The 144179-nt window shown below is 38.4% G+C and overlaps 7 protein-coding genes across 12 annotated transcripts in view; 4 read left to right on the top strand and 3 right to left on the bottom strand.

The window, feature by feature from the left end:
• Window positions 1-38778: 38778 nt before the first annotated feature.
• LOC120423850 (uncharacterized) lies at window positions 38779-41347 on the top strand. Of its 2 annotated transcripts, XM_039587801.2 has the most exons (4): window positions 38799-38844; window positions 38920-39129; window positions 39355-40092; window positions 40148-41347. In XM_039587801.2, exons 2-4 carry the CDS (start codon window positions 38951-38953, stop codon window positions 41283-41285), a joined length of 2055 nt encoding a protein of 684 aa, XP_039443735.1. In that variant the 5' UTR covers window positions 38799-38844; window positions 38920-38950; the 3' UTR covers window positions 41286-41347. The 2 variants fall into 2 exon arrangements, with proteins under 2 accessions (XP_039443734.1, XP_039443735.1); XM_039587800.2 differs by having other exon boundaries at window positions 38779-39129.
• A 15474-nt stretch (window positions 41348-56821) lies between these two features.
• LOC120423836 (uncharacterized) lies at window positions 56822-75086 on the top strand. 4 transcript variants are annotated; one of them, XM_039587781.2, is made up of 4 exons: window positions 56822-57136; window positions 68022-68208; window positions 70163-70267; window positions 74676-75086. In XM_039587781.2, the coding sequence occupies exons 1-4, from the start codon at window positions 57128-57130 to the stop codon at window positions 74960-74962; spliced, it is 588 nt and encodes a 195-aa protein (XP_039443715.1). In that variant the 5' UTR covers window positions 56822-57127; the 3' UTR covers window positions 74963-75086. The 4 variants fall into 4 exon arrangements, with proteins under 4 accessions (XP_039443715.1, XP_039443716.1, XP_039443717.1 ...); XM_039587782.2 differs by lacking the exon at window positions 74676-75086 and adding an exon at window positions 70525-70727 and having other exon boundaries at window positions 56827-57136; XM_039587783.2 differs by lacking the exon at window positions 74676-75086 and adding an exon at window positions 71701-72262 and having other exon boundaries at window positions 56830-57136.
• Window positions 75087-81113: 6027 nt separating this feature from the next.
• On the top strand, window positions 81114-84567 carry LOC120423848 (probable enoyl-CoA hydratase). The gene is made up of 2 exons (XM_039587796.2): window positions 81114-81305; window positions 81362-84567. The coding sequence occupies exons 1-2, from the start codon at window positions 81215-81217 to the stop codon at window positions 82258-82260; spliced, it is 990 nt and encodes a 329-aa protein (XP_039443730.1). The 5' UTR covers window positions 81114-81214; the 3' UTR covers window positions 82261-84567.
• On the bottom strand, window positions 84158-104218 carry LOC120423846 (acyl-CoA Delta-9 desaturase). Of its 2 annotated transcripts, none has more exons than XM_039587794.2 (5): window positions 103920-104218; window positions 88838-89082; window positions 88431-88767; window positions 85740-85925; window positions 84158-85669 (listed from the first exon to the last, which is right to left on the bottom strand). In XM_039587794.2, the coding sequence occupies exons 2-5, from the start codon at window positions 89061-89063 to the stop codon at window positions 85351-85353; spliced, it is 1068 nt and encodes a 355-aa protein (XP_039443728.1). In that variant the 5' UTR covers window positions 89064-89082; window positions 103920-104218; the 3' UTR covers window positions 84158-85350. The 2 variants fall into 2 exon arrangements, with proteins under 2 accessions (XP_039443728.1, XP_039443727.1); XM_039587793.2 differs by lacking the exon at window positions 103920-104218 and adding an exon at window positions 91548-91882.
• Window positions 104219-120617: 16399 nt separating this feature from the next.
• The window catches only part of LOC128092823 (uncharacterized), an 81752-nt gene continuing 58190 nt past the window's right edge, over window positions 120618-144179 (top strand). The window contains exon 1 of the mRNA XM_052707595.1: window positions 120618-121183. The gene's annotated coding sequence lies outside the window, so the exon portion shown is untranslated. The remainder of the gene's footprint in view (window positions 121184-144179) is intronic.
• LOC120423825 (stearoyl-CoA desaturase 5) lies at window positions 121185-131333 on the bottom strand. Its single transcript, XM_039587754.2, has 4 exons — window positions 130619-131333; window positions 121721-122243; window positions 121440-121663; window positions 121185-121384 (listed from the first exon to the last, which is right to left on the bottom strand). The coding sequence occupies exons 1-4, from the start codon at window positions 130983-130985 to the stop codon at window positions 121308-121310; spliced, it is 1191 nt and encodes a 396-aa protein (XP_039443688.1). The 5' UTR covers window positions 130986-131333; the 3' UTR covers window positions 121185-121307.
• The window catches only part of LOC120423842 (stearoyl-CoA desaturase 5-like), a 16180-nt gene continuing 9370 nt past the window's right edge, over window positions 137370-144179 (bottom strand). The window contains exons 2-5 of the mRNA XM_039587790.2: window positions 143994-144179; window positions 138407-138592; window positions 138120-138343; window positions 137370-138055 (exon numbers count right to left, since the gene is read on the bottom strand). The exon at window positions 143994-144179 is cut by the window's right edge and continues 151 nt beyond it. Of these exons, the coding sequence (XP_039443724.1) occupies window positions 137967-138055; window positions 138120-138343; window positions 138407-138592; window positions 143994-144179 (685 nt within the window). The 3' untranslated portion in view covers window positions 137370-137966. The remainder of the gene's footprint in view (window positions 138056-138119; window positions 138344-138406; window positions 138593-143993) is intronic.

Here is a 144179-nt window from a genome sequence, read left to right as displayed (position 1 = left end):
AAGTCATGTGGTTGCAAAAAAATCTAAAATAAGCAAAGCATGCTCGGAAAGCCATGCTGGTTTGAAATAAATGTTGTTTGAATAGTGCAAAAAAGAAAAAAAAGCTTGGTGAGACGAAAACTGGTATATTTCTCCTAGCCATTTAGCCACAACGAAACAGCAAACTCAATCGGATTTCTGAAACGGAATTCAATTCGAATCGTTTACGTATTCCGTTTCAAACGCAACAACTGGTACGTAGGGGAAATTCTCGTATGTTTGGCAGGTTAAGCACTAGCTATGAATTCCATCCAATTTGCCGATTTTCACTATTTAACCCTCTACTGCCCAATTTTTTTTTCGAAAATATTTATTTTTCCCGTGTTTAGGAGGTCATTTTGAGCAACTTTTGTTCTACGAAAAACTTTACTTCTCTTGTTTTATATTTTTCTTGTTTAATTTTTAGTACTTTAATTTGCATTTATCTTGTTTAGTTTAGTTTATCTACCACCTAATATAACTACATTTTGCCTATCTAATTTTTTCATGTTTTTACAGTCACTTTTTAATTTTTTTGCATGTTTTTCACAGTTTCATAGTCTGGGACACTACAAAAATTACTGCATACTTCTTTTTACTGAAAATATAGGAAATGTTAGTGAAAAACACAGCCAAAGTTGACCCCTAAAAAAATGACATTTTTAAAAACATTGGCAAAGTCACATTAAACAAGTTAAACTTCCAACCCTGAAATTTTCTAAAATTTTAAGAGTTCTTCTTTCCAATGCTTTTTAAAGATCAAACATCGGTTGGAAAATTGATTTTTGGCGATTTTCTAGATCGAAGCCCGTCTAAAGGCGGGGTTAGGTTGTAGAGGGTTAAACAACTAATTTTGCAAAACTTGTGATAGAAACTTGCTTGCTCACTTCTTATTGAGCTATTTATCACTCGATTTTAGTTGAAAACGCTTTTTATGAGCTATAATTGAATGTCAAAGTGCTGATATGGCAACATTAAAGGCACGCTGGAATTAGATGCTGTTCCTCTACATGGAATTGGTTGTTGCGTTTGAAACGGAATACGTAAACGATTTGAATTGAATTCCGTTTCAGAATTCCGATTGAGTTGACTGGGTGGTGCACACTCACACTATCCCACTGAGAATTTTGGCTCGAGCTTCGAGTCGATCTGGCCAGAGATCGAGCCTGAATCGAGTCGAGGCTCGAGCCAAAATGCTCAGTGGGATAGTGTGGGTGTGTACTGGAAGGCAACAGATCGGCCATTACTGTACTAAGGGGTTCGGCACCGCTGTTGTACGTGTGAATCATCGAGTTCATCAGCACTGACGCCTTCACGTTGTTACAGTGCGCGTAGGTCAACAGATGCGCAAGTGTTGTAAACGGATGGTTGAGTGTCTAGTAGGTCGTTATCCGGCGCTCATAGTCGATCGTAAGCACTGCTGTCAGAGTTCGATAAACGTCCGCCAGTCCGTCTTCTCCGCCAGCAGCTGGCCACTGTCGATGTCCTTTGGTACATTCATTTGCCCGATGTCGTCCGGGCAGAAAATGTACTTTCGAGCAACGAATCGTTAATCTTTTAGCGATACTTGTAATTTGTAATGCCTGGAACTTTGACGATACCTTCGCTGATCCGGACCATGTACGTTGGTGACTTCGGTTCGTTTCATTTGCTCTATCCTTTTCCGGCTTCTGCTCTACCTGTTCAACCGGTTCCTTCATGGGCTAAAATGATAAGGATATATTTAGATTCTGGTGAATCTTTCAAATAGTTAAATTCTTACCTGTCAGAATGAGATTTTTTATCCAGTGATGTTGATTGCTTTGGGTAAGTTGAAGTAATTAATACTCCATGCCGTTGAACTCGTCGCAACTGAGAAGAAATAAAATAAGTTATTAGAATAGTGTTTTATTCAGAATGTTAGGTTCTTGAATTTTAACAAAACCTGACTTTCTAAACCTTAAATGATTTAAAACCTGAAAATCTAAGCAATAATATAAAAAATCTTAAAAATTAAAAATTGATCTGGAAATATAAAAAAATAATCTATTAATTAAAGACACATTAATTTGAGAATGTAACAATTAAAGAGGTTCGAACATCAAGAAAAAAATTTAAAAGTTCAAGAATTGGTTTTGAGATGATTCTAAGAATTTAACAATTAAAGAATTTTAGAAGATAACAACTAACCAATTTTATTATGTTACAATTAAAGAATTAAAGAAACTCCACAGTTAGAATTTAAAAAGGCAATAATTTAAAAGTTTCTGAATTTTAGAAGTTAAGAGTTCAAATTCTTGACTTCCTTTTTTCTCAGTTCAATAAGTCAAGAATTTTAATATTTATTATTTGAACAACTCTCTCCGAAATCAGCCGATTTCGACCATTTTTATTTTTTGTATTTTTTTAATTGGCTCAAACTTTGTGGGGGCCTTCCATATGACCAACTAAGCTATTTTGTGTCATTGGTTCACCCATACAAGTCTTTATACAATTTTGGGTGCTGTCCATACGAAAATTGTACGTATACGTACAATTTTTATAAATATTCAAATAGCTGTAACTTTTGAGTGAATTTTCTGATCAATTTGGTGTCTTCGGCAAAGTTATAGGTTTTGTTTAGGACTATTGAGAAAAAATAGGTACACGGATATGCTGAGATATCGACATTAGAAAATGGTGGGTTGTTTGGGTGAGACTTAGAAAACTTCAATTTTCGTGCTTCTGTATCTCAGCAACCAGAGGTCCAATCTTCAATGTCTCTTAGACAATTTTATAGCCAATTTTCTGATCTTTTCAAAAAAAAATATTTTAAAATTCATTAAAAAGTTACAGCTGTTTGAATATTTACGTACCATTTTTGTATGGACAGCAGCCAAAATTGTATGGAGACTTGTATGGGTGAACCAATGACACAAAATGGCTTAGTTGGTCATAGGGAAGGCCCCCTCAAAGTTTGAGCCAAATAAAAAAATACAAATAAAATCCATTTCCGGTTTTGGTAGAGAATTGCTCATATAGGAGTTTAAATTCTTAATTCCGCGTCCCATAGCAACTTAGGGATCGGCAGCCGAAGCCGCTAACCACCGTGCCACGAGGCCCTACATCCAAAATTAAGTATTTCACACATTAAAATTTCAGCATTTCCAAAAGTTAAGAAGTCAACAATTTCAGAAGTCAAAATTTAATTTTAGAATTAGCAATAACAGAATTACAATTACAATTGAGGAAGTAAAGAAACTAAAGATTTCACGATTTTAGGATATAACATAAAGAAATAAAAAAAATAGAATTTAAAGATTGTAGATTTTCAAAATTAAGAGTTTTTTCTTAGAATTAAGGAATTTAAGAAGTTATGTGTTCCAAAATGTATGAATTTCAAAATTCAAAGCTACGAATAAAAAAATAGGTTTCTATACCTAATTGTATAAGCTAGGAAGCTAGGATTTAAGAAGTTAAGATGCGAAGAATTTTGAAATGTTTGAATAAAAAATATAATCGAGGAGTTGAGAATTTAAGGACTTAGAAGGATTGAAGAAGTAAAGAATTTCAGAAGTTAATAAATCAAAATTATCAAATTTAAAAAAAAGTTGAATTGAAGATGTTAAGTAACTAGAGTTCAAGAAGTTAAGAAGTTATGATAAAAAATTTAAGGATTTCAAAGGTTGAGAAGTTAAGAATTTTGTTATTTTTTTATAATGTAAGGATTTAGAATTTCAATTTAATAGTTAAGAAGTAATGAATTTAAGAAGACTTAATGTTAAGAAATGTTAATATGTTAAGAGTCTAAGAACTGAAATATTTTAGAAGTCAGGAAGCAAAAAATTTTAAATTTAAGAAAAAAAATAATTTAAGAAGGATTTAAGAAATAAAGAATGTTAGAAGTGAAAATCAAATTAAAAAAATTAATATTCAGGAATTGAAGAAGTCACGTAACTAGAATTCAAGAAGTTAAGAGATCATGATAAAAAAAAGTAAAGAATTTCAAAAAGTAAGAAATCAACAATAATTTAAAAATTAAGAAGGATTTAAGAAGCAAAGAATTTCAGAAGTTAACAAACCAAAAATTTCTGATTTTACAAATTCATGATTCAGATATTGAAGAAGTTAGGTAACTAGAATTCAAGAAGTTAAGAAGTCACGACAAAAAATTATAGCATTTCAAGAGTTAAGAAGTCAAGAATTTTGTTATTTTTTATAATTTAAGGATTTAGAATTTAAATTTAAGAGTTTAGAAGTTATGAACTTAAGAATTCAAGTATTAATATGTTAAGAACCTAAGAACTGAAATATTCTAGAAGTCAGGAAGCATAAAATTTTAAATTTGAGAAATAAAAATAATTTAAGAAGGATTTAGAAATACGTTAATAATAAAGAATTTCAGATGCTTTTACTCATCTTATTCACGCCGTCCCGCTGGCTGCCGACTTATAGTGACGGCATCGGATCCTCGGTTTACTGCTTCTCGTTCAGATACATGTACACGATGATGCCCTCGCCGATCCAAACCTCGTACTAAGCTCCTTTGGAGGCCTTATGGATGTCGCCTCCGGTGAAGTTTCGGTCGGACAGCTTGTGTTGTTGGATGCCGGTTCTGTCAGCTGGCTCAATATGGAAGGGGTGTGAATATGGGTGTGTTGCGTGTCCTTCTGGTTGTTCGATGGTGAGTTGCATGCATCTCAGGCGTCCTCCTAATTTGCAAATGATTATTTGGGATGAAATCTTATTTCAATAAATAACCAGGTAGCAGATCGTGTGGCTCCACTGCTAACATTTGCCCTAATGTACCAATTATTACTTCACTGTATGCAAACACGTCACGACCCGAAAACAATCACACTCATCGATCGTGTGTCCCCACTGCTAACATTTGACCGAATGTACCAATTATTACTTCACTGTATACAAACACGTCACGACCCGAAAACAATCACACTCATCAATCGTGTGGCTCCACTGCTAACATTTGCCCTAATGTACCAATTATTACTTCACTGTATACAAACACGTCACGACCCGAAAACAATCTCACACTCATCGATCGTGTGTCCCCACTGCTAACATTTGACCGAATGTACCAATTATTACTTCACTGTATGCAAACACGTCACGACCCGAAAACAATCACACTCATCGATCGTGTGTCCCCACTGCTAACATTTGCCCTAATGTACCAATTATTACTTCACTGTATGCAAACACGTCACGACCCGAAAACAATCACACTCATCGATCGTGTGTCCCCACTGCTAACATTTGACCGAATGTACCAATTATTACTTCACTGTATACAAACACGTCACGACCCGAAAACAATCTCACACTCATCGATCGTGTGTCCCCACTGCTAACATTTGACCGAATGTACCAATTATTACTTCACTGTATGCAAACACGTCACGACCCGAAAACAATCACACTCATCGATCGTGTGTCCCCACTGCTAACATTTGCCCTAATGTACCAATTATTACTTCACTGTATGCAAACACGTCACGACCCGAAAACAATCACACTCATCGATCGTGTGTCCCCACTGCTAACATTTGACCGAATGTACCAATTATTACTTCACTGTATACAAACACGTCACGACCCGAAAACAATCACACTCATCAATCGTGTGGCTCCACTGCTAACATTTGACCGAATGTACCAATTATTACTTCACTGTATGCAAACACGTCACGACCCGAAAACAATCTCACACTCATCGATCGTGTGTCCCCACTGCTAACATTTGACCGAATGTACCAATTATTACTTCACTGTATGCAAACACGTCACGACCCGAAAACAATCACACTCATCGATCGTGTGTCCCCACTGCTAACATTTGCCCTAATGTACCAATTATTACTTCACTGTATGCAAACACGTCACGACCCGAAAACAATCACACTCATCGATCGTGTGTCCCCACTGCTAACATTTGACCGAATGTACCAATTATTACTTCACTGTATACAAACACGTCACGACCCGAAAACAATCACACTCATCGATCGTGTGTCCCCACTGCTAACATTTGCCCTAATGTACCAATTATTACTTCACTGTATGCAAACACGTCACGACCCGAAAACAATCACACTCATCGATCGTGTGGCTCCACTGCTAACATTTTGGGTTAGGTCAATCCTCCTTCGTCCGGGCTTGTGACCGGCAGTATCATATAATAAAACCCAAAATGGGTTTACAATGGTTCAGTGAACTCTAATCACGTTGACCTGAAGATCTAAAGCGTGTTGAAAAACAGACCGTTAGCTATTGATTTGTCATTTTTGTTGTTTGTTGAGCAAAACTATTATTCTTGAAAAACTTGTTAAAATAAAAGTGATGGTCTGATTTCAAAACTTTAGAGTGAGAATGGTCAGATACTGGCGGAGTTACCCTAACCCAAATATCATAAATGCTACTATTGATACAAATAATGTGATTTGGAGAATGCAAAGGGATTTTTTCAGTAACTTATTTTTCTTATAGTCTAATTTTGCTTACAGTAATATGGTAGAATTACAGTTAACACAAAATAACGTGTAATGCAAGTTTTCCATTTTTTTTTGTGTGAGATTTCACTGTTTTATTGTATCACTTTATTTCAACACCAACTATTCTTATAATACGACATATTACACATTGATAAACACTTTTTCTTATCACTTCACGTCACTGCACTTTTTCACTATCAGTTAATTATTGATTAATCGTAATAATTGCACCATGATTTTTATAACTTGCATTTGACACGTTAATTTATAGTAGTACTGCAGGTATGTTAGCACTAAATGGTATTATTGCAAGAGTAGTTACAAACATATCACTTAAACACGGAACACTGATTGCATATTTTGCATACAAATAGTCTTATATCCCAATATACTAGTAGTGCAGCGGTTTTGTCCACACAAGTTGAGTGGTACCATCTAGCGCATTTTTCACACTCAAGCCAAAATTTTTCTGTGGTACATTCAGCTCTATTATCCCCACATTGCGGGCATAGGTTTGTTACATCATCAGAGAATTCTAGCAGTGTTCGCAGTAATTTTTTTCTGAACTCAATAGGATTAAAGTTTTTATCATATAACGATTTGTTCAACATATATAGCTCAGCGTTATTTATCACATGTGGACCACAGTGACAACCATCATTTTGTTTGTTTATTTTTAACGAACCAGTAGCAAGAGAAACAAGACTCATGTAAATTTCATTTAATTTTAAATTATCCTTAAATTCATCTACAATTTCTTTTATACTTTTCAACAGTTTAATGCGCATGGCATCAGGTTGACGATTTTTATAGGAGTCGAAAAAGTTGAAGCTACCCTTTTTTTTATCAATAATGGCAATCATGAAATGGTTTCTAAATAAAATTGGTAGGAAAATCAAAGAGTGTTTGAAATATTTCAAAACAAAATTCTTTTTATCATCATTAGTAATGTTTGTGATGCTAGGGAGCAAAGTTTCATCCACCATTTTGAACAATATACCTGATTGAATAATTGGCACTACTTTACCAGCAATAGAATGATGAATTACCAGAAAATTAAGTGAAAATTCAACCAAATAATTGGAGAACCAATTGGTCCATTTTGGTGCCTTCCAGATTGTTTTTAAATCTCCGAAAAACAATTTAAACTTTCCTTTAACCAAAATTGTGAGAAAATCACAATCGCTAGGATCGTTTTCGGTATAATAAGGTAATGCAGAATACACGTAATTTTCGAAAAAAGTATCAAAACCATGGAATGAAATTATACTAGCAGATCTAAATCCTAGAAATCGAGCTGATTGTTCTAATTGGACTGTTGTCATTAAAACGGTACTTTTATCATAAATGTTTGATTTAGGTTTTGTTTCATTATTTAAATCTGTTTCTAAATTGGTTCCTTCAGGAAGAAATGGTTTAGGTAATTTGAGTGATTTTACATCCAAAGAAGTAATTTCTTCTTCAATTGTTGATAAGAATCGTGGATTGTCTGGTTGGGGGTCATTTTTAAATTGTTGCGAAATAAATTCATATCTTCCCTTAATTGGAACAGGTGTTGAAACTGCTATTGGGCTAAGATCGCCAATATTGACCGGTACTTCAACATTTAATTTAACATCTTTATTGGTACCGTTTTCGAACTGAGTCTCCATAACATCAACAGATAAAAGATTTTTCCTGAACATAGTTGTTTTTTTCCTTCCACCGTTTTCTTCCCATCGAAGCGATCGTTTACCATAAGATTCTTTGGAATTTTTAATTTGCGAAACGCGCATATTTGCTATTTTATCATTGTTCAAAGTAGATATAGAACTGGCGACTGAAGGGGACGTATATTTTGTAGAACGTGGAGTTTGGGGGGTTTTAGGAGTAGATGGTTTTTCTTTTATATTATGTTTACGACTAGCTGATGTGGGGGTTTTTGATAACCTTTTCTTTGTTATTTTACCAGCGGAATGTACATTCCGACTCGTACGATTTCTGGGTATTTTCATTTTTGCAGCTATAATCTTAGGTATCAGATCTTTTCGGTAAATATGATCTGCGTATGCATCAATTCGAATAGGTATTTTTCCAACTATCCTACTTTTTTTTATATCGTCTTTAATATCTTTATGATATCCTTCTATAAGACCGTTGTTGGCCCTGTTTGCAGTTTTTTTGGCTTCATCGTCTAAATCTTCAAATTCCTCATACCAGAGTGTTGGAATAAGCATTGGAAGATACGTAACAATTCTTCGCAAAAAAGTTATGATAAATTTAAACGTAGCTGAATGAGAACAGCTAAACTCTTCTAAGCTACCAAATTTTTTAACAATAATGTCTTTGAAATCTTTATAACCTCTTTGATAAAATGGACTCTGTGAATAAATAGTTTTACAATTATCATCAACGTTGTCGGACTCAGCATCTGTGGCTAGATTGTAAAGATCACTATGTTCCTCTTTAGCTTCAACCTCAGGACTATCAAAATATGTTTTAAGCTCCACATACATAGTTCTCTTTTCTTCTGGCGTTTCAGCAATTAAATATTTCCATAAACGGGTGAAAAGAGCGTAAACTTCGTCACAATCTCGTATATCGTGGATTGAAGAAAATATTCGACGAAGATTCAACCTGTCATTGTCTGCAGGATCGGTGATATATTCGTCGATAAGACTATATAAAATTTTTGCTGCGTGTGAGGTGCATAGTCGAATTATAACTAATTTTATTTCCAGATTTGGATTCTTCGAAATATTATCAATATATTGTGAACAGCTTTGAAGATATTCAACAACTGTCATCATGTTACATGCCAAACATAGAGCATTGATTCCTGCCATAGCAAAATCAACCGTTACAGTTTTAATAATTGTATACAATTCTCTGTTAGTTTTCATTTTTATACGGTCAATCATTTTTGTAAGCATAATACGAATATTGCCCGTAGTGTGACACGTAGTGAACATAACACATATAGGAAAAGGCATTAAGCTGTTATCTAAGTCGTTACAACGAATTCTAGTTATTAAAGTGTACATAAATACCTTCTCTCGTTTAAAAAGCATATATTTCCGGGGTTCAGCGAAAACGGAACCCGTTGCATCTAATGCACCGTGTAAACCTTTTTTACCGTGGTCAGTAGCATTTAATATAATATTAATTTGGTCATCACAAATAAATCCAACAAACAGTGGTCCGTAATCTAGAAAGGCCAATAAATCACCTTCAATCCACATTTTTGTTAAAGCAACCCATGGGTCTGGGTGACGCAGGCTCTCCAAACAAAATTCTGATTTTGCTTTTCTATAAACTTCATCTGATCGAAGATTTCCAAGATCTTTGTTATCTTTGAAATCCTCTCCACGCTCTGCAAAAGCTTCAACTTCAGCACGCATAACATTTTTAGAACCTTTTAAAATAGCCTGTTCGGCTATTAAAACACGACTAACATCTCTTGCCTGGTTGCACATTTCATAAGGATGATTAATTTCATCTAAATCTTGAAAAATAGTAAAAATGATATCTTCTTCTCCCGTGGTTAAAAAAGTTGCCTTAAACATAAAACGCTTACAAACCTTGTATTTGCAAGCTGCCTTAACGGTTATGGTTTGATATGGAAGATTATACCTATAAACAGTAGTACGAAAATATATATAGCATGAAGTTACTTCTCGAACTAATTGGTGGAAGCTGTAAATTTCTTTTTTAGCATCAAAGTTCTTGACTTTTTTTCTCTCGTTAGCAGTATTGTTATATTTTTTGAATTGTTTAGTTTCTGGATCAGTAACCTTATTAAATTCTTCCCTAGTAAGGGTATAAGTTTGACCACTCGGGTGGAAATTACTCTCAATAAAATTTATTCTATTGTTACGATCAGCAATGCCTCCTACATCAGAACAGAATTCATCATCTGAGATATTCTCATATTCGTGAATAGTAACATTTTCGGATGGAGATAAGTACAGAGATTTGTCGAGTAACGATTCAGTATTTGGTAATATTGGTGAATTTTGATGTTCAATGGAAAAGTTTATATAATTTTCATTGCAGACGTTGGGTTTGGACAAATTGTCTTTTCCAACTGCCTGATCAGATTGAAAAGGGCTCGGTTGAAGTGTGTTGTTTGATGGACACTCAGTTAGCTCTTCAACAACGTGTGTATGATGGGAAGGAATATCAGAAATGTACTCGGAAGCTTCACTGTTTAAAATAGCAACATTTGGAATAGAGTTCACCAAATCGTAACACTTAGGGTTAGGGTCATTTATGTTGAGATTTTGAGTCAATCGGATTAGATGGTTTCGCAATACTTTAATTTGATCTCTCTCCAAACTTTTCTTTTTATTCAAGCCCAATTGTTCTCTTAGATGAATAAATATGTTACATTTACCATTAAAAGGCATTGAAAAAATATCAAACTGGAAATGGTTTACTGCATCTAGTAGAACTTGTTCCACTACTTTGGAATTATAATTTATCTTGTTGTTTTTCAACCTAATAGAATTCTTATTATACTCCATGATTTTATGTCGTTGAAATTGTATATTTACTGTAAACGAATTCTTCAATTATAGGAATGTATTGAATATTTTATTATGAGATGTACGCTACAATAAGTTCTTGAAAAGAATATTTAGTTGTAGGTTTTATGAACACTAATAAAGTGTTTAATAGTACCTGAAAACAAAAATACATTATTAGACTTGAGGAGTTTTTTAGGAGGCTTACACAATACACCACAAATGTTTGGCACAAGGTAAAAAAAAGATGTATGTTACACGGGTGCGGGACATTTCGCCGAATTAAAAAAAAAAAGAAAACAAGAAAAAGGAAAAAAAATACTAAAAAAAGGATTTGAAAATACTTCTGTGAGTATTTGCATTCTTTCAAATATGAATCGTTCTTTTTTAAATTCGGCGAAATGTCCATGCGGCGAAACGTACCAGACCCATGTTATACATGACCAATATGACAAAGAACTTTGCAAAAAGCTGCACATGAGCAATATAACAAAGAAAAACTCTATAAAATTCGATGTTTACTTTTCGAATCATTGCTGATTTGTTGATTTAAAAATAATTAATAATATTTATAACATTGCTACCACTTAAGAAATATAAATTTTCATTTCCAGCATAAAAAACCATGAATTTTGATACCCATATTGCCAAAAATTGTATGGTTCGGTAAATGTCCCCCGGGGGAACCTTCCAGAAGGTACCGGCCACTCCAGGTTGTGGCAACCACCATCGAAAAGGCCATTATAAAAATAAATTAAGTCCAGTATAAAAACCATGAATTTTGATACCCATATTGCCAAAAACTGTATGATTCGGTAAATGTCCCTCGGGGGAACCTGCCACTCTAGGGTGTGGCCACCACTATCGAAATGGTAATTTTCATGTCCAGTATCAAAAACCATAAATTTTTATACCCTTACTTTACTTTACTTTTACTGCTCAGACAACCCCCAGGTCATGAGCTGTCTCCAGATGCGCTGCCACTGAACTCGATCTTGGGCTGCTACTTTCCAATTCCGACTCGGAACTCCCACACTTCGAAGATCTTCCTCCACTTGGTCTAACCACCTTGCACGTTGCGCCCCCCTCCGGCGCGTCCCAGACGGCTCCGAATTGAACACCAACTTCACCGGATTGATAGTCTGGTTCGGTTGGCGCGCATCCAGCGCGTCCGGCATTCTCGCGACGTGTCCGGCCCACCTGATCCGGCCAGCCTTGGCGACTTTCCGAATGTTTGGCTTGCCGTAGAGTTGCGCCAGCTCGTGGTTCATCCTTCTCCGCCACACAGTGTTCTCACGCACGCCGCCAAAGATCGTCCTTAGCACTCGCCGTTCGAAAACTTCAAGCGCTTGCAGGTCCTCCTCGAGCATCGTCCACGTCTCGTGCCCGTAGAGAACGACCGATCTTATCAGCGTTTCGTACATGGTACACTTTGTACGCCGGGAAAGATAACCAGACCTGCTCCCGTGAAATCATACGCATGATGAACGAAGATCTCGCAAGCATAGTGGAATGGTCGCGTCGAAACCAACTGTATGTCAATCAAGCAAAAAGCAACGCGCTGTTCGTGACTGGTCGCCGTAGAGCAGCTGTTCAAGCCAACATGCTGCCACCTGTGGTAATGGATGGGCAGGTAATCAAGTGGACTGAAAGTGCGAGGAATCTCGGCTTCATCTTTCGGGCAGATCTGCAGTGGGACGACCTGATTAAGCAGCAGTGCGGAAAAATTTATGCTAGTCTCCGCACGCTCTACAGTTGTGCTGCTGGTGCTCCGGTTGGGACTCGCCTAAAACTGTTTAAATCGCTGATCCTCCCCCATTTTCTGTTTGGCGAAATCCTACACGTCAATCCGAGTGCAAGTGCCATGGACAGACTACGGATATCGCTGAACTGCTGTGTCCGGTTTGTATACGGATTAAACCGTTACGACCACGTAAGTCATCTGCAAGCAAATCTCCTGGGATGCCCGCTGGACCAGCTCTACGCCCATCGCTCCTGCATCTTCCTACACAAGCTGATCAACACGCACTCTCCACCTGCACTGTTCCAGAAGCTGATACCGTTCCGGGGTCGTCGTTTGGCAAACTTGATTATCCCGCGCAACAACACAGCAACCTACGCTAGTTCACTGTTTGTACGAGGCGTGGTAAACTGGAACATGCTGCCAACGGAGGTTAAGCGATCGAGAACGGAAGCAGGTTTTCATGGGAAGTGTCTCGCGTTTTGGAATAGTTTTTAAGTAAAGTTGTATTACTGCGACAAATACGAAAGTAGCAATCAAAAAGGGTTTCCCTTACGCTACTAATAAATAAACAAACAAATGACAGACCGTAGGGTCTTGTGGAGTCCATAGTAGGCACGACTACCGGTGATGATGCGCCTCCGAATTTCTCTGCTGCAGTTGTTGTCCGACGTAACCAACGATCCGAGGTACACAAACTCCTCCACGACCTCGAACTCGTCGCCGTCGATCGTCACGCTCGGTCCTATGCGAGCCCTAAGGGACTCGGTTCCTCCTGCCAGCAGATATTTCGTCTTCGCCACATTCACCTTCAATCCACTTCTCTGCTTCCTGCATCAATTCAGTGGTCACCTCCTCGAACGTCCTGTGGAAACAGAGGCCGGAGATACCGTCGCCTTGTCGCAGTCCCTTGCGCGATTCGATCGGGTCGGACATCGCCCCCGAAATCTGCACGCTGCACCGTGCCCCGTCCATCGTTGATTTCACCAGTCTGATCAGCTTCCCGGGAAAGCCGTTCTCGTACATGATCTTCCATAGATCTTCGCGATCGACCGAGTCGTACGCGGCTTTGAAATCGATGAATAGGTGGTGCGTCGGAATCTGGTACTCGCGACATTTTTGGAGGATTTGGTGTAGCGAAAAGATTTGGTCCGTCGTCGATTTCCCCTCCACAAAACCGGCTTGGTACGTCCCAACGAAATCCTTTGCTCGCTCCGACAGACGACAGAAGATGATCTGAGACAGCACTTTGTAGGCCGCGTTGAGAATAGTGATGGCTCGATAGTTCTCACATTCCAACTTGTCCCCCTTCTTGTAGATCGGGCATATTACTCCCTCTTTCCACTCCTCCGGTAGCTGTTCTGTGTCCCAGACCTTCACACTTCGAAAAAAACGTGTAATTTTCGGTTATATTAGATGCACATAACTGGAGCATCAAATTAGACCTAATGTCGCGTTGAATAAGACGTAAAATTACACGACCATAAATCATCCAAGGTCGTGTAAAATTACATTTAACTTGACTCCGGTGGATCGCTTTTCGAATAGGAATGTTAAAATTCTTATTGGAATAAAAAAGCCTGTTAATACTGTCCAAAACTAAAAAGTTTTTATTGTAACACATCATAATTTTACGACACAACTTAAATCACAGCTCAAAATGGTTTTTTTTCTTCAATTTTCCGCCGGATTTTCGCTCTTGGCTTTTGTTCCACTTGAAATCTTTCGGCTTGCGATTTGCAATCAGTCGAACACCCCACGGGAGAAGGCATCAAGGTGGCACAACTGGAGAGAACTCACTTCTTGCGCACTATGTTTTAATCTACTCCGGGAACATCCTCTTGGAACGAAAGTGTTCAGCCAAGAACAAGAAGCGGCTTGCCGGAACAGTTTATCATGGGTGCCTGCCGCAACCTGCCAAAAACGAGACGACAAAAAAAAATCGGCGATCTGTTTCACCACTTTAAACATTAATAAACTTACCTTTATCTTGAACGGTAGCAGGTTCTGGCCAGTAAAGGCTCAAAATTGAAGATTGTTTCGCCCGAAAATGACTGCTGCAACAAAATTCTAAGCGACGTCAAGCATGGCGAACGTTTTGACAGTTCAGCACTCGGACGAAAATGTAACGGCTGAAGCGCGTGTAATCGGGTTTCATTTGATGTAAAATTACATCTTATTTGATGCTCCAGTTATGTGCATCAAATAAAGCGTAATGTTGGGTTATTTGACCTGTAATTTTAGGTTTCATATAATGTAGAGGAGTACCAATGGGAATTTTATCAATTTACGTCATAATATACATAATTTTACATCGAAAATACGTTTACACGATTCAATAATAGGTCAATTCAACGATTACGTCAAATGTAATATTCCAAATTTTTTAGTGTGTTGACTATCAGCCGGTGTAAACAGGCTGCCAGCTTGTCCGGGCCCATCTTGATGAGTTCCGCACCGATACCATCCTTACCCGCCGCTTTGTTGTTCTTCAGCTTCTTGATGGCATCCTTAACTTCCCTCATCGTGGGTGCTGGCTCGTCCTCGCCGTCCACCAGGGCGACGGGAGAAACGACGTCAGCGGTACGTCGTTTCTCCCGTCGCCCTGGTACTCCGCCTCTGGGCCGTTCAGGTGCTCGTCGAAGTGCTGCTTCTACCTTTCGATCACCTCACGCTCGTCCGTCAAGATTCCTCCGTCCTTATCCCGGCACATTTCGGCTCGCGGCATGAAGCCAGTCCGGGATTGACTGAGTTTCTTGTAGAACTTGCGCGTTTCGTTGGAGCGATACAGCTGTCCCATGTCCTGGCACTCCAGCTCTTCCAGGCGGCGCTTCTTATCCCGGAAGAGATGGGTTTGCTGTCTTCGCAACTGTTTGTACGATTCCTTGATCTCACGGGTGTTGTGCAGCAGCCACTTGTCCCGCGCTGCTTTCTTCTCGTCCCAAATCGCCTGACATTCCTCGTCGAACCAGCCGTTCCGTCGAACTCGGTCCACGTACCCGATGGCGCTCGATGCCGCTGCGTTGATGGCTGCTTCCATATGGCTCCAGCAGGCCTCCAGAGGGGCTTCGGCAAGCTCACCCTTGTCAGGCAACGCAGCTTCGAGTTCCCGCGCGAACTGGGTAGCGACCTCATGGTCCTTGAGCCGCTCCAGATTATACCGCTGCGGGCGACGGTACCGGATCTTGTTGACCTCAGACAGGCGTTAGCGCAGCTTTGGCACCACCAGGTAGTGGTCCGAGTCGATGTCCGCGCCACGGTAGGTTCTGACGTCGATTATGTCCGAGAAGTGCCGACCATCGATGAGAACATGGTCGATTTGCGTCTCCGTGTCGTTTGGTGATCTCCAGGTGTACTTGTATAGGGAGGTGTGCTGGAAGAAGGTACTACGGATGGCCATGTTTCGGGAGGTAGCGAAATCGATGAGTCGTAGGCCGTTCTCGTTCGTCTGCTGGTGAGCGCTGAACCTCCCAATAACCGGTCTAAACTTCTCCTCCTGGCCAACTTGAGCGTTCAAGTCGCCGATGACAATCTTGACGTCGTGTTTTGGACACTTCCTGTACTCGCGGTCAAGAAGCTCGTAGAAAGCGTCCTTATCATCGGCGTCGCTTCCCATGTGCGGGCTGTGCACGTTTATGATGCTCAGATTGAAGAATCGGCCCTTGATTCTCAACCGGCACATTCTGTCGTTGACTGGCCACCACCCAATCACGCGCTTCGCCATTTCACCCAGCACGATAAAAGCTGTCCCCAGCTCGTGTGTATCGCCGCCGCTCCAATACATAGTAGGGGAGAGTGGGGAGACTTGATCCCCTTTTTTTGTATCGCACATAACTCTGTCAATTTCTCACAAAACTATAAACTTTTTGCATGAATTGAAAGCTTAAACATTCATCTATGTTTGGCTACTAAGGATCAGATGAACTCTTCGAATCATGCCAAGCGTTTTAAAAAAATATTTTAAACCGGCATTTTAAAAATGTTAGGGGTAACTTGATCCCCCTTTCAACATTTTGAAGATATCTTAAGCAAAATGTTTCTTATTCATCCAAACTTTTAATTTTCTATAAGTTACAGCGATTTCACATAAAACCTGTACGTTTGTGTTCAAAATATAACAAGTTTATTATGTTAATTATTTTGAAATTATGATGTTTATTGTTGTTATTTCATCAATACATCAGTTTCGAGTTCCCTAAATTTGTCTTTAACACTCAAACGCTTGGGTAGTCATTTGACCCCTATTTTTTTCTGAAAAATCTTATAACTTTTTGTAGAATTAACCAAATTGGATGCTTTCGGTTGCAAAAGATTAAGATTTGTCTATATTTTGAACTGTCAGATTAGGGACAACTATTGTCCATTTTTACCAAAGATATTCCGCATTCCGTTGGGGTACCCCGGCCCGGAGGTACTTTTCGTAAGAAAAATTTCGGAAATGATACAAAACATCAACGCAACACATCAAGGGATTCGAACTGACGACCTTTGGATTGCCTACCAGCGACTCCACCGAGACAGGACCCAGCGAGACGACTCCTACACCTGGACTGAGCTATCGACCTAACCTCTAGGTTAGACCGGGCCAACATTTACTTCCTTGTCCGACGGAAGGCTTGATCAGGCAAATCTCGTCTCGAAAAATGCCACCGGGACCTGCTGGGATCAAACCCAGACCGACTGGGTGAGACTGACTGTTAATGTTTCTGACAACTTCCAAAAAATCGATCCGGAAATATTATTCATTTGAGTTATTATTTAATTCTTTAGAAAGTACATAATAACTTAAACAGGGTTGCCAGATTCAGACTTGTTTGGATGGTCTCTCGATTACCTTTCCAACAAAAGGTCGGTTGATGGATCCGGGAAATGTTTACAAAAAATAAGGGAGATCCAGCCTAAAAAAAGTACATCAATACCACTTAAGTGATCATAACTTGAGACAGGGTTGCCGGATATTCAATGTTTTGGACTCTTTGAAAATGCCTTTTGATTACCTACCAACGATATATAACAAGGTGACATTTGATACTATTTCAGGTCATTTATCTAAATCAGGATACATATTTTTATACATAACTTTTGAACTACTTATCGAAACTTTAATTTTATTGAAACTCGAAACTGGGACCCTAATCCTGACCAAAATCGGTTCTGCCAGTGATGAGAAAACTATGTGACATTATTGGTAACACACATACACATGTCTGCCTGTGTGGATCAATCGGACAGCGCACTGGACTCACAATCCAGAGGTTGCCGGTTCGAATCCCGAGGCGGACGAACAATTCTAAGTGTAAATATAGGTATTCGGTGCCCTCTCCCCGTGCCATACCTTCACACTTAGGAGACCCGGGAGGCGGAGTCTTGTCGCAAAAAGATCGATACACGCCTGTGGATCCGTTGACGAAACCGCAAGGTTTAGAGGGCCACATTATAAGGGGTTACGTCGATTCCGTTTTTTCGTTTTTCATAGACGGACAGACATGTTTTCATTTTTCGATTCTAAAGGTGGGTCTGCGAGCTTTCTGTAAATAGTTCATTTTTAGAGCAGCATTATAGCCTTACCTCAGTGAGGAAGGCACAAAAGAATGTATTTCGAGAGCTTTGTGCAAAGTTTTTTGTCATACTGGTCATGTGTAGTTTTTTTCGATGTCAATACGTTCTAGTAGGTATATGCACTTCGAAAGGAACCGATCAAGAAAAAAAAGCAACGACAGCGAAAGCAAGCTGAAGTGGGTGAAGAAAAGCAACTTTTATCATGGGTCAAGAAATAGCCTTACGAACAGCAGAACAAAGGAGAGGGAGCAATTTCTTGGGGCATTTCTTCATTCTCTCTGGGGACCATCCATAAACCACGTGGACACTTTAGGGGGGGGGAGGGGGGGTATGGTGATTGTCCACGATCCATACAAAAAAGATTTTTTTTGTATGGACAATTGTCCACGGAGGGGGGGGGGGGGGGTAACAGATTCCCAAAAAAGTGTCCACGTGGTTTATGGATGGTCCCCTGCCAGCCTCGCCGCCGCTGCTGCCCATTTGGTTTTTTTTTTCTTGACCGGTTCCTTCCGAAGTGGGGGTGTTCTTGTTCTACTACTACCCTGTCACAAAATATTCTAGCAGAGCTGGTTCTGCCAGAATGGTAGAACATTTCTTGACTTTTTTTTGATAAGGTCCTATAAACAAATCTTGACTTTTTTTTGATAAGGTCCTATAAACAAATGTAAACATTGAGTGTATCCCGCTTACTCCGATGGACTTTGACATAAGGTGTGAAAGGGATACACTCAATGTTTACATTTGTTTATAGGACCTTATCAAAAAAAAGTCAAGAAATGTAAACATTGAGTGTATCCCGCTTACTCCGATGGACTTTGACATAAGGTGTGAAAGGGATACACTCAATGTTTACATTTGTTTATAGGACCTTATCAAAGTCAAGATTTCTGCTAGTAAGAATATCCAGCTCTGAAACAGCCTTGAGTCAGGGGTATTAAAAAATAAAAACTGTAAATTTGGTTTATTGGACCTTCTAAAAAAAACTCCAGATATACAGCTTTAGTAGTAGAACAAGAACACCCCCACCTCCCTTATGTACAAACACCGGCTGCCCGGGCGGATGAACGGAGCGGCGACCTCACTTTTTTTCATGTACAGGCACGTAGATAACACTAGTGAATTGTATATTTCTATGATTTTTTTTAAAGGAAAAAAGGACCTATAAACCCAAAATCTAGATTTCTTTGGGTTTTTACATTAAACAGCCATCTTCGTGATTTTGTCAACAGCGAATAAACGAATCAAGAACAAATCACAAGTATTTCACATAATTAAATATGTACCACATATTTTTCACTTACCTTTAAGATACTGTTATGATGTGGAGCCCTCAACACTCGAAAATTTGGCAGATTTTCACTATTTTTAATTATAAACTTAGCAAGCAAAAAATTTTGCGTCTATCAACACCAAATCCTCAAAGTTGAGGGCAAGGTTGCTAGGACCGTTTTCGTTAACTTTCTGTTTTTGACGAAATGTGACTTCTAGACACACTGGTTTAAAAAACACGTTCGTTAAGTTTTATAGCACACGCAAAATCCAGATAACACAGATCTGTGTAAAAAAATTACACAGATTGTTGTTCAGTTCTAGCTTTCATAATCTGAGTAATTTTTTTACACAGATCTGTGTAAAAAAATACACAGATTTTTGAAAAGCCATTCTTTCAATTTTGTGTAAAAAACAGTTGTCATTTTTTAACATGCGGCATTAAAGATCTTCGTGAAGTTGGTAAGTTTTATTTCTCTAATTGAGTTATTTCTTTATTTAAAATTAGTTTACTATTTCAGACTTTGGCCATCTTTCAAACTTCAACCAGTACCCAATGAAATGATTGTTTGTGGAACTGGTAAGAATGTTTCTAGAAACTTTGAATACCTAACCTTAACTTGATTTTCCTTTCTTAGTTTCCGGAATATTCTTGTTGGTAGGTTCCGGTTCCGGAAGCCAGCTTGGGTGGCACTTTACACACAAAATCCAGATAACACAGATCTGTGTAAAATTTGACACAGATCGCCTAAAACCTGGAATACACAGAATCTGTGTAAAAGACTTGTACACAGATCTGTGTTCAGCCGTTGTCTGTCAAATCTGTGTAATTTTTCAACCATCAATCTGTGTAAAATTTTACACAGATCTGGGTAATTTTTACCGAACCTGGTTTTTTTGCCGTTTTTATAATTAAAACACGATTTTCGAATGATTTTAAAAATAAAACATCATTTATTCTCGTTTATTGTCCTAATAAATATACTAACAAAATATTTTTGGCCACATTTGATGCACTTTTGCCCGTTTTGTGACTGTCGATTATCGTAATTTTTGGGTTAGAGTTTACAATCCCCTAAAGTGTTCACATGGTTTATGGATCTCCCCTAACGTGATCGCAGCACCTAAGAGGTCCTAATAAAAATAAGTGACGAGTAAAAAAAAAACAGACTTCCTACAGACTTTTTGTCAAGATTATACAGACACCGCCTTTCAGGAAAATGGCATCCCTCTACAAGGCTTTTTTCGTGGCGACCAGACGGGACCATTTGAGGTTATGTAAATTCAGACCATTTTTTAAACTGCTTGTAATTTTAGATAGGTAAGTCAGATCTTGAAAATTCTTAATCCACAAGAAAGGTCTTCTCATATGCTTTCTAAAAATATATAACATGTGAGGGTTTCATGAAAAAACCACCCTTTTTACCATAATTTTAATTTAATATGAAACAGTTTTTTTTAACATAACTTTTTAAATACATGAGAAAACTGCATGAATTTAAATAGCAACTTAGGGGACGTTAAGACGGATCGATTAAAACCATTCCGGCCAAAATCGGTTGAGCCTGTGACAAGATATTCCAGTGACATTGATTTGGTACACATGTCTACATACAGCCAAACACACAGACATTTGCTCAGCTGGTGATTCTGAGTCGATATGTACAAATGAAGGTAGGTCTAGGAGGTCTAACTAAAAAGTTCGTTTTTCGAGTGATTTTATAGCCTTTCCTCAGTTAAGTGAGGAAGGCAAAAATTCGGGTTTCGTGCTAACTATTTTGACAGCTGGGAAATTTCGCCTTACTTTATCTAATCTACACTCAAAATCAGAAGTACCCTTCAAAAAGGGTTTTATCTACCCTTTATCTGTCATCCCAAAGAAAAAAACGTTACTTAATCCACCTTTAGGTGGTTGGTGCCTTCCTCACGTTCATAAAGTCAATACATTCAGTAAAAATAGCAACATTCCCTTAATATGTTTAACAAATCAACTTTATTGCTAATTTCTTTTGATAGGGTTCGCAGACCTTTAATTTTTCTGGCTCATTGGCAAAAAAAAACCTATTTAACGATAGTTCGCATGGAAGATTCAGACAATATTTTTATCACAATATCTGAAATCCGACGTCTAAAATGTGTATAAATAACACTTAAGTGCTAATAACTTTTGAAAGGGTTGTCAGATCCTCTATGTATTAGGCTCATTTGAAAGGTCTTTCGATTGTCTAACTAACGATAGGTCGCATGATGGACCCGGACATCATTTTTACTGAAATATCTGAGATCCGGCCTCCAAAAAGTGAATAAATAACACTTAAGTGCTAATAACTTTTGATAGGGTTGTCAGATCCTTGATGTTTTAGGCTCATTTGAAAGGTCTTTCGATTGTCTAACTAACGATGGGTTGCATGATGGACCCGAACATTACTATCATTGAAATATCTGAGATCCAGCCTCCAAAAAGTGTATAATAGCCTGTCCCATTTTGAGGTCATGTCGAGGAATTTCAGGTGCTCACTTCTTCAATGATAGATTATGATGTTAGGAACAATGTTTTCTTAGACAAGAAAAAATAATAAAATACTTTCTCGCACCCCCTAGTCGATTTACTGAAAAAAGTCACTTTTTTGAACAAATTTTCTAAAATCGCTTGGAATCAATACAAAAACTGTTTCGATCAGGTGTGTATTATCTTCAAACGATAGGTTTTTGTCCATAGATTAAGATGCACTATCAACATTGGACCAAAATTTAAGTTTTTGGACTCTCCCAGGCGGATTTGTGTCGAAAAAATCGCATTTTTTCGAAACTTTTTTCAGAAATGTTCATTTAATTTAGGGTAGCCTATTTTTCCCAGTGAAACCAATACATGCAGCTTATAGGAAATTTCATGGCGAACATTTTTCTTTCTGAGAAAATCCAATTTCGACACTCCAGAGCCGAGATATTTGAGTTTTAGTGAGAAAAAAAGTGCCAATTTTCAAAATTTCTCAGAATTCAGAAGCAAGGCCTACTAATTACACGATGTTGCAAGCATATGTCTCAAAGGTCAGGGTATGCTTTTTTATAGTAATTTTGGCCGCTGAATCCGAATCTGAAATCAAATTTCTTGTAAACAGTGATGTTTTGGAGCTACACCCTTTTGGAATGTTATTTGGGTGTTTAAGAGGCAGTTTTTGTAAATATTGCTCGGTTTGTTCTAGAGGTCGTATGCTCCGATTTGGATGAAACTTTCAGCGTTTGTTTGTCTATACATGAGATGAACTCATGCCAAATATGAGCCCTCTACGACAAAGGAAAGTGGGGTAAAACGGGCATTGAAGTTTGAGGTCCAAAAAACATAAAAAAGCCTACGGTAATAACTTTTTGGCCAATCGCAGTTTTTCTCATAGTTTTTCGATTTTTCTATAACAAACATTTTACAACGTTAGTTATTGTCCTGTAGGCATCCATAGTGGCACTTTTTAGTCTCACTTTTGTCATATTCGAAATTCGAAATGATATTTAAGATTATTGAAGTTAATACTTCGCTTTAGCCAAAAGTGGAGTTTACAAGTCTTTTAAAGTTTGTAAAAGTTGGTTTTATAAGCCTTAATCTATGAAGAATTCAATCACAACATACATTTTTCGATACATAGTAAAAAAAAATAATAATTATTATTTTTTTCGTTATATACAATTTATAGGGAACATCCTAAGCTATCAAAAGACACATGTCTAACGGGACCAAATTCTTATGCGCCCCTTTCAAATATTTTTTCCGACTTGCTCTCAAAAATCTATTTAAAGTATCAAAACTACATTACCGACATAGCTCAAATAGGACAGTTTTATTTGGTTGCAAGGTTTAGAAAAATTCCGCGAGAGTGCGCCTTGTCTGAAAATTTTCAGATGCAGAGTCCTCGTTGCATTTTTTTATATTTTAAAAAATTCCAAAAAAAAACTAAACGAAATTTAGGCAACTATTCCATATATACAGCTTGTAGGGGACATTCTGAGCTATCAAAAACTGACTAGCTCATTGCTTGATTACCGGGACTTCATATCTTTTCAGAGCGATTTGGGTCGAACCACCCTACGGGGAGCCAAAAATTTTTTTTTAGAAAATTCCAAAAAAATACTTAACGAAATTTAGGCAACTATTCCATATATACAGCTTGTAGGGGACATTCTGAGCTATCAAAAACTGACTAGCTCATTGCTTGGTTACCGGGACTTCATATCTTTTCAGAGCGATTTGGGTCGAACCACCCTACGGGGAGCCAAAATTTTTTTTTTAGAAAATTCCAAAAAAATACTAAACGAAATTTAGGCAACTATTCCATATATACAGCTTGTAGGGGACATTCTGAGCTATCAAAAACCGACTAGCTCATTGCTTGGTTACCGGGACTTCATATCTTTTCAGAGCGATTTGGGTCGAACCACCCTACGGGGAGCCAAAAAATTTTTTTTAGAAAATTCCAAAAAAATACTAAACGAAATTTAGGCAACTATTCCATATATACAGCTTGTAGGGGACATTCTGAGCTATCAAAAACCGACTAGCTCATTGCTTGGTTACCGGGACTTCATATCTTATCAGAGCGATTTGGGTCGAACCACCCTACGGGGAGCCAAAAAAATTTTTTTAGAAAATTCCAAAAAAATACTAAACGAAATTTAGGCAACTATTTCATATATACAGCTTGTAGGGGACATTCTGAGCTATCAAAAACCGACTAGCTCATTGCTTGGTTACCGGGACTTCATATCTTTTCAGAGCGATTTGGGTCGAACCACCCTACGGGGAGCCGAAATTTTTTTTTTAGAAAATTCCAAAAAAATACTTAACGAAATTTAGGCAACTATTCCATATATACAGCTTGTAGGGGACATTCTGAGCTATCAAAAACCGACTAGCTCATTGCTTGGTTACCGGGACTTCATATCTTTTCAGAGCGATTTGGGTCGAACCACCCTACGGGGAGCCAAAAATTTTTTTTTAGAAAATTCCAAAAAAATACTAAACGAAATTTAGGCAACTATTCCATATATACAGCTTGTAGGGGACATTCTGAGCTATCAAAAACCGACTAGCTCATTGCTTGGTTACCGGGACTTCATATCTTTTCAGAGCGATTTGGGTCGAACCACCCTACGGGGAGCCAAAAAATTTTTTTTAGAAAATTCCAAAAAAATACTTAACGAAATTTAGGCAACTATTCCATATATACAGCTTGTAGGGGACATTCTGAGCTATCAAAAACCGACTAGCTCATTGCTTGGTTACCGGGACTTCATATCTTTTCAGAGCGATTTGGGTCGAACCACCCTACGGGGAGCCGAAATTTTTTTTTTAGAAAATTCCAAAAAAATACTTAACGAAATTTAGGCAACTATTCCATATATACAGCTTGTAGGGGACATTCTGAGCTATCAAAAACCGACTAGCTCATTGCTTGGTTACCGGGACTTCATATCTTTTCAGAGCGATTTGGGTCGAACCACCCTACGGGGAGCCAAAAATTTTTTTTTAGAAAATTCCAAAAAAATACTAAACGAAATTTAGGCAACTATTTCATGTATACAGCTTGTAGGGGACATTCTGAGCTATCAAAAACCGACTAGCTCATTGCTTGGTTACCGGGACTTCATATCTTTTCAGAGCGATTTGGGTCGAACCACCCTACGGGGAGCCAAAAATTTTTTTTTAGAAAATTCCAAAAAAATACTAAACGAAATTTAGGCAACTATTCCATATATAGAGCTTGTACGGGAACATTCTGAGCTATCAAAAACCGACTAGCTCATTGCTTGGTTACCGGGACTTCATATCTTTTCAGAGCGATTTGGGTCGAACCACCCTACGGGGAGCCAAAATTTTTTTTTTAGAAAATTCCAAAAAAATACTAAACGAAATTTAGGCAACTATTCCATATATACAGCTTGTAGGGGACATTCTGAGCTATCAAAAACCGACTAGCTCATTGCTTGGTTACCGGGACTTCATATCTTTTCAGAGCGATTTGGGTCGAACCACCCTACGGGGAGCCGAATTTTTTTTTTAGAAAATTCCAAAAAAATACTTAACGAAATTTAGGCAACTATTCCATATATACAGCTTGTAGGGGACATTCTGAGCTATCAAAAACCGACTAGCTCATTGCTTGGTTACCGGGACTTCATATCTTATCAGAGCGATTTGGGTCGAACCACCCTACGGGGAGCCGAAATTTTTTTTTTTAGAAAATTCCAAAAAAATACTTAACGAAATTTAGGCAACTATTCCATATATACAGCTTGTAGGGGACATTCTGAGCTATCAAAAACCGACTAGCTCATTGCTTGGTTACCGGGACTTCATATCTTTTCAGAGCGATTTGGGTCGAACCACCCTACGGGGAGCCGAAATTTTTTTTTTAGAAAATTCCAAAAAAATACTAAACGAAATTTAGGCAACTATTCCATATATACAGCTTGTAGGGGACATTCTGAGCTATCAAAAACCGACTAGCTCATTGCTTGGTTACCGGGACTTCATATCTTTTCAGAGCGATTTGGGTCGAACCACCCTACGGGGAGCCGAAATTTTTTTTTTAGAAAATTCCAAAAAAATACTTAACGAAATTTAGGCAACTATTCCATATATACAGCTTGTAGGGGACATTCTGAGCTATCAAAAACCGACTAGCTCATTGCTTGGTTACCGGGACTTCATATCTTTTCAGAGCGATTTGGGTCGAACCACCCTACGGGGAGCCAAAAAATTTTTTTTTAGAAAATTCCAAAAAAATACTAAACGAAATTTAGGCAACTATTCCATATATACAGCTTGTAGGGGACATTCTGAGCTATCAAAAACTGACTAGCTCATTGCTTGATTACCGGGACTTCATATCTTTTCAGAGCGATTTGGGTCGAACCACCCTACGGGGAGCCAAAAATTTTTTTTTAGAAAATTCCAAAAAAATACTTAACGAAATTTAGGCAACTATTCCATATATACAGCTTGTAGGGGACATTCTGAGCTATCAAAAACTGACTAGCTCATTGCTTGGTTACCGGGACTTCATATCTTTTCAGAGCGATTTGGGTCGAACCACCCTACGGGGAGCCAAAAAAATTTTTTTAGAAAATTCCAAAAAAATACTAAACGAAATTTAGGCAACTATTCCATATATACAGCTTGTAGGGGACATTCTGAGCTATCAAAAACCGACTAGCTCATTGCTTGGTTACCGGGACTTCATATCTTTTCAGAGCGATTTGGGTCGAACCACCCTACGGGGAGCCAAAAAATTTTTTTTAGAAAATTCCAAAAAAATACTAAACGAAATTTAGGCAACTATTCCATATATACAGCTTGTAGGGGACATTCTGAGCTATCAAAAACCGACTAGCTCATTGCTTGGTTACCGGGACTTCATATCTTTTCAGAGCGATTTGGGTCGAACCACCCTACGGGGAGCAAAAAAAATTTTTTTAGAAAATTCCAAAAAAATACTAAACGAAATTTAGGCAACTATTCCATATATACAGCTTGTAGGGGACATTCTGAGCTATCAAAAACCGACTAGCTCATTGCTTGGTTACCGGGACTTCATATCTTTTCAGAGCGATTTGGGTCGAACCACCCTACGGGGAGCCAAAAATTTTTTTTTAGAAAATTCCAAAAAAATACTAAACGAAATTTAGGCAACTATTCCATATATACAGCTTGTAGGGGACATTCTGAGCTATCAAAAACCGACTAGCTCATTGCTTGGTTACCGGGACTTCATATCTTTTCAGAGCGATTTGGGTCGAACCACCCTACGGGGAGCCAAAAATTTTTTTTAGAAAATTCCAAAAAAATACTAAACGAAATTTAGGCAACTATTCCATATATACAGCTTGTAGGGGACATTCTGAGCTATCAAAAACCGACTAGCTCATTGCTTGGTTACCGGGACTTCATATCTTTTCAGAGCGATTTGGGTCGAACCACCCTACAAGGAGCCGAAAATAAAATTTTTAAACAATTCCAAAAAAATACTAAACGAAATTTAGGCAACTATTCCATATATACAGCTTGTAGGGGACATTCTGAGCTATCAAAAACCGACTAGCTCATTGCTTGGTTACCGGGACTTCATATCTTTTCAGAGCGATTTGGGTCGAACCACCCTACGGGGAGCCAAAAATTTTTTTTTAGAAAATTCCAAAAAAATACTAAACGAAATTTAGGCAACTATTTCATGTATACAGCTTGTAGGGGACATTCTGAGCTATCAAAAACCGACTAGCTCATTGCTTGGTTACCGGGACTTCATATCTTTTCAGAGCGATTTGGGTCGAACCACCCTACGGGGAGCCAAAAATTTTTTTTTAGAAAATTCCAAAAAAATACTAAACGAAATTTAGGCAACTATTCCATATATAGAGCTTGTAGGGGACATTCTGAGCTATCAAAAACCGACTAGCTCATTGCTTGGTTACCGGGACTTCATATCTTTTCAGAGCGATTTGGGTCGAACCACCCTACGGGGAGCCAAAATTTTTTTTTTAGAAAATTCCAAAAAAATACTAAACGAAATTTAGGCAACTATTCCATATATACAGCTTGTAGGGGACATTCTGAGCTATCAAAAACCGACTAGCTCATTGCTTGGTTACCGGGACTTCATATCTTTTCAGAGCGATTTGGGTCGAACCACCCTACGGGGAGCCGAAATTTTTTTTTTTAGAAAATTCCAAAAAAATACTTAACGAAATTTAGGCAACTATTCCATATATACAGCTTGTAGGGGACATTCTGAGCTATCAAAAACCGACTAGCTCATTGCTTGGTTACCGGGACTTCATATCTTATCAGAGCGATTTGGGTCGAACCACCCTACGGGGAGCCGAAATTTTTTTTTTTAGAAAATTCCAAAAAAATACTTAACGAAATTTAGGCAACTATTCCATATATACAGCTTGTAGGGGACATTCTGAGCTATCAAAAACCGACTAGCTCATTGCTTGGTTACCGGGACTTCATATCTTTTCAGAGCGATTTGGGTCGAACCACCCTACGGGGAGCCGAAATTTTTTTTTTAGAAAATTCCAAAAAAATACTTAACGAAATTTAGGCAACTATTCCATATATACAGCTTGTAGGGGACATTCTGAGCTATCAAAAACCGACTAGCTCATTGCTTGGTTACCGGGACTTCATATCTTTTCAGAGCGATTTGGGTCGAACCACCCTACGGGGAGCCGAAATTTTTTTTTTAGAAAATTCCAAAAAAATACTTAACGAAATTTAGGCAACTATTCCATATATACAGCTTGTAGGGGACATTCTGAGCTATCAAAAACTGACTAGCTCATTGCTTGGTTACCGGGACTTCATATCTTTTCAGAGCGATTTGGGTCGAACCACCCTACGGGGAGCCAAAAAATTTTTTTTAGAAAATTCCAAAAAAATACTAAACGAAATTTAGGCATTTATTCCATATATACAGCTTGTAGGGGACATTCTGAGCTATCAAAAACTGACTAGCTCATTGCTTGGTTACCGGGACTTCATATCTTTTCAGAGCGATTTGGGTCGAACCACCCTACGGGGAGCCAAAAAATTTTTTTTAGAAAATTCCAAAAAAATACTAAACGAAATTTAGGCAACTATTCCATATATACAGCTTGTAGGGGACATTCTGAGCTATCAAAAACCGACTAGCTCATTGCTTGGTTACCGGGACTTCATATCTTTTCAGAGCGATTTGGGTCGAACCACCCTACGGGGAGCCAAAAAATTTTGTTTAGAAAATTCCAAAAAAATACTAAACGAAATTTAGGCAACTATTCCATATATACAGCTTGTAGGGGACATTCTGAGCTATCAAAAACTGACTAGCTCATTGCTTGGTTACCGGGACTTCATATCTTTTCAGAGCGATTTGGGTCGAACCACCCTACGGGGAGCCAAAAAATTTTGTTTAGAAAATTCCAAAAAAATACTAAACGAAATTTAGGCAACTATTCCATATATACAGCTTGTAGGGGACATTCTGAGCTATCAAAAACCGACTAGCTCATTGCTTGGTTACCGGGACTTCATATCTTTTCAGAGCGATTTGGGTCGAACCACCCTACGGGGAGCCAAAAAATTTTTTTTAGAAAATTCCAAAAAAATACTTAACGAAATTTAGGCAACTATTCCATATATACAGCTTGTAGGGGACATTCTGAGCTATCAAAAACCGACTAGCTCATTGCTTGGTTACCGGGACTTCATATCTTTTCAGAGCGATTTGGGTCGAACCACCCTACGGGGAGCCAAAAAAATTTTTTTTAGAAAATTCCAAAAAAATACTAAACGAAATTTAGGCAACTATTCCATATATACAGCTTGTAGGGGACATTCTGAGCTATCAAAAACCGACTAGCTCATTGCTTGGTTACCGGGACTTCATATCTTTTCAGAGCGATTTGGGTCGAACCACCCTACGGGGAGCAAAAAAATTTTTTTTAGAAAATTCCAAAAAAATACTAAACGAAATTTAGGCAACTATTCCATATATACAGCTTGTAGGGGACATTCTGAGCTATCAAAAACCGACTAGCTCATTGCTTGGTTACCGGGACTTCATATCTTTTCAGAGCGATTTGGGTCGAACCACCCTACGGGGAGCCAAAAAATTTTTTTTAGAAAATTCCAAAAAAATACTTAACGAAATTTAGGCAACTATTCCATATATACAGCTTGTAGGGGACATTCTGAGCTATCAAAAACTGACTAGCTCATTGCTTGGTTACCGGGACTTCATATCTTTTCAGAGCGATTTGGGTCGAACCACCCTACGGGGAGCCAAAAAATTTTTTTTAGAAAATTCCAAAAAAATACTAAACGAAATTTAGGCAACTATTCCATATATACAGCTTGTAGGGGACATTCTGAGCTATCAAAAACCGACTAGCTCATTGCTTGGTTACCGGGACTTCATATCTTTTCAGAGCGATTTGGGTCGAACCACCCTACGGGGAGCCAAAAAATTTTTTTTAGAAAATTCCAAAAAAATACTAAACGAAATTTAGGCAACTATTCCATATATACAGCTTGTAGGGGACATTCTGAGCTATCAAAAACCGACTAGCTCATTGCTTGGTTACCGGGACTTCATATCTTTTCAGAGCGATTTGGGTCGAACCACCCTACGGGGAGCCAAAAAATTTTTTTTAGAAAATTCCAAAAAAATACTTAACGAAATTTAGGCAACTATTCCATATATACAGCTTGTAGGGGACATTCTGAGCTATCAAAAACTGACTAGCTCATTGCTTGGTTACCGGGACTTCATATCTTTTCAGAGCGATTTGGGTCGAACCACCCTACGGGGAGCCAAAAAATTTTTTTTAGAAAATTCCAAAAAAATACTAAACGAAATTTAGGCAACTATTCCATATATACAGATTGTAGGGGACATTCTGAGCTATCAAAAACCGACTAGCTCATTGCTTGGTTACCGGGACTTCATATCTTTTCAGAGCGATTTGGGTCGAACCACCCTACGGGGAGCCAAAAAATTTTTTTTAGAAAATTCCAAAAAAATACTTAACGAAATTTAGGCAACTATTCCATATATACAGCTTGTAGGGGACATTCTGAGCTATCAAAAACCGACTAGCTCATTGCTTGGTTACCGGGACTTCATATCTTTTCAGAGCGATTTGGGTCGAACCACCCTACGGGGAGCCAAAAATTTTTTTTTAGAAAATTCCAAAAAAATACTAAACGAAATTTAGGCAACTATTCCATATATACAGCTTGTAGGGGACATTCTGAGCTATCAAAAACCGACTAGCTCATTGCTTGGTTACCGGGACTTCATATCTTTTCAGAGCGATTTGGGTCGAACCACCCTACGGGGAGCCAAAACTCGAACCACCCCCATTTCGTTACAGCATTTATGTTAGGAAGATATTCTCAGTAGAACTTAAAAGTTTCTTGCTGGACCAGTTCGAGTTTATTCCTCAGTCTAACATGCAACCTCGATAGTTCAGTGGTTAGCGTACCAGATTAGCGATCGGATTGTTGCTAGTTTGATTCTCGAACATATTTGAATTATTTTGAGTTAAATTCTGAAGTAGTTCCAAAAAATGCCGCGAGGGCGCGCATGACGCGCTTTGGTCGGATAGGCCCTTTAGATGCTGAGCTCAAATGCTGAGTTCACAGAAGTATTTCGGGTGATGACAGATCCAGATTGGGTTACCCAAAATTGAGGTGTACACCGAACGGATACCCAATTTTTGTGCTCTGCTATCGATCCCGCCTTTTTATGGCAACACGATTTGTTACACTCAAAATTGAATTGAATTGACATAATACAAAATGCTAAATATTGTGCGATCAGTTCCTAGCTGGACTCGGTCACTGGAAACGACCGGCGACTCAGTGACCGACGAAATAGGCGGCGGGCCAGATGCGGGCAAAAAAATGACAAAATCTCTTCCCCCCTCACTTCGTCTCACCATCCAGCTGCAGCTTTGTTGGCAAACAAACGGAGCACGCGGTCGCATGATGGCGGCATCGAGCCAGAATTAGGGGTGATCATGTGATTAAGAATGAAAGTTTTTTCAAGGAAAATAATATTTTTCCGACCGAATAAAAAAATTGCGAGCATGTTCAAACAATTATTCCTGATGTCGGAGAAGTGATGAAAAAGCAAAATTTTAATCCATAATTTTTCTATAAATTGATTTTTTTCACTCTAACTAGGAACCCCTAGGTATATCCACGACCGTTTCCAATGACCGTGAGAAGATGCCAGAAAATCCAGCTACGAGCTAAATCCACAAAATAAAAAAAAAATCTAAAATATCAAAATTGCAAGAATGCACTCAACGGTAGAGACTCTAAATAGGGAGACTGGTCTAAGCTTGCTAAATCGATCTGGCAACGTATGTTTCCAGTTCTGCTAGAAATCGCTCAATGGGCGTGGATTTGATGGATAATACCATAAAGCAGGGGTGCTCAAAGTTTTTGGATGCCGGGCCAAATTTGAAGCTCAAATGAGCTTGCGGGCCAAATATATAAAATTGATTGTTTAAAAAATGACTTTAATTCATTTTAATTTAAAAACAATTTAAAATACATCTATCACTTGATGTTTATTTTGTTAATTTCTGTTATTTTTGAACATTTTCGTTATTATTATTACCCAGAAATTAGGTCGATTCAAATATTTAAAAAGTTTTTGTCCCTCGAATCTGGCCATGGTCAAAGGGAGGCAAAAAAAGTAAAATAAATATAAAAATTAAAATTATAACATTGTCAACATTTCAATTAAAAAATAGCAAGAAAATGTTTCATACACTCGTACAGTTGATTTGAAATCAAAATTTTCAAAAAATGTAAGGTTCGACGAAAAAAAAATTAAGCAGAAAATCTTGTTGTAATTTTTATTAATTTTTTTAAGGTTCAACATGATTTTTAAATTAATATGAAATACTTACATTTTTGCTATTAGGCTGTTGCAAATATTTTTCAAAGTTTATGTCGCCCCTTTCAAAATTGGTTCGAAAAATCAGGGGCAATATTTTTTTCATAAAATTTTAATGGAAATAGAAGTCTTATCAACTCAAATCCTCTCGACTTTGGTCAGAGTCAAGGGACATAAACTTCAAAAAATATTTGCAACGGCAAGTAAAAAAAAAAATTTGCAACGGCTAAGTAAAAATGTTAACGTTTAATAGACATTTACAAAATTGCTTCATTATAATTTTGAGGATAGTTTCACTAACATTGAAAGGTGTAAAATTATTTCAATTAGGATAAAAATTGATAAATCATTAGTTTTATAATAAGCAGGGTTGTTACGGACGGCGCGGATCGCGCGGATGGCGCGGATGGCGCGTATCGCGCGGATCTGGCGCGGATTTGCTGGCTAATTTTGTTCAGGCGCGGATTTCGCGCGGATAGCAATTTTCATAAATAAAATAATTGAGAACGATAGAATTTCTTCAAGTTACAAAGGAAAATATTATAAGCAATTAAATAAATTCAATCTTTTTCTTTGAGTGCAAAAACATCAATTTCTATGAAGTTGTTAATGAAGAAAATTTTCTTCTGAAAATTATTCATTGTTTTTTTCTTAATACGAATCTTCAAAATAATCTTCAAGGAGCGTTAATTTTTCAAAATGTATTGAGATTTCTTATATAAATTTTACATAACATTACAACTCATAATTTTTGTTAACATTTGCTTACCTGGTTTAAATATTTTTCTACAATTATTCACATGATACATTTAAATTTTATCTTCTGACTCATATTTTAAACTTTTTCCAAAGATTTAGACATAAGGATGTACTTAAATGATTCTTAGGGTATGTTCCGATGGGATTTAACCCTTAGATTTTTTTTGATCGGTACAGGGTTCCAAAGTTTCCAAGGAATTTTTTAATATAGCATACAATAAATATTGAGTGAGCATATTAATTACAATTTCAAAATTACAAAATTCGAAAAATTACAGAATTTCAAAAAGCTTTAGATCTTTTTAGATTTTTTAAGTTTTTTCAATCTTAAATTTAAATTTTGAAATTTGTGGTATTAAAAATTGAAAGATTCTGTTGCCACTCTGATTTGGGTAGAATTGGTTCTACTCCCCCCGGGTGGCAGTGCGTGGCCGAATGGTTACGCTGTCCGCTTTGTAAGCGGATGATTCTGGGTTTGATTCCCATCTGCTGCAACCTTCCATCGGATGAGGAAGTAAAATGTCGGTTCCGGCCTTGGTTGTTAGGCCGTTAAGTCATTCCAGGTGTAGGAGTTGTCTCCATGCCATAAGTACAAACAACACACCAAACCAAGCCTACTCCGGTGGAATCACTGGCGGCGGTTGGACTCGCAATCCAAAGGTCGTCAGTTCAAACACTGGGGTGGAAGGTTCCTTGGAGTAGAAAGAGGTTTGGGTGCTCTCCCCATTCAAGCCTTCGGAATCCTAGATTCGAGCAGAAACTTGCAATAGAGACCACAAAAGACCCGGGGTCGTTTTTTTGGTTCTACTCCCAATTATCAAAACATGACGAAATCCACTTAGCAATCTGCTAAAATCTCCGTCTAACATTGAAAATTTCAGAATTTACATATTCAATTAAACAAAAAAATAGAATTCATAAATTTAAATTGCCAAATCTTGCAGACTCAAAAACGCAAAAAGAAATATGAATTCTCACATTGAAAAATTACAAAAAAAAAATTAACATGGATTTTTTAAGTTCTTAATTTTTTAATTTTTTAAGAAAGTTCTTAAGTTATTAATTTATAAAATTATTTAATTATTTATTTATTAAATAATTAAATTATTTAGTTATTAAATTAAAAAAATTATTAAATTATTAAATTATTAAATTATTAAATTATTAAATTATTAAATTATTAAATTATTAAATTATTAAATTATTAAATTATTAAATTATTAAATTATTAAATTATTAAATTATTAAATTATTAAATTATTAAATTATTAAATAATTTAATTATTAAATTATTAAATTATTTAATTATCAAATTATTAAATTATTAAATTATTAAATTATTAAATTATTAAATAATTAAACTATTAAATTATTAAATTATTAAATTATTAAATTATTAAATTATTAAATTATTAAATTATTAAATTATTAAATTATTAAATTATTAAATTATTAAACTATTAAATTATTTAATTATTTAATTATTAAATTATTAAATTATTAAATTATTAAATTATTAAATTATTAAATTATTAAATTATTAAATTATTAAATTATTAAATTATTAAATTATTAAATTATTAAATTATTAAATTATTTAATTATTAAATTATTAAATTATTAAATTATTAAATTATTAAATTATTAAATTATTTAATTATTAAATTATTTAATTATTTAATTATTAAATTATTAAATTATTAAATTATTAAATTTTTAAATTATTTTATTATTAAATTATTAAATTATTACATTATTAAATAAATTAAATTATTAAATTAATAAATTATTAAATTATTCAATTATTCAATTATTCAATTATGAAATTATTAAATTATTAAATTATTAAATTTTTAAATTATTAAATTATTAAATTATTAAATTATTAAATTATTAAATTATTAAATTATTAAATTATTAAATTATTAAATTATTAAATTATTAAATTATTAAATTATTAAATTATTAAATTATTAAATTATTAAATTATTAAATTATTAAATTATTAAATTATTAAATTATTAAATTATTAAATTATTAAATTATTAAATTATTAAATTATTAAATTATTAAATTATTAAATTATTAAATTATTAAATTATTAAATTATTAAATTATTAAATTATTAAATTATTAAATTATTAAATTATTAAATTATTAAATTATTAAATTATTAAATTATTAAATTATTAAATTATTAAATTATTAAATTATTAAATTATTAAATTATTAAATTATTAAATTATTAAATTATTAAATTATTAAATTATTAAATTATTAAATTATTAAATTATTAAATTATTAAATTATTAAATTATTAAATTATTAAATTATTAAATTATTTAATTATTTAGTTATTTAGTTATTAAATTATTAAGTTATTTTATTATTTGATTATTAAATTATTAAATTATTAAATAATTGTTTTTTTGCCATTTTCTTAGTTCGAATCATTTTCGGAGTCATATTTTAGTTTAGAGAAAGTTTAAGAAGAAAATTTGGTGAAAATTATCAAGTCCCTATATTTTATTATTTGGTAATTTATTTTAGGGTTTTAATTTTTTTTAATTTTTGTATTTAATTTTTTTCCTAAATTTGTTTTTAAAGCAACGATATTTAAAGTGTTACAAAAAATTGCTAATATTGTTTCAGAAATGGCAGAAAAGATTCCACTTGGTGCAGGTGGGATATGAATCCACAACTGATCAACGGATCAGTAATGCTTTCTGTATTATTCTTTTTTCGTTTAAAATTTTATTCATTATGTTACTCTCTTCTATGTTTGTCGCGATTTTTTTATATGGCGCGGATTTCGCGCGGATTGGGTTTTGGGGTCGGCGCGGATCTGGCGCGGATTTTTCTTCGACTTTTTCGTAACAACCCTGAATAAGGGGTTACATACATGTAGAGAATCACAAAATTTGGTATTTCAGAAAATTCAAGTAATCCACTAAAAATATGATTTTCAATCACTTGTGAAAGTTTCATGAAGATATTTCGTAACAGAACTGAGCTAGAGACGATTTAAGTTCAAAATTTGGCCATGCGCAAAGCGAACTGTCAAACTTTCTGAACGGTTTTGAGAGTTTGCTTTAAAAATAATACAAAAATCAAAAACTGTCGGATTTTTATATGAAAAACATTAAAAATATTTTTAACTTTTTTTCAAATAAACTTTTTGAAAATTGGCCTTCGTCATGCGCACAGGACTGGTTAAACGAGTCTTCACCAAAATTTTTAGGCGATTTGGTCAAAGCAGTGTTGAGATATCGTGGCACCCGTTTTTAGAAACATCTAACTTCAAATAGCTATATCTCGGCAATGATACAACCAAATGTCTTCAAATTTGTTTTGGTAATAGATGTAAATGTATATTTTAATGCCCTGAAAATAGATTTAAAAGAAATTAAATGTATGCTCATACCAACCTCTGCCAACCTTTTTGCCGATTTACATGTATGTAACCCCTTAAGAGAAAATAAAAAATATTGGCATTAACATACATAAAATAAACCTAAAATCACTTTACAAATGGTCAAAGGGTCATTTGACATGACCATTCAAAATGGGTCCGCGGGCCATGAAAAATCACTTCGCGGGCCACGTTTGGCCCGCGGGCCATACTTTGGTCACCCCTGCCATAAAGTCTAGCCCAGCGTTGCCACAAGTATAGATATTTTTGGCACAGACCAAACACTCAAACTAATTATTTTTATAGTTAAAATACACTTGAGTAGTTTTTTAAACTGCACTAAAAAGATACACTTTTTTTTGCATCTTTTTACTTGTTTAGTTTTTGATAAAAATGTTTTTCTTTAAAGTTATACTTGATTGAGTGTTTGGTCTGTGCCAAAAATATCTGTACGTGTGGCAAGCCTGGTCTAGCCTGAAAAGGATAATGACGACAAATTCGGCTTTCAAAAGGGTGTCTTTGTCAAAACAAATTTTATAAATTCTGGGGCCCACCAAATCAGCAACCGGATTATCATGGCTAACTCGTGATGGGACTAACGGACCAGATTGACGGTCACTCGGTAATTTTGTTGAGGCCAGATAGCAACCCAGCCCAAGATTGTGACCAAAACTCTTGACATTTTATCTCTCCTTCTGAAGCTGGGAACAAATTGAAAATCATTACATGACCCAACCAAAACAGTTCTGATGCTAGTTTGAACCCCTATAATGATTTTAATCACTAATTATTTAAACATTATTGTCGCATTTCTTTGCAAAACCACGTAGAACCCCACGATGTTTTCCAACGACTCAAACAAAACCCAGCAATCAAAACAAAAAAGCTAACACACTGATTCGAAACAGCCCAAACAAGCTTGACAGATATTTCGCGACAGAAAATCGTCGCGAGAGTTAAACTCGCTCAATTCGGTTTAGTGCCGCGGCGACAAGCCCGAGCTCACGCACACTAGCACTCCATTTGTTTTGCTGGCTGGTACAAAATTTAACCTCAATCTTTTTCGTGTACGTACACGCAATATAGCGCACGTAGATAATGGCCTATCTACAATCACTTAGCTTAGAACATCTAAGTAAAGTAGTTACTTAGGAAAGTCTGCAACTTACGTTCGTCATCCACAATCAACTTAGAAAACTTGCTGGGCTGATATACGTTGCTATGCAGTTGTTTGTTTACCTTTGATATGGAAACGTCAACTTACCGTAGATTTTGAAATTTTCCAAACCAAACGTCAGTTTCTAATTTGATTACTTTTCCATTGTAGAAACTCAGATTCATTTCCATTGATTCAAATTCCTAAGCTAAGTGAAATTTTCTAAGCTAAGTGATTGTGATTGTGATTGTAGGTGTCAAACCATCAGGGTTTCAGTGGATGTGTAGGCTGACCTTTGTCAAAATCAGAGTAATTTTCGATAAACGTACAAGTCATAAAATTCGACTTTCCACTACCAATCCTCGCGCAGGCAGGGCTGGCAGACAATGCGCTCTTTATGTTTTGGTATTTTTTTTGTATCGCCACAGGTACGTCAATTTACGACCCAGCTCAGTACCAAAACAAACCACCCGCGCACAACACATGACATTGGCCTGCCGATTGCTGGTCCGAGTCCGAGCCCTACGTCGAGTCCTTTACCATTCTGAGGACGTGAATAAATTCTTTTCATAATATTTGCAGCAAAACAAGGCGTTTCCGAAGACATAAAAAAATGACCCGCTACCAGCGCACCACCGAGATCCGGAAGGTTACCCCGTTCGATCTGGAAAGTCTGACGGAAATTTTGGAGGACGACTGGCGCACTCTGTTCTATCTGATTCCACGGCGAATCGGTGATGTGGATCAACCACCGGGCGCCTATCTCACCAAGTACAACGGCAACCAGGAACGGTGAGTCATCCATACGTTAGATCTAATGGTAATTCCAGCAATTACCCTCTAGGCGTGAGTGGATTGGATTATGTTGAGAGAAAAATTATCTTATGCTAGTGATATCTTATCAGTAGCTTACGGGTCCAGTTTTGGGAATGCAGAGTTCCGGTTTAAACTCAGTCAATTCTGTCATTCTGTCACTATATAGTTAGTAATTTGTCTAACGTCCACGCTCGATTACAGAGACTTGGACAAGCACGCTTCGCAGGAACGGCGATGCGCGCTTCAGCTTTTGGAGGAGTGGGGCAGTTCCGGTAAGTTGCAGGATCGTCCCACGCTCGAGCATTTGCTGAAGCTGCTGGTCAAGGGGAACATGTTCCGGGCTGCCGATGAGGTCGCTGTCAATCTTTTGAAGGAGGATCCTCCTGCAAGACCTCAGTCTGGTCCGGCGGCTAGAATTGATATTGAGGGACTGCTGAACGGGGAGATCGAACGTGGGCTCGATCAGGTATCCTATCCCAACTCAACGATCCTGCTTAATGGGATGGAGTCATCGACAGTGAACAACAACTTGGATCGATCAGAACCCGAAAAGCGCGACGATGTTAAAGACTTTCCGGACTTGCTGAGGAACTCAATGCTGGACGGAACACTGTCGCAGATTTCACTCAGCGATAACAACGAACAAATTGGTGAACCGGTCGTCGATCGACCTAACATAAGTGCCTTACTACGATCGGAGGAGCCAGTGGCCGGTCCGTCTGGAATGAGTCAGATACCGGTGATACTGCTTGGAAGTGCCATTTCGTCAACTTCGGATAGCGTCAGCAATGAGAGCAGTGCAAGCTCCGTTATGAGTCAATCTGCGGAAGAGCCACTTTCAGCGTTGGGAACGATCAGTGAAGAAGGTGAATCTGGCGAAGGAGATGAAGGGTTGCCCAACTTGTCGATCTTTTGTGATCGCGTGCCGGATAATGTTAGGTAGGGAATGTTAACTGGCCTTTGAGGATTGATGAATGATGATTTTATTTTTCAGTTCTTCAAACGGTCTACCGGACTTTTCTGGGCTCATGAATGGCCCTGTTAGTTCTTCTCATCGATCAGAGCACGATAGCGCCGATATTCCAAGGCTATCTGTACTGGGATCGACGCAGCAATACTCTACCAGCTCAAACAACTCTGTCGACATCAACTCTACTCTAGTATCAGACCTGATAAAATTCTCCATAACTGATTCGGCAACCGCGGAACCTGTTCACTTTTCGTACCAGAACTTACAAGTGGCCACGGCTAACTTTAACGCTGATCCTTTCACCAATGGTGACCTGCGGAAACCAAACGGTCACTTCCTGGGAAAGGGTGGCTTCGGACAGGTCTGTCTAGCTGTCAATTTAACCTCAAACATAGCGGCAGCTGCCGTTAAACGGCTACTCCCAACCAACGAGAACTACCGGCAAAAGTTTGACCGAGAACGGCAGATTCTTTCCCAGTGTCATCATCCGAATATCGTCAAGCTTTTCGGATATTCAGAAAATGACCACCTCTGTCTTGTGTACGAGTATCTTCCAGACGGCACCTTGGAACGGGCCTTAAGGGCGAACCGCGAAGGTCAAACGTTGCCCCCGACCAGCCGACTGAGCTACCTCTTGGGAATCGCATTGGCCATCGAGTATCTCCACGCCCTGCCGGATCCGGTAATCCACCGGGACGTAACCCCAGCAAACATTCTCCTGCAAGGCACCACAGCCAAGCTGGCCGATTTCGGACTGGTAAAACGCGTCGAAAGCACAACGGCCACCGTCGTGGCGGGAACGGCCGCTTATCTTCCGGTGGAAGCGCTTCGAGGCATCGTAACGCCGGCATTGGACGTTTATTCGTTTGGGGTCGTAATGGCGGAAGTGGTTTCCGGAGAGGACGCCATTGGCGGTGTCAGTGGGGGTAGTGCAAACGTGGATCAGGATGATCTTCTGGAGCGAGTATCGGCGCGGGATGCGGATTTTATTGGGATGGTCGACTCGAGGGTAATTGGGGAGGAGCGCTGGGTTGAAGGAGGTCGTAGATTGTTGGAATTGTCGAGGAGGTGCTTGAGAGACAGAATGAAACGACCTGGGGCAAAGGAAGTTAGGGAACTTATCGAAGATGTAGGTAGGATGTTTAATATGAAGCAATTTTAATTAAGTATCAAATGATAAGAATATAGGAGAGAAATATATATTTAACGAAAACTTTATTTGAATTACGCTTGCAATCACTCTGTAATAAAAATATGTGATGAATATTTTGAAAACTGTATGCCTTATAGAAATAAATTTGATCCGAACAAATATTTTTACAGCTGGATTAATTTATACGTGAAATTGAAATAATCTACCTAATCTTTCTAATCTAACCTTGAATCGTTTTTGTCAACTCAATTTGAATTCTGAAACTGAAAATTATCATTGTATTTATTCAAATATTTTAAATAGTTTATATTACTCTCCGCGCAGCACTAAACCAAAGTGTGCATCACTTCTGTAGCACGAAAACATCTGCTGCGCCGAACAAAAATGTAGTGGTTTGTCGTTAGCGTGTACATGAGCCTGTGGCGCAAACAGCTTTGACTAGCTTTGACAGGTTGCGCTCGTAATTTGATTTTTTGTCAAAAATTTTGATTCAAAAAGTCAAACTATTGAAAATAAAATATATTTTCGTGTAATAAATGTTGTTATCAAGTTTTCTTCTAAATTTTGTGTATTTAATAAATATATAATTCTAAAAATCCATGTTAATTTATAATTTTGTCAGTATTTAAATGTTTTAACTTTTATTTCAATAAAAAATCAGTTTAATTATAACTTTTCCTCTTATTTTCTACGAAACTTTTGATGTAAAAAAATAATAATAATCAAACCATCCACATTAACGACCCCGGGTCTTTTGTGGTCTCTATTGCCAGTTTCTGCTCGAACCTAGGAGTCCGAAGGCTTGAATGGGGAGAGCACCCAAACCTCTTTTACTCCAAGGAACCTTCCACCCCAGTGCACAGTGGGCGAAATGGAACCCAAAATCGGACTTAATTGAACGCGGCTGGTTCCCTGGTATGAAAAATAATGTTACTTATGTAAAAAAAAATCCGAGGAATCGATTGGTGTTGGTTTCATCCACCGCACAAAACGGCAAAGGGTTCATTTTGCCCCAATACCCCATTTTTTTACATTTTTTCTTAAAAATCAGTCTGTATAAGGCTTTCTAGGCCCAGTGAAAAAAAAATAACTTAACTCAAAAATGACGAACTCCTCGTCACAGTGTCCTGATGCAAACAATGATCGAGCTGTAGCTGTCACAGCCCTGCGAAGTATGTTGTCTGACGTATCGAGCAGCCAGTCAAAAAAACCAGCTAGAAGTCGCCTGACAAAAAACTTTTGCTAGAAAGAGATAGGAAACCTGATGCAAACAAACGTCCAGCTGTCATGTAAACATACTTTGAATGTGTTGGTAAATTTGTGACTAGAAAGCCTTATTTGAAAATGAGCATTTTTAAATCGTTTTTTGCCCATAACTTTTGATATAATTGGCCAAAATTCGTTTTTCAAGAACGAAAATGTTCATTTTAACAAGCTCTACAATTGTCTACAAGGGTTCAAAAATGTACAAAATGATCTAGTGGTTGTAAAAGAAGAAACAAGTTTTTACTGAAATATTTCAGGAATCAACAAAATAATTAAATTTATTCCTGAAATATTTCAGTAAAAACTTGTTTCTTCTTTTACAACCACTAGATCATTTTGCACATTTTTGAGCCCTTCTAGACAATTGTAGAGCTTGTCAAAATGAACATTTTCGTTCTTGAAAAACGAATTTTGGAAAATTCTATCAAAAGTTATGGGCAAAAAACGATTTAAAAATGCTCATTTTCTAATTAAGATTAAATGAGTTAAACAAAAAAGACCTCCGAGATATTTTCAGCAAATGTACTCTAGAATGTGTACTTTCAGATGCTTCTAAGAGCGAGGTCAAACTCCACCACCTTTTCAAGTTATTCACATTTCAAAATGGCGTCTTTTTTGTCGTATTTTGGCTATAACTTTCGTTTAAAAGGTCCGATTTTCGCTCTCTTGGAAGATAAATGTGTGTTTTGATAAGCTCTTCAAATGTCTAGAAGACACCAACTCACTACGACATAAGCCTGAGTTGATAAATTCAAAAAACTCATTTTTTCATAAACACCCAAACCTAAATAACAAAAATGGCTCTAGAAACTTCCCGTTTGAAGATAGAGCTTTGTGCCCTTCAGCAAAGTTGCTCAGAATGGTGTTCCCTACAACTTTTCTGAAGACACCAAAGCGCTATCTCGTCATCCCGCCAAAATAAAAATTCTGAACCACCCTAAAATTTGGACCACCCTAATGTCCACCATACCAAAAGATGTCCCTATTGACCCTGATCATTTGTCCCGAAGACACCAAAGCTCTAAATCTTAACGTGTGGCCGCTATCAATTTTGTCACGCTAGATTTCGGTTTCGGACCACTGTGCACTGTTTAATCATTTTCTGACGTACATTCAATTTTGCAGTCCAAACCCAGTCATTGAATTGGAAAAATAAAATTCTTTTTTCAAATTTTCTTTTCTTGTATGTGTGCACCTACGTCGAAGACCAAGATTGTTTACTTTTTGCTCTTTGGTCTGGCAGTCTTGGTCTGACAGATTTGGTCTGACAGCTTTATCATGTATTTTGGTCTGGTCTAGGCGAGGGATAGGACACAGCACCTTCCTGGCTGTCAAGGACCTTATCTGTCAGGAAGAGCCGCGAAGTTAGTTTTTCAAAATTGATTTAAAAATCTATTTAAAATCCTTTGCGGTCGTACAAAGGATCAATGCACTCAGAAAAATAAGCTTTATCGCTGTGAACAATAATATCACAAATTTAAGCTTAATTTTAGGACCAAATTCTTTAGTTTATGATTTGAAATCGTCTGGATCTCTTTCATTATTTTTATATTTTCAAATAGCAAAAAAAAAAACAACTGTTTTTTATTAAACCAGAAAAATTTTGATTTTGATTTCATTTTCTTGTCATGTTTTTCCGATTAATTAACCTTTATTGAATTTTTTTACCCCAAACTTATAAAATAATTTAAGAGCAGGTTTGCTCAAAGTTTTTAAAATGGCGGGGCAAATTTGAAATGCTCGTGCTTTTTTTCACTGATAGATAGCTTTATATGGCAAAATTCTAGGAAATTACTAATATTTTATCGAATCAAATCACATTTCATCATTAAATGTGTGTTTTACATTTTTCCGGCAGCGTCACAAAAGCGCACGTGTCACGATCTATTTATTAATCACCAACGACTGTAGCGCAGAATCCCGTTATGCCGGTCGAGACGATTAATTTTCTACATCGATAAATAACTGCCAGCCAAGCGGTAACGGGTGATTAATTTTTGCATCAATCCTGTTTTAAACCGGAAGTGCTGCGTTTCTAACTTCTGCTGAACCTGAATTGACACATGCTGATTGAGTGACATAATTGAGCAACTAACGCGCGGTTTTCACCGATGCCACTCTTAATTGGCAGCTTTGGGATTATGAACAGATTTCGTTCAGGGTTGATGCCATCATAAATGGACACGATTTCGCGCCTCTTCCGGATACGATTTCGATTTCATCAGCCCCATTTTTTTGTTCTATATATTTCTAATTATGTCTCAATCAATCGATCGAAGTTCGAATTAGCGTGTCCATTCTAATTTTATTTCCGCTCATAAGTCATCAGCCTCGTGGCTGAATAACCTTTCGACCATGCGACTATCACTTTCGGCGCCCAGCCCTGCTGCTTGTGCAGCATTTGACATTGACGCCATAATGGCGTCGCCCGCCGTGATGGATGATCTCTTTATGGCTCATCGGCGACGAACTGTGTATAACGGTAGCGCGAGGAGTAATTATAGCGTCGTCGCCGAAAAAAGAAGCTGACAGCCCAGGGCAAGAAGACTTTAGACTGCAGCTGATTTATGAGCGGAAATGTTGGCCGCAGCACGGTGTTCCGTCCGACGCCTCGGATCAATCGATCGATATTAAGACTTTACGACATCCTCAGGGGGGCCTGGTTAGCATGCGCGTTTCTCTCACGCTTTTGTTTTGGCTGAGTTTAAGGTCATGGATTCATCTCGCGGCGTTTAAATTTTGCACTAACATTGTTCTTTTAAGCCATTATCTCGTTCAGCCTTTCGGTTCGGTTGATTGGCTGCGGTTATTGCTGTTTTTTTTCAAGTGCAATGCCACTTCGTTAACGATCATTGATCCGTGGCGCTTTAATTCCGGAAAGTTGCTACCACCTTTCTAGAACTTCCTCGCGCATAGCGCAGAGTGGAGTCCCGAACAGGAAGAATCGAGACCTTGAAATCGAGTTGTACGTTCACTTTCAAGTGTGAATGCCCTGGAAACACGTGCGACATCAGCGCGATGGTAGCAATTTACTCTTTATCAGTTAACTTGCAGTGAGCGTGTAATTTGACAGGAAGCTGTAGAACATCAATAAGGCTTTCTAGTCAGAAATTTACCAACATATTCAAAGTATGTTTACATGACAGCTGGACTTTTGTTTGCATCAGGTTTCCTATCTCTTTCTAGCAAAAAATTTTTGTCAGGCGACTTCTAGCTGGTTTTTTTTTGACTGACTGCCCGATATGTCAGCCAACATACTTCGCAGGGCTGTGACAGCTACAGCTCGATCATTGTTTGCATCAGGACACTGTGACGAGGAGTTCGTCATTTTTGAGTTAAATTATATTTTTTTCACTGGGCCTAGAAAGCCTTATAAAGACGTCACTCCTACGAAAACATTGTTTTGTTTTTAATAAATAAACCAACGATTTCATAGTTTCACATGTACAAAAAAAAATTATGTCAAATTCTTTGTCTCTGTTGCACATTTATACATATATATATATACAGCAATTCCATTTGAAAAGAGCCTAAACCGAAAAAAAAGTTCTCCGATCGGGCTCAAAATTTTTCTGGGGGTTCCTTGGCCAAAATAATTAGACCCGTATTTTTTTGTTTGGCCATTAGGGTGACCTACATCGTACCAGGGTGGTTCGAAAAATGGCAATTTTCGTCATTTTTCGCAAAAACCACTTTTTTCTAAAAATCATTTCATCCGATTTTAGCTGTCTTAGACGCAAAAGAAAGGTTATGAGTTTGGCTATTTGAGAAAAATAGTAAGAAGTTCCAAAAATCTAGTTTAACTATTGAAAAAGTCGTATGAAAACTTAAAATGGCGTTTTGACCGTGTCTGGACCAAAGAGCCTATGTCTGAAAATATTTTTATCGGATTCCTCGGAAAATTTCACATAACATATCAAAAAATTGGCGATGTCGAACCGTACGTTTCCAAGATATGATTTTTTGAAAATAAAAACTGAGTTTTTCGACGCGCCACGCGCAAAAACTGGAAAATGACGAAATCGGCAAAAAATCAACTTTTTTCACTAAAACTGCGATAACTTAAAAATTTCAGCGATGACCTATATATGTCTGGGTACCAAAAGTTGCGTCTTTTAATTACGAAAATTTTGATACCCAGACATGTATAGGTCATCGCTGAAATTTTTAAGTTATCGCAGTTTTAGTGAAAAAAGTTGATTTTTTGCCGATTTCGTCATTTTCCTGTCTTTGCGCGCGGCGCGTCAAAAAACGCAGTTTTTATTTTCAAAAAATCATATCTCGGAAACATACGGTTCGACATCGCCAATTTTTTGATATGTTATGTGAAATTTTTCGAGGAATCCGATAAAAATATTTTCAGACATAGGCTCTTTGGTCCAGACACGGTCAAAACGCCATTTTAAGTTTTCATACGACTTTTTCAATAGTTAAGCTAGATTTTTGGAACTTCTTACTATTTTTCCCAAATAGCCAAACTCATCACCTTTCTTTTGCGTCTAAGACAGCTAAAATCGGATGAAATGGCGCGGAGGCATGATTTTTCGAAAAAAGTGGTTTTTGCGAAAAATAACGAAAATTGCCATTTTTCGAACCACCCTAGCACGGTGTAGGTCACCCTAATGGCCAAACAAAAAAATACGGGTCTAATTATTTTGGCCAAGGAACCCCTAGAAAAATTTTGAGCCCGATCGGAGAACTTTTTTTTCGGTTTAGGCTCTTTTCAAATGGAATTGCTGTATATATATATATATATATATATATATATATATGTACTTGATTCTTGTTGATCGTGTTTCGATTATTAGTTAAAATACTCGCATGAACAATCAAACAAAGTTTGCCCAATTTATCCATCGATTAACACTAGCAATGACATGATTTCGCAGCGAACTTGACCCAAAGCAAACCTATCTTATAGAAATCGGTAGCTCCATCATCTTTCCGCACATAAAAAAAACCTAGGCCCAGGTCAGACAAAACCCGTATCTACAATCCCACACGGGCGTAATCATCAGCTACAATCTTTCTGTGGGAGCCCATTTGAACGTCGCTCGTCTCGAGATATCTTCACGCGATCATGCGCCGCCTAAAACGACCTTGGCAAAGTTCTGTGCCGCTCACACATGCGCACATGCGAGCCCACCACAATCGTTACCCCCCCAATAGAAGAGGTACATGCATCGAGGGGTTGTTCCGGAACCACCCCTTGATCTTCTTGTCCCTGGGGCAAAGATACACAGATTTATATTTTAAACTCTCTTGTAAGTCTTTTTGATTTAGTTTGTATTTTGACAGCTGCACGGTTATTTAGATTTAATCAACATGCTTTTAATTATTTGTTTATTTTGAAATATAAAAGTCTATTAATCTCTGCTTCCGTGCCAACTATATCGCACTCCCGAGTTTTAAGTCCAACGGTTAATGGCTTTCAATTTATCGTGAGTACTTTTCCAGCTGTTGTGCATATATTTAGCTAAACTGCCCAGCATCGATCCTCACGACGGCGGCGTGTAATAAGAATATCACGACAGAGGAAGCAAACCGCGCTGATGCCCTACGGATAAGGCGTCCGTTTGCGGTCATCTAACCCCGCAGCTACCAACGGTGACTAACTGTTCCATCTCCTCAGTCTGGTGGGCACGACGGGGCAGTTTGCTAGAAGTTTTACGGATTGTTGACAAAATTTGGAGTTTTGACAAGCTAGACGTAACTCAAATTTGAGTGCACATCAGGGGGGCTCTTTGATAAATATGCAGCCATCGTTTGACGTGTAGCTTTGGCACATACACCCTTACCAAAAATCATTATTTTTTGAGTTCCAAATCCCACTTTTCATGCGATTTTTTGAGTTCAGGTACTACAACCATAAAAATGGTTATATGGGTTGAACTGAAAAAATCGTATGAAAAGTGGGATTTGGAACTCAAAAAGTCATGATTTTTGGTAAGGGTGTAAGCCTAGACCTAGACCCATATGTGCTTTTGACACATTGACGGTGAAACGGTTTCATGTGTGACAGAAACTCATGTTGAAAACTGAGCTTTTTAGAAGAAGTTTATTTAAAAAAAAAAACGTTGCTTAATCCACCTTTAGGTGGTTGGTGCCTTCCTCTCATTTATAGTGATTACAACCCGCCTAAAGTGTCCACATGTTTATGGATCTCCTCTAACGTTCGCAGCACCTAAGGGGTCCTAATAAAAATAAACGATGAGTAAAAAAACAGACTACCTACAGACTTTTTGTCAAGATTATACAGACACGGCCTTTGAGGAAAATGGCATCCCTCTACACGGCTTTTTCGTGGCGATCAGACCCGACCAGTTGAGGTTATGTGAATTCAGACTATTTTTTAAACTGCTTGTGATTTAAGATAGATAAGTCAGATCTTGAAAATTCTTACTCCACCTAAAAGGTCTTCTCATATGCTTTCTAAAAATATATAACATGTGAGGGTTTCATGAAAAAACCACCCTTTTTACCATAATTTTAATTTAATATGAAACAGTTTTTTTAGCATAACTTTTTAAATACATGATAAAACTGCATGAATTTAAATAGCAACTTAAGGGGACGTTAAGACGGATCGATTAAAACCATTCCGGCCAAAATCGGTTGAGCCTGTGACGAGATATTCCAGTGACATTGATTTGGTACACATGTCTACATACAGCCAAACACACAGACATTTGCTCAGCTGGTGATTCTGAGTCGATATGTACAAATGAAGGTAGGTCTAGGAGGTCTAACTAAAAAGTTCGTTTTTCGAGTGATTTTATAGCCTTTCCTCAGTAAGGTGAGGAAGGCAAAACATGAGTTTGAATTACAATTGCCTTTTTACCCTACCCTTGTTACCCTACCCAAAGAAAATGTCCCAAAGTTCTTGAAAGTTTTATTTCCGTTATGTGCGAGTGGTGCCTGCACTTATTAGCGACCGTGACTGGCAAATGGAAGCAATCATGTGATCATATTAAGGGGTATAGTTATTTATTTTCGAAAGTTGAATCAAGAATCGCTAACCGCCGCCGCCGCCGCCCATCGGTCAGGCCCAGGTGTACTAATAACTGGTAGGAATTAGCGTTGCGCGACAGGTTGATATTTGCGCGTTTCTGGTTTCAGAGTCGCGCTAACGCTCTTATAATGTGATACGATTATGTCCGACAGGGTGCGATCGAGGGGGTGAGGAATTTATTGGGTGGAAATACTTGTTTCTAAATTGTTAGTCCGTTTAATGGTATGGTATTTGGTAGATTCGTTCAAGATCAGAACCAGTTGAACAGCCTAAGATTTCGGATATGCTTCTGCACTTATTTAGTTTCCTGATTTAACTTTTTTTTTTATAATTTTGTAGGAATTTCAGCAAATCTGGCAACCTTGTTCAAGCAATAGAGATCCACGCGTGAGAGTGTGTTAGTTTGTAACAAAATTTACACGCAGACAAAGGCAAATCGAGTAGAATGATTCGTCTGCCAAAATCAGCTGTGTTCTTTGTTATACCACGAGCACGTGGTAAACAGCTGGTTTTTCACAGACGATTGATCTACTCGATTTGCCTATGTCTGTGTAAAAATAGTGTAAACAAAATCAGCTGCTTGGAATTCAGCCAATCACAATCGATCAAAACCAAAACAATACTTTAAATACAAACACTAACACAAAATTATAGAGTTATCTAAGCCCGCTCTCGCAAACACTAGCACGCCATTTGTTTTGCTGGCAGGTACAAAATTTAACCTCAATCTTTTTCGTGTACGTACACACAATACATGCGCACGTAGATAACTCTATGGTGTGCGTGAGAGAAACCGTGGAGATCTCTATGTATGTACTGTCAAAAATTAGTATGCAAAGTATGAGCTGTCAAAAATTTGACACAAAGTGGGTTAACGTTGCACGCTAACAAAAAATAAAGTAAATTATGAGATTAAAAAAAATAGAAAAGTTAATGAAACCTTTCATTTCCGTTCCAATATCTACAAGCCTTAAATTAGTCTTGCCTCGCTCACAGATGGATATCAATGCTAAAACGTACATTCCTTCGCTGGCCGTCAACATTTCGAATTCTTTGACAGATGGTGGTCATTAAATTAGACCATCGAACGGGGCACACGTACCAAAGACGTACGAAACAGTTTTGCAAAAATTCGTGCCCGATCCTTGCCAAGTGCCGGTTGCTATTCTACAGTTTAAATTAAGTGTGTACGCTCTGTCAAAAGCCACAATCTGACTCACTTAACGTGTGACCTCCGCAGGTTGTCTGTTAACACCTTATGAAGATAACGTGACTAGCCTATTTGTGGCCCTAAACATTACCTTAGGTAGTTTCAACGCCAAATTACACACTATTGAGAGTTTATTAGAATAGAATACTTGAAATTTAAGTCAAAACAAGGTTCATCTCCCCTATTTAGCCTCTAGCATGACCAAAGTTGCATTTTCATGCGTGCCAAACCGGGCGATTTGAAATTATAATTCACACCTTGCTGCATGAGGTTAAGCCCAGAAACCCAGGAAACCGATATTGCCCACCTACGACGACCCCATAACCAATTCGGAAATGACCGCGCGTCAAGTTAGCGGATTTATCGAACGGAAACTGTACAGCTTCGTTAGTACGCTGAAAAAAAAATCGGAACCCGTTTGAGTTCAATTCTCCTTTTGCGGGTTTTATCTGGTGGAAGTAAAAAATAAGGTGCTGGTGCTGCTGCCGCCGCTAGATCTAGTGACCGGTGACGATCTTGAACTTGGACGACGAACCCCTCTCGAGAGAACCGGTATGTTTTTCGCGAACTGTAGTAGGCTGTGATTGAACTTTAGGACCTGTTTTGGGCGTCCTTTTTTATTTTGATTGCTGCGATTTGCCGTTCTTGATTTTTTTTTTTGTCTGGGCATTTAATTTTATTTACAGGTACAGCAGTTTTATTAGATCAACTGTGGAGTAGAGTAGAGTGAATCCAATAAACAATTTATTTATTTATTTCTTTTTATGTGTTTTTGAACTCACGTTTATTAAATTGTAATTCCAGAACTGTGAAATTTAGAAGGTAGGGCGATTGCAAAATGTCTTCAAATTAAATTTAGTTTTCCTTACCTTATTTTTTTTAATCAGGGGGAAAAATGTTCCCTTAAACTTGTAGTATTCCTTGAAAAAAGTTGTACAATTATGTAAACAAATTAATATACATTTTATAACATTTATTTTTCCACTTTCAAGCTTTTGAAAAATTTGAGTCTTTGATCACATATTGGAAAAGGAGTTCGCAGACATTTTGAAAGTAGAACAAGGTTTTCTGGTCCAAAATTTACAAATACATTCACACCGCTGAGTGCCACAGAAGTTGGTTTGTTTTCATCAAAATCTTCTTTCTCGCAAAAGTTATTTGTCATGCGACTTAAAGCTGGTTTATATATTTCGCAAGGATAGTGACAGTGACAGCTCCAGCTCAATCTTTGTTTGCATAGGGACACTGTGACGAGGAGTTCGTAATTTTTGAGTTAAATTTGATTTTTCTTCCACTGGGCCCAGAGTAAGGCTCTGCATGTTGTGCAAGTTCCATCAAAAAATTGAATAGACAAAATAAAAATGGAAGACTTTAAGTTCTTCCGTCGTAATAATAACCCGTTTGGCTCGTGTTTCACTAAATAAATAACGGTTGAAAACCGACGGGGTTTTGCTAGAATTAATGACCAATTGATCAAAACGCCAATATAATTAGTGTTATAATAATAGGTCAGGCTCATTCAGGAAGTCACGTAAACCAACCAACGAACGCGGTCAACGCGCCTATGTACGTCAACGACCAGATCAAGTGCATCAGGAGCCCAGACCCATGATAGCCCAAGGTAACATCCGGGCAGGTCAACAAAACCAACGCGTGTGTGGCCGGCCCAACTCAGCCGAAAATGTTCGCGCCTCAATTGCCGGGTGCATCTTAGCTGAGCGTTTCATTTCACGCTCGAGTAAAAAGGAACGCGGAAGTCTGGCGTTTAGGTGGATTCGCAGAATCTACGATGAGCAGTCGTCAAGGTCGGAGAAGAAAGTCTAGCTGTGCTGGAATCACTTTGAACGGTCTCGAGTGGATAAACTTCAGGTACTGCGATTGATCAGCCAATTAAACGCGATCGAGAGCAGGCATGTGTGAAATCATCAATCAGAAATGTTAATTCGATAATACGGATGACGACAGCTACTGTTAATTGAATAGATTGTGCAGGAACAGAATTCTGCACCCTATTCGAATGTCTTCAAAATTACGTTCTAATAAGGCCCACTGATAAAAGTATGGGGAGAATGATTTAAACTTAAAATGAAGGGGTTTTCCTGAGAGTGTTTTGATCAAAACAAGGGAAAGCTTATTAAAACATTCTCCACAACAGGAAAAGTAGTTTATTGATGGAAAATGGGTTCGTCGCTTCTGTCAGTTGAAGTCATAAACAAATAATTGTCAAAAAACAGTTTCTGAATATTTTTTTTATATTTTGAGTATTACACATTCTCACGGTCTTTCCTGTTCCCAATTTTCAGATTGCAAAACCAATTGTAAAACAATCAATCAAAAGTCCTTGCGTGTCGCTCAGATTACATCAAGCAATTAAAACCTCAAGAACTCAACGCATCGAAGCTTGTAAAACAATTGTTAACACGGTATCGTGTCCCCGCAGCAGTACACGCACGTAAAGTGTTCGCTCTTCAATAATGATGAACGTCAGAACCAGAACCAGGAAACCGCGCGTCGACAGGCAACAACCGTACCAACATCTTCAGCGGTATAGTTGTTTAGAACACGAAACCGCGAAACCCCCCTGTACCGAAGGTGTTAATCATAATTGAGCCCCTGATGGGTTTTCGTTGTTTACCGGAACAACACTGACAAGAACAGCGCGGTTGCGGCAAAACCGCGACTTTGAGGCAAACCTAAGTTCGTGTTGCCTCGTTTGAACCCACAACTGTATCTTTTGGCAAGAATTGCAGCAACTGAACCTTAATTTATTTAAAAAAAACATGTTCAAAACAGTGATGCCAGTTTTCGATTTTCATCCCTAACCCTATCTGTCTGGAATTTCACTCTATGACTCGCCAGGATAATCTGCAAACAATGAATGCATTCAGGTTGTTGGTTTAATGGTTCTATTACCGCCTTCTCGAAAGAGTTCTGAAGGAAAAAAAACATGCCGCCGTTCGCGGCCGCCTCCACCCTCTCCACAACGGAATTGGTAGCACACGACGCTTCGGGTCACGTACGCCACAAGAGTGTAGGCTGTCGGCGCTACCACCGTTCGGAAGCTTCGAATCGAAGCCGAAGTGCCGAAGTCATGCGGTGCAGCTGCCGAAGATCTTTCAGTGGTTTGCAATCAGGGGAGTTTAGGAGGTTCCAATAATTTTGGATTTACATACACTCAACCCCCGGTGGTTGGTCACTTTTTCGTTTGACACTTTTTAGTTTGTACCCCGTTTGTTTGACAAAGTCAAACTAAAAAGTGACGAACTGTCACTTTTTACGCGGCGCTCACGCACACTATCAAAACAAATGTTTAGTAGTGTGTGTGAAATCCGTGTAACAGGGATGTCAAACTAAAAAGTGACCCCGTTCGTTTGACAACAGTTGGTGTCAAACCATCGGGGTTTGAGTGTATTGGTAATTCTTTTGATTTTGAAATTATTTTCTACTTTTGAACTGGACCTTTATTGGGTACCGTCAGCGGGTTTGACAATGGGTCAACAAACGTTACCTTTCGTTATATCTTAATAACAAAAACAATTTAAATAACATCGAAAATCTCTTAATGTTGCTCTTAGACTTAGACTCTACCTTAAATGCCAATCGTTTGAAACTTTACCAAATATCACCCCTTAGAGGGGATGACTATGTGCTCTCTTATGCTAACTAGATAGGAAAACCATCAAGCTTAGTACAAGATTGCACAGAGGCATCAAAATATTAAAAGGGTGATTTTTCGAGAGTTCATTTTTGGCCAAAAACGTACCTTAACTTTGGACAGCTGACCAAATGACAGGATTTGTTCTAGAAAAGAGATTTTTCAGGTAAGTCATCTTAAGATGTCCCCTACACAACCCTTTTAACAGAATTTAGTTTATATTGAGAAGAACCTGAGAAGTGGTAAAATCCGTAAAAAAACACATTGACCCTATCTCACCCTTGTCGTGATCGGGGACTTTCATTTATAATAAAAACACAGATATTTTGCAATTAACAAACAACACGTCTTATTCCACACAAATTAACCACAAAACTGATTTGACAATCTTCATTCTCTCTTTCGCCGGCCGCGCGCATCTCACTGTTTACTTGCTCGTTGTTCTCTCTCGCAGTTCGCTAGCGCGCTCTCGCACTCAATCTGCAATCTGTCAGCTAACAAGGCATTGCTCATGAAGGTGCGCACTTTTTGTTGCGCTCTAAACTCAATCAATCTTATAATAAACACTCATTTAATAATTTATTTCATATTCAATCCTGCAACCAGTAATCCCTACAACCCTCGGGCCCAATCTCACCCTCAGACTACTGGCGGTATTTAATTTTTAGTGATATAAATGGGAACAAAAAATCGGGATTTGCACACCCAATCGATCAGAAAATCCACGTTCAAGGTTCGGATTTTCGAATATGCTCATTTTATATGACTTATAAAATTATATGGAGACTTGTATGTAAAAACAACACTATTGAAAAATGGCTTCTTTGGCAAATGAATTCATAATCAAAGCTTTATTAAAAAAATGGCAGATGATATTCAATTTGTGAAAACGTAAAGATATTTACTTCGAATTACTCACATTAAAACTGCACGCGAAAGGCAAAACCCAAAGTTTGTTTCCATGATTAGAAAAAAACTTACGTTTTAAATGGATTTTTTTTTTCACTTACCGGAAAATAACTCATTGATTCTTTCAGTTTGTATTTTTGATTGTATTTTTTTGCTCAAGATCCACTTTCAGATGTTTTTTTTAATCAAATCTGATTTCTGATCTATTTTCAGCTGATTGTTTTTTTTAATCCAATTGGATTTCAAATGACAAAAAAATGTATTTTTTGCAAATATTTTTGAATTTTCTGTTGTTTTTTTTCTCAAACATTTAATAAAATACGTTGCTTAATCCACCTTCAGGTGGTTGATGCCTTCCACACATTTATTAAACATTTTTACAGTTGATTTTTATAACTAACAATTCATCCTGCTCACGTCAGTTTATGTGTCCATGACGAAAGATTAGAAATCAAAAGGAAGCAGTGCTTGCTTGTAAAACGTTTTTGGACCGTTTATATTGTTAAGCTTGGATTGAATTAAACGACTGTCTTTTTCAAATATTGAACTGAATCACCCTGTACAATCGAATTTTAGAAAACAAAAACAAATAAAAAAACCTGTTGGAAAATAGATTGAGGTTATGTCAATTCAGAGCATTTTTTAGGCTTGTTGTAATTTTAGATAAGTAAGTCAGATCTGGAAAATTCTTAATCCATAAGAAAGGTTATTTCAGAACCTTTGTGAAAATTGTGAAATTTATTTGCAGCAGTTTTTTAAGCATAACTTTTGATGTGCTTTAACAAATCTTTTAAATTTCAATAGGGTCTTATGGGTACTCAAGACGAATCGAATGAGGCCAATGAAAAAACCTTAAATTACGAGATTTGGAAGGCCCGCGTCTGTAAATAAGGCAAAATTCAATTAATTTTCGAAATTCAAAAATCACGTGAAAGTTCCTTTTACATAATGAAGTATGAAACATGTATAAACCGTTCTTTTCTCTGGTGAAAGTGTCTTAGAAAATGGGATCCAAGAGGTATCTCGAGGTATTTTAACTGTTTAACTGCCTTACTGCCTATTTTGGAGTGCAAAACAAATTCTATTTTATACAGGTTACGAATACGCATTCGTTAGTTTGAAACACTGTCTCTCTGCTGACATCTCTGTATTGTCAAAAACTAATTTGGATAGAAATGTGCTGAAATCTTAAACTAAAAAAAAAAAACTAAGATTCCAACCAGAACAATCTTACGGAAGTGCTATATTTGATCAGAATGATTAATCAAATTTCAGTTTAGGACCAGAAAAAAAACCCAACAACAAACAAACAAAACCCGTTTGAACACCGCTGATCTGCACGCCGCGAGGAGAGCTCGTTCCGTTCTCTCCCGCTCTCACGTGGGAGCATCCGCGCGATCGCCAATTTCCTGATCTTCTCTCAGCTCAGCTGTTTTTCGCGCTCTCGCAACACGCGCGCGCCCGCAGCCTACTATCTGACCGGGCGCCCGATTTTAGTAGCTTGGCGGGCTCGATCGTGCAGGTTTCATATATAAAATCGGGCTCCCCGAACCGAGCGTAACTCATTTAGTGCCCAGTGCTCGAATCGTCCAGAACGAACCCTACGGATTTCCGTAAATTTCATCTCTTCGTGTTTTGTTTGCTCGTGTGTGGGAGTGTTTTTGGATGTGTGTGTGGTGATTCTGTGCCTGTCATCGCCCCCCTGCTCCCTTGGATCCTTAACGAGTGCAGTGCTGCCAGCTTAGCCGATCTGTTTTCCAGAAGTGTTTTGAGTGTGAAACAAAGAAGAACCAGCCAAAATGAAAGCTGTAAGTTTTGTTCATAATTTTTGTCAGTAACAAGTGAAGATTTTTTGTGTCGAGGGGAAAAACGGGCAATAATTCACGGTCGTTAACTGAATGAAAGTGTGAAAGTGCTGCCAAAGGTCGAAAAATTCGACGGTGGATTATGGAATCAACGGAAAAACTCGCCCACGCATTAATTTGATTCGAACTGTTGATTTGGAGGAAGCCTTAATTGGTCGCCATTGGTGAATGGATTCATTCGTGTAGGAGAGGCGTGGATGGTGGAAAATTATTTGTGGAAAATATGAACATGCACGACAACCGTGCGGGTGAGCGGGAAACGATGCAGATATGGAATTTTCAATCAAAATAATGTGAGCTGGTTTGAAGCCAACAAAGGGGCTGTGGTATGCTGGGACTAGAGTGGTTCAAACTGCTCGTTACATGCCATTGCGGCCATTTATCTTTTGTGTAGATTGCTTCTCAAATGTCTTCGCTGCACACAACAAAAATGCAAATTTGGAAACTGTTGTCACTACATAGCATTGGTGACGTGATGGGAGCATTGGAAGTATATTGGAGTCTATTGGAAGTGTCCATGCACTCGCTACAATTTTTTAAATCATTAAAACTGTTTTACGATAGATTACAGTTTTATAATTTTTAAGTAGGTGGCTTCCTTGTTTAAATGAAAAAAAATTCTGGCATAATCAAGTCATTTAAATTTTAATTGTATCTTGATGGCAGGTTTTTTTTTAAATGGTCGTAAATTATTTACTGTTTGGGAAAAGACTGCAACAAAAAAAAAGCGACGAACCCACTTTCTTATGATCTGCAAAAAAAGATTTATTTATTGACCAATGATTGTCGTGTAAAAGTCTCATTCAAATTTATTAATCAAGATAACAAAACGCAATTTAACGACACTTTAAACAGTTCCGTTCATAAATAAGGTATCGTGAATAACAAAAAAAATGCAAATTTCCGATCATCTCCTCATGCAGCTCTTCTCAAAGCACTCTCGTAACCCACTCACTGGTCATCGTGCAGCCATAAATTATTATCAGTGCAGCCAGCCATCCGGTCGGGCTTTCGCTCTCGTACCCCACAGAAGAAGAAAAAAGAGCTCAACCTGTTCCTTTTTTACCGACTTGCTTCCTCTACCATGGATGGCGGCGATTCACTTTTCTCCGCGCGATTTGTTGTTGAAACGCATTTGGAAAGGGCTTAAAGCTGCTTTGCCCATGCAGCAAAGTAGCTTGAACTCAAAGTTGATCAGTTTTGTTTCAGCGTGCAAGCGTTTCTGTCAGTCATTGAACTGAGAAAAAGTGGCAATTTTCTTGCCCATTCTCAAATATTAGAAATGTATTTTTTCGTTTTTTGTTTTCGTACCCATCTTTGAGTTGTGGATGCGCAGAGCGCAACGTGTGTTTGGCAACCGGTTTTTCTGCTCCGTGGAACCCGTAATTTGCTCACGTTTGAGAGGAAAGTGAGTGGAAAATTGCGTGGACAAATGTCCGCGGCACTTTTCTTCGGCTAGACTTTGTAGGAAAATTACGGCGTTTGTGCGAAACTGCTGCTGGTCTGGTGACCACTAACTTGAGAGCGTAATTTTCTGCTTACGGTAATGTCGGTTTAAAGTGCAAAACTTTATACGTTGTGCTAATCATTTTAGTTAGGACAATGGTTTGAATTTCCTTATTCGTTTCTTTTAGAATTCAAATACCAAGATATTCAAGATCTTACATCATTACACGCTAATTTGAGGTGATTAAAATAAGAAAGGATTTTAAATTACATGCATTTAACAGGTTTACTTTAAAAAAAATATTTTGAACTTTCAATTTTACAAAAAAAACGCAACATATTTTTGATCAAAAACTTATTGAAATCCCCCATCATAGCAGGTGGCAGAAATATTGCCATGGGAACGCGTGCCAATACCGGCCCGTGTATGCAAATGTTTTCTGATTACGTGATGACGTATCGTACGTCGGTGAGACTGACCGATTTCTGGTCGATTGTTACCGGCTTGGTCTGCGCGGAGTGCAGCATCCGCCGTGCCGTGCAGCACACCCAGGTGATATAATTGCCACTTCAGAGCATGTTGCTTGGTCCGACAACAGAGTTGTGAGCAATTTCTTGCTGTAGATAAAGGTACTTTAAATTTTTATCGACCAGCTTTGACGGACTGCAAGTATTACGCATTGAAAATTAAAATGTAATAATTTAATATTTATGTAAAACTTTTTAAACGTGCAATATTTGAAAACTAGCGGATGCGCTGCCATGTCAAACGTCAATTTTAACGAGAACGAACTTATTAGTGACGGTGAATCACATTCTGTCATGAACACCCAGGTGTCACAAATCAAATCAGTTCCGTTTCCAGGTGTCACGGTTGCGGTGCCGTTCAACCGTGATCAATATTTACATTTCAATTCGATTCCCATTTGCGTCAGGAAGCCGCCACTAGATGAATTTTTATGAGCCGTTGCAGCAGGCGTTGAAAGCAATTGACCAGTCTGCTGCTAAGTAACCGTTAATTGGTCAATTGTCACCTGTTGCGCAATGGGGCGACTGGTCAGAATCTGTCGAGTCACGATGTAATTTACCATAAGTGGAGCTTGTTTACATAAAATTAGACGTTAGCTCTGGACGCCCTTGCCATCCCATTCTCGAAGGTGAGCCAATTTTCGTCCAGTAAAATCCGTTTTCACGCCATTTTCGAATTAACTGTCAATGTCAATGTCACCGCGGCAGAGCCTACTGTAACGACGCGATTAATTCTGGCGGCGCTCGTCGTTAATGCTTCTGTTTTTTGGCTTCGAACTCCGACTAGCAGAAAACACCAGTGGCGACTTTAATTAAACCACAAAAACGACCCGCGGCCTCGAACTTGACGCTGTCCGCGGCGCTTGAGCCGTTTTGCGTCAGGGCCGCACCGAAGCGTAGTGCGCCGGACAAAGAAGTCCATTTGCACGCAATCCTCGGCGGCTACCGAAGTAGGCGAAGCCACCTGGTGGCATGAGGAGGAGGTTACTCTAATTGATACCACGCGGCGTAAAGGGACCCAGAGGTCAACGAGCCAGACCGACCGACGCTGGCGTTGCGTAGATTGAAAACGGGTTTCCCGTACGCGGCTCTTCCGACCCCGCTGCAATTATTATTTCACTTTCCATAACTGCAAGTGACGCAGCGATTGAGAAGCCAAGATGGCTATAGGTGCCCACGAAGAAACGCATAAATTTGCGTTTGTGCTTGCGTTCTAGTTTGCGTTTTGGACGCGCTTCGCGTGATCTTTCTGAAAAAAAAAAACCAAAAAAGTACCTTTTTCCCACCATCTTGAACAACTTTAACGATTGGTGACGACTTCGAATGCAGTGAGGAGAGCTCCGCGGTCACCTCCCGCTTCCACGCACTGAGAGCCGCGCACGATCGCCTGTTGAACCGGTCAATCAGCCGGCGTGCGTACCGCGATAGCCGGAGACTGGCAAAAAGTAAGATATCTAACGCAGCGGAATGGTTGGACTGCGAATGGTTGCCATTCATTCGAAAGGGACCTCGACTTTGGCACCTTATTCGGAGGCTGTGTGGCAGAGAACTTGACATCCGCGCACGGCCTGACAGCTGACATTAATGCGGATTGCATGGGTGTGCGTGCGGTCAGTGACTTTTGCGAGATTCTTTGGTGATCCGGTTGGAAAATTTGCGGTTTCGAGATATTTGTTTGGGTCAGCTGCGATCAATGTGTTTATAAAGAGAATATTTGAAATTTATTTAACGTGTAGTTTGACAGCTGACATTTCGCTTACTGACACACCTCTTTTTAGCAACTTAGATGCAGGGATGCCACATTTGAAGATTTTCTAGCACAGGCTCAATGCTCAAACGTATTATTTTGCCATGTTATTCGATGATTTTCAATTAAATGAATTACTCACGAAAAAGATAACAATGTTTTGCTTCTTTTGCCAAAAACAGATTTGTAAAATATTATTTTGCCATCAAGTTAAACTCATTTGCGTTTTTGTGATGTGCCCGAACATCTTCAAAATCTGGCATGCCTGCTTAGATGAACGTTTATCAGTTGTAAACATTTTCGTTCAACACGATTCGCCTTGTAAACATGAATGCAATCTGAATCTTTGTTATGTTCAATACTGCCTTAGAACAATGCAACCATTTGATCGTCCGTTCAACTCAACACAAATAACTAATGACTTCCCCAACCGTACAATTATTTGAACTGCTGACGCATGCTCACTCAACGAGCAAGTCCCGTTACCTGCACCGAGCGGCGACATCTACATAGATCCCAATCTTAATGAGCGCCATCTATGGGTGCCAAGCGATCGCGAATCTTCTTCCTGGATCATCGGCTCTGACCCGGCCTGGTGATTGATGCCTAAAGGGAACCTCTAACGGTACAACGTGGGAACTTCGCGGCTACTTTGAATACCGAAACGAGTAAAACGCGATCGCACTCGTTGGTAACCATGGCAATTAGACCCCCTGGCGGTTGCCAGGGGCAGCACGGTACGTCACTCGCGGTTCAAAACTGTATCAAGGCTACCCAGATGTGTGTTCTGTTGCCGAGTCCGTAAGTCACTACCGCAAGTCAACTCACTTGCATTGAGAACGTCACCGCGGTTGTGGTGGAACATTCCGACTGCGGTGGAGGAAGTAAGCGCGACGGTTCAACGGCTTAGCGGCTGTGTAGATCCGCTGAACTTGTCGTGTAGGAACTGAATTAATTGGATTTTTTCGCGCTCACAGCTGTCAACAATGTTGGTGGGTTGTGCGTGAAGAAAAAACACTGTTTGCGGAACGACTACGATGTTTGTTGATGCTGTGGAATGTAAACAAACGTGGGTGTGGGCCACACCATTTGAGACAGGTCAGGGAGGATCAAAAATTTGATGATCCGCGAACAACTGGCAACACTGATATAAAATAAATCGTCACTTTAATGCACGATGATTGAAAATTACTCTTTTATAAAATTGAGTAAAATATTTCATGAAAGGTTGAATGAAGTCTCTTTAAATCTCCCAGTTACAACAATGTGACACTTCACATCATTACGCCGTCCACACATCAACCGTGTGACAGACGAGACATTCCACTACTGTGACAGCTGGTTGACAGTCACCGGCTGGATGGTCAACTGTGCTCGTGACAGACTGGAATTTGCATCATTAGGTTGTGCTAATAGCTCGGAGTCGCTCGGTACCGAGATTGATCGTGCAGATAGTGTGTACGTACATCGATCGTGCGGCGTTTCGCCGCTGTGACAGTTAACCATGCGTACTGGGTAGCCCCCTGAATTACGCGGCAACCCCCGTGGCTGATTAATTTCGTATGCAATTTGTACGGTTTGGGAGGCATGACTCGAGCCGGTTAGCAGCTGTTTAGTGGAATTGGAGGAGTAATTTGATGATTTTTGTACCTAATTTCGGTAATATTTTGGCAAACGTGTAAATGTCACTTATGCACGCTTCTTTGGTTTTAAAAAGGGCAAGATTGAATGTGTATCTGTCATACGTTAGTCATATTTTGGGTTATTTTGCCTTAGAGTGCAAATGAACATTAGGCAGTGTTGCCAAATATTCAGAATTCACAAATTGTTCATCAATTGTCAAATCACCCTCGTCAGTACGGACGATCCAAGCCGCAAAAATCGCTGGCAGGCCCACAATTATAGCGCGTGTAAATGCTTCGCGTGCCGCTGGGAGGTGAGAAATAACAGCTGATGAAATGCTGTAAACTGCCTGCGCGGTGTGATCGATCCAACGGAGCTGCCTGTCGGGTTAGGTGATAATTGAGCCTTTTCAGACTGGAAACATTGTTCGAATGAGTAATGATCCGGAAGAAGACGCCTAACGGTGCTAGTTGGTTAAGTTCTTGCAGTGTAACTATATCCTAACCTCAAAATGTGATCCGTGACGAAACTGTCTCGATTGGTTCTTTAAAAACAAGACATATTTCATTTAGACGCCTTGATTAATCGGAGTGTAAAGCGTGCGGTGAACACATGCAATGACTCTAAACCGCAAGGCGGCGTGGTGGATTAACTACCAAACTGTCATTGAGCGCTGCGTCGGCGCTGTCGTTCGAGCCCATGAAGCAGTTAATTGTAATAATAAACAAACACTGTTCGTTCGGCTACTCAACGTGTGGCTGCAAGCAGGTGTTCTGCAGGGTCCCCCTCCCCCCCTTCCGAGTGAGCAGAATCCGCCCCCGTTGGCCATTTAAACCGTAAGGCTGCTGACCATCGGCGACGGCGGCGGCCATTTTTACTGGGTCAAGTTTGTCGCGCGCGTTTCCACTTATCATCGCGCGCAGTAGGCTGCCGATCAGCTGCCAACACTGGATGATGAAAAACTTCCACGTTTTTGCACCGTAAACTGCAATCAGTCAGTTCTCGGGTTGATCTGGTGGGGATGTCAGTGGTCAGTGTCGCGACGTGACCTCGATGTTTGTGGAAAAGCAAATTTTATGATTAATTCAGCATGTGTGCATAAACGTGCAATTTTGACAACCTCAGCTGTCATTCTGACGTACAGATCTAGATGCAATCGCAATATTGCATAATTTAAACGCTACCCGGGGTAATCTTTTCACCTTTACCTGGTAACACGGTAACCCAGCATGGGCGGAAAGATGAGCAACGTGGGGTTTAAGCGGTAGCTTAACCCCTGCTGGAAGTTGTATTATTTCTGCTATTATTTACCCAAACATTAATTGGTTCTGCCTGGGTTAAGGTTATGTTTTTTTCTTCTTCAGAAGATATGATCAACGTGCAAATTGTTTAGTTTGTTTTACGATCGTTTATTTGGCGTAAAACAGCATAGTTTTCGCGCATTGTTTAAGCCGCGTGGGGGTGGAATGGAGTGTGCGAACGACGAAAAATTATGGTCGTTGAGACGTTTCAAGTTGATTGTTAAGGTCACCGCGAGTAATTATGGTGTCTGGGTAGTGGCGCAGACAGATTTGATTTGTAGATGTTTAGTTGTCATAGTTGAAGCACTTTGTAGATATGTGATATTATTTTTATGTTGCTTGCAAAATTGAGTCGTGCGCCACCATGCGTCATGCATACCTCATGTTTAAAGTACTAATCTACATGAGTTAAGCACGAAAAAAATCCTTTTAGTTGACAACACTGTCGTTTAATTTCACTTTTAATATTTGCTTATAATCATAATTATTTAAAATAATATTTTTATTCATCTGATTCTGTTTCCCGTTCATCGACCATGAAGTCGTGATTTCTTTAAAAAAAACTCATGCTAACAAAAGGCGCTTAGCGCCTTGCGCCATCAAGCAGCCATCATAGTCGATTTCAACACAAAACAATCGCGACTTGTCAGAACTAATGTTTTGCTCTTCTGTAGATCATCGTCGTCAGGTGGACGTGCTCAACCATCAGCATCGTCGTGAAGCAATCTGCATAATCGCCTTCAATTAATTGAACCCTAATGGCGCGCGTGTTGATCACTTTCATCTTGACGCGCGCGATCATGATTGACAACGCGATCATTATGATGAACAATGTGAAGCGCGCGCGCTCTGACGGGATATTGCATCAAGAACGAGCATGAGCAAACGAAGAGGCCTACTTGGATGGAGCGAGTCGCCAAGACACCACGGGCAGAACTTGATCGATTGAGAACGTGACGGATTTCCGATGGAGACCATCGTGTTGGGACATCGCCCGCGACCACCTTGACGTCCAATCTTGATGTTGGCGACTGGGTGGAGCTATTTGAATTCGATGACTTGGCAACACTGGTGGACACCCGCGCACCCAAAGACATTGGCCGCTTATGCAACAAGTTCTCGGATTAACGATCATCCGCTGCCCTCCGCCGTTGACAGAGCTAAGGCGACGACGGAACGGTTCAAAATTCGCCAAAACGCGCGCGCCGTTAATTTGGCGAAACAAACGACTTTTGTTTTGCTACCGCCGTCTACAATGGACCGCTTTCTGGCGCGACGTTTTTCGCCAATAATCGTACACCGGGTAATAGAATCATGCGCGTTGCTCAATCGCCAACGGCGGTTTTTCCTTCTACTCCTTCACCGGGCTTGTGCCCAGCTCCAAAGAAAGAGCCTTCATTAATCCTCTCGTTGTACGGGCATAGAACGGCGCCATTAATCGAGTGCACCCAAGCATGCCTTGAGTGTACTAATTTGACATATGGATTGCATTAAAGGGAATATAACCCTGAGCGGTTGTAAGCTGGTTACACCAAAACCCGCAACGCCTTAACCAAACTCGTGCCTTTCCATCGTAGTAGTCTGAATTTTCATATTTCGCTACGTTCCGATCCCGTCCAGAATGACCCTTTCGGGTCCCGTTGGTGATGTATGGGAATGTGCCCTTTTATTTGATCGACCTTGTAGCGCTCTCTAGCTGACGTATGGAAAGCGCTACAAATTCCCAGCGCTTGCTGCGCTGCGGGAGCGGAAAGGTTGGCATTTCGTAACTCTTCGTGTGAAGGAAAATTGCAAGCGATTTTAAATAAATAATTCCATCTCCCAACCACAAAACCACAAAAATGCATTCGTTCACGCTCTTCGGTTTGACTACTTTGAAAAAGTTCGTAGGAAAAATAATTAAAAAATCACTCTTTTTTACAGTGCACAATTGATACTTTTTTGTTGTTATTTGCCTAGGTTTGATCGCCATCTAGATTGATTTTTAATCTGTTTATTGAGGGAAAAGTGGTTTATGATTGGGCGTGCATTGGCCACCCATTCGCGCACGGAATGTTGCCTCGATGTATTTGATTGATTAGACCGGTTGTTAAGCCGCGTACAAAAACATACCAAAATCGGGCTTAAATGTCGCCAATCAAAGTTTAAAACTTGTCGAACAAATGTGAAAATTGGAGGATCTTCGTTAGGGGCTTCTTTGTTTACCGAAACCGGTTCTGTTTTGACCGTTTTTGATTGTTAGACTTGGGACAGCGTTGATTGCAAACAAAGTTGGCGGCCGTTGCGCAATTTTTACGCAACTGGATTAACTTAAAAATGGCACTTGCTTTGTGCTACAACAAAAACGTTTGTTTTGTTTCAAATTATTTGTGTTAAATTTTGTAACATTGTCTCCATAACAGGTGCCATATTGTAACCGGCTTTCTAGTCGAAAATTTACTAACACATTCACGCCTCTGTCAGTCACAAAAGTTGGTTTGTTTGCATCAGAATCTGCGTTCTCTTTCTCGCTGGTTCTGTCAGAATCCTGCTAGAACGGTGGAACAAACCTACTAGAATGCTGTAAGAATATCCAGCTCTGTAAGAAACCTGCTAGAATCCTGCTAGAACGTCGTGACTGGGTCGTCTTGCGACAAACGAGGAGTTCGTGATTTTTAAGTTAATTTTGTTTTTCACTAGGCCTAGAAAGTCTTATTTCAAAGTAATCTTTTCTTGATTTCTTTGAAAATTGTGGTTTGATAGCGGAAAACTGCAAAAGTTATGAGAATCGTACGAAAAGCTTAATAGCATAGCATAGCATAGCATTACGGGTCTACACCACGCTGTAGGGGGTGCCACAATGGTCAATTCAATTGTTGGCCGGTATAGACAATTTGATTGCTGCCCGGTACATCCAAAAATATCTAAGAACGTAAATTTCCACACTGTGCTCCAAGTCTACGCCCATACAGTCCCGTGGGGATTTGGGAGGGGATGTTTTTGTTGTTCACTAGCGGCAAAAGTGCAGGGAACCCATGCGACTTTTAAAAGTCAACGGAATATTTTTGGGAGGTTTGGACGAATCGGACGAAAAGCTTAATGTGCTGAAAATGGGTATATTTCCCCTAGTTAAAATGTGGGTATTTTTATGAAGGTGTACTTTTTTTCAACTTAGTGAAAATTATTTAGAGTGTTTGAGGTTAAAAACGGGAAGGGAGTTTCTAAATGCAGTTTTGTGTAAAATACCGTAAATAACAAACATGATTTATGTTGCAGACGAAAAATAGGAAATGAGCAAGCAATCTGTCGAGTTCACTAATGTATTTAAGTTGGCAGGGACTGAAAAATCCCAAAAAATGTCCTGCTTGAGAAAAGTTTTCAGAAAATTAAGATGCATCAAAATTAGCAATTGGTATTTAATCGAAGCCAACAACAAAAATTCAATATTGAACAAAAAAAAAAAAAAAAAATCCGAGACTGTGAACAGCACCGATTAACTCTATTTGAGGGTTCATTCATAAAGATTCTATGAAATATTATTACTTGTGAATTTTTTAACAAAATGTCAGCAAAATTGGTTTGGATCCTCTAGGCTGCTCAACTTTTCACAAATGCTGGCGATTTGTCACAATGAACCTTTTAGAGTATAGGATCAGATTAAGCATTTTGACTCCCTAAATGCAGACCAATTAAATGCAACACTAAACTTTCACAAAATCTCAATATTTATGAGAGTCACAGATGCAATATATCAAACAATTAGCAGTGTTGCCAGTTTAACAATAAACCAAGAAGCCAAATGATCGGTTTCGAGCCCACCAAGCTATCATTACAACAACAAACGGCTCGCGCTGAGGCAAGCCTTTCCGCCCCTAGCGGTTCTTCCCCTTAACCTTGATCATGATTTTGAAGTTTTTACGGTTTTGTCTTTTTCAAGCCAAGCCTATACTTGATGCGGCTGGCTTCGACCCGCGGCAGTTTCTTGCATTGTTCACCACGGCTGGCCTACTCGGTGCACCTGAAATGTAGGCTACCATGGCTTGGCTTGCTACGATCGAACCGATTATGAAACTTCCTCTCTCGGTTTCCTCTGCCCGCGATCGGTAACAACCCGATCGGATATCGCGCAGCGGGTTAACACGTGGAACTAATCGATGGTATTTATTGTTAATATTTTTTTTTCTTTTTTCTTTCTGCCTTGCAGTTCGCAGTCTGCTTCGCTCTCGTCCTCTCCCTCGCCCTGGCTGCGGCACAGCGCTTCGGAAGTCCGCTGCCCGCGTTCAGCCTCAGCTCGCTCACCGGGGACTTTGGTGGACCGACGGCGTTCGGCGGCCAGGACTTTACCTCCTCGAACAGCCTGGCCGGAGGACGCGATCCCCGACAGAATCGAGGTGAGTATATGATGTTACGATTCGGCATACCTTAAGGTTTAGGAACCTTGGCGAAAAGTGACAGTTTGAGTCAAACAGTGTTGCCAAGACTAGACATTGAGAATTCCCCCAGTTACTCCGTTCTAGCTATCGCTCAGCGTAGATAATTTATGCTGAACTTTGCGATGTTCCATGATGACTTCGAGAGGGCAAATAAATTTACATTTTTCTCTGCATGGCATTATGACCAAGGCGCGGAATCTAGTCAGCTGACGAGATGTTAGTACACTGCAATCTTAGTGCTTAATCTTGCAACAAGTATATGCTTATGGTGGGGCAAGACAAATTGGAGAAGCGCCGTAAAAAAGGTGAATTCCAGCGACCTTTTGGCATATCACCAGTGTGCTGATGGATGGATGGAGTATAACTCAAGAGGGGCCCGCTTTGCTCCAGTTGTTGGAGAGATAACTATCATGTACTACCGCCAGCATCAGGCATCAGACGGATAACGCTTCCTGCTCTCGATCGAATGAACTACGGCAGCTAACTAATGGTGCTGCTGAAGGATGGTCGTTGGTCTATTGCGACAGCGCGCTCAAGAGAAAATTATCTTTTCACTTCGGTTGGGACAAGCCTGTAATTTAGCAGGGAGGTGAACGCTACAATTTGTAGTACATAAATTTGCTCTGGCTGGAATAATTTATGGTTTGAGTAACAAGAGGTGATGAGAAAAAAAGACAAATTTTAAATTTCCTTTGGTTGATTTGCTTTTTTAGAATCGGCTTCATTAAAAAATTCTGGCATGCATTTTAGTTATAAATGAGTAGTTTCACTTCAGAGTGTTTTGCCAGTGCTGTCACTTTGAACCAGAGTCTCGGCCCGAAACTTCAAACACAAATAAAAGCAGCGAACCGAAGATTGGCAATGACGTTTTGGAATTTTGACAGTCTGGAGCGCATGAATTACCCTATTATCGGTTTCCCGCACGGGTTGATTGGAAATTGTTGCACATGGCTGAAGTTGGCAATTTTGCAACTTATCTCAAATATTGCAAAATTTCAAAATTTATTCACGAATCTGTAACAAACCGGTTTGAAAACTAAAGATAAACTAAAGGCACGATGACTTGTTGCATAATATTACTTGGAATCACGATAAAAGCGGTTTAAATTGAGAAATTCAAATACATTGTTCTGTTCTACAATTTAACAAAATTTTGTGTATTGTGTAAGGTTTTAAAAATAGTACACACCAGATATAGATTTTTTTTTTGTAAACAAACGACGCCATATTGTCAATTTTGTTCGATAACTCATATCAGGCCATCGCCGGGGCCCTGCTTTGAACAGATGCCCTATTTATGAAGATTTGTTTCAGGATAAGTGATTTGGAACGCTAGTTCAGGCTCTTTTATTGTCAGATATATTGAGAATTAGCATTTGGGCCATCCCTTAACTACTTTGACATTTTTTTTTGAAATCCATACAAAACAAATATTTTTTGTATGGAGCGTAGACAATCGCTGACCCCCCCACCCTCTGCCTATGGTGTCCACGTCCACAACTGTCACTTTTTACACTGCGCTCACGCAGACTTAAAAACAATCGTTTGGAATTGTGTGAACTCCGTGTGAAAGGGGCGTCAAACTAAAAAGTGACCCGTTCGTTTGACGGTTAGTGTCAAACCATCAGGGTTTGAGTGTACCCACATAAGGGCAACTCTCTTTTCTATCAAATTAGTTTCGAGGTTGTTTGTGCTACCCTTATACTATTTCTACTTAACCAGAAGTGTATCTTATGCATAAATTGAGCTCTGAATAATAGGTTACAGATTGTAATTTGACCAACCAATTTGATTTGATCTTGCATTTATTAACTTGTATACCAATAATCCACTTAAAGCTTGACCCAATACCTCATGAGGGTCACCGAAACCACTTCGGACTTGTTTTATCTGCTCGATCTCTCCATTCCAGGCCCGGTGGTGTTCCCACCGCCACCAACTGACGGTCCGATGGAGTCCAGCGGAGTGGTGGTCGGCGCTTCCGGTTACGGATTCGTGCCCCCAAACACGCCCCCAAGTAAGCCCGTCAAAGTGTCCCAAACTAACGTAGCTTAAATGCCTTCTCTGCTGTTATAATACCCTAATTTTTCTCTCTGTCTGCGCTTGATCTGGTGTGATTTTTTTTCCATTTAAACCAACTGGCCCCAAAAGTTCAACCCTACTAACCCCGACGGTGGCCTGCGACTGCCACTGCCCATGACTAACCAAACAACAAAAATCTTTAATGCATGTGTGATTTTTTCCCAACCCCGACCAATTTCGGAAACCGAGCAGCCGGCGACGCGGCCACTACTAACAGCAACGACGCCGATTCGAATTAAGCATCGGTGCCGCCCCTTCCCTTCTCCCCCTCCCACGCCACGTGCCCCACGTGGGAATCGGAATCTGCATGAAAAACCCTCAACATTTTTAATTGCATGATACATGAATAGTAATTAATACCTACAACAGAGCCGACGGGGCTTTTAGCAAACAAAGTCTGCGGAAAAGCTCGCATGGAATGTTGTAAATATGAGCGCGGTGGACAAAAGATAACAATTTACGCGAAGAACTAGAACAGCCGCAACTAACTGGCCATCGTTTCGAACAGGCTGGCAACAATCGTGTACTACCTGCTTACATCTTAACATCATGTTTTGTTGTTGCATGAAACATTAGCTCTTAAGTTGCATGAATGATTCTCTCGATGTGCAGGAATTGCAATTTGTTTCTTCTATTTTTTTGTGCAAAACTGCTTACAAACTACAACGTTGTGTATTATAGTTACGATTTTGAATACTTTCATATAAGAGTGTAAGCATACGTCATTCATACACGCTTACTGAGTATCATCGAAAAGATCAATTGTTTTGTTTACTTTGATTCACAGAGTGTCAGCCATGTCGTACACTCCTATCCGAAATTATTTGCCAGAACTGAAATGATTCAAAAATTTCGGTTAGTAAATTTAACTGAAGTTTACTCAAATTTGTCTAATTTTTTTTATTTTTTTCTTGTTTAGTATCAAATGTTACAAAACTCACAACCTGCTTCAATTCCTACAAATCGAGAGAAATGTGTTAAACCTAGTTTTAAGCGCCCAGTATTAACCGAGCCCCCCAAAAACAAAACCCCAAGTGTAAACAATCCTATTGACACAAGCCTCCCTGTATATATTTCCTCTCGCGAATTGTAGAGTACTTCTAAGCCTTCAACCCAGTCCAACCTGCGTGGATCAAAGAGCTGGCAACACTTGCGTGTTTAGTGCGTGAATAACATCAAGGATGCGTAACCATTACTTTACCTGTGTATTATTTTGTGCTTGTAGTCCAGGAACTTGCACGTTTCTCGACTGTGTCAAACAAACTTTTAACAGCTAACACCAATAATGCCGAGCGAGTATTCGAGCTGAGCTACAGGACCATCCTTTCTAAACCAGTGTTCCCACTTTCGTCCATTTTCTTTCCACAGATTCCTATAACTCAGTCTACAGAAATCTCAGATACTTCTAAGTCATAAATCTCTGTAGCATTTTGTTGACCACTGACCTCCCCTTCGATCCCACTTCCCTTTCCGTAAATTAGAGTTAGAGTTTCCCGAAGCAAGACGAAAACTGCAATATCCCACGAAATAGTTTTTAGTGTATGAACCGCGCGTGATCGAGATGAATTTGATGCCATATCAAATTTTAGAGCAGCTAAACGACCCCTTTCCCCCGAATCAATTTCAAAAGAAAATTTAAAACGATTACATTTTGGCATAAATCTTCCAACCTTCCCGTTAGTATACGAACCGTTTAGTTGTACAAAAGGACACCAAGAGTATTTAAGTGCTAGGCGCTGTACAAATCGAAACCTTGAAGCAACGATTCGCAAAAAAGCCACACACAAAAATATCGCTGGATTGTAAAGTGAGCCGACCGTGTAGCAATTAGGTTTTAATTATTGTGTTTTTTTAATTTAATAAATTATTTTTTAATTCCCGTCGTAAGGCGCGACGCCGCCGAGAAAAGAAGGAAAACACAACAACGAAACTGGTTTTATTGTCAATCCCGCCCCATTCCTTCCCGACGAATTACAACAAGCTTGAGATTAATGATCGCAGGCGCGTGCGCTGCTGTAAATAGTGTGTGAATTGGTTGAGAGTTTGTTTTTATTTTGGGCGAGAGGTTATACTACTCCTTAACTGACTGGTTTGCTGTTTATTGACACTGACACACGCTAACTGATTACTGACATTATTGACAGCGTTTCCAAAACATCAAGCAATTTGAAAATCGAGTTGCCCAGGTCACTAACATGACCCCTTCCAAATAACAGTGCATCGGCATTTTGACAGCTGCACGTTTCACGCACCTTCCGCTAGGAGGCGCGCCGCTTTCAAGGCCATTCTGGCGCGTGTTTCGCAAGGTGCGAATTCTGCCGGCCAATCCATAAAATGCCAATAACTGACGAAGAACCGCTCGTAAAATGTAATGCCAACAATCATTCAAACAAGATCAATAAAGTAGAAATCTTCATGCGGTTTCGGTCGTCAGCCATGTTTGACGACCGACCGAGACGCCGATGACGATCGGGGATAGAATTAATTTTTATGGTGCAATAATTGCCTCGTGCAAGTCCGACGTGGCGTCGGTTCCCCTTAAGACCAGCGCGCGCGGGGGTCGATTGGCGTTGCCGACATGTGTCTAATATCTGGCCAATTGGATCGGCGTACTACACCCCCTTCCTACACACGGCTCAACGATGTCGAGAATGGCCACCGCTATAGGACACGATTCTTGTCGTTAAGGTGTCTCGTTTTTTGCATCACCTGCTCAGCTCCACCAAGTTGAGGATTAAAAAGGGGGCTTGTATGAACTCCACACTGGGGCCACTGAGCTTTAAGCAGGTTAAGCTTCCTTGTTAGATGCTAATCTGCGGTGCCCAAAGTACCAAGTGAGGAGTTCTGATCAGAGGCACTGGGTAAGACAAAGTTTGACCACATTTTGGATTCTTGTGTTGTGTGTGACAAATAAATAATTACATTTACTCAATTTCGAGCCGTTTTTTTATTTAGCCGTTTATTTTATTTATTAATTTTAGAGAAATATTAATCAAAATTTCTTCAAATCTATTCTCGAATGAGTTGAAAATTGATTTGTGTCTGCTGCAAATTGATGTTTCACCCATTCATATTAATCATTAACTCAAACATGAAAAAGTATGATTCTCATTTCAGAATACACGCACATTTAAACTAACGTAGTATTTGCCAAAACCAAAGATACTCAGGAGTGTGTAGATTAGGTAACCTTCGGAAAGTCGCGTGTTTTGGCATTTCATACAAGTGTCATTACAAAGTGTGTACAAAAAACACGTAAGCGACTGGCTGTGTAATTGTTGAAAAATAACTATTTTGTTGAATAAAATTTTACATTCTTTAGGTGTCGCATTCCAACGGATGACATTTTTATCGCTGCATAATTGCAACATAAATTCAACACCTTCAACCCCGTCCTTGTCAGGGTTAATTTCACGCAAATCACGTCCTCTGCCCAGCACATGCCCCTGCATGATTGAGAGTGCATTTTAGCGTATTATTCATGTGGCCACTTAATTCGCCATTGCAGTCCTTCTTTTGCAAGTGGATGTCGCGAGGCCATAGACTAGTATGCAAGACAACTCTACACGTATTGGTGGAGGTGGCGTTGGTACGTGCATGAGTAAAATGTTATTGTCACCTCAAAGCCATCGGAGCGCCGTTGATGGTCAGATCTTTGCATACCGTAACGACGATGACGGCGGGGACTTCGTCATAGTGGGCAGCTGTCCAATGACTCCAAGCCTACCTGGATGGCTTGCAGAACATGCAATCTCTACCGCAACAAGTATGTTTGCCGTGTGCGTTCATAGCCTACTATTGATCAAGATCTGCGAGGCGCGGGTCACCCTCGCCTCCTGCGATTGTTGTAACTCATGAAGGTACTAAATTGAATTGTTTGCTGTGGCTGTGCTGCTATTACTAGTTAGGTTATGTAATTATACTGATTGACGATGACGATGTGTAAATACATATTTACCCGTTTGGAATGCCAACTAGACTCCTTTAATGGGCTGTGGAAACGTCGTATCCCAGCCAACGATACCGATCGAACCGGTTTTCTATCTCCCAGCTGGACCCAGGTCGGAACCACTGGGATAACCTTCTACATTCCTTGCTGTCAAGGTGACAATGAACTTGTGGCACTACGGCGGACGGAGAGTGGCACGTTAAACAACACTTGTACATAAAAAACAACACCAACAACAATTTACAACCAGACCAACAAGACTAATCGACCTCCCCGGACCCCGGGACCTCGCCCACTTCCCCTCACAAACACACACACTGTGTTCCGAAACATGCCCCTTCCCTCCCCTTTCGTCCCTCGTCCCCGTCTCTGCTCTTTTTCGCTATCATTCCAGAATATCGGAAGAAGTACCCGCACCGCTTTAAGAAACCGTTGCCACATCACGTGGTGCCGCGGAAGAAACCACCCCTGCGGCCGCAACCCCAGCCACCTCCACCGCCAAAAAAGAAGAAGAAAATTCCGCCTACTAGGGTGACGTTCGACAGTCGACCCCCGGCCCCGCACTCGATTCCGCTGCCGTACAAGCACAGCAGGCCGCTGGCACTGGAAGCTCCCGGAAGACCCAAAAGGACCCAGAAGCAGCCGCTCTACTTGGCTCAGTTCACCGTACCCGGATCGTAGCCCCGGAAGTGGAGGTGGTGCGTGATGACCGGCGAACACTGTAGTTACCTGCTTTGTGTATAGTTGTTATCTTAGTTGAGATCGTTGTAAATATGAAGTACAAAGTAAAGGAGTAGTTTATTTAGTTCTGGTGGTTTCGTTAATTAGAACATGCAAAAAGAACACACCTCAAACCCCTTCTCTATTTTTCCGTATTTTCGAAACTATTTACTGAAAATCTAAAAAAATGCCTAAATAGTTTAGTGTGTATTAGATTCAGCATAACTTCTGTAACACGCTTCAATATTCGAAGCCATTTTTTCAATTTCCACACGCAGAGAAATCCGATTGTAAACCTAGCAAAATGTTGGGTGTACTCCACAAAAATGATAGTCATCTCAGGGCCTGCAAACATGTTTGTCCAATTCAAACCAACAATTTTGTGGATCCAACAAACATGTTCGTTATGGCCCCAAAATGACATTTTCAATCTAACAAGTATCCTGAGGAATGATTCAACAAACATGTTTATTGAATGAATAGACTATTTATTGAACTGATAGTCTGGTTTTAAATGCTATTCTTTCTTCTTTTTTTCTTGATATACAGAAAAAAAAGAAGAAAGAAAGACAGTATTGTTTATCTCTGCTTTATTTATTTATTTATTGTTTCACAATAACCTTCCATTTACTATGAAATTTAACTAGTGAATCACTCAACATTCCACTTATAACACTATGTTTTCCAGCAACTGGAGCCAGGGAAATCCTCTGCTGGCGTCATGGTGGATCCAATGTGGTGGAAATACTGAAAAATGCATTTATTTCAGAATATTCTTCCTTGGTCATGATTCACTGTGGCATGCATTTTCTTCTAGAATTAGTCACTTTATCTTGCAGTGTTGTCGACTTCGTCCAGTTATTTTTAAATGAAATCGTTGAGCGTGTAGGTATTTTGCTGAATTTATTCAACATTAACCATATTGTGATTTCGGAAATAAATCGAAATAACAGCGCGAGTGTGTTTCATCTCGCGAAGTAATTTTGGGTTGTTTCTTTTCTGAGTGTATCTCAAATGTCACATTCGAAACCAAAACAAGATTTCGCCGCGGCACCAAACTGAAATTTCGCGAGTGGAGTTGCGAAGAGACTAGCGCCGCGACCAAGAAGGATCAAAGAACCGACCTCAAAGTTCTGCCAGAAATCGATCTATGGGTGTTTATTTGATGGATAATTCCATGAAGTCCAAGAAGGATCAAAGAACCGACCTCAAAGTTCTGCCAGAAATCGATCTACACACAAAGAAAAATTACTCTAAATTTAAAAAGATCGTTCGTTGGATTAAAAGTTCGCGTTGGTGAATATTCGTAGAAAGTTCAAACTTTTCAATTTAAAAGTTGGAAAGTTTTTGATACTACCATGCATTTATGGAACAAAATCGTTGTATTGGTAAAAGTATTTTACTTTTATTTGGGAAAGAAACCTTTTATGGCAAGAATACACAACATTTAGCACTACAGGGATAATTTCAGAAAAATGTGCTTGGTTTTTTACATTTATTTAAAAAAAATTAAACAGTATCTTAGAAAAATACTTTTTTATGTATTGAACGCTTCTCCACTAGCTTCTGCTTCATACGGTTCGCCACCGGTCACTTCCGAATACCCCAGTTTGGTCGGTTCCGGATGGAGGCTTCGACGCGACAGCAGTGTAACACGATGGTCACGTTTCCGGCCTCAATCAGGACAGTCTTGGAGGAGTTGGCCATTGATTCGGGAAGGGTGGTCGACGTTTCCCGGCTGGAAAGTAAAGTGCCTGAACGGGGAGTTCCCGATCCTGGAAGCGCATCCGGTACATTGGGTTGATGAGGCCCTCGGAAACGGGAGTTCGATTTTGAGCACGTAATCTTATTCGAGAATTGACACAGATTTTTTTTTGGCTCACTGTCCAGATTCATTCGGCTGAAGCTGCGCCGTCGCGACGTGAGTGTTTGTGGCGGGAAGTAGCTAAAAGGATGAGTATGTGAAGTTGGCTAGCCACTGCACATTCTCAATACTCACCGGTGGCTGTAAACCGCCGGCACCGAGGTGCAACATCTGCGCTGACCACTCGATTATGTTGCTTTTCGTCGTCCTCCTCTTCGTCGGAGGCCCATCTTGAAAATAAAACTTTCGCCGTACTTGTCAAAAAAACGGAAGTTAATCTTCTTCACGCAATCTCGTGTTCACGCATCGCTTCAGCAGCGCCATCTCCTCGATGAATCTCGCCCAGTCCTCACGCGAATTGACCTTCAATCCCGGGCCACACCACCCAATACAACCGGTGCGAATCCACATTCCTACCTCTCATCCTACAAAAACAAACAAAATCAATCACAAACCCCACAAAACACCCAAGCTTCCTTCTTAGGCATTCCGGCCGTGGAACAGCTGCAGTTCCTGCAGGAAGCTGGCCTTGTCCTTTTCGAGCACTCGACCTCGTCCCGCTCCTGCACCACCCTCCTTCGAAGGCGTTCCGCTGCTGCTGTGGCTCACGAAGGTTTCCGCGTCCGAGTCCTGGCTGCTTCCGCGGTCGGCTTTGCTTTGCGTCGTTGACTCACCAGCACCACCGGACCCACCAAAGTGTTTGTTTACATTTGCGACTTAGGCGTACACGGTTACATGAGAACGTAAAAATGAAAGAAATTTTACAGTCAAATTAAAAGTAAAAACTTTTAAATCACTGAGCAATGAGATTTTCAAAAACTGTAGCAGTAAAAGTTTTCATTTTCAAAACAAGAAAAAAACTTTTATTGTAGCAAATTTTAACAACTTTTTAATTCAAAAGTAAGTTACTTTTGTCATTACCGTAATATTTTTTTGTGTGTATGGGTGTTTATTTGATGGATAATTCCATGAAGTCCAGCCTGAAAAGGCTGATGACGGCGAGCTCGAGTTTCAAAAGGTCAATCCAAATTTTATATTTTCTTGAGCCCCCCAAATCAGCAACCGGATCATCATAACTAACTCGTGATGGAACTAACGGACCAGATTGACGGTCACTCGGTCATTTTTTTGAGGCCATATAGCAACCCAGCCCAAGATTGTGACCAAAATTCTTGATATTCTGTGTCTCCTCCTGAAGCTGGGAACAAACTAAAAATCATCTCATGACCTAACGAAAACAGTTCGGATGCTAGTTTGAACCCCTGATGCACCGGAGCATATGATTTTAATCACTGATTAATCATAATTGTCTCAATTCATCATAACTCCACGTAGCACTCCACGATTTTTTCAACGACTCAAGCTAAACCAAGCAATCAAAACAAAAAAGCTAACACACTGATTCAAAACAGCCCAAACATGCTTGACAGTTATTTCGCGACAGAAAAGCGTCGCGAGAGTGAAACTCGCTCAATTCGGTTTAGTGCCGCGGCGACAATACATACCTACACGCTCGAAACGAAACTATTGGCACTACGCCCCCCGGGGCATGGCCTTCCTCTAACGTGGGATTTCTGCTCCAGCGCCTCTGACGAGACAGGAGAAACCGGGACCGACGTTTTACTTCACCATCCGATAGAAGCTCAGTGGATAAGGCGGGAATCGAACCCGCGTCTCATAGCATCATCGGGACCTACACGCTCATTTCAGATAAATAATTTTAAATTATTTTCACTCTGATTCTGTTAAAACCGAGGTTAAAACCCGAATGTTCTCAGAAATGAGATTTGAAAGTTTTCCAATTTACTATTGTGCGTATTCCCGAAAAAGACACGCGGCAAACCAGCCTCGAAAGGACGCGCCACACTTTCGGCAAATGCGCGCTGTCAAATCCCATAGGCCCCCAAAACCAAAGCTAGAAACTCGATTCGCCACCTACATTCGAGTAGGAGAACTTTGGTGCAAGGTTACGTTTACGTTTTTGCGCGATAAGTGCAAAGGGGAGTGAAAACTATTTTAAGGTTTTTTATAAGAAAATTGATCTTTTGGAATAAAATAAAGTTAACAGGAGGTAAGAAATAAAAAGTTATAACGACTGACTTTTTGATTTTTTTGTTAAGTTGCCTTTTTCATTGAAAATTCTGAGATCCGGATTGAAAACGCGAGAATGAGGTTAGATTGCTAATTTTGAAAATCATTCCAATTATCATTTTTCAAGCAGATCTTTGCTTTTCTGGTAGAAGTGACTTTAAAAAATATTTGTCCACTTGAATGAATAATCTACATTCTCAATTGATTAGTTAGGTTTTGGTTGATTAAAACATTACCTTATTTTGAATCAGAAAATGAACAGGTTAAATCGGCCATCACAAAAATATTTTCGTTTATATTAATTAAGCTATTTATTTCTTACCTGAAAATGGTATAATTTGCTATTAATGTCGATTTTATGATGAAATAAAACAATTTCAAATTCCAAACCAACTTACTCGCTGTAGGTTATAATGAAAACATCACCCCAAGTTTCAGCGCCCTCTAGTGGGGGGTAATTTTGACGTTTGATTGCCTATACTGTGCGTTTTGTTTTTGTTGATCTTCTTCTTCGAATTGCACGGCATTGTTGCCGGGAATGTTTTTTATTGCACAAAAAGTGCAGAAAATCGCTGGCAACAATGTCTGCGGCACATTCTGAAATGCCGCGCGGCGTGTACCTTCGAGAGAAACGGACAATATTTCCGGGTGAATTTCATCAATTTTTGGGTGGTTTGTTCTAGAATTCTGGGTAAAATTCATCCAAACTCGAGTAAAATTTAACCAGCACTCTTCTGCTGATTGTGCTCAGAAGTGCAGATTTTGACGAGTTTGGAAATAGAGCTGTTTTCCCATTTGATTGCAAATACGACGCCATCATTACAAAAAGCTATCATGTACATGTTCAAACTTTCTGGATTATTTCATATTTTAAAGTAATTCTGATAAACTCCACCACCACAAAAAACAGCAACAGTTTCTTCAGTAAAGTTTTTTAAATACCGTCAACTGGGGTGAATCGGGACTACAGTCTGAATAGGGACAGACATTTTTAACCCTCTAACGCCCAGAGCTTTTCACATGTTTTAAAACTAGTAGATGGGTATTTCAAGCTTATTTGTTACAATACTATTGATTTGAACGCACTTTAAAAAATCAGCCCTCACAAATTTTTGTTCTGCTCATGCCCAATGGTGCTCTGGTGCACCATTTTGAAAAAGCCGTAAAAAATATCAAACAAATTAAAATTTCAAATTAAATTCGCTCTTCAGAAGGGTCCAAATGACTCGTGAACATTTTTTGTTTAATGTAAAATGCATTCGTGTCAGTTGTGCCAGCTTATAAAAATAGTGTTTAATTATTTTCCCAAAAATAACCCATTTTTGTTTACGTTTTGGGAAACGATGCACTATGTTTGTAATTCTGTGCTTGTTCTATACGAAGGAAGCCAAACATTCAAATATTGTTCAGTAGTAAGGTAAAACCGGTGACCCAATTCACCCCATATGTCTCGATTCGCCTCAAATGATGGTGATGATGATTTTAAATAAGGTCATCTAGCTCTGTCAACTTCTCAAAATAGCAGGCTCCATAATTCTTGTAATGAAAAAAAAAATCAAATTTTTTTGTTATATATGTTAATGGTTCAAATATCGATTAAAACAATGGTTTTCATCGTTTATTGTTATTAGAACATTAAAGCTTCCGTTTCTTTTTTTGAAAAAAAGAGAATATTCCAATCCTTTTTTTCTCAAATACTTGTTGATTCAAGTGGATTATAAGTCTATAGATCATCAAAGGTTGACCATTTTTCGCACGCATAGCAATTGTCTAACGTGCTACACGTTGTTTTGGAAACACAAAGTCACTTTTCGGGTGATTCTCGAGACGGGATTGACCAAATTTACGTAAATTTAGGGTACAACTATCAAGGGTGTTTGACAAAGTCTACGTTTTTTTAATTTATTTTTTCTCAAATAAAAAATAGTTTTTGAAAGCAAAAAAAAAATCTTTTTGCAAATTTCCGTGTACGAGTAAAACACGTTTGTTAAAAACACCAATTTCTGATCAAAATAAGTAGTTTGCCCAATCTTATTTCAACGTGCATGTTTTCACCTCAAACTCACCACAACATCGCGATTGTTGGTCCCCTCGACAGCAAAACAAAAACAAACTTACGCGACGCGTCTGTAGGAACTGTCATTAATCTAACTTGTTTATTATATCTTGAACTACACGACGCTTATCAGCTACTGATACCAACGGTTGAAGGTATCAGGTGAATTTTGATCTGATCCGGATTTTTGAAACTAAGCACGATGTGGTCAACTTTGAGGGCTTCCCTCCGTCAGGTGACGCCATTCCGTTACCGTTTTCGACAGTTATGTTCCGCTGTGGAGTCTACTGAAGGTTTGTAATTGTGTGCTAGCTTGAAACTATGACGGATTTTATAATTATTATTTTAGTAAAGCCTTCGGAACCAGCGGATCCAGTCATCCTGGTGGAAAAGCAAGGTAGCATCACCATGATCGGTTTGAACCGACCTCAGGTACGGAACGCGGTTGATGCCGAAACTGGCCGGAAGTTAACGGCGGCCATCGAGCATTTTGAAAACGACGAAACGGCCACGGTCGGCGTGCTGCACGGAATCGGTGGCTCGTTCTGTTCCGGATATGACCTCTCGGAGATGACGTCACCGGATTACAATCCACAGTCCGTAGTTCTGCAGCGGGCTGGCGTGATGGGACCGACGCGTCGCAACTTCCGCAAGCCGGTTGTTTGTGCCGTTTCCGGTTACTGCGTGGCCGGTGGGCTCGAGTTGGCGTTGATGTGCGACCTTCGCGTGGTGGAGGAACAGGCCGTCATGGGGTTCTACAACCGACGGTTTGGCGTTCCACTGGTTGACGGCGGTTCGGTCCGGCTGGCGGCGCTGATTGGAATGTCCAGGGCGTTGGATTTGGTGCTCACCGGGCGAGGAGTTCGCGCGAAGGAAGCGCTGGAGATTGGCCTCGCGAACCGGGTTGTGGCCGTCGGAACGGGGCTTGGCCAGGCGTTTAATTTGGCGGCGAGCATCGCAAAGTATCCGCAGAAGAGTTTGAACCACGACCGGAATTCGATGTACCACGCGGTTTACCAGGCAAAAACCTTGCAGGAAGCGATGGAGTACGAGGTGCTGACGGCGGGCGAGGATTTGCTGAAGGATGCGGTTTACGGGGCGACACGATTTGCCGAGGGCGTCGGCAAGCATGGGAAGTTTCAGGACATCAAGGAGAAGCGGATGGCCGACTGGGAGAAGGAAGAGTTGGCGCACGAAATAAAGGTGGCGGAGGAGAGGGGGAAAGAGGAACCAAAGGCGAAGTTGTAGGCGGTTGGGGGGTTCTGGGAACTTGTGGGGCTGGCAGCTTGATTCCTTCCTATTGTTAGATGAGAGAATATATTTTTGTTAGTATTGACTAATGGAACAAATGGAACTTGAAGAAGCCCTCAAATAGTGCGCAGTGAAAACGGTACAACACATTGTAACCGGTGTCAACGTTTAGGAAAAGTGCTCACTGGACGGAATGCTATGCGTTTGAGAAGGTCGACATTTTCCAGTACTTTGGTAGCCAGATTGCGCATGGTGGTGGTAGCAAGCTCGACATATCCACGCGGATCAAGAAGGTCAGAGGTGCTTTCACGGGTCTGCGCACCTTGTGACGATCAAACCAAATCAGTTTGCGCACAAAACTACGGATCTTTAGCTCGAAAGGCATGTCGGTGTTACTCCGCGGGAGTGAGATCAGGTGCGTATCGAGCCAGAATACGTCGAAGCTACAAGTCTTTGTGAATCGCTGCCTATGCAAGATACTTTACGCTTGGTGGCCCCGAAATGCGGAGTTTCATCGACGAGATCCGTGGGACTGGAACCCCCAAAGACAACGCTGTCGGGGCAGACCGAGAGGCTCATGGCGGAGAAGCTTCCACCAAGAAATCAGTGCTGTTGACGGAACGTTAAGCTGGCGCCAAGTGAAACAGAGAACTGTCAGCAGTGAAAATCCTTCAAGATAAAATCGCTGAACAGCAGAAGTAAGCCGTGAAGTGTGTAACCTGTGATGGTAGGTACACAACTAACTTTCGCGGATTCTCCGCGCAAAAGAAAGGTTCCTTCACGACAATGAAACACGCTTGTTTTGTATTTCAGCAAATGTTTCGTTTACTAAATTTTTTCTTCTTACCGGCTCCGGCGCATATTTCGGAATATATCTCAATTTTATTTAGTTTCCATATGATTCTTCTGTAGATTTGTGTCATCTTTCTCAAACCATTGATTCTAGTATTTTTCCTGATTTGTATCTTTATTATCATAGATACTTGCAATAAGTCCATAAAAAGTTGTTTGTCTTGTGTGTGCATTTCTCTTTTTCGATTGGTTTTTATTTTATTTCGCGCCATTTATTAAGTTTGAAACGTTGATTTATATTCCATTACACTTACTGACTCTTACATACGTTTGCTGCTCGTTTCCAATAAGTTTTAAATTTTCATAGATTTTTTGCTCTTATTATATTTCACTACAGTTATAATTATTAAGATTAATTTCATTATTCTTCTTCCACTCTGTTTTCTTGTTACATTTCTCGCGTCCACTTGACGCACTTTTGCCTGGCGGTCGCCATCTTTTCTGCGCGATTGCGTTTTAAAACATGATTTCTGAAAAGATTGAAAGGGATAACAAACGGAATATAGTTTTTTTTCTTGTCTGCCTTTTATTATTGTTTTTTTTTGCGTTCAACGTGGATGACTTGTTTGGTTGGCTTTTTTTCACTTCTTACAAATAGGACAATTTTGTGATTTTATCATGCAGAAAGGTGCTGAAAAGAAGTTTTCGTTTGCATCAATCAGTTGGTGCCATAGTAGTTGGTAAGGAACATGTGGTTTTTAGATTAGGTCGTTCTTTCTATTCTTTCATTCGTGAAGAGAGAGTTGGTGGTAATGATGGTGGGTCCTAATTTGACAAAAACAAAACAAAAATTAAATATGTTTTTTTTTAGCATCAATCGTACTCTCAAATCTTTCTCACGCTTCATCCTATAAAAATCCACTCCAACAAGCTCCTCTTTTGCTGGTGCCCTCAAACGGTTCAGTCTCTCTCCATCCGGTTTTGTGATCATCATCCTTTTTCGGCATCCCTTCAGACACAAAAGGGGGCATTTAGAAAATAAAACAAGGACTTTCTTTGACGTGGCATGTTGTGAAAAAGGGCATAAAATAAAACAAAAACGTTTACAATGTGTTTTCCAGCATTTTCTTCAACTTTCTTCTCCTTAAGGTGATTTGATCGACACTTCCCGAGCGTCTCTCTTCCTAGTATTAATGTGTGTGTGTTTCTTCTTTTTGTCTTACGATTCAATTTTCACAGCGTTTTTCGGACCTCATTGCGAGTGTCCGCCTCCCCTTTTTTATTTGTTTTTAGCTAAGTTCTTGGGCTCTCCATTGACAAGCGCGCAAAATCTCACCTTTATTCCCCCGCAAATAAATTATACAAACTTTAAAACTAATCGGTTATTTGCTTGGATTAGGTTGGATAAAGTAAAGATTTTTTTCTTTTACTTTTAAAAGGCTGTAGACTTTCAAATTTTGCGTAAAATCAAAAAGTTTGCGGCAGATTAAAAGTAACTAAAGTTTCTACCCCTTCAAAACCCTCACATTGATGTGTTTTTTTTTCTTTCTTTCCACCGTTATAGAAATAGTTTAGCAAAAGTGCTCCTCGGCAGTACGGAGCGTTAGATTTTACGAGTTTTTTTTTCTCTCTCTCTCTTTTTAGAGTAAAGTGCCCTGAATGCGTTTGCTCTGGTTGTTTTTCATCTACCTCAAATTGAACTAAAACTTCAACTGAAACGCGACAAATTTCAACGGGGAATAGAATATCTGGTGCTTTCTCTCTCTTTTGTTTTATAACAGTAGTAACATTTCTGCTGCTTTATTTTTTAAATTTTTTACTGTTTCAAACAGTTACACAGATTTATAGATTTTTTCGTCAGTTTATGTTCCGACATCGATTCATTAAATTCATTATGCCAATTGTTAATCAATGTGTTTGATTTGTGTGGCTCTCCCTCTCTCTCCCTTTCTCTTTTTCTCTTGTTATTTTCTTAAAACATTACCGAAAAAAACCTCCGTGATTTCTTCCGTGAGGGAGCTCGCGCAACTTGCTTAAACCTCAAATAAAAGTGTGTAAGACGACGAAAAAATGATCACTTAAGCTTCTCTACAGAATAATAATTTGTTACTGTGAGGGGGTTGGTGCGTGTGAAAGTGTTGCTCATCCTTTCTCTCTCAATTTCTCTCACTCGATCTCTCACTCTCTCCCTCTCTCTCGCTCATCATGCTCTCGCTCTTATGTAGGCGTGTAAATGTGTGTATGTCTGTGTGTGTGTGAATCTTCATGTAAGGGGCACGCACATCCGCCCCCCGCTTATTCCTCCTTCCGGTTGATGATCTTGGCGTGGGCGATCTCGTCCTTGTCCTGGTCCTTGTCGCCCCAGCCCCACGTGTTGTGGGAGCCGTCGCCGGTTCGCTTCACCCGCTTCTCGATGATCTCGTTCGAGACGGTCTTGAGGTCGTACGCCCAGCCAATGTACGAGAAAAAGTCGATAAACGCCGTCGTCATGTTCATCCGGTAGTTGCCGAGCTCGGCCGTCTTGTAGTCCCAGGGGAACACGTGGTGGTAGTTGTGCCAGCCCTCGCCGAACGCGAACGACGCCACGGTCTTGTTCTCCGACGGGTTGATGGTCCTGAAAGAGAGGAAGGAGGATTGAAGGGGTTAGAATCCGTAACCGACCTTAAGTTGTGGCGAAAACTCACTTGTCGTACGGCCGGTCGCCCCACTTGTGGGCGGCGCTGTTCACCAGCCAGGTCGCGTTCAGGATGAACGTCCAGCGGAACAGGGTCGCGACGAACCACGCGTTGGTCCAGGTCTCGCCCCAGAAGTAGACGGGCGTCACGGTCGGCAGGATGAAGCAGGCCACAGGCATGAGGAGCATGTAGTATCTGTGTGTGGGAAGGAAATGAATCGATTAGTCGGATGATTTTAACAAACAAATGGAGAAAAAATAGGTGGGATCGGACCTCACATCTTTAAAATGCTATTCTGAGACTCTGACACTAACAACAAAGCTACAAAAGTTGTTATTTTTGGACCCTCACTAGAATAGTGAACAAGAGCATGACCGAAAATTGTCACATCTTTCTATTTAATTCAGTTTGATATGTCGGAAGATAGAGTTTCTTGCGTTTTCCGGAAGTGTCTACAAAGGCCATCTTTAACCGGTTCCAGATTGGCCAGGATGGTTCAGCGAACAACGGCATGACCATAGTTTATCATATCTGTCTTTTTCATGAAGTTTGATATGTCGAATGATAGGATTTCTCTCATATTACGAAAGTGTCCCCAAGGGGCCATCGGTAACCGGTTCCAGACTGGCCAGATGGTTCAGCGAGCAACGGCTTGAATTTTGATTGAAATTTGATATGCAACATGATGGGGTTTCACATACTAAGTCAAGTTCATGGGATACCTATTCGGAAACCGGTTATAATTTACCCGGAACTGGAACTGGGAGCTCCGGACTGGTTCTGGTAATCGTGTATCGTGATTTGGTATGTTTTATGGATCAATTTCAACTGTTCTGAGGGAGCGTTCAATACGTAACGTGAGGTTAATTTTTTCTGGCCAATAAAATCAAATGATTCGCTAGTGTGCGTACGGGAAAGTCATAAAGCTCTATAAAGCCTTATACCTATACATCAATTTCTCATTACTGAATTCAGTTAAATTTACTGAAATCTGCACTACTAAAATTTTCAGTGAATGAAAATTTGCTAAAATTTCAGCAAACTTTGACAGCTCCATACAAATTTTAACTGAGGTTCAGCGAAAAACTAACTGAAAATTTCAGTTATGCAGTTTTCAGTAAATATTTACTGAAAACGAACATCAGAATTTGCTGTGTAGTGTACCTCTTTTTTACAATCAAATGTTGTTATAAAGATAAGAAATAAAACAGAATTTTATTACAGACACATTTTTAAGTGAATCAATCAATAATATTTTAGCCGGAACATGAACATTGGTTTGAACAAATTAAATGCAAAGTTATTCATAACCCAAAGCTTCAAATAATATTTTTCTTCGACAAAGCAGCCCATTTGATTGAAATTCTGTAAAATAATTGTCAAATTTTGGGAAAAAAGTCAGATTTGTGTGAATTTAAGTCAGAATTCAACGATAAATGAGCGAAATATCCCAATATTTGTATGAAATCAACTCAAAACTGATATTTACCCCTTTGACTTATTTTTACGTAGGTTCGAATAAAAACTGAGTAGTTTAAAATGAGGGGTATATTATCCAATGCACCAAGTGATTTTTTGACATTTTTCGGCACTCTCCGGAATCTTACTGGTCTAACGATAGCCTGTATTTTTTTGAGTTTAAAAATTTCATCAGTATTACGCAGTAGTGATTGCGTAATTTTTCAATTTATTGCGCAATTTTCAATTTATTTCAAAACAAAGTTGAATAAGAAAATTAAAACTTTAATAAAGTGCCATAGAAAATTGTGACAAGAAATAGTTTAAAGTGAAGCATTTAAACCTAAATTTACTATCTTCGGAAAACGTTATATCCTCATGAAAAGTTAAACAAATGAGGTTCAAATGTGTGCCTTATGTGTCTTGCAAAAAAATTGGTAATTTGTCGTTATTTTATGCATTTTCTACAGGAGTGTTGTGTTGTTCTTGTGCAATCGAAACCAAATTTTGACGAAAGCAAGCAAATTTTTTAACAGAACTTGCTGATTTTCTGTTAACGTGTAGAAGTGTCAGAAATGCACGATTAAATGAATGTGAATGTTAATTACTTTTAACTTACTTTATAAATACTTCGTTGTGAATTGAAGAAACAAGTTTAGACATAATTTCAATTTTTGAGTATTTGAAGAAGTTACTTCTCCTCTTCAAATAGGGTAACATAAGGCAACTTCTATACGTGGAAGCAACAATAAACCTCGTTGTTTTCGTGGTAAAAACAAAAACAAGCCCCGGCTTAAAAATGACCACAAATTTCGCCTCGTCACTCAAGTGCATACGTTTCAACCGGCGCTGGCAGCAACAACAAACCTTTTATTCATAAAAGACCCCCACCTTCACACAGAGGCATTAAACGGTCGATCCATCCCCTTGCGGACATGAAATCGATTTCGATTGCACCTAATCGGGCACGAGACTGTCTAGTAACTACCCATTACCCATTCACCGAACCATGGCAGGGGGGCCACTCGCGGTCATGCTATTTTGCCTAATCTATTCGGAAGTCGTTGAAGTTTGTCCCAGCCTAATCAACCTCCGTTTTTTTTTCCAACGTTATTTCTATTCTAAAATGGGGAAGCGGTTCTTGTCCCCAAAATGCGTGTGAAAGGTCGTCTGACCCCGTTTGGGAATGTGTCAAATTTACACGCTTAACGAAACGAGACAAGCGAAAAAAAAAAAACTCACTTCTTTTGGAACCGCAGCACGGGGTCAGCCTGCAGGTCGGCAATGTCCAGCTGGCGACCCTTGGCAATCACCTCCGGGTGCTTCCGGCACAGCAGCCAGCCGATGTGCGAGAAGAAGAAGCCGCGCGTCGCGTTGTGCGGGTCAGCGTCCGTCTCCGAGTACTTGTGGTGCACGCGGTGGTCCCGGGCCCAGTGCATGGCGCAGTCCTGGAAGGCGATCGTGTTGAACACCGCCAGGATGATCCGCAGCGGCAGCTTGGCCTTGTACGAGCGGTGGGCCCAGAGCCGGTGGGCGCCGGCGGTGATGCCGAGTCCGGATACGACGTACAGGACGAAGGCTGTTTGGAGGATTGCAAAGAAACAAAGGTTAAAATCGATCAACACGCTTGTTGAAAATGGAAAACTCACCGAATGCGACGGTGTAGAGCCGGGCCGAGGTCAGCAGGAGCCACAGGCCGTACACGGCGGCCAGGTGCAGGTAACCGAACGCGATCACGTTCCGCCACACCAGCTTGATTTTGCGCTTTTCGGCGCGCTTTAGCGTAGTGATGTCCTTGGACAGTCCACCGTCGATGGTTTCGGCGTCAACCTCGTTCAGGACGCCCGTGGCCTCTACCGTTGCGTTCGGGGCCATCTTTGTTGGTTTAGAGGAGCTGGAAACGAAAGAAAGAACAAACAATCCGTTAGAATGGGTAGGAAATTTCGCCCAACTTATTTTGACAGTGCAAAACGTCCAAGTTGGCGGCGATTAGCTGAACCCATTAGCGTACAAGACACGTTTCGAGCTGCGCGTGGAATCGCGAATCAGATTCGTGCTGATTATCATGCTCCTCCGGAGCTCCCTTGGTGATAAATGGATTTCGCGCCAGAGATGGTAAACAAGGTGGAAAAATATTGATTGGCTCAAAATATGGTCTCATGCGCACTATTTGCACGAGCTGTTGTTGATATGGAGATGGGAAGATGATGTTTACGTGCCCAAAGTTAAGGGAATGATCGCGATTAGCTGCTACGCAGCTGTGATTGATGTTTTGACGTGATTTGTTAGGAAATAGTAGTGAATAATTTATTGGAAAACCAATTCGTGGGTTTACAGAACAATTAGTATAAAGGCATTTTTTTTTAAATTTCATGAGTGACAACAAGTCATCAATAAATAAAATTGAATAGTGCAATTCTCCACACACGTTTATGTGTGACGTTTGTTTTCCGTGATGTTTGACAGTTTTACCCACACACGCTTGTACATACATACTCATTTGATTTTCTAATTTATTTCTGTAATGTTAGAGCCTCAAAACACACAAGTGCAACGACATTTCAGCAGTGAATTAAAATGCAAACAATTTTCGTGCACGCTATCACTAGCTTCTAATCGTCTCTAATTAGCAGCACGAGATACCACCGGCCCAATCTTCGAGTGGAACAACAAAACGATAAGCGTCCACTTTGCGTCCGTAATTGAATTATGGCAACGTGCATGGAAACAGGAGATCATTTTGATTTGCGTGGCGATTTCTTTTATTGAGAGATTCTTTTCTAAAGATTCATTCAACTTGCTGCCAAAGCCTGCACTTTTGCGCCAGGTAATCTGGTCCTTTGTATTTTAACTGACAGCCGTGCCCGGAGATATGTGCGGTTCTTGACCGCCGTGGCCCTGGCGGGGTCAACCGAGGCAGGGTTCAGAGTGCAGCGTTGGACCGGTTTTTGCAGACGCGACCTTTTACCGCTGTTATTATCAACATCAATCACCTCACTTAATCATAGCTGCGAGGAAACAGGAAAAATGGTGAGGGTTTTGCAGAAAGTCTCAAGGCTTTCTTCACGAGAGTGTACACGTCGAAAGCTGTCAAACGCGCTCGAACGGAATTTTGCCCGATTTGGGCTGGAAATGTTTGACGCTGTCACTTTTGACGTATACACGGAGATCTGGAACAGATAACGTTTGAGAAAAAAAAACAGTTTTCCACCTCGAAACGTAACAAAAATTGCTTTTATTGTTATCTTTACTCCGATTACGATTACGAGTGCGGTTTCCGGCGGTCTGTATCGATTTACGGCAGCCGCGAAGGAAGCGAAAGATGCCCTATACATATTAATTAGCAGACCGACAAGGCAAAGAAAAAGAGCGTGCCAAGCTTGATGCATTATTCAGAAGCAACAGATGAAAGGTTTTTCTTTTTTTTCGATTCTGTAACAAAACACGCCGGTGGTGTAATCGGGTGAAAGGACGAGCGTCGTCGTCGAACTTTCAGGACAAGCGGGAAGAGGCAGTGCCGTGAGAAGCCAAACAATTGGTGTCTTTCCCGCGGGGTACGTTCGGTGTACAGATGGTAGTTTTCCATTGCAGTTTGATGGAGGAGGGGCGGGGTGGACAGAAACGACAACCAAACGGCCATTTTGGGATTTTTTTTTCTTTGCGTAATGCTGTTGAACAAAGGAGTCTGCGGCACGTCAGGGTGTCGTTGCCAGGTTATAGTAGGCCGTGAGGTATTAAAGGTGGAAAAACGTCCTGAGGTCAACTGGGCGATTTTTTGTTAGGTGTATCGATTGCGACTCTTGGGTTTGAGTGCTGAAAGAAGGACAAATAGAAGAACGCAGAACACCGTGGCACTCAATTTTGAGTTGGAAAATATTGCGTTATGAATTTGACAGACTGACAGGTACACACTAAATAAAGTTGATTAAACTTTAAAAAATCTCTTTTTTTAGGATTTGACAATGACAAAACTTTTTTTTTAAACATTTGTAGGAAGAGCTTTAAAAATTAATTAAAATTTATGAAAGGAGAACAACTAAATGCAATTTTTATGCTCAGTAAATTGGGCTTAACTATGCACTGCACACTAAAAATTAAACACTCTTTTTAAGGAAAATAAAGAAAAGTGGGAGGATTCATCACCCCTTCAATTTTGAGTGTCTACTTCAAGGGTCTGACGTTTATGCTAGAAGAAAGGGTTTGGCAGGGCTGGAGTGAAGGGTGCAAAGAGGGTCAGGGTCTCCCTCACGTATAGAAAAATCAATTTTCACCCGCATTGCACTGCAGATGAAAATTGTTATGGTCGTGCGAATCTGCCCGCACAGAGATGGGCGACACACGGATAACGCGGAAAGTTACCTGCAGTTGCTGCGCGGCGGAAAATCCGAAACTGTCACCACCATCCTGGCAAATTCCGATAAACACTAATCCACAAAGGGATGCTAACAAAACGGCCTACTGCGACTTGTTTACGGGCAAATTGCGAATCACACAAAGAACGACACTATTTTCCACTATTGACAGCTTGCGAAAACGTCACTTGGCAGCACTTCCATCATTCGCAGGGCCAGCTAGATCAACAGCAGCAACTGCCGATTTTAGATGTCGACGTCAGGTTTAGCTGCACCGATCTTTATGTAATCCCGTACACAACTAGCGAGAGTAGTTTTGTAGCTGGCAAGAGCAGGCAGGTCCTTGTGCACGGATTTAGCAGAACAGAGCAGACGGGTGTAGGACGTAAAGAGCGAGGACACTTGCACGGCTCGTGGCCACTTCTCGATTGTGAAATGGAATGCAAAATGGGTACGCCGCTAGTAGGGATTTGATTATTGTGGGATTGGGGGATTCAACGAGAGAGTGTGTGAGAGAGAGAGCCAGGATAATAGAAAAATGAGAGGGAGAATTTGGAGTCCAATGTAAACAAAAGAAGCTAGGGTGGAAGAAATTATTCTGGACTAGCGAATGTGTTATTTTTAAGGTGAAAGAAAGATATTGAAAGTGTCCACTCCCTAGGTGCCTCTCAACCTGATCCCCTGAGAATTTTGGCTCGCGCTTCGACGAGATTCAGGCAAGATTTCGACCCAGATCGACTCGAGGATCGAGCCAAAATTCTCAGTGGGGAGTTTTGACAGAAACCTCACCTTCAGCATCTATTGACATTGAATCACAGAAAATATCACTTCTATTCCGACTAACAAATGAAAGTTGAAATTTTATTTCAATATTATATTGTTAGTTCAAGACTACAGAACCAGTCCTTTGAAACTTGAACTCTCTTCTCATTATCCTGAAGTGGAAAGAGAAACATTTTATTTTCCTCTCGGAGAGAGTACAATGTTGTGCCGAATTTGCTAGAATCAACTATTGCAAAATTTTATCTGGACATTCTTAGCAATTGTGAAAACAATGAAAATTGTTATTCAGAACATAGCAACACATTTCAAGGTTTTGATTTTTTTCTAAAATATATAATTATAATTTAAAAAAAAAATCTAAAAAAGTTCAGTTTCATAAATTAAAGAATATTCCCACTAACTTGAACATGCCTTCAAAAGGATAACTCGCACAACTCACTCCCAGCAGGCGACATCTGGCGAACAAAAAAGTGAGAGTGTTTCCCCTCTGCCATTCCCCCTGACTCCTACTGCCACCTGTGGGGCCACGTGGCCCTATCCCAAAGCACACAGCTAACACTTCTTTCACCGTTTTGAGCCTGCCCAAGGCACCCCAACTTTGAGGTTGGATATTTCTTCAACCTTCCACAAGAATACCTTGCGCTTCACGGATGCTGCCGCTGCTGTTTTTCCGTTTGGAGTTGAAAATCGATAAAAAGATGGGGAACGTGAAGGCCACACCAGACGTTGGGGGAGGGAGATGATGATTTTCTCGGCCTGTATCAGCTGTTTCCAGAGGGCGTCTGCGCCGGATGGCCAACTGGCAGCGAAGGTCTTTTCGTAAAAGGAATAATAAAAAATCTTTTTTGAAATATTTTTTTTTTGCAAATTGCAAATAATTGTTATAATTTTTAAACGTACTCGAAAAAGTGCTTCAAAGTGAGTAAAATAGAATAAGCGTGCAATCAAATGTCAACCTACACACTTATTTGGACCTAATAAGTTGGTTCTCACTTTAGCCTAAACAAAACAGTTTCAAAGATGGTTGGCAAGTTCTTGCAGCTCTTCAAAAATGCTAGCAAGAATTTGCGACAAGACTTTTACGGCCACGTCGTCATGTGGAAAACCCCACCACGTGTACCAGATTTCATTTAAGGACGGCAAAACAGCTTCAAACGGTGGGTTGCGACAGGTTAACCTTGGCTTCCGCCGAGGGTACCGCCATAAGTGACAGTTTTAGCCCGCGTAAGGTTAATTAGCCAAACCACCCCCTGTTAAGTGCGTTTTGAGACGACTCGTCGAAAAAACTGAGCGGGTGCTTAAGTGGTGTTATGATTAGAAAAACAGTCGAGTTATTTCGACCTCTTGAGAATAATCGCCGAAAGCACTTACGCGCAAATTTGCACGTTAATCGAGGTTTAAGCTGCAGGGATGTCTTTTTGTGTGATAGACAGCACTCGAGGGGGATTTGGAGCTTGAAGAGGCTTTTGAACTGTGAAAGGTCGTTTTTACGAGTACTTGTTTGATTATGAAGGTGACCGTCAAAATGAGTGTAATCAGTCACATTCATTTAAAAAAAAACATTAGCTGGACATACCAAAGCGAAAACCGAGCTCAATTATTCTAATGAAAATAGAGACACTTTGAAAGTTGCCTTGCATGACGCATTCAAAGTCGGGCATTTCGCAATTGGTACTAATTCACAAATGCGAAACAAAATAAGTTAGATGACACAATAATAGATTTCCCCCGATGATTGCGGTTTCTAGTAGTCAAAAAGTGATGAAAAGATTGAATGCTCAAAAATTTTGCTTTTATTTTACATTAAACATCTCAAAGACGTCAGCAAAACAAGCTGCTTAAAAAAATAGTTTGACTAATTGTATAAAACTCACAACCAATGTTAGCAAGAGATGTCGAAACAGTTTTGCAAAAAAAAAAAAAAACACGTAAATTGATATATTCAGACAACTGTCAAAATAACACGCACAAATGTTTGTACATTTACGCTTAAAAATCGAATGAGCAAGTTGTTTCTGCTGACGCATTTTGAGTGTAAAATCAATACAATATCAACAGGCCGGCTGAGAAATTATTAAATTATGGGAAACAAAAACAGAATCGAAATCTACCGGTTGTGTTGTAGCAGATGGAAATATTAACGGTTGTCAAATCTACACACTTACGAAAAAAGAGAAGATTGTTTTGACGTACCGTAAACCGGGGTGACTTTGATAGGATTTCAATTTGTTTTTAAAATATTTTCCAACAGGTAAGGTTTTTATCAAGATTATTATTTTTAAAACATGTACTGAGATAGACCACACAAAGTCCATGCACTATTTCGGAAAAAAAGTTTTTTCAATTATGTTTAGAAAAATAGTTGCGATAAAAATTCTTAGTTTTAATTCCGGGGTGACTTTGATAGTCATAGTTTTTCTTGTTAAAATCATATTTAAGATGTTCAAACTTTATTTGTACGCTAAATGTACCATCACTAAAGTAGCTGATATAGCTTAAAAAAATAATCAATGTCTATATTTAGTTTACTAAGTGTATAAGCTTTTTAGCAAAATACATATAAATTTCAGGTAAAATTGTCAAAAAGTCTGAATTTGGCCTGAAATATGTTAAAACTAGTTTTGTTTATAAAATTATCGATTTATATTGCATTTAATACTGAATTCAAAGCACGAATCACAAGTTTTCACATTTTACATGAAATTTGTTCAACTGAAATTGCCTATAAATTTGGAGTTTTTTTTTAAATTGTGTTTCAAAGACACATATTATTTATTATTTACAAACTTGTTTAACCTTCTCCTAGTGGAAAATTGTCCAAAGAATCCGAAAATACATTCCGTTTTCCGATTAAAAATCATGTTCATTGAGAAAATCATGACACTTTTAGAAGTTTAAAATAATGGCTTTCATCAACATTTTCTTAAATATAGTTAACTAACTTTTTAAACCTGTCAAAATTTTATGAAAAGTTCTTCTTGAGGTACTTTGAACACTTCTCTACCACGGTCAGTATGTTTCTAAACCATTCCTTACGTATTTTTATCATACTCTTCATTTTGCGGAAAAATCGCAAACCTATCAAAGTCACCCCGGCTATCAAAGTCACCCCGTTTTACGGTATCATAAAGTTGGTAAACTTCACGTGGTCTTCAAGCCACACATGCAAACACCCAATTTTGGGAAAGTTTTCTCCTCATCAGCGCCATAATCGATGCGGTTCAACAATCTATCCAATTTATAGGCTTCCTTTCCATCGCAAATCTCACCGAACTGACAACAACCCCCTTTTTCAGGACCAAGTTCAAGTACACACACGCATGGTGGTGCAGGTGTTGCGAACTGTGATGTGTCGCTGCGTGTCCAATTTCGATTCGAACCGATACGAGATGAAACCGCAACAACTTTCAGCTTTGTGAACCGGTTACCGATTTGTGATTGTCTCATGCAAACAGAGCGCAATCATCGGAAGGAAGGGCAGGAGTAAGGTGAGACGAGAGGCGGAGGAGAAGGCAGAAAGCAGAATCGCCAAACACGTGACTATGAGCTGATTGTTGGACGCTGCGAGCCGATTGGTGCAATCGTCGGTCAACGCGTCAGCAGAGCAGTGCTGGTAAGCCGGCACACGGAGTTCGAGCAAGACTACACAGCAAGAAGAGGTACGGAAAGAAAGACGAACGCGGTCTCACAAACACCAGCGAGAATTTGGCGATTGATGCATGTGTGTTTGTTACAGAAAAATCGAGCGCAGACATCAGCTGTTTTCGGCGAACCGATTCAGGGGAACACCAGGGTTGAATGACTCGGGAGTAGGTTGGCTTGTGTGGAGCAAACACTGATTCGAGCTGGGCTTGAACCCTTGCAGCGTTGATCACTGCAAGGTCACCGTACCAACTGGGCTGTCAAGCACCTGATCGAAGCATGCTCTTTTTGGTGTCAACCCTGGTTAAGCAAACAGCGCCGGAGTACGTGCAATCGTTCAGAACGATTCGCAGAACGCCCCCTTAGCTACAGAGAGGCACAGTTCGCGCACAAGTATGAGTGTTTTAAAACATTTATGGCTTTTGTTTGCAGCCGCGGAGCGAAACCACGCGGCCCGGCTATGAAAGCTATTATGCAAAACCTATACCAGCAGCTCTCGCGCTCGTAGCTGACTCAATGCATCGTACAATTTTTTGTGTTGTTCCGTGCAGCTGAAAGTGATTCAGTTGAGCACACTGATTTGAATACTTTACAAAACACTCTGACACTTGATTCGATTAGCGGATCGCAGTCCCGGACCGGCTCACGCGGACCATTATAATATTATTTACTTTTTTAAATTTTTATTGCCTTGTCATTGGAGCAAGTGCAGCGTGGTCGGGTCGTGGCCAGCGGGAGAAGAGCGACCTTTTCGACAAATTGGCACCAATCGGGACTGATTGCACAGGCCGGAGAAAGTTGCCCAAAATTGGTCCGTCGTGCGCGATTGTCATACAAGGCGGTTGTCATGCCGGGCCTTATCAGCGCTGCATGTGTGACTTTTCTGGCCAAGTTATCTTCGGGACGGTTTTATCAGCGGATCAAATAAAATCTGCTGTTGTTTTTTTCAGCAACGCTTTATCAGGCAGACAGGTCAATATGGCTTTTGAATGCAGCTGAGGAGTGGGTTGTTATCATAGATTTGTTTAGATTATTGATTTCAGAATAATTCAGGAAACGCACGTGTTTAAAATTAAGCAGACTGTTAAGCTGAAAAAAGTATGCTGGGTTTAACTTTAGCCTTAAAATTACTAGTTTCATGTTAGTGTGTCGTTATCAAAACAAAGTGCTGTCACGCTTGAAGACTTTCCACACGCACGTTCAAAATCACTCAGTTTTCGTCAAAGCCGAACTGAACGAGTAAATCGACGCCAACATTTCAAAAAGCATCATGTACAAACCATGCGTTTTGAGAAAAACGCATTTGAATGTTGAGCATCCATTTTCAATTCCCATTTTAATATAAAAGCAAAATAAGATGTTCTAATGATAACAAACGATGAAAAACCTTACTTTCATTGATACTTGATCATCCAAATTCAATAAAACATTATTTCCGTAATTTTATTTGAGAAAAAAAAAACATAACTTCTTTTGAAATCACCAACGTCTATATCACCCTGCTGTCATTGAGGGGGACGCTTTGTTTTTCTTCGCCGAATGTACATGGCGTTTTGTTCATGATGCTTTTTTTCGTCACGAGGTTTATGTAGTCTTTTGTTTGACAGGTTGACAGGGCTATATAAACAGGGACTGCTGATGGCAAAGATTTTGTTTATGTTACTTTATTTAAAATCATGATTAAACAGACTTTACTGAAGTAAATTTTGCTCATTTTTGGTGGAGAGGTAGCTTTTTAGGAGTACTTTCAGAATATGCAATAATCCAGAAAGTGTCAAAATGTACATGATGCTTTTTGAAATGTTACTGAAATGTTCACGTAGTTTTCGTTGAATTCACTCAAATCTGACAGATGCCCCATTTACTCATTTCTGAGAAGGTTCAGTTTTGACGAAAAACTGAGTGATTTTGAACGTGCGTGCCGGACCTTATCTTAAATGATCATACACTTTTATTCGAAATCACAGAATTAGGTAGGGATGTTTTCCAAATTTACGAATAGAATAAGTAAAAAGTTGCAACAAAATCCCATACGCATTCTGGGCTTGCCCACCATCGTAATCCAGTAAATGGAATTGACACATTAGAGGCGAGGTAATTGCCACACTTTTTACTCGCCTGGGTCTACCCCGACAGAGGGAAAAAAGCCGCCAGCGACGTAATGATACATTATCGAAGTGAACCATTAATCAGCACTTTGCGTAGTTCCCATCGGAACTGACTTCAAGTCTGGCCGGGTTGACGATGAGTTGCTTTATTTGCGCAATCGATCGACAGTGCTTTCCCCGGTATGTATTATTTATTATGTTTAAGGAAATTCTTATTGAGAGGTGACTTAATCGGAGTTTTCAAGATCGGAAGTGGTAGTTATGCAAGCAAACAATTCAATTCCATTAAAAATTATATTAAAATTAGCGCACCCTAATTTGAATGAAATACACCCAAAGTTGACTTCTCTTGAATTCGTGAAATCCACTACAAATTAGGTAGGAATTAAGAAGAAATTTGAGTGAACGATGATGAGTGTATATGCAATGTTTTGACAACATAAACTGTCATACCTGTTTGACAGTTCAGCAGAAAACATACACGTTGATTAAAAATAACAAAAAGACTTTGCTTTACATACTAAATTTGGGTAAAAATAAACCATTTGAACAAATGAACTGCAGGAACTCGAAAAAAAAGTGCATTTTCAGTGCACTTTTGTGCTAGTTTCATGACCGACTCAAAATCAATTAGACTATCGCTAATGAACCCATCACGAAAGGTGAAAAATGCACCACCACAGCGCCATCTCTTGGCTTCTGCCAGATGATTTCTCTATTTTTGTATCCACACTGACCGCGCGCGTTCGAAAAATAGAACTTCCTGGCCCCGTACGTCCGTCCGTCCGTCTAAATATTTTTGATGAAGCGGAGAAATTCAGTATGAACGTGCGCTCAAACGAAAATCGGTGGACCGTTTCGAGAGAAACTTTTCGGAAGGCCGTACTGGGAATGTTGCAAACATGTTCCATTAACTTTTGGATCAATAAAATTAACGAGTTTGGCCAAATTAAACAAATGTTTTCAGGGATACTTGTCAACTCATTTTCAAATCTTGTTCAAAATTTAATCGTATCGGCAGACAAATAGTCATCAGACGCAAAGTGTGTTTTATATTTAAACCAATTTTCACGTCTCTTGTACTCTTACTTCTACTTCTTACTTCTACTAGTGAATGCTGCTGCCACTAAGAGTTGGCTTAGCCGTTCGAACTAAACCAGCCGGGGCAGAATTCCAACTTTTGCCCATATATTTATGATATAACAACAACACTTGCTTCTCGTCTCTTCTCCGCTGAAACTCTCTGCGAGGTTCTCTGGCCCCAAGTTTAGGTTTGAGGTTATGTAAAAAGATGGGGCTTGGAAAAAACGAGACTCCACCTGGTGGTGGTGGTAGAAAGCAACCAACATTAAGGCGAGCGCGCGCACGATTTAGCATGGCTTAATCAAAGTGGTAAGTTGGCCAAGTTCTTAACGCTCTGATTGAGTTTTTGTTTGCCTTGCGAAAGCTGGCTGGCCATTCTAGACTATTTGTTTCAAAGACGAGCGCACTTCCGTTCAGAAGTGATGTGGAACTGAATCATTATACAGCGCGGATTCGTTGATTTGATCTTAACTGATTCAACTGTCTCACTAATTTTGCAAATTTTCTAAAGTTCATTGCCTTCATTAAAAAAAACCAAAACAACTCTCACCTGAGTTTGAGTGAAAGTTTATAAAACTTAACTCGATAATTTTGAGTTTTAAATCTGCAGAAATCTTTTTATTACCGCACCCACTTGCGATGAGCAACGCCAGCTTTTGGTGAAGCCGATCAGGCCAAATTAGGTAATCACTCGCCTGCGTTGAACGCTTAGTGCACATGCCAACAAATAATATAAAATAAATGAGGTTTTGCACCTTTACCAACGCATTTGGCGATATCCACCAATAAATAAAATAAACGGACCAAAGAGGAAAATTTTGCGAAGGTTTCCCTCGGATTTTCTCGCGCAGTTTCAGGTGAAAATGGCGTACGTGAGCAAAATGGCTCGTTTATATATCCAGCAGACATTGAAGAAAACATAATTTCCTTCCCTAATGAACTGGAACTGCTCCTTTCGTGAACGCAGCCGGCGTTGAATCTTTGCGTGCGTTAAATAACTGCCAAAAAAACGGACTCCAAATTGGATCACCTTCAGCGCGGAGCCATGTTATGAAGCATCTCTCCGTCGAATGATTGTTCTCAGCGCTGATGATGAATGCATCGGCATTTCAGTGCTTGCGGCGTCAAAACTGTTTTTTTTGGCACAGCTCTGAGGTTATCCACTTGTCTGTGAACATCGGTGCGAACAGTAAACGCTTGAAGTGCAAGGCTGACTTGACGTTCGCGAGTGTCAAAAGATAATTTTGAACTTGTGTGGACAATGATTGCATATCGAGTACAGGAAGAATCCATTTAATACGAATACGAATTCGTTAACTTGAAAACAATCGGATTAATGAGTGCTCTCTGTAACTGTCAAATTTTCCGAGGGGTGTGCCATTTGCGTTTTTGGCGAGTTAGAAAATCCCAAAAATAATTCAATTCCGGCGCAATTTCTGCGCCAACTAGATTGGTTCCGTCACGAAATGCGTCGCAATTTCGCGGCGATGCCTTCATGGTAATCAACTTGTACTCTATAATTTTCTTTTGTGACAAAAACAGCGATGCAAACATTCCGCGCGTGGCAGGCCATAATCCGGTTATTTCCGGTTGATGGTCCGCCTAACAACGGCCAGGTTCAAGGGCACGGTGGTGATCCCACCCTCGAAAGCAAAGTGTTGATTTTGGCCATAGTTTGGTGTTTGCCAACAGCTCGAATTTTGACATAATGTCGAAAGGGTCACCAATGCCAAGTACCGTCCAGAATTCTGAACTTCAAAATCGCCAAGGCAAACGTGCTGAGCCTATACTACCACGTTGATATTGACTGGAGGAGATCGAAAAATGAGTAGTTTAAAAAGCCCAATTCTGTCTGGTGACTGGGGCTTCGCATCGTGCCATTCGTTTCCGTTCGTGGACGTGCCTCCGCCGAAAAATGAGAAAATGGCGCGGAGGTTGATGTGGACTCTGGAGTTGCGAACGTTGTGCTTAACCAGGTACGATTTTTGGCACCAGCTTCAGTTTGAAGGCCTTGTTTTAAAACTTAGTACAAATTTAATTTTTTTTTACACAATTGCTAAACTTGAACTCAAGACAAGACAGTGAGCAAGAGAGCAACTCTTCAAAATTCAGAAGAGCAGTTCTCTACGGAATCGGTCTTTTTTCTTTAATTTTAATTTTTGTATTTTTTAATCCGGCTGAAACTTTTTTGGTGCCTTCGGTATGCCCAAAGAAGCCATTTTGCATCATTAGTTTGTCCATATAATTTTCCATACAAATTTGGCAGCTGTCCATACAAAAATGATATGTAAAAATTCAAAAATCTGTATCTTTTGAAGGAATTTTTTGATCGATTTGGTGTCTTCGGCAAAGTTGTAGGTATGGATATGGACTACACTGAAAAAAAATGACACACGGTAAAAAAAATTTGGTGATTTTTAATTTAACTTTTTGTCACTAAAACTTGATTTGCAAAAAAACACTATTTTAAATTTTTTTTATTTTTTGATATGTTTTAGAGGACATAAAATGCCAACTTTTCAGAAATTTCCAGAATGGGCAAAAAATCTTTGACCGAGTTATGATTTTTTGAATCAATACAGATTTTTTCAAAAAATCGAAATATTGGTCGCAAAAATTTTTCAACTTCATTTTTCGATGTAAAATCGAATTTGCAATCAAAAAGTACTTTAGTGAATTTTTGTTAAAGTGCACCGTTTTCAAGTTATAACCAATTTTAGGTAACTTTTTTGAAAATAGTCGCAGTTTTTCATTTTTTTAAATTAGTGCCCATGTTTGCCTATCTTTGAAAAAAATATTTTTGAAAAGCTGAGAAAATTCTCTATATTTTGCTTTATTGAACTTTGTCGATACGACCCATAGTTGCTGAGATATTGCCATGCAAAGGTTAAAAAACAGGAAAATTTATGTTTTCTAAGTCTCACCCAAACAACCCACCATTTTCTAATGTCGATATCTCAGCAACTATAGGTCCGATTTACAATGTTAAAACATGAAACATTCGTGAAATTTTCCGATCTTTTCGAAAAAAATATTAAAAAAAAATTAAAATCAAGACTAACATTTCAAACGGGCCAAACATTCAATATTACGCCCATTTGAAATGTTAGTCTTGATTTTAAATTTTTGAAAATATTTTTTTCGAAAAGATCGGAAAATTTCACGAATGTTTCATGTTTTAACATTGTAAATCGGACCTATAGTTGCTGAGATATCGACATTATAAAATGGTGGGTTATTTGGGTGAGACTTAGAAAACATAAATTTTCCTGTTTTTTAACCTTTGCATGGCAATATCTCAGCAACTATGGGTCGTATCGACAAAGTTCAATAAAGCAAAATATAGAGAATTTTCTCAGCTTTTCAAAACTATTTTTTTCAAAGATGGGCAAACATGGGCACTAATTTAAAAAAATGAAAAACTGCGACTATTTTCAAAAAAGTTACCTAAAAATGGTTATAACTTGAAAACGGTGAACTTTATCAAAAATTCACTAAAGTACTTTTTGATTGCAAATTCGATTTTACATCGAAAAATGAAGTTGAAAAATTTTTGCGACCAATATTTCGATTTTTTGAAAAAATCTGTATTGATTCAAAAAATCATAACTCGGTCAAAAATTTTTTGCCCATTCTGGAAATTTCTGAAAAGTTGGCATTTTATGTCCTCTAAAACATATCAAAAAATAAAAAAAATTAAAAATAGTGTTTTTTTGCAAATCAAGTTTTAGTGACAAAAAGTTAAATTAAAAATCACCAAATTTTTTTTACCGTGTATCATTTTTTTTCAGTGTAGTCCATATCCATACCTACAACTTTGCCGAAGACACCAAATCGATCAAAAAATTCCTTCAAAAGATACAGATTTTTGAATTTTTACATATCATTTTTGTATGGACAGCTGCCAAATTTGTATGGAAAATTATATGGACAAACTAATGATGCAAAATGGCTTCTTTGGGCATACCGAAGGCACCAAAAAAGTTTCAGCCGGATTAAAAAATACAGAAAAAATCGAATGACCGAAATCTCAGAGAATTGCTCAGAATTCTCCAAGTTTTCTTTGCTTTGCACTCGTGTGACCAATTGCCCAAAAGATAAATTTAAACTGAATGATTCAAAAAATGGCTGAGAAAAACTGGGTTTGGTTTTAAATATTACAGTTCTCAGTTTTTTGTAATTTTTTTAATCATTTGTTTAGAGAAAAATATTGTTTTTCATTATTTTATTTTCAAGGCAGATTTCCAAAAAGACGTGCCCTTACCGGCAGTTGTTTTTCATCAGGGCGAGTCACCTTTTCGACGGATCTCGCCAACTTTCCCCTCCTGAATTTTATTCCACTTTTTTTCTTCTCCCAATTTACTGCATGCGAGTGCAAATTTTAATAGCTTCTCCCGTTCGCCAAAAACTTCGTTTTTTTGGTGGTATTGGTGCCAACGTTGACGTTGACAGCCGGCCATTTATCTGGTTACTCTTTACTTTTTCAAAGCTATTTTTTCATCGTCTGATGATGATTATTTTTCCTTTGAATGTTTTTGTGTTCTACACACTTGTGAAGCGTGTTGAACATTTTTGGAGCAGCAGGCCGGGCGCACATTGCTTTACGTAATGACAGACAGCTTTGGAGTAAGACCATGGGTTACCCAGGGGATCTACCACTACCTACCACCACTACCAACGATTATTACCAACCGGAGTAACTGTCACACCCGTCCCTGGACGGTCACGTACTCACACAACCCGTATGACATTGAAAAACTCACCTTTCTCGGTGTCGAGGAAAATTTGGGCGTTCGCGGGTCACTTGGATGGATCCGCTGGTTGTGTGCGTCGAATACGGAGAATCGACAGGGCCTACTGGGCGCCTTCACTTGGTCACTTCACACCGAGTTTCCAGTAAGACGTTGGAAATTTCACCAAGTTTCCACACTGTTATTCCAGTAACACTGTAATTTCCAGTTTTGCTTCCTCTTTCAGGGAAAGGGGGGAACCTGTTCCCAAAGACACAGTTTGTTTAACGACGCACCACTAGAACCGACTACACCATTCCCGGATAACCTCTCGATTCGAACTAACGGTTAGAACAGGGCGCTGCTATACTTTATAACAATTTGCGAAGGAAAGAGTAAGAGCGCGTCATTCGCTCGCGGGCGCTCTCTCGGGTCAGCTTCTCGCTCGTGATGGAAGATTTGCACCGAGAGATTAGCAGCAAACAGACAAGTTCACCGGGACACGTCCGCCACAAATGTTCCGAGCAAGCCGATGCTGATAAGGGTCCTGGCCAGGTCGTCCTACAGGATGACGTTTCACGTGCACGTTGGCGGTAGATAACGATCGATCGCGACGTAGATGCAGGCTCCTCTCTACAGACGGGATCACGCAGTAACCTCTGGACCGGGCGGTGATGTGACCTCTCGATCGTAGCAGGTTCGGTGACGTGTCCAAGAAGCCACGGGGACTGCTGCGATGGAAGTTTTGCCCTGAGGGTAATTACTAGCTGCGGAATCACCGGGAAGCAATGCTGGGATCGTCCGCAGCGTGCGTGGTGACGTCGATCCGGCCAAATGCCAACTGGAACTTTGCAGTCGACTGACGTGCGGCCGGGAAGTTGGCCGACGGTGAGTTTCTCTTAGCTGGATCGTTACGAACGATTACCTTTCGCCAAATATACCATCAAAAGGTGTGGGGAGCTTTCACTGGGATTGCCTCGCGGGGAAGTATTGTGATCAATTATCTTGTTCATTTTTTTACGAGAATAATATCATACATTCCAGCATACCTTATGTAGAGTTAATTAACTTAAGTAATAAGCTCTATGTTCTCTAGGAAATATCAATCCGAATTCGTCAAAACTGAACCTACTCAGGGTTGAGTTTTAGAGGCCATATACTTTATGATATATTTTGATTTGATTTGATACTTTACTCTACTTTACTTTTACTGTTCGGAGGGGAGATGGGGGTAAGACGGCCACCCTAAGGGAGAAGTCTAATAAAATTTACACAACAGATTATTTTGATCTCAAATTACGTACATATTGTTCTACTACTAGTCCATTATAGAAATGACATAAATTAGTTAGTCTAAAAACCAATTTTCAATACTTTTCAGGAATTTTAAAAATATAATTGAAATCGTATATATATGAAATACGCGGGGTAAGACGGCCACCCATGTGGGGTAAGACGGCCAGTGCTATAAATTAACTTAATAACTTTGCTAAATCCACCCAAATTCCTACAAGGTTGGTTGAACAGACTTCTCTGAACATCATAACTATTTTGGTTGAAAAAATCAGGTTTCAAATGTGAAGAAAAATGCTGTTTAAAAATTTTCATATTTTGGCTCAGTGAATTTCATATTATTGCGACCACATTTTATGAAAAACTGTGAATTTTTACTACAAAACAAACACAATTTGATGCAAAATAATTAGTTTGTGTATTTTGATTAGAATAAGTAAATCAAAATTATGTAAACAATATTAAATTAGCGATTTTTATGAAAAGTTTGATAGGATTTCATACTATTCAATGAGTTTTGCTATATCACAGTAAAGAATGTTGTCGAAACGGTAGTTAACAGCATTTTGATTAAAAATGGATAGTTTTATTGAAAATGCGTTTCCTTATCTACAAATATGTCATAATAGTCAAAAACCGTCAAAAATATAACCTATATCAATTAAAATCTACAAATTACGGGTGGCCGTCTTACCCCCGGAGGAGGTGGCCGTCTTGCCCCCAAATAAATTATTTTTTTAAACAATTTTTGTAAATAGCTCATCGCATTTTCTAAACTTTTTCGAGGGACCTAATCTAGGGAAAACTTCAATTTAACATGAAAAAATATTTGAAGACAGGAAAACATATTGTTATCTAACAAAAATGCCTAAGTTGTAATTCATGAAAATTACATCCAGTTTCAAGTTCAAAAATTATTTGTTTATTTTGATCTATTTTTATACTATTTCAAACAATATTTTTGGCAAAGGTGACTCCATATGCATTATTTAGCATGAGGAACAGTATTGCTAAACATTTTAGTAATATTCATTAGTATACTTAGTAAAACAGTGGGGTGGCCGTCTTACCCCGCCTGGCCGTCTTACCCCCAGCTCCCCGACAACCTGCGGATCATGAGCTGTCTCCAGATGCGCTGCCACTGAAGAGGCCAATATTTAGAGTTTTTTTTTAAACATATCGTGTTCCATATGTTTATAGGACCTATTAAAAAAAACTCTGGATATGTTAGATTTGGATGATTCTAATCAAGTATATGTAAGTTTGACTCAATAGAGTTATCTACGTGCGTATGTATTGCGTGTACGTACACGAAAAAGATTGAGGTTAAATTTTGTACCGTCCAGCAAAACAAATGGGGTGCTAGTGTGCGTGAGAGCGGACTTAGATAACTCTATAGAGTTATCTAAGCCCGAGCTCACGCACACTAGCACTCCATTTGTTTTGCTGGCGGGTACAAAATTTAACCTCAATGTTTTTCGTGTACGTTCACGCAATACATGCGCACGTAGATAACTCTATTTGCATTGGAAAAAACGCATGTTCAAGTGAAATTAGGGTGTTTCAAGCAAACATAAAAGTTCTCAGATTGCGGCAAACCGAGGTTCCCCTTGTAGAGGATACCCTTAGGAACTCTTATGCCAATTATCAGCGAATTTGGTTGATAATTGGCCTGTTCTAAGCGAGTTAAAACTTCATAGAAATTACTTTGAGATTTTTTTTTTATTTAAGTTCCGTCGATCCTACAGGTCAGGGGACAACATGAATTCACTCGGAATAAAGACAAGTGTTTAGAGGATGGACCAATTAATACATTCCAGAAGGAATTAGGGTTGTCCATTCAGTCCCCACGGTGCGCATTGGATCGACTTCCGGGGTCTCCGGAATCAACGATTCACCCTTCAAAAGCATCCCCTATGGCGGTTTCAGTAATTATAATTTTATTATTTAAAAGAATGTTTCTGAGCACCCTATTATGCATACACCTCTTAGCTAAATGCATCAAAAAATAATGCATGAATTACTCAACCCTAAGTAAGTTCGGTTAAGACGGAATAATGATTTTGAATGAGCGTATAAACAAAACAGAGTCCTTGGAGAAAACATGTATTATTGGCAGATTTAGGATTTGATCGTGTTTCCCTTTGATTGGGTCCTCAAATTTAGCTTAAATTTGTGATAATATTGTTAACATTGATCAAATGACCATTTGCAATAATTGCAATTTTTTAATTATTAAAAAAACTTCGCGGTCCTTCTTGACAGAAAAGGTTCTACTTGACAGCTCGTTCCAAGGGGACCATAGTTGATCTCCATTGAAAAAAATGTTGGCTTGTAAATTTGTATTTGATCAGAAATAGTTTTAATCGTGTTTCACTGTTGTACAAAAAAATTTACGTAGGGCTTTACCACCCTATTGGACGATTTTTCATTATAAATAAATCCCTTAAAAAAAGAAATCGAACGCAAATGTGCTTATCAGTCAATTTATAATGCTATGATTGCGAAATTCTCATGCAGCTATGAGTAATTAAACAAGATCCCATCATCATACTCAGCATCAATGCGCTTCGATATGAATCTTATTTTTATATCAGTACTGGACATTGCACTTCTAAGATTGCACAAAAGATCTTTGACCACTATCAGAACCTGAAAAAAAATCATACAGATTAGCCACAGGACACGGACTCCGACCGTCTGAAACGCATGCCCCAGGGAGAATAACACGCGCCGGCCAGCAGCGTGATCAGCAGGTGAAAGTTCTTTCGCTAATCTGTACGAATTCGAAGGCTTGGCCAAGATAATGTGGCAACCGAACCAGATTTGAGCGGCTGCCTTATCGGCCTCAGCTTGTGTTTTATTTTTCGGTTGAAATTGTGCGAGTCATTCAAGGGTATGATTAAGTGCCTCGTGTTGCTGGCGGAGGTTTTCTGGTAAACAAAACAATTGACTTATAAATATATCCGATATTTAGGATGAGATAAGTGGAATTCATTGATAAAACCTGGACGTCGGTTGTTTTAAAGTATAGGATTTATTTGGGCTTACCCAAAAGCCTTATCTTGGCAAGATTGACGTCAATATTGTTGTCAGTGACTTAATCGTTACTCAAGGATGATTTTGATAAAACCAGTCTCTGTTTTTCACGTATTACTTTGCTAAGCCTAGTTGGCTTATTTGAAAATATGTTTTGCGATGATTCTTCAAAAAAAAAAAAAAAAAAAAATAGATTTCGCTGTAAATGTTCTCAAATTTGACAACATTCTTGTTCAAAATCAGAAAAAAATGTAAAAGATTTTGGAAACATTTCAATGATTACAATTCCGACACAGACAACAGACGTCTTGGATCGATCACCACCTTGTGTAAAAACAGGCCGCATGTTTAGATTCTTGTGTCTCTATTGTTTTATTTGGAGTATTAGTTTTACAATTATTTTTAATTTTTACAGCTTCCTGGAATTATTTTAAATTAAATGTCTACATGTAAATTTGTCAACTCACTATATATATTTAAATGGTCATATTATTCCTTATCCTATTCCTTTCCTTTTGCTTAAATTAACGAAACTTTCTAAAACAGCATGGGAACCATCTGGAGCATTTATATTTTAAATTACTGCTATTTTTTTCACAGCTTCCTGGAATCATCTTGATTATATTTATTATATTTATCATGTTTATTATATTTATTATTAATCATTATTACAAAACTATATGCTTATTAGATAATACACTACAGACTAACATTTACACTTACAAACATCCAAATCATGTAATACATTACGCATTCAACCATTTTCATCGGCCCGATGAAATTCCTCTAACCCCCATTCCGAACCTCCCCAAAAATATTCCGTTCACTTTTAAAAGTCGCATGGGTTCCCTGCACTTTTGCCACTAGTGAACAACAAAAACATCCCCTCCCAAATCCCCACGGGACTGAATGGGCGTAGCCTTGGAGCACAGTGTGGAAATTTACGTTTTTAGATATTCTTGGTTGTACCGGGCAGCAATCAAATTGTCTAAGAATATTGAATTGACCATTGTGGCACCCCCTACAGCATGGTGCAGACCCGTTATGCTATGCTATGCTATGCTATCACCACCTTGTGTAAAAACATGCAACGGTTTTATTGAGAATGGCAAGCCATTTGTGGCGCTGTCGTCGCAGAGGAGATTTGACAACTCTCCTGTGTAAACAACAACATTGAAAAGCACGTGGTTCTCATTCTCATCAAAAGTTGCATGCCTCTTTTCGTCGAGAAAATTGATGTGTAGATCAAAAATAATTTTGAAATGTTGAAAGTAATCATTTCATTTCATTAAAATTAAATTTATTAAAAAAAAACTTAGCATCATCAAAATCAAGTTGGTGAGAATCAGAATACGGCTCCTGCGAAAACTGTGGTACACTGCAGTCTACATCCTGTCTTATTCTTGCAAGTGGCAATAGACTACGAGATGGCGTTAGTTGTCGGGACCGTGGTGTAGGGGTAAGCGTGATTGCCTCTCACCCAGTCGGCCTGGGTTCGATCCCAGACGGTCCCGGTGGCATTTTTCGAGACGAGATTTGTCTGATCACGTCTTCCGTCGGACGGGAAGTAAATGTTGGCCCCGGACTAACCTAAAAAAAGGTTAGGTCGTTAGCTCAGTCCAGGTGTAGGAGTCGTCTCCCTGGGTCCTGCCTCGGTGGAGTCGCTGGTAGGCAGTTGGACTAACAATCCAAAGGTCGTCAGTTCGAATCCCGGGGTGGATGGAAGCTAAGGTGTACAAAGAGGTTTGCAATTGCCTCAACAATCAAGCCTTCGGACACCTAGTTTCGAGTAGGAATCTCGCAATCGAGAACGCCAAGGCAAAGCTGTAGAGCGAATAATTTGATTTGATTTTGATGGCGTTAGTGTATCACCCACCATGGTTTACACAAGATTTTCAAATTATTTTGTTCTAGCTGCTGCGTCTGTTGTCTGTGTTTAAATTTACAAAGTTTTCTGTGTATGGTTGAGGAGACACTGACTCTTAGAACAGCAAAAAGAAAATAAGAGTTAAAAATAGTTTCATTCTTTCAAATAAAAATAACCTAGCAATAACGTGCCTCTTTTGTTGGCATATCATTACATTGACGTTCAGTTACAGCTCAGAAAAATCGTTTTTAACTGAAATTGAGTGAAAAATAGCTCAGTAGGAAGTAAGCAAGCAAGTTTCTATCAAAAGTTGTTTAATTAGTGAATTTCAGAAAATTGGATCTGGAAGGAGCGAGTGCAAAACCTAGGTTCGATTACTTACTTGATTATCTGAAGACCTTGAAAAATGTCACTTCGGATGATCAATTTTCAGGTAATCGAACCACAATAAAACAAATTTACGTTGTCTTATTGTTGAACTTAATTATGGCTCCTAAATTACTCTAAAGAGATTCAGAGTTTGTAAATTAAAGATGGCGGTCAAAATGGCGGTGATGCAAAATTGAAAAAAAAATGCATTTGCAATTTGATAGGGAATCAACTATATTAAGTTCACGAATGTGAGAACCACGAAGGAATTTATTCATGAGTATGGTGCATTTGCACTTTAAACGTGAATATATTCCTTCGTGGTTCTTGCATTCGTGAATTTAATTCACGATTTTGAGAATTCATTTTTTCCGTGTAATATAGGGTCGCAAAACGCAGAAAAGTAAGAATATTAAAAATACGAAATATAAATTTCTTGAGTGTTTTTTAAAGGTCCTTTAAAAATCTTCAGATTTGTTCATAATTCGATTATCCGAAACAAACCATCGGATATTCGACTCTGGACAGTATAATGAATCAATGGAGCATTTCCATTCGAGCAGTTTTTGCTTTTTTCTACAATGTATTTCTTATGGAGCGAACTGTCAAAAACTGCTCGACTGCGGGTGCTCCATTGAAAATGTTTTGTTTTTATTAATTGATTATTATAATTAAGGTTGACATTTTAAAGGGTTCGATGATTTAGGACTATAAATCATAAAAAAAGTTAAATGCGAATGTGATCATCGATCTTCTCACTTCCTATGAGTCATGTGGACGGTTGAACCATGAATGAATACAAATAAAGCGTCGCGAACCCTTTTACACTACGATAAAATCCGCGTAGAAATTCATCACAACGACACGCAAACAGTCCATGCAAAAAATAACGCACCACGCTGGTGCTGCTACTAGGTCGCATAAACAACGGGTGCGAGCAGAAAAGCAAAAACGCCGGCTCCTATGATTGTGTGGTTGTTCGAGTGAGATAACCAGCGGTCGCGGCCCGATCGGCTGTTGTTTGCTTTCTGACTAGAGAAAAGACGCGCGATTTTTCGTTTTGTCGGGAGAGAGATGAGAGAATGTTTTCCGTTGTGAGAGAGCGCGACATGCAACACGTGCTCACCGAAGCTGTTCGAAATCGTATCACGCCACTTTTTCGTCTAACTGTAGTTTTTCCCCAGTCGCTTTTCCGGCTCTCTTTCGGAGAGAATTTCCTCGATGAATGAAACATTCAAACTTTGGCGAGAGAAAGCTTCAAACTTTCTCACTCATCGCCACAAATCGCCTCACTCATCGCTCACTCAATCGCTGTTTCAGATTGCGTGAACGCGGAAATTGCTTTCACGAGAATGTGAGCAGGCCGTGCATGACCTTGACATTGGCTGGTGGCGCGGTTTTTCAAATGATGACATGTGGCGGATGCATTTCACTTTCGGAACGCGCCGTGGGGAGGAAGAAAAGCGATGATAACGTGGCTTACTTTGCTCTTTATTTAATAAGGGAAGGGAATCTTTGAACCTGGCGTTGGATGAGTCGGTGGCTTGACGTGTAGCGATTACACGGTGAATCATGAGGGGCAAAGATGACAGCATGGGGGCCGGACACGTGGCCGCCGACTGGTAGCGTAGAGAGGATGTTAACAGATGTGTGTGGTGTTGCATCATTATTTCGTTACATCTACAAAATTCGTAATTTGGGTCATATTTTATATTTTTTTTGCAATAACACATTTCCAATGATTTTTAATGAAGTTTGAAATTCAACTTCATACAAGCTTTTCTCTTTCAGAATCTCTGATGGGCTATAACGAAAAAGAGAATGGAATAAAGTTCGGCTTATATCTTTTCAAGCTTTTGATTCTACAGACTATCTAACTGTAGGCGTTATATCCACAAAAGTGTTGCTAGTTTTATGGATCCATAATAAGAGATTTTAGTTTGTTTGCACGAGAGGGATAGGAAGCGGTGGTTTCAAAGATTTTCACAGCAAAAAAACAAATCAAATTATTCGCTCTACAGCATTGCCTTGGCGTTCTCGATTGCGAGATTCGTGCTCGAAACTAGATGTCCGAAGGCTTGATTATTGAGGCAATTGCAAAACTCTTTTTACACCTAAGCTTCCATCCACCCCGGGATTCGAACTGACGACCTTTGGATTGTGAGTCCAACTGCCTACCAGTGACTCCACCGAGGCAGGAACCAGGGAGACGACTCCTACTTCTGGACTGAGCTATCGACCTAACCCAAAGATTTTCATAGCGTTGAGTTTAATATGTTGAGTGTACAATTTTTAAAGAACAACTTCTTTTATTGTTTTCTCAAAGTTTTTGTTTTAATTTAGTTTACATTATGGTGTTGAATTCCTGTACATGAACATTTAATTCATTGCCCAAATTGTACATTGGACAGCTTTAAGTGCGCATCGTCCGTCTAAGCAATGAGAGGCAATGTTGAAGGGTAACCACTACGAGTACTTGTTTGAATTTATGTTTGCTTTTCAAGTTGACGAAGAAGTATCCTTGGAGCCTAAACGACTGTAACTGATTAAATAGAGGCATAGAACATAACTTCAAAATGAACAACAGAAAATGGGTTTGGATTTAATGAAGATTGAAAAAGGTAGTATAAAAAAATATGCCTTTTCGTTTTATAAATTAAATTATGCTAAATAAAAAAATAAGTTATATATAAATGCTGATCCCATACCATATATGCCAAAAAAAATTAAATGTTATTTGATGGCAAGGAATATACTTAAATGCTATTCTATTGATACCTTAACAAAATTGAAGCGTTTAGGGAAAGGTGGGGCAAGACGACCATATGGGGCAAGAGGAACAATCGCTCGTACGGTCGTAGTTTTTACAATTTTGATTATTTCCAGTATGAGGAATTGTTGCTAGCAATGCAATTAGCTGATTCTACTACCACATAACCGCCAAAACGACGTAAACGTCACGGGACACAACATTGAATGAAGTTTTTTTCAAAACCTTTGTATTCTTATAATATTTGGAAAGTACAAAATATGGCTTAGGGTTCGTTTAAAGCCTCATTTTATCAAAATGATATTTTTCCCAGATCAGTAGTGTCCCTACCAATAACTTGCACCTATTATAAAGTATGATTTAACTTTTGGTTGTTTTTATAGAGAGCTTTCAAAAAATATTGTCCAGATGGGGCAAGTGTACCATATAGATTTTTAGTATGAAAAAAAAAATACGAATTCCTGCAACAGAGCAATTCCATGTCAAATAGGGAATCGGTTGTAGCCGACCCTCTCCGATTTCAATGAAACTTTGTAGACATGTTATCCTAGGCATATATAAGCCATTTTTGTGTATATGGAGCCAGTTACACTCGATAATGACATTTGAGAAGGGCATAAGTGTTTTAAATATCTTTGTACTTCGTAATTTAAATATTGCTATATCTCGAAGCCGTTGCATCGTATCAAAAAGTGGTCAGAGACAAACTTGTAAGAAATTTAACGGGCTTTCCGAAAAAAATACACTGAAAGAAAAAAACACTCCACGTTTATGAGATTTTTTGATTTTTAAGTTGAAAAGTCAAATTTGAAGGTGAGCCCAACGATTTTTTTTGTTCAAAATTTTTCTGAAAATAGCCTAAGATGTTACAAAAAGACTCACGCAAAATGCAGGATGGAGCAACTCCCCTAAAAAATACAAAAATCATTTACTGAAACTGTTTTTTTGAAAAGTGCTTTAAACCTCAAAATTTTCAAAATCAGAGTACGGGAATCGATTCTCCAGACAATTTTACTTAAAAGTTTCCGTATTGACCATTGTCCTTAGTCCAATCCTTGTGAAGTTACAGCGGTTTTAAAAATAAAAATGTTGAAAAAATAGGTTTTTTGATGGTTTTTGGCAATTTCTATATGACAGACTTGATTTTTCAGTCTCGAAAATATTTTTACCGGAGAGCTCGTCCAATTTCCCATAAGTTTGTCTTTGACCACATTTCAATTGGATGCATGGGCTTACAGATATAAGCTAATTTACTATCCAGGTTACTATACTACACTGAAAAAATATTATGTTTTCAGTTATGAGCAATGTTATTAGCTTATATCTGTAAACCCATACATCCAATTGAAATGTGGTCAAAGACAAACTTATGGGAAATTGGACGAGCTCTCCGGTAAAAATATTTTCGAGACTGAAAAATCAAGTCTGTCATATAGAAATTTCCAAAAACCATCAAAAAACCTATTTTTTCAACATTTTTATTTTTAAAACCGCTGTAACTTCACAAGGATTGGACTAAGGACAATGGTCAATACGGAAACTTTTAAGTAAAATTGTCTGGAGAATCGATTCCCGTACTCTGATTTTGAAAATTTTGAGGTTTAAAGCACTTTTTAAAAAAACAGTTTCAGTAAATGTTTTTTGTATTTTTTTAGGTGAGTTGTTCCATCCTGCATTTTTCGTGAGTCTTTTTGTAACATCTTAGGCTATTTTCAGAAAAATTTTGAACATAAAAGAAATCGTGGGCTCACCTTCAAATTTGACTTTTAAACTTAAAAATCAAAAAATCTCATAAAAGTGGAGTGTTTTTTTCTTTCAGTGTATTTTTTTCGGAAAGCCCGTTAAATTTCTTACTAGTTTGTCTTTGACCACTTTTTGATACGATGCAACGGCTTCGAGATATAGCAATATATAAATTACGAAATACAAGGATATTTAAAACACTTACGCCCTTCTCAAATGTCATTATCGAGTGTAACTGGCTTCTTATACACAAAAATGGCTTATATATGCCTAGGATAACATGTCTACATAGTTTCATTGAAATCGGAGAGGGTCGAGAAAAAAGTACCTAAAAAATTACTGTTTTGGGCTGGAATTGCTCAACAACAAATTTTATTGGGAAATAAATACATAAAAGTACTTAAAAACTTATGAACAATTAAAAAAAAATTGTCCATACAAAAAATTGTGAAAATAAAAGAAACGTTTCAATTACATTCTAATCTGATATATCTAATTGATAACAGGTCAATTGTTAGAAAATTAACATGTTGTTCCATGCATTGTTCCTATTGCCCCACTAGTAGAGTAGAAAGTAAGTAAAATCAAAAATTTTAAAATCAATTTTTTACATTGAAAAACAGGATTTTTAAAAACTGGTTCTATCAAAGTCTTAGTCAAGACCTGGAATAAGATGATTATAAAAAAATCCGACAGATTTTTTAACGTTTTTAATGGGTTATAACGAGCATTTCCTTAGCATGTTACACTTGCCCCACTTTGCCCTACTGGCATCAACTTCAAAAATGTCGGGATGTGATATAATTTTTTTCAAGCATTTCGGCACATGCAAATTTTTTTGAACACATTTCTCATACCCTTCTCATCATTATTTTTTTCTATGATTTTAAATAATTTATCAATGTACTTTTGATGATTTTATCGAATAACACTTGATCAAAATACCATAGAATAATACAACATTGTAAATTACAAAAAAGGTGATGCAAATATTTGTCCCTCGGCTTTGGACGGGCTCGAGAGGGGGCGAAAAAAAAAAGATAAAAATTGAAATAACAATCCATAGTCTCAGCGTTTGAATGAACCAAGTGTTTTAAAATGGAGTTTCAGCGAAAAAAAATTAACAAAAATTGAAATGATTTCTTTTACACCCAAACATGCTAAAAACGATTCTAAATGCATTTTGAATTTATTTCAGCTTATTTCACTTGTATTTCGATAAAAAAAATTTGAAGTTCTTTGAAAAAAAAAATTTGTGGCCCCTATTTTTTTGGCCGATTTTGAATGTTTAAAATATATGTACCAGCGGAAGTTGCTTGAAAAAACAGTTAGTTGTTTGTGACTTAGTTTCATTGCGTTCTTTTTTTAATTTTGGGATGCTGTGAATCTTCAAATATGTGTTGATGTGCAGACATTAGGTCTATTCCCGTACCTGCAGAATTGCAGAATTTCTGCAACTTCTGCAAAATTCTGCAGCCAGCATAAGTCACTTTTTTGCAGTACGTTCCCGTACTTTTCAGTTCGCTCTCTTCATCTCTCTCTTTTGCAGAAGTTCTGCAAGGAGAGAAGCCGCAAAACTTTTGCCTGGGTAGCGCGTTCCAGTACTTTTTCTGCAATATTGTACACAGTTGAGTGGATTTACTCAAATTGGGTATTAAAGTTTTTTTTTATTATTTTAAAAAAAGGGATTGACAAAAATTATAATTGAAAGAAGTTTACCTCTAGAACGGAGACTTAGGTAGAAATTATTCATTAGAAACATTTCAAAACTTTTACATAAGAGGGCTTTTGTTAATTTGATTCGGTTAACCGCGGTGGATTTTCTTGAAATAATTCGAACTGTCAAAAATCCACCAAAGAATCTACCGGTGGATACTTTTCTACCACAGTTTTTTGTGTGATCAATGTGGTAGATGTTTTGGTGGATTTTTGACAGTTCGAATTATTTCAAGAAAATCCACCGCGGTTAACCAAATCAAATTAACAAAAGCCCTAAGGTAAAAAATAGAAATGAGAATTGCAGGTACGTACCTGCGTTTAACAAATAAAATTCAAAAAAATGACAAACAAAGGTTTAATATAGAAGGGATCATAAATACATGTTTTGAGAGCAGACTATTTGAAGGATTTTTTATTCAGGATAACATAAAAAAAATATAGATGTCACATGGAAGAACAACGGTGACGCAGCAAAGTTGAAAAATATTAGAAAGTAAATGAATCACACACTCAAAAATATAGAACACATAAATTTAGAAACCCGGAAATTAAGAAAATCATAAATAAAAATATAAAAAAAAAACATTTTTTTTAATTGAGAAGCTAAAAAAATTAAATCAGCTATTTGAGAAATTTAAAATGCAAATATTTATCTTAGAAAAAAAAAATCACACATTCAAAGCTTAAAAAAATTAAGTAATTCAAAATGTAAATAATTAAAAAAAGCTTAATTTCAAAAAATCAAAATAAAGAAAAATATGGTTGAAATATAAAAGTTCAGACTTGAGGTATTTTGAATTCGAAATAAAAAAATCTAAATTTTGAATATTTAATAGAACATCAAAAAATCTAATTCTACAGTTAAAAATTTAAAAAAAATATAATTTAAAAAAAAGTAAAATTTAAAAAATTTGTAAATAAAAAAATCAAAAACTGAATTATAACAAATAGATAGTTTGTACCGTAAACTGGGGTCAATCGGGACACATGGGGCGAATCGGGACAGCAGTTTTAACCATGTTGGGGCGCAATATTTTGATTTTTCTGGTTGGTTTCGGTTAGAACAGACTCAGGCCAACAAAATGTGCACATCCATTTCCAAATTTAAAAGCTTTAAGTGCTCTAAAAACTGCTGTCCCTATTCAGACTGTAGTCCCGATTCACCCCAGATTACGGTACTCTATTACCCGAAGACCGGGAAGACCTCTGCGAAATTTCTAATCTCTAAATCCTCTAAATATGCATTTCAAACCTAAAATATGACTCCAAAATAAGTGTATTTCTATTTAGGAATTTAGGGATGTAGGGATTTAGGAATTTAAGAATTTAAGTATACCGTATAATTTTTAATAAAATTTATAGATATAAATTTTTAATAGTATAAAATATGATGTGTTAACAACGTAACTTATGTTTCAGCAAAAAAAATTATGGTCATCAATCATATAATCAATTATATTTATTATTTGTTTGGTACAGTCTAATACCATTTTTTATGATTCCTTCATTAAAAGTTCAACAAAATACATTTAATATTTTGGTTCATATAAGCATACAAATTGGTAGCACCGCCACAAGTACAATTTATAATTTGTCAATTACATTTACCTATTATTTTAACACACATATTTAGTCTGTTCAAAAGCAATTTAAGATCAAAAATCAATTCTTAAACAAATATTTTTTTGAAATTTATTCAACTCAAAAGAAATGTGTCTTATAAAAGTTTTTAAAAACAATTTAAAAACAATTGTTCTTATGATACAAATTGTTTGTTGGGTTATTAGCCGTGCTGTAATACTAGATTTACTTATAAACTTTATTAACTCTAAAAATAATAAATTCGCTATATCACAAGCTATATCATTACATTACTGAACTAAGCCTGAAATCGTTAACATAAAATATAGTTCTCAATAAAACCAGATATTAAAAAAATACCCCAAAATCCATCAATTCCAAATATACAAACGTCCTTTCAAAAATACTGCTTGAATTCAGTAATAATAAAACATCAAATTTATTACACCTACATAATAATAAAATGCTTGATTTAACCCAACTTGCAAATTTTATGTAAGCGTGTACTCACACCAACTTGAAGTTACTTTTCAACACGAAAGAGAAGAGAGAGCTTGCAGAAAAGTACGGGAACGGTTTTGCTGCAACTTTTGTCTCTCTCATTGCAGAAGTTCTGCCTGAAAGAAAAGTTACTTTTGTTGCAGAAAAGTACGGGAACGCTCTGCTGCCGATTTCGTGCAGAATTGCAGAATTCTGCAGTACGGGAATAGACCTATTGTTTCATCGAATAAAAAATTGGCCAAAAATTGAAAATAAAATTATGAAACCCAAAGCGCTCTACATCCAGCAACAAAATAAAAAAAAGTAATTGCAAAACAGATTTTGTTTTTCATTGCATTATTCAAATTCCATCTCATCGCAATTGCGACAGTTTTTTTTTGATCGTTCACTCACCTGCTGAAACAATGCGTGAAATGGCAAAATTAGCCCCCAATCGAACTGATAATTGACCAATTGCTGTGTGGCTCCCACATCGTCGACCACCACCTCCAACCATCCACTCTGGGTCATTCATACCGGCAGCTCTTTTCTCTGTGCAACACTTTTCTTAAATTTCTGGAGAAGCATTTGAAAATGTCCTATGTATTTTTTGTCGTTAAAACAACAATCATTCGTGAGGTGCAAGAAATGTGATATTGATATATAATGTGATATATGCAAATAAAACTAAATTCATCATTTTTGATTGTTTTTTCTTTGCTTTTTTTTATACCACACACGATTACCTGTTTACAGCCCCCATACTCGTGTATACAACCGGACTATTATCGAGTTTGTGGCGGTGGCAGTTTATTCACGGCGTGCCGTCGTCCACTTCATTCATACGTTTGTTTACACGCGTGGTTAGCGCATGCGGTCACTACAAACCAGAGCTGGATGTAAACAAAGGTTGACCTTTAGTCTAAAGTGTTCCTTCTTTCGGCTATCAGCGTATGTGTGCTAGAGAGCTCAAACTTCTGACAAATAAAACTTTTTTTTTCGAGTGTAATATTGACTTTTGATTTATCGTTAAAACATTCATCAAGCATCAGCCTTTTGTTCAAAATCTTAAGACTTCTAAGGATGGTATTACAGCGACAATACGCTTTTGACGTTTACCTAACCTCAACGCCGCGTTACTTCGGACTTGAGGGTCAGTGAGGGGTCACGACGTGTATGCGGTCGTCAAAAGGTTCTTCTCCACTAGTCGAAACCATTTATGGACCGTCCATAAACAACGGCACAGATGCTGACCTCACCTAGTGCAAACGCAGACCATGGGACCAGCGTTAATCGGGTCTTAAGCAATAGTGCTTTTTCTCTTTTATGACTTTTTGCAGCGCAACCAACGTCCCATCACGATGGCGGCCCTGCGGTGAACCGATATCGACTTTTCTTACCACCGGAAAGGTTAGGTCACTTTGTCGAACATGCGCTAGTCATGGCCGTTAATGATGCCCTTAGGTTATTTTGTCATTATGATTGAAAGTCTTTGTTTAGTTTGGTTGACACATATTTAATCAATTCTAGCAAAATAATGCAAAAGGACCGAAGCCGAAGTGTAAACAAAGAGTCTATCCTGCTCATTCCGAATGTAAACATCAACTGACATGAGCAGGATAGACTCTTTGTTTACACTTCGGCTTCGGTCCTTTTGCATTGTTTTATTTACGTGTTCTTAACAAATCTCTTGTGATAGCTAAAGTATGGGTTTTTGATTGATTTTACCAATGTGTTACCAGGTTTCAAATCTGCAAGAACTGGTCGCAAAATATAAGTTAATCTAATGCCAACTAGTCGAACTTATCAAGTTTAAGTTTAATCAGAGTGCATTGGACCCTTTCCTCAAAAAATCATCGGCTTGCTCAGATATCTCGGTCCCCGTTCAACTTTCAACCCGCCCGTTGACGGATGACCGCCAAAACGGCTAACGTAAATAAAGCGGCGTCGGCGTGAGTGAATGCATTGTCCTTCTGTCAAAAATTATTCGTCAAGGTCGTCACGACGTTTTGGTGAGCTCTCGTGCACGTCCAACTGGGATCCGGCGCGGAGTTGTAGTGTGCGCACGCGTAACTCAAAACTCCGCGAAGAGTTTGACCAGCTAACCCCGTTCCAGCTGCGCTGCATACCGTCTTTTGCTTGCGGTCTTGACTTGATCACCTTTTGTTGTTGTTGTTAGGGATGTATTTCGTAACATTGGCGAAAGAGAGAGAGAGAGAACGAGAGATTACGTGCCGGGTTTTTGGTAGTGGTGAAGATCGAGCGCGGTTCGTTGGTTTGCAAAAGATTGGCGTTTAGTGATGAGCCCGTGCTAGAGTTGTCTGTTTTGGGTAGATTTTGGGGGACGGAAGGTTATGCGGTCCAATGGCGTTGCGCGCAAGGTTTTGTGACGTGATGCATGGAACCGTTTCGGATGAGGAAAACACAACGCCACAGGTATGTTTAACACAATAGGAAGGTATTTTGGTTGTTTATTCCTTATTTCTTATCACTACATCTACTCACAGAGTTTGGATATAACGGGGGAGATAGAGCTTAGGGCTAGTCAGCTGAGCTGATCTTACTGCGTCTTTTGCGTATCCGGATAGGGAACCTCCGCAAGGTGTTCGATCTTGCCGTTGATGTGAGTTCCATCACCTGTAAAAGTACTTCCGTTAGAAACATGACTTCAGGATACAGTCGATGATCTTACCGTATTTAGCGATCGTTCGTTTCACCAGTTCTTTGGAGGGTTCCTTGAGATCCCACGCCCAGCCAATTTTGGCAAACAGGTCGATCCAGAAGGTGGAAACGTTGACCTTGTAGTCTCCCAGCTCAGCCGCTTTGTAGTCCCACGGGAACACGTGGTGATAGTTGTGCCAGCCCTCACCCATGGCTACCATCGATACCCACTTGTTCTCGACGGGTTGGATGCGACTGTTTGAAATAAAAGGCTTAGCAAAATGATCGTTCAACCGGGCAAGTAGTACTCACTTGTCGTACGGTTTGCTGCCGTACATGTGGGCGGCACTGTTGACCAACCAGGTGAAGTTAAGGGTCAGCACGTTTCGGAGCAGACAGTTGGACAGGAAGGACAGCATGAAGTCCTGGCCGAAGAAGTACCACGGGATAACCGAGGGAATGACGTAGGTGAAGAGCGTCTTCAGCAGGGGGAAGTACTTCTCCTGGAATCGGACGACAGGGTCGGCCATAATGTCCGACATGTCGATCAACCGACCCTTCTTGATGCACTCCGGATGCTTCCTCAGCAACAGCCAACCGACGTGGGCGAAGAAGAAGCCCCGGTTCGAGTTGTGCGGGTCGGCGTCCGTTTCGGAGTACTTGTGGTGGATGCGATGGTCACGGATCCAGTCGTACAAGGTGTTCTGACCGGACATGCAGAAGCAGCACATAAGGATAACGCGCAGGGGTAGATTTGCCTTGTAAGCCCGGTGAGTCCACAGCCGGTGGGCACCGGCGGTCACCCCGAAACCGGCACAGCCTCCGACGAAAAAACCTAGATGCGAGGATGATAAATTTCAAGTTATAGCGGTACTGCCAGTTTCCTTGGCCGGTGTTAGCCATTAAATGTGCCATTGACATTGGCCATAAAGCCAGTATGTTTGCTCCCCATAAAACATGTGAATTTAAAACCAGTTTAAGCGCTTTCAATCCAGTTTAAGCGACTTTCAATCTTTTTGAGGTGATAATTTGAGAAACGATAGGCTCGTAACCTACACGACTTAAATTTGAGCTCATGATTGGATTTCAGGGAAGTTGCAAACAAAAAAAAATATCGTTTGTTTTTGAAAGTTGGTGAAGAATTTTAGACTTTCAATCTTTTTGAGGTGATGATTTGAGAAACGATAGGCTCGTAACCTACACGACTTACATTTGAGCTCATGATTGGATTTCAGGGAAGATGCAAACAAAATATCGTTTGTTTTTGAAAGGCTTAGACTTTCAATCTTTTTGAGGTGAAGATGATAGGCTCGTAGCCTACAAGACTTAAAATTTGAGCTTATGATTGGATTTAAAGGAAAATGTAAACAAAAAAAAAAGGATAATAATAGTGATATCGATTGATGGACTAATTGGTAAAGTATTTTTGTTTCTCAAACACATTTTCTGGGAAGATTGTAGGTTATAATTTCTTGTTTATTATTCAATCAATGTATAACACGAGCGCTTTCGAGGTTTTCGTTTTTTATTTTTTTATTTGCAGGTAACCATATAGACATTAGGGTTTTGACTTGCATGAACCTCGATAAGGATCTGCCGATACTGAATCTTGGGATGAGCAGTGTTTCCAGAATACCAACGAACACCATGCTGAGCATTAGGTTGCAGTTGAATTTGTGATTATTATTAATCAATAAGATATGAATCCAAAATAAAATCAGTAGTGAAAAAAGACACAAAGACAAAAATAAGAGTAGGGTAGAACGAGGATGTAGTGAATGAGTGTGGTAGAGAAGAGTGAGAGAGAGAGAGAGAGAGTTAGCGAAATAAGAGAGACCAGGTCAGCCGAGAGAGAAGTTGAAGATGTATGTGTGAGCAAACGAGAAATAAATCAGTCGTGTGTTTTGCTTTGGCCAGAAAAGACGCGTTTGTGTTCCTTATCCGAAACGGAAGATTTTCCGAAAATTTGGAGTGAATACCGCTCAAGTCACGACAAACATGTCATCTTACTTTAATTCAAATTTTCAACTGATCGAATCGCAATTTGAAATTTGCAACAATTGTAATAATTAATTATTTCTAGAGTCCTGTAAGCTATTGTGTTTCAAATGTTTATAGGATCCATTAAAAAAACTCTAGATTTTTTGGTAAAGGGCAACATTTAAAATGGCATCACCAGATAAAAAAACATAGGACAATTTTATGGTTACTCATTTTGGATGTTCGATAAGAAAAAAATGATTGACAAAATAAAAAAGTTTTTGCAGAATCCATCGTTAAAAAAATAAAATAAAAAAGTCATTGAAGTTCTTCAATGTCTTAAATTTCCAATAGGAAAATGCATAAAACCATAAAAACGCTCCAAACAATATGTCAGTAAAAAAAAAAAAATAAAAAAAATTGATGGTCTGGAGAGGTCAGGGAAAATCAGGGAATTTTATTTTGGGATTTGGATGCTTGTTTCACCTCATTGGCTTGTTTCACCTCATTGGCTTGTTTCACCTCATTGGCTTGTTTCACCTCATTGGCTTGTTTCACCTCATTGGCTTGTTTCACCTCATTGGCTTGTTTCACCTCATTTGCTTGTTTCACCTCATTGGCTTGTTTCACCTCATTTGCTTGTTTCACCTCATTGGCTTGTTTCACCTCATTTGCTTGTTTCACCTCGTTGGCTTGTTTCACCTCATTTGCTTGTTTCACCTCATTTGCTTGTTTCACCTCATTTGCTTGTTTCACCTCATTTGCTTGTTTCACTGCACGATGGCCAAGGATTGTGAAATAAGGATCGAAAATACCAATCATTCAATATTACCTCCTTTTGATATGTTAGTCTTGATTTAAAATTTATGAAAATATTTTTTTCGAAAAGATCGGAAAATTTCACGAATGTTTCGTGTTTTAACATTGTAAATCAGACAATAAGTTGCTGAGAATCGACATTAGAAAATGGTGGGTTGTTTGGGTGAGACTAAGAAAACAACAATTATCTTGTTTTTAACCCTTTGCATGGCAATATCTCAGCAACTAAGGGTCGTACCAGGGTTGCTCCTCAAGTACGCTTGCTTGCCTCGTAAAGTTATAAAAGAGATTCATTAAACATTAGGAAAGGTCATACCTCCAGTTTATGTTTGTTTATAAACAAACTAGCTGTCAAGAACGTAACCTTGACATTGATACTTTTCTGTGCAAATGCGCCCAATTTTACGGTTCACTGTATCAGCAGAATTTAGTCATTTTGACCCAAATTTTCGTGGCCATTGCAGTGACCTGTGAAGTCACTTTCCTCTTCGGTTGACCATCTTTTTGACAACCATCTTATGCAACTGTGTGCAGATTTTTTGCCAACACAGCAGTTCTTCAGCTGTCCCCAATCCCAGGTGCCATTTGAATGATTTTGAATTTGTTATTGTTGCCATGGTTGTGGAGCGGCTTAAACCAGTTTCCCAAGCATCTTCGTCGCTACGCTTGCTCAAAATGTTGTTTTTTTGCCCAAATTTTTCGCTTTCGAAAAACTTGTTTCAATCATCCCAGCGAGATTTATTAAAGTTTTGGTGAACTGACTCTATCGAAACTTCGAGAGTGAGCAAAAATGCAGATGATTTCGTTTTCCGGGATATCCTGGATTGGTTTGAATGGTTGAGTGGTTATTGAAGAGTACAAACACAAACAAGTCCAAACGTGTTTTCGTTCTAAAACCGAAATCCGGTTCCACAGATGTTTTGCAGACGACACGAGGAAACAGTAAAATGCTTCGCGAATATTTGATAAACAGAATCAGTAATGAAAACCTGGTTCAGTATGGCAAAGTTGATTTCTTTGGCTTGATTCCTAGGTTTTCTGCAGCGCGGAATGGTTCGTTTAAGATTTGATGATGTTTTTGTTGTCGTGTTCGTATTTCACCACCTGCTGAAACTTGGTTGAAACTGATCGGAACGATAAACACATTTGTTATTTAACCTTGATTTGTTAAATGGCAGGAAGGAAAAACTCAATTAGTTTTCATTTTGAAAATAACGCATTTTAATTTTTAAATTATTTCAAAGCATAAACTTAATTGTCACTGTAACTGATGTTTAATTATTTGTTTATTTATGGATTTAAAAGGTTCCTGGTTGGACAATAAATATACAATTAGTATCGTCAACTGGGGTGAATCGGGACAGCAGTTTTAACCATGTAGAAGCACAATATTTTGATTTTTCTGGTTGGTTTCGGTTAGAACAGACTAAGACCAACAAAATGTGTACATCCATTTCCAAATTTAAACCCATTAAATGTTCTAAACACTGCTGTCCCTATTCAGACTGTAGTCCCGATTCGCCCCAGATGACGGTAGTAAATATTCCAACCAGGTCAAATGATACAAGAGAGTCGAAAATAATTTTGTAATTATTGTATTCACTCAAAAATGTGTGTGCCAAAACCAAAAGCTTTACTAATTCAACTAATCGATCGTCAAATTTCTTTTCACCCCTAGAATGACTAGCTACAGTTATTAATAATTTCAAACTTGGGTCAGGGCCGTAGAAACTTGTTTGCTCACGCGTCGTCTTTTTGCGTCATTTTTTTCCGCGTTTGATATACAAATTGCAGTGACCAGTGTTATTTTAATTGTTTCCTTGTCAAGCTCATCTCAGCTTTTTTTTGACTGACTTGATGTTTTGCTTACGATCATTTACTTTAACTAGTTAGAAAGGTGAATCAGAAGCATTTAGCGTACTCACGTTATTGGTTTATTTTAGTACACGCTCGTCCAATATGGCTCATTTTAGAGTTATCTTCAATTAAATTACGTCCAACAGAATGCACTCGTCAATAAGTATGGGATATTTCTTCTCAAGCAGTTTCAATTAACTTTCACTCAAATCAGATAAATCTTGCGTACTGTTCAACGAAAAATATTAAAATTGTTTTATTTATGCAATAAAGGCATTTAGCTAGAGAATGAGTAAAACTCATTATAATATTGTAATAAAATTCCAATGAACACAATTAAATAAACTCGTTATTTTGTTTCTGTACTTATTCAAAAATACTAGGTATTCCATTTGACAGTATTTGCAAAAATATCTAAAAGGGCGCTAAAAGCTAAAGGGGGTCAATTTAAATCCACTCTCATCACATACGACGCACTTTAGATTTTTTTTAATTTTAACATTGTTTTATTAATTTATCAGATCTTGCTTCCCATCTCAAAGTGTTATTATACATCAGTGCTCCACTTAATTTTTCCTTTAAATATCGTCGCTTTTGTACTTTCCTGTGATAGCAACCATTTGGTACTTTTGGAGAAAATTGATTTTAAAGTTAATTTCAAAATTATGAATGATGGAGAATTTTTTTAAGCAATCTGTTTCTATACTATCGCTGAAAAAATGCTGCAAATGTTGTTTCAAATAATTTGGTCAACAAAGCTAAAAAATAAAATAAGTTATGTAAACAAAAACTGATATTTTAAAAATTCTGGCAAAACAATCCGGAAAAATCTGACAAGCCACTTTTCTCAATATAACGAGCCAAATTATATTCAAAAGTGGTGTTTTTTACTTGTTATGTATGAATGCCTGCCAAAATGAACAATGGAGATTAATTTTACTTAGTATGGAAGAAATGAGGATTTTTTTTCAAGTTGACAGTCTACAAATCTGGGCCAGTTTTTCTGGCAACCTTGGTAACAAAATGGATTTCAAATGTAAATAAATAAAAAAAAATAAAACAAGTGTCTGTTGAAAGTAAAATACTATGAGCAAATTGAGTTAGTCATCATTAATATTTAGCCATTTTTAGGGTTAGTGAAATTTTACGTTTTCGCGGACAGCGTGAAATCCACGAAATTTGACTTTTTCCGCGAAATCCCGTGAAATTTTATGTTTGTGTGAATTTTCACAACGATTTTTCTTCTTTTTATCAAACTCAAAAAGGAATAAAAATAATCTTATGAACTACTGTAGAATTAAGCGAGTGAATACCCTGGATTAATTACTAATATAGGGTTAGTGATTTTTGACGATTTCGTGGACGGCGAGAAATTCGTTAAATTTATCAATTTTCTTAAATAATTTTTTTTAAATAACACTAACAACTTAACAAATATTTCATCCAAAAAGACTATTTCATTAAATTTTATTAGTTTTCAATTAAAAAGCTTGAATAAGCTTATTTTTATTCAAAATAAAATGAAGAATATCACATTTTAAAAATATATAAAATTTTCTTTCTGGGCCTGTTTAATTTTATCAATATTTGTTTATTTGGGTGGATGATTCCCGCGAAAGTAAATAGTTTTTTTGTTTTCATTTCTCATAAAAATTTGTTAAAAATTATAGTATTTTTGCCATTTGTCAAATTAAGTTTTTGAAAAGTGAGCTAAAACCCCTAAACAATATGTTAAATGGGCTAAATATCACAGAAAATTCAATTTATTTTACTTATTTTGACCGGAGAAGATTGTTAAAATCTTGCTTCGATATTAAATTCAATAAAATGTAAAATGATATAGCAGAAACAAATTAGTGAAAACATTTAAGCTTTATTAGTCGAATATTAAAATAGCAGTTCAGTAAATGAGAATACGCGTGCCCAACATTTTAGTTCAAAATATATATGTCCATAAACCAGGAGGATTTTTTTTGAAAATTTGAAGTGTTTTTGTGTCGCATTCAAATTTAGTGAAGATTCTTTTAGTTTATTGAAGAATAATATATAATGAAGCATAAAAAGTAGTTTCTGTGATTAAAACATAGAATTTTCAGAGTCTTTTAACATTTTTCAAGTTCCACGAAATTTGCGTGAAATTTTGTGTTTTGAAATTGAGGACCCCGTGAAATTAGCAATTTTCGAGCGTGAAAAATCACTAAGCCTAGCCATTTTATATAACCCACATTCAAAAACAATATCTTTAGTTTTTTTTGAAAAGGTCCTTTAAGCTATTGTACTTCATATGTTTATAGAACCATTTTTTTAACTTTAGATATCTAGATCAAATTGCTATAGAAAACATACCAAAATAAATGTAAGGAAAATTAGATTTTTGTCCCAATATTCCAACAAAGTTCATGACTAGGGTTAGTGAATTTTCACGATTTCGTGGACAGCGTGAAATTCTACAATTTCTGCGAAATCCCGTGAAATTCATGGATTTTCGGAAATCAATGCACAAAAATACTAAATATTTTATCCACATAGGTTTGCAGTGTGAGTTTGATAAGTTTTCAATTGAAAACGTGATATTTACTTTTTGAAATCTTGGATTGAACTCTGTTAGAAAAACTCATTTATTGAAATTGAGTTTTTATAAATCTGTCAGGTTGTTAATCCTGAGATTTTATAAGTTATTTCAGCATATTTCACACTCCGTGAAATTTACTTGAAATTTTGTGATATCGGTTAGTGGTCTTCGTGAACCTTGTTTTTTTTTGCGTGAAAAATTACTAAGCCTTTATCATGACTTGTCACAAAGTAGCACGATAATTTCTGGAGTTTTTTTAAAGGTCCAATAAACCAAATTTTCAGTTTTTGCTTTTTGGTTGTTTTTGAAACTGCCTTGAGTCAGGGGTTTTAAAAAACAACCTAAAAGCAAAAACTGAAATTTTCGTTTATTGGACCTTTTTTTTTAAAAAAAAATACTCCAGATTTTGATGAGAGAGGTCTAATGCACATTTGACCTTTTTTCAATGAATGGTGTTTTGCTATGGAGCAGTTCTCTAGGATTTCGGTCATTCGATTTTTTTTGTATTTTTTAATCCGGCTGAAACTTTTTTGGTGCCTTCGGTATGCCCAAAAAAGCCAAACATTCAATATTTCGCCCTTTTAAAATGTTAGTCTTGGTTTAAAATTTTTGAAAATATTGTTTTCGAAAAGATCGGAAAATTTCACAAATGTTTCATATTTTAACTTTGAAAATCGGACTATTAGTTGCTGAGATATCGACATTGAAAAATGGTGGGCTGTTTGTGTGAGACTTAGAAAACATCAATTTTCCTGTTTTTAAACCTTTGCATTGCAATATCTCAGCAACTAAAGGTAGTATCAACAAAGTCCGATGAAGCAAAATATAGAGAATTTTCTCAGCTCTTCAAAAATATTTTTTTCAGAATTGGGCAAACATGTGCACTAATTTGAAAAAATGAAAAACTGTGACTATTTTGAAAAAAGTTACATAAAAATGGCTATAACTTGAAAACGGTGCTTTTTATCAAAATTTCACTAAAGTACTTTTTGATTGCAAATTCAATTTTACATCGAAAAATGAAGTTGAAAATTTTTTGCGACCAAAATTTCAATTTTTTGGAAAAATCAGTATTAATTAAAAAAATCATAACTCAGTCAATGATTTTTTGCACAACCTGGAAATTTCTGAAAAGTTGGCTTTTTATGTCCTCTAAAACATATCAAAAAATAAAAAAAAATTAAAAATAGTGTTTTTTTGCAAATCAAGTTTTAGTGATAAAAAGTTAAATAAAAAAATCACCAAATTTTTTTACCGTGTACCATTTTTTTCTAGTGTAGTCCGTATCCATACCTACAACTTTGCCGAAGACACCAAATCGATCAAAAAATTCCTTCAAAAGATACAGATTTTTGAATTTTCATACATCATTTTTGTATGGATAGCTGCCAAATTTGTATGGAAAGTTATATGGACAAACTAATGATGCAAAATGGCTTCTTTGGGCATACCGAAGGCACCAAAAAAGTTTCAGCCGGATTAAAAAATACAAAAATTAAAATTGAAGAAAAAAGACCGATTTCGTAGAGAATTGCTCTATGGAGCTGAAACTTATTTGCAAATTATCAAATATGGCGAGAGGATATTGATGATTTTGTTAGTTAAATACTAATAAATTCATCTGATATCAAATATTGTGGTTAACTAATCAACTAGCATCATTTAACAGAGGATTCAAATAACAATGAATGCAAAAAAATATAATTTTGTGTGTTGTACTAAAATTAAAATTGTCAAAAAATAATCAAACTTTCATTATTTATATCAAACATTGTGTGGATATTTTGAGATTTATTTTTGATTTTTTTTAAACATTTAAATACTAAAACCTGTCTGGTGAATTGGCCAACTTCCAAAAGCAACAGAAGGCTCAGATAAAAGTGTGACTGAAGGGCCAAAAATCCCAAAAATAACTGGTTCCACACGTGTCTAACCGGATTTGAACGAGGTTTGCCTTTTCTCTTAATATGTTGAATACTCACACCAAAGATAGGTAACCGGCGTGGCTTCCCAGACGTACACGAAAAACAACGCCGCTGTCACCAGGTGCAACGTTCCGAGAAGGAACACATTCTTCCACTTGATTTCGTTGTCGAACTTTAGCCCGGTCCAATCGGCCAGCTTGTCCTGGGCCCACTTTCCGGCCGCGGACTGTTGCCACCGGTTGTACCGCTCCATGTACGCGTCCAGCTCGCGGTCGCTGATGGACTTGTCGTCGCCCATCGAGACGGCATTGTTGTTGGTATCGGTAATGATCTCCTTGGTGGAGCTTTTGTCCTTGCCCTGGACCGAGGCTCCCGGGGAGATGTCCCGTCCCGGGGCCATCTTCGAAACACTTGCCACCGTCATCCTTGCGCGGTTGGTCTTCACAAACCCGTCCTAGTCCTTCTAATCACACAAACACACTTTCACTGAGCTTTTCCGGGTCGAAAAGAACTCCCAAAGTTACGTCCGATCGCAGCTCATCCCCTGCGCAAACTGTTGTTCGCCAAAACGTTGCCAACGGTTTAAACGTCGGCGCTGGGATTCCGGTTTCAGGGCGTCGTAAACTTTGACGACTCCGTCTGTCTGCCTAATCAGACGAACCTTATGGGAAAAAATGGTTGGAGAACAACGCACTGAGTTTTTCGGCGGAACGACGCAGGTTCGGGCCGAAATCTGTGTACCCGAAACGCGCTCAACTGCAACAAGCAGAGACCGAAGGTTCGTCGCTTATATATATAAGAAACAAGTCACTACGGAATGATGCTGGGACTGATGTTTAAAGCCGAAACCCCCCAAAAAACAAACTCAGATCGTTTAACCGAAGTTGCCAAAAAAGCCTCAAACGAAGTTTTCGGCATAGATCTGTGTCAAAACGCGAACTCATGGCGAGAAGTTCAGCAACGCGCAAGAGAGATTTGGGTGGCTGGCATAACCAAGTGCTTTGCGCAGATGAGTCTTTCTCGCCATCGTAGCCGAAATTGTCGACACTGATGATGATGATGATGACGATGGTGACGACGACGACATGCAACGCACTTGATCGGCGAAAAACTAATAGGATTGGCTCAGTTAGTATTAATGAGCGTCAGGGTGACCTATTCGAGTGATTGGGAAAGAATGATTTTCATGTTCTGGATTGGGTAATTTCACGCTGTTTGTTTTATTTCAATAGCAATCTGTCATGGACTCTTTTATTTGCAAAGATTCGCCTTTTAGGGGACATGAGCATGAATAGGGAAGGCTTCGTCATGACACAAATTGTACACAGCGCTTCCGAAGGGGAATGATTTTAGTTAGATAAAGCCTCTGGGTATTCCCGTCAATTGTTTTGGTTTAGCCTTCTTTTTTATCAGTTTATTCTATTGATGAAATTAGTTTATAAATATACCAGTAATTTATTTAATCATTTGTAGAGTTTTTTGTGCTCAGAATTAAATAATTTTTGTAGGTACACCGATTTCCAGGTGCCGTCATCAGGGGTGTCGGGGGGGGGATTAGATTAGATTAGATTAGATTAGATTAGATTAGATTAGATTAGATTAGATTAGATTAGATTAGATTAGATTAGATTAGATTAGATTAGATTAGATTAGATTAGATTAGATTAGATTAGATTAGATTAGATTAGATTAGATTAGATTAGATTAGATTAGATTAGATTAGATTAGATTAGATTAGATTAGATTAGATTAGATTAGATTAGATTAGATTAGATTAGATTAGATTAGATTAGATTAGATTAGATTAGATTAGATTAGATTAGATTAGATTAGATTAGATTAGATTAGATTAGATTAGATTAGATTAGATTAGATTAGATTAGATTAGATTAGATTAGATTAGATTAGATTAGATTAGATTAGATTAGATTAGATTAGATTAGATTAGATTAGATTAGATTAGATTAGATTAGATTAGATTAGATTAGATTAGATTAGATTAGATTAGATTAGATTAGATTAGATTAGATTAGATTAGATTAGATTAGATTAGATTAGATTAGATTAGATTAGATTAGATTAGATTAGATTAGATTAGATTTTATTAGATTAGATAAGATTAAAGAAATTTATATTTTTTGAGAGTGATGGTATTTTTTCAGAATATTTCTAATTATAATGTAAAACATTGCCGAAAAAATAAAACACTTAAAAAATCCTATCTCTGATACAGATTTTCATACAGCAATTTCATTTGAAAAGTGCATGTACCGATAAAAAGTTCTCCGATCAGGCTCAACATTTTTCTGGGGGTCCCTTGGCCAACATAATTAGACTCGTATTTTTTTTTTGTTTGGCCATTAGATGTCGTACGTCGAACTAGGGTGGTTCCAAAATTTCGAAAATCTAGGCCTAACATTTGGAATAGTCGTATAAAAACTTGAAATGGAGTTTTGGCCGAATCTGGACCAAACAGCCCATGTCCAAAAACATGTTTATCGGATTCCTCAGAAAACTTTACACAACATATCGATGCCTATGTGCTCTCTTATACTAACTAGATAGGAAAACCAGTTAGCTTAGAACAAGAGAGCACAGAGGAATCGATAAAAAAAATGAATGAAAACTGTGATTTTCGCAAAAAACGGAAAAATGATGGATTCGGGAAAAAATCAACTTTTTCATTTCAGTGATGACCCATACTTTTTTGGGTACCATTTGTTGAGTATCTAAATTACAAAAATTAAAGGTAAAGGTATATTTGCTTACCCATTTTGTATGACCATCCCACTAGATTTTAAGTAGACTTGTATGGAAAACTAATGATACATAATACAGATTAAACAGATTAAATGTAAAAAATATATTAAATGTTTGTATCCACTTCTAAACAGGAATTCTAGACTTTGTCTTAAGAATAAACTGTTAACTTATAAACAAATTTTCAGACCTGCCATGCTTTATGCTGTGCCGATATGGACAAGCTGTTGCTTAACCAGGAAGATAAAACTTCAGATGATTCAGAACACAATTCTTAAAATGATTCTGAAACTTCCTCTCTAGTTCAGCACAAGTGAACTTCATCAATTAGCCGAGGTTGACACTTAAGAGCGAGTTTTTCACCAATGTGTAACAGGTCGTATCGAGGTGCTCCGATTTGGATGAAACTTTCAGCGTTTGTTTGTCTATAAATGAGATTAACTCATGCCAAATATGAGCCCTCTACGACAAAAGGAAGTGGGGTAAAACGGGCTTTGAAGTTTGAGGTCGAAAAAACATTAAAAATCTTAAAATTGCTCGCATTTCCGTAAAACTTCTTCAGTTCCCACTCTCTTAGATGCATTCCAAAGGTCTTTTGGAGAACTTCAAAATGTGCCATAGACATCCAGGATTGGTTTGACTTTTTCTCTTAGCTTTTGCAAATTACTGTTAAAAATGGATTTTTTTAAAACCTTAATATCTTTTTCCAACAGCCTCCAACAACCATGCTCCTATAGGTCAAAAGATAGGTAATTTCATGGACTATAAGCCTTTGGAAATAACTTTTTGGCCAATAGCAGTTTTTCTCATAGTTTTTCGATTTTTCTATAACAAACATTTTACAACGTTAGTTTTTGCCCTGTAGGCCGCCATAGCGGCATTTTTTGGTCTCAATTTTGTCATATTCGGAATCCTCGGACAATTTCACGTAAGTTAGAAGTATTGGAGTTGTAAATTTGATTGGAAAAAATGCCATTTAAAATGAATTAAAATATTTTTTAACATTTTGTCGGATTAGGGGTAAAACAGATATTCGCCTACTTAATACGGCATTTGACGTTTTGATCACAAGGCAAATAAGATCTATTTCTTTTTTCGAAAATGTTTTATTTGATTATTTTTTAAATCAAATTTACAACTCCAATACTTCTAACTTACGTGAAATTGTCCGAGGATTCCGAATATGACAAAATTGAGACCAATATGTGCCGCTATGACGGCCTACAGGGCAAAAACTAACGTTGTAAAATGTTTGTTATAGAAAAATCGAAAAACTATGAGAAAAACTGCGATTGGCCAAAAAGTTATTTCCGAAGGCTTATAGTCCATGTAATTACCTATCTTTTGACCTATGGGAGTATGGGTGTTGGAGGCTGTTGGAAAAAGATATTAAGGTTTTGAAAAAATCCATTTTTAACAGTAATTTGCAAAAGCTATGAGAAAAAATCAAGCCAATCCTGGATGTCTATGGCACATTTTGAAGTGATTCAAAAGACCTTTCGAATGCATCTAAGAGAGTTGGAATTGATAAAGTTTTACGGAAATGCGAGCTGTTTTTAGATTTTTAATGTTTTTTCGACCTCAAACTTCAAAGCCCGTTTTACCCCACTTCCCTTAGTCGTAGAGGGCTCATATTTGGCATGAGTTCATCTCATGTATAGATAAACAAACGCTGAAAGTTTCATCCAAATCGGAGCACCTCGATACGACCTCTAGAACAAACCGAGCAATATTTACAAATACTGCCTCTTAAATAACGACTATAATTATTGCAGTCTTTAGCTGCATTTATCCACTCACTATACAGTTTATTAAATAGTTTTAAGTTATCCCTTTTGTAAAGGCATGTCCTCCTATATTTGAAATCCCTGAATAGCGAAAGCTTCAATATTATGTTAATACATTGAAAATTGAACATATCAGTTTTATATAATCACGTCTCAAATTACATAGAATTTTGCATTGACAAATAGATGGCGATAATTTCCGGGCAGGTGGAAATAACAAAACGGAGCCTATTTAAATAACAAGTCTATGTAAAAATTTCTAATTTTGTTATCAGCAATCGTGGCCATCGGCCATTTTAAATTTTCATGAAATCGAAGTCGTCGTGCTATCTTGTCCCACCCGCCATTTCGACGTGCCGAGAAAAACTCGTTTTAAGGTTTGACCTTGAATAAACAAAAACGAAAGCACGAAATGTAAACAATAACAAACACGTTTTGTTTGACTGACATTATGTGCATTGTCCCGAAGTTTGGTTGAAGTTGGTTGCTGGAGTCACGAGTTATAATTACAATTGCTTACGATAGTCTAAGTTGTACGTGCGTCAAACTCGTTCTGACCTGAAATTCATTTGGCTAGTTGTCGCACTTACATCAATTTTCAGGGAGTGACAAGATAGCACGGCAAGATTGAAACTACTTCCATATGTAAAGTGACAAAAATGCACGGAGGTTTTCAGATTTCGTTGAATATCTCAGGATTGGAATCGAATTTTGGGGATCTGTGGAGGTTAAAAGGTGAGGGATTGTGTGCTGCACAAAATGGCGTTCTTAACTCAATTTGGCTTAAAATGCACGTGCGACAAGTTAGCACGACGGCGACGAAATACCAATGTACAGTCCCATGAAAAGCTTTTTTTTCGCGAAAAAAAATCCGTCGATACCTCCATATTTTGAAAAATAATGATTGAAAGGCAATTTAAAACACTTTTTTCATTAAAATGTTAAAGCCTAGGCTTGTAATTTCATTTTGTTTGTCCCCACCCCTCCTTCGACTTTGGTCAGAGCCGAGGGACATAAACTTCAAAAAATAATTGCGACGGCCTAACATCCACAATACATACAGCTTTATGAAGTTTCGCGTACGCACACTAGCGCATCATTTGGTTTTGCTGGCTGACAAAATTTAACCTCACTTTATTTTCGTGTACGTACACGCAATACATACGCACGTAGAATGCTCTATAGGCCAAAATTTGTTATTGAACAGATTTTATTAGACAATACCAAATAGTAAGACAATAACAACTCAAGTTATGACACAAGGCAAAATTTTGACCAATTTATATAACCTAAATTGTTATTGTTTTGTAATACTAGAACATTGGAGAAATTTTGGCCAATTTTATCATTGTACCAATTTATTATAAAAAGTTAATAATTTTAAAGGTGTTTTTTTCAACTATTGATATACCAAAGGTATTTTATCCCAATAAGTGTTCTATTTTTTTTTTCATTTTGTCTTACACAAAAAAGTATGTTGCTGGAACATTAAACTTTGGGTATTTTCATAAATTTTTTCAAGTTCACAGTTTTGGTCATACGGTCACTGGGATTGTTTGCCTTGTATCGGTTAAATTTTACAATTTTTCAAATATTGAATAAAGTTAAGCATTTGAAAATGGAATTTAATTAGAACAAACCAAAAAAAAAAGACAAGGTATTTTTGAGTTTTCGTTACTTTTTGATCGTCACTCTAAGCCAATGGCCGTCCATTTATTTGGGCATTGCCCGCCGGCAACAGCTGCCGCAGAATGAATCACAGTAGGCGCACTTGACCAATGGTGGACAACACAGACACAAACACACACACACACACACACACGCACACACCGGCAAGCATGCCGATGATTGTTCGCATAAGAAAGTGACTCCGCACTGTTGTACACTCCCATTGAGAGTGCCTAAGTGTAACTAAGTGTCGGTGCGATTTGTTTTGGTTGCGCTTGGCTCTGATTTTTTTTTCGGGTGCTTACAGTACTGCGGGAATCATTGATTGCTACGAGATTAGTTTGAGAAATGAACATCATTAGACGGCCTGCGGCTGCTTTTGACTCGATGGCGCAATATTGGAGAGTCCAGGGAGTTTGGGCTTTGTGCGCGATGGTTGTGGGTTGGATTTGGGCAACTTTTTGGAACAATTGCGTAAATGTTGGGTATGTAAGGTAGAGCAAGTGAACTGTTTGATGAAGTAAAAGATACGAGCAAAATGAGGAGTGTTAAAAATGGTGAGATATTTCCACAAATTATATTAAAACATATGCTTTATTTTATCATAGTTTATTTTACTGACTTTTAGCCATATCCCTAAAACATACTTTGAAATAATTATTAATGGTAATCATAATCCTGATTAGTTATCTGCTGGGCAATATTACCCAAGTTGTTGAACCGTTCTTTTAGAAACAAGACTGCATTTAATTCGAAAGCAAACATGTGTTCAAGATTGTTGAAGATCCCCGCCTTGAACTAAACATCCAACTACTTAGTTCAAGGGCACTTTCAAATGCTGGTTTCGAGTTATGAAATTTTCAAAGATGAATGTGTGCTGTGGTCACATACAATTCGTTCGTTATTTGACTGGAGTCGGCTTTGCTGCTGCGTTCGTTGGTTGACCTGGAAAGCAAGTACCAGCCTCAGAGTGAGGTGCAACGTTTTGTATTCAAAAATCAAGGTCGATCGAAAACGGTGGTCTCGTATTGATGATAATGCCTCGCACAATTCAAATCAGCTTGCAATTCTTGCGTTACGTAAAATGTCGAAAAAAAATCCTAATTCTATTCCCTAGAACCACACTGTGCGGTTGATCACGTGATCGATCGATCATTACAAGGAAACCTTCAGATATGGTCTGCCACGGTTTAGCGAGCCCGATGTTCATCGGCTTCGTCCTCCGGGTATGGGACCTCCTCTAGGTCCTCAATTGGGCTCATGGGATGCGTTCCGTCACCTGTAGAATTGGTAGAAAAACAACGTTACCGCCCGGATCCTACAACTCACAACCCACTACTCACCAAAGCGCATGATCGTTCTCCGGACAAGGTTCTTCGACGGTTCCTTCAGGTCGTACGCCCAGCCAATCTTGGCGAAAAAGTCCAGCCAGAATGTGGTCACGTTGACGGAGTACTTGCCCAGCTCGGCCGCCTTGTAGTCCCAGGGAAACACGTGGTGATAGTTGTGCCAACCTTCGCCCATGGCCACCACCGATACCAACTTGTTCTCGACGGGTTGAATGTTCCTAGGAAAGATAAAGTTTCGATTAAGTTACAACCTTCTAAGAACCAAAAGAAGCTACACTCACTCGTTGTACGGCCGGTTGCCGAAGATGTGGGCGGCGCTGTTGACTAGCCACGTGAAGTTCAGGGACAGCACGTACCGCACGAAGCACTGGCTCAGGAAAGCTAGCCAGAAATCCTCGCCCAGGAAGTACCACGGGATGAACGTCGGCAGGAAGAAGCAGAACAGGATCTTCATCAGGACGAAGTGTCTGTTTAGGGGTAGTTCGAAGAATGAAGGTGTTGGTTTAGAATTTACAGTTTTTTGTTCTGGTTTTGATAAGATACACAGCAATTTTGAAAGATATCATTAAATTTGATTCAACTCGTTCAATTTACCGAAACACTGCTCTGACTCTATTATCTGAAATCCTCGCAAACATTTTCGTTGTCTTTTTTTATGAGTCGTTGAGCTCAAACATGACTCCATCAATGCAAGGTGATATGGGATCATGTAAAACAACTTGTTTTTCAAAAGCGTTGGCGGGCCAGATATTTTTTGAGTATAATTTTTAAATAAAACCTTCTGTATTTTTATTCTCAACATAAGAAGATGAAAAGAAAACTGAAGAATGAGGATGCACACAATTTTTGTTACAAAAAAATCCTTATGTTTACATATATATTTTTTTGTAACTGTCTGCTTTACAACTTTATAGAATATTGTTACTTTGTAAAAAATACCCTTCAAACTCAGAAAAACACGAAATGAAAAATTTTGTTCTGAACGAACAAATAGCAGATTCGTAGAGCACATAAAATTTCCCATAAAATGACAAATCCCCAAAAAAATTACAGTTAAGTCATGAAAAATGGCTGAGTTTTTTAATTTTTTTGTGTTTTTTTTAGATGAAAAATCTCACCACCTTTTCAGACTGCAAATTTTTGAAAAAATGTATTTTTTCGCATGTTAAAAAATGGCACTCCGTCACTAGAAATCGACCTCGGATTCGTGATCAGGGACAAAAGTTACTACCCCTTAGGAAAAAGTTTCACGCAAATCGATAAATTGATTGCTAGATTAAATTTTCTTTGAGCTCATATAGTTTCTTTGAATAAAAAAAGAGATAAATTACTATCCAAAACCTTAAATGATCAATTTTTTAACTTGAAAGTGCCACTAAAATGCAAAAATTGGTTCTCATGATTATTTCTCATCTAGGGGAACAGCATTCAATTCCAGCGTGCCTCTAATGTTGGCAGGTCAGAACTTTGACATTCAATTAAAGCTAATTAAAAGCGTTTTCAACTGAAATCGAGTGATAAATAGCTCAATAAGGAGTGAGCAAGCAAGTTTCTATCAAAAGTTTTGCAAAATTAGTTGTTTAAATTGTGAAAATCAGCAAATTGGATGGAGTTAGGAGCAGGTGCTTAACCTGCCAAACATACGAGAATTTACCCTACGTGGCAATGAACGCAAATGCAAATTTAAATTATTTTAGGTCTTTCTTTTCTATTTTTTCCCAAAAAATCTGTACTAATTGGTCAAAGAGAAAAGGTTTGTTTTTAATTAATTTAAATAATGCTGCAATTTTCTGACAGCAGCGCAACTGTTATCATGTTCAAAGCATTTTATGTTATTGATTTTGAAAATTCAATTTGGAATTCAGACTATCGATGCCCGTGTGCTCTCTTGCTCTATCTAGATGAGAATCCCAGCAAGCTTTGTACAAGTGAGCATATGGGCATCGATTTTTTGATTTGTCGTATATTACCAGGACTTTTATTTAGATAAAGAAATATTTAGACATTAGGACATCTACCAAATCGATGAAGTTGAGAGATGAAGGTTAACCAGGTTAATAGCTGATGCCTAAACAGTTTAGCATAATACGCATTGTGAAGAGTTGTTTAGGACACCCTAGTTTAAAGATACTTCTGTGTTGGTATCATTAAGTAATTAAATATTATTTCCGTGCAGTCAAAAGAGTAAAACTGTAACTTTCCCCGTAAGTTTCGATCGCTTTTCCCCAATCGTGGACTCAACCGATCACTTTTAAAATTTGAGTGGTTGTTTGAAATACTAATCAGCCAGAGAACCTGATTTTTTTAAATTTTACCCTTAAACATCATAAATGATTAAATTTTGCAGTAAAACAGTTAGATTTTGTGGTTTCGAATTAAGAGTGTACCAAAATCAATAAATCTAACACAGTCAGGATTTGAGTTGCAAACAAGCTTGATTACAACTAACGCTTAAACATTGTGGAATATTGATTTATTTCAGCTGCTCTTATCGAGTTTATTTACTCAACATCTACACCGTTCAACAAAAAGATGTTATTTAGGTGTTTTTCGCCTACATACCTTTGTACACGCTGCACAAAAAACTTGGTTCATATCATGTTTCATAGATGTTGTTGATTTTATTAGGGGAACTTTAACCCTTTTGGGTCATTCGCTCCCTTATGTTTCAAAACGCGCTAAACCCAGTGCTAACATATTTATGTAAAACGTTTCCATAGTAGCATCCAACGGTAACACGTTAACTCAAATCAGTGTAGGTTGGATGTTTTTTTTGAACGTGTAAGTCTAGGCTAGAAACGACGCAACACATTCATGCGTTGCCAAAAATTTTGGGTGGGCCTACTTGCATGCAGTGTTGTGTGCAAGTTGGCATTTTTTGGAGGTTTCCACGCAACGTGTGCTGACGCAGGGTTGTCCTTCTTGTTCACAAGGGGTGTGTTTTACTTGATATGCCTAGTATGTATTTAGTTTGTATCTTGTCGATTTGAACGCTTGAACTGTAAAAAATATTTAAATTACAGATTATTGTGATTTCAATGCGCTAAACTGACATGCATCTGCGAATCGCTGATTTGGGTTTCGGTTTGAGTTTGCTTCGGTTCACCAGGTTCAATTGGGTACTAAAGCCCTATGTCAATTTTTATGTACAACGGTAAAAAACACGATAAAAAACCATTTCTGATCACTTTTTTTTTATTTTAATGCAAATTTTTTTTTTGACAAGACAACATTTTTCCGATCAACTATGGTCCCCTTGGAACGAGCTGTCAAGTAGGAGCTTTTCTGTCAAGAAGGACCGCGAGGTTAATTTTTCAAAATTGATTTAAAAATCCATTTTAAACTCTTTGTGCTCGTACAAAGGGTCATTGTACTCAGAAAAATAAGCTTTATCGCTGTAAACAATAATATCAGCAATCTAAGCTTCATTTTAGGACCCAATTGGGTACTAAAGCCCTATGTCAATTTTTATGTACAACGCACAGTGGTCCAGATCGCAAAATTAAGTGGAAAATGGATTTTCCGAAAAATGGTGACGTTTTGGAGCTTTGGTGTCTTCAGAAGAGTTGTTGCAAATGGAAAGGGGCAACTTTTGGTTTGGTTCAAAATTAGGGTGGTTCACGATTAGGGTGATTTTGAAAATCTAACTTTTCAGGAATATTTTTGGGAATTTTTTTGTCTTCTAAAAAGTTGATGGGCTTGCCAATCCAAGCAACTTTGTCGAAGACACCAAAATTTTATCTCGTAATCTACGCCTTCTATGACCAAATTTATAAAAAGCATCTGAGCAAACCTTCAAAAATCAGTTTTTTGAACGTGGCAATTCAGGGTTAACTTTTAGAGAAAAGTGATATTCGGAGCACTTTTAGAGCTCTACAAAACAAACATTTTCATGTTTTGACATGTCAATTTGGACTTAAGGGTCAAAAGTTACAGCCATTTTAAGGTAAAAAAGATGCAAATTTAAAACTTAAATATCTCAAAATGGCGCAAGCCAAATTTTAAGCACTAGGTTGCATTTGAAAGAAGAGATCTAGCACTACAAACGCTGAAAAAATCTCAGGGGTGTTTTTCTTTTAACTTGAGATATCTTCATTTGAAAAAGTCTAATTTTCAAGGGAAAACCATATGGGACCACCCTAACGAAATTCGAAAATTGTCCAAATATATGTTTTTCCATGTAATTTTGCCCGCTGAATCTGAATCTGCCCTCAGAATTGAGCCAAAATGTCAACAAATCGATTTTTGGTCATATTTTGGGTTTAAATGATAATTTTACATGGAAACCCAAAATATGACCAAAAATCGATTTGTTGACATTTTGGCTCAATTCTGAGGGCAGATTCAGATTCAGCGGGCAAAATTACATGGAAAAACATATATTTGGACAATTTTCGAATTTCGTTAGGGTGGTCCCATATGGTTTTCCCTTGAAAATTAGACTTTTTCAAATGAAGATATCTCAAGTTTAAAGAAAAACACCCCTGAGATTTTTTCAGCGTTTGTAGTGCTAGATCTCTTCTTTCAAATGCAACCTAGTGCTCAAAATTTGGCTTGCGCCATTTTGAGATATTTAAGTTTTAAATTTGCATCTTTTTTACCTTAAAATGGCTGTAACTTTTGACCCTTAAGTCCAAATTGACATGTCAAAAAATGAAAATGTTTGTTTTGTAGAGCTCTAAAAGTGCTCCGAATATCACTTTTCTCTAAAAGTTAACCCTGAATTGCCACGTTCAAAAAACTGATTTTTGAAGGTTTGCTCAGATGCTTTTTATAAATTTGGTCATAGAAGGCGTAGATTACGAGATAAAATTTTGGTGTCTTCGACAAAGTTGCTTGGATTGGCAAGCCCATCAACTTTCTAGAAGACAAAAAAATTCCCAAAAATATTCCTGAAAAGTTAGATTTTCAAAATCACCCTAATCGTGAACCACCCTAATTTTGAACCAAACCAAAAGTTGCCCCTTTCCATTTGCAACAACTCTTCTGAAGACACCAAAGCTCCAAAACGTCACCATTTTTCGGAAAATCCATTTTCCACTTAATTTTGCGATCTGGACCACTGTGCAACGGTAAAAAACACGATTAAAAACCATTTCTGATCACTATTTTTCATTTTAATGCAAATTTTTTTTTTGACAAGACAACATTTTTTCGATGGATCAACTATGGTCCCCTTGAAACGAGCTGTCAAGTAGGAGCTTTTCTGTCAAGAAGGACCGCGAGGTTAATTTTTCAAAATTGATTTGAAAATCCATTTTAAACTCTTTGTGCTCGTACAAAGGGTCATTGTACTCAGAAAAATAAGCTTTATCGCTGTAAACAATAATATCAGCAATCTAAGCTTCATTTTAGGATCCAATTGAACACATTTTTAAGCATTTTGTTAACGTTACGAGTATTCCGCTCACAATAGGTTTCTTTTAAATTAGATGTGTTCATGAGGAACCGAATGTTACAGTGGTGAGGGTAATGCTAACAAAAAAAGGCAGACTTTTAGTGTAAAATCAAATTATTTGCTAATTAAATCCGGTCAGTCCCAGCATTGACATTGCGAAATCGTAACATCTTGAAGACGCTTTTGTCTCCAATGTATCTTTGAAGGTAGTGCTAATTAGCCTCGTGTTTCGTTCCGTGCCGGCCATTGTCACGGGCAACGCCAAAGACGGTCAGTATCCAAGCCGGCAATGAGCTCTACCGTGCAACTGCTAATCAACTGATCGATAAAACCTTGCAAGTTTTAGTGACCATCAAAAGGCTAATAAACAATCCGGTGGGTTGGTTTAGTGAATTAGCTAGGACTAACATTGAATAGAATTAAGTTTTTTTTCTCAGTAAAACAAAAAACTCTCGCTTCCATAAACTTACTTGTGATGGAACTGCACCACCGGATCGGCCTCGATGTCCGACATGTCGATCAAGCGACCCTTCTTGATGCACTCCGGGTGTTTTCGCAGCATCAGCCAACCCACGTGGGCGTACAGGAAGCCCCGGTTTGAGTTGTGCGGGTCGCCGTTCGTTTCCGAGTACTTGTGGTGGATCCGGTGATCGCGC

This window comes from Culex pipiens, chromosome 1 (assembly GCF_016801865.2).
Source record: "Culex pipiens pallens isolate TS chromosome 1, TS_CPP_V2, whole genome shotgun sequence".
Classification (NCBI taxonomy): Eukaryota; Metazoa; Arthropoda; class Insecta; order Diptera; family Culicidae; genus Culex; species Culex pipiens.
Note: the sequence above shows the minus strand (reverse complement) of the source record. Positions and strands in the feature narration are given on the sequence as shown.

Excerpts from the sequence above, each read along its gene's own strand:
- LOC120423846 (XM_039587793.2), bottom strand. The coding sequence starts at position 91,591 with ATGGTGGTGACAGTTTCGGATTTTCCGCCGCGCAGCAACTGCAG. Across the intron at positions 88,768-88,837 it reads GCTCTACACCGTCGCATTCG|CCTTCGTCCTGTACGTCGTA; the intron begins GTGAGTTTTCCA and ends TCCTCCAAACAG. Across the intron at positions 85,926-88,430 it reads GTGCTGCGGTTCCAAAAGAA|ATACTACATGCTCCTCATGC; the intron begins GTGAGTTTTTTT and ends TCCCACACACAG.
- LOC120423848 (XM_039587796.2), top strand. The coding sequence starts at position 81,215 with ATGTGGTCAACTTTGAGGGCTTCCCTCCGTCAGGTGACGCCATTCCGT. Across the intron at positions 81,306-81,361 it reads CGCTGTGGAGTCTACTGAAG|TAAAGCCTTCGGAACCAGCG; the intron begins GTTTGTAATTGT and ends TTATTATTTTAG.
- LOC120423825 (XM_039587754.2), bottom strand. The coding sequence starts at position 130,985 with ATGACGGTGGCAAGTGTTTCGAAGATGGCCCCGGGACGGGACATCTCC. Across the intron at positions 121,664-121,720 it reads GGCAGCAAACCGTACGACAA|TCGCATCCAACCCGTCGAGA; the intron begins GTGAGTACTACT and ends TATTTCAAACAG. Across the intron at positions 121,385-121,439 it reads ACGAACGATCGCTAAATACG|GTGATGGAACTCACATCAAC; the intron begins GTAAGATCATCG and ends GTACTTTTACAG.
- LOC120423850 (XM_039587800.2), top strand. The coding sequence starts at position 38,951 with ATGACCCGCTACCAGCGCACCACCGAGATCCGGAAGGTTACCCCGTTC. Across the intron at positions 39,130-39,354 it reads TACAACGGCAACCAGGAACG|AGACTTGGACAAGCACGCTT; the intron begins GTGAGTCATCCA and ends GCTCGATTACAG. Across the intron at positions 40,093-40,147 it reads CGCGTGCCGGATAATGTTAG|TTCTTCAAACGGTCTACCGG; the intron begins GTAGGGAATGTT and ends TTTATTTTTCAG.
- LOC120423836 (XM_039587781.2), top strand. Across the intron at positions 68,209-70,162 it reads CGATCCCCGACAGAATCGAG|GCCCGGTGGTGTTCCCACCG; the intron begins GTGAGTATATGA and ends TCTCCATTCCAG. Across the intron at positions 70,268-74,675 it reads GCCCCCAAACACGCCCCCAA|AATATCGGAAGAAGTACCCG; the intron begins GTAAGCCCGTCA and ends CTATCATTCCAG.